We start from the raw sequence: 144,179 nt of genomic DNA, 5'->3' as shown, positions 1-144,179 counted from the left end.
GAAAGAAAGAAAGAAAGAAAAGAAAGAAAGAAAGAAAGAAAGAAAGAAAGAAAGAAAGAAGAGTGAGAGGAAGACAGAGAGGAAGAATGAGAGGAAGAGAGAGACAGTGAGAGAGGAAGAGAGAAAGAAAGAGTGTGAGAGAGAGAAAGGAAGAGATAGAGAGTGAGAGAGAGAGAAAGAGTGTGAGTGACAGAAAGGAAGAGATGGAGAGGGAGAGTGAGTGTTGACACTGTGGAGAAAATCCTCACTGCTCACCTTTCTGCCACCGGTGTGTCTCCAACCACGTGCCGGGATATAGGGCAGCTCTCAAGCTTAGTCATCTGAAACATAGTATGGGATCAGTAATGGCAAAGTACATACAACTGCACATGCCTAAATCGCTGTTCCACCTTTGTGTATCCAGGCTACTGTACCCCATCCATTTCCACTGCCCAGAGGTGTCTGCCCGCCGCTGCGCATCCAGGTTGCTGCACCCCATCCACTCCCACTGCCCAGAGGTGTCTGACAGCCACTGCACACCCAGGCTGCCGCACCCCATGCACTCCCACTGCCCGGAGGTGACTGCCCGTTGCTGCGCACCCAGGCTGCCGCACCCCATCCACTCCCACTGCCAGGTGGTGACTGCCAGCCGCTACGCAAACAAGCCTCCCTGCCCAACTTCCACCACCGGTGTGTTTCGAAGAGGGTCCACCACGTGCTTAAGCATCCTCCTCACCCATTTTGTACATGTGGTGAAGCGGAGCTCACAATTCAGGGTGAGTGTTGATTGCAGGATGGCCACGGCTCATCGCAGGCCTGCTAGAAAAAAAGCAAGATAAGATTGTGCATAATGCGTCCATCAAAGGAGAGAGAATGAGAGAAAGAGTGACAAAAGAGGAAGAGAGAGAAAGAAAGAAAGAAAGAAAGAAAGAGTGAGAGGAAGACCGAGAGAAAGAGTGAGAGAGAGAGGGAGAGAGAGACAAACAGTGAGAGAGAGGACGAGAGAGAGAAACAGTGTGAGAAAGAAGAAGAGTGAATGAGAGAGAAAGAGATAGAGAAAGAGTGAGAGAGGAAGAGAGAGAAAGAGAGAAACAGTGTGAGAGAGAGGAAGAGAGAGAGAAAGAGTGTGAGGGAGAGAAAGGAAGATGTGTAGAGGGACAGTGAGTGCCCACACAGTGGACAAAACCCTCACAACTCACCTTTCCGCCACCGGTGTGTCTCCAACCACGTGCCGGGACATAGTGGAGTCCTCAAGCTTACTCATCTGAAACATAGTATGGAATCAGTAATGGCAGAGTACATACAACTGGTCATGCCTAAATCGCTGTCCCGCTATTGCACCCCATCCACTTCCATTGCCCCGTGGTGTCTGCCCGCTGCTGCGCACCCAGGCGGCTGCACCCCATCCACTCCCACTGCCAGGAGGTGACTGCCCGCCACTGCGCACCCAGACTGCTGCACCCCATGCACCACCACTACCAGGAGGTGAATGCCTGCCACTTCCTAAACAAGCCTCTCTGCTCAACTTTCGCAACCTGCGTCGTAGCAAAGAGGGCCTACTACGTGCTGCTGCAAGCCCCAAACCCAGGGCCCGCAGACAGGGCACCCTCCATATTATACAGCCACGCTCTGTAGGCCACCAGGTCTCACATTTGGTGCTGAGTCTTGATTTTGCCATGGCAGAACACATACCAGTGCACTTGTTTTTTCATCGCAGGTTGTACACCCGCTCAGCCCATGTGGTGCCACTAACTCAGTGACCAGCAAGACGACACCACGCGACGGTAACCCTGTGCTGTGTGATGGCTCAGGACTACACTGCAGTCCAGCAGGTCACACAAAACTTGAGCTGTCCAGACCGATGGGACAGGCCATCCCCGCAGGCTGCACACCCACTCAGTAATTTTGGTACCCGTACCTCATTGGACCGAAAGTCACAGTTCCGTGCCGGTGTGCCTGTGCCGGCCGCAATGTATCCGGTGCAAGCAACTCTAAAACGGCGTAGAGCACGTGTGTCCCGTCTTTTTTATTGGCAGGGTCACGTGTCCTGTGACGTCTGTGCTAGATGGGTTGGTGTGGGTGTATACCAGCTGTGAGGGAGTGTCTATGGCATACTGACAACTAGGCCTGTGACCAGTAGATCACTGCAATTAAAAGCTGGGCCATGTAGTGTTGTTGTCCTTCCCTGTAAGCGTAAGCAGAGTGGGCTAGCCTAGCGTATGCTAGTCCTGCTTGAGGCTGTGAAGAATGATTCCGGAGGTATGGGCGTGGCTCTGTTGTGAACTGTATGAGGAAACAGCTGATGCAGGTGTCCGTGTTGTAGTGCTGCCGTCACCCGGGTTGCAAGCGCCAATGTGTCACTCTGTGAGCCAAGTCCCACAACATGGCCAACATGGAAGGTACGGGGAATCACTGACCCTACATTCATCCATAGTTCCACACATGAAAGATGGTGACCATGAGACATCTGTGTGGATATGAATGTTTATTGCACATTCAGTGGAGTGTTTCAGCTGTAGCAATACAGGGCCATGTAAAATACAAGTTTCAGTTTTTGGCACATGTAGGGCAGCCAATTCGAGCGAAGCGCGTGTTCGTGGTTAGGCTGCGCCAACATATATAGTTATACAATCACTCCGCCAATCCCCAAGCACTTATAAATTCACTATACACTCTCCTTGCAGTACTCTAATGATCCAGTCTCTATGTACTTCCCCGTACAATGACCGAGACAAAGTTACATAACCAAAATTTTCCCCCACTGCCAGAGGTATCATGGTTGCATACGCTGTCCACAGCACAATGTAATGTGGTAGGGCCCAGGGACAGCATCTTGCTTACATAATGAACACACAGACACAGATAGATAGTGGAACTGGGTACGGGCACGTGCTCTCGACTCCTTTTAATTACCAGGGTCACATGTCCAGAGACATCTGTGCTGGATGCTTGTAGGATGAGTGTAAGCCAGCCCTCCGAGAATGGTTGGTGCTGGTAACAAGTACAACAGTAATCATCGAGTCACACATAGAGATTCAATCATAAAGGGTCCATGACTTGTACTGCACTAAGTTAGTGGCAGCAGATGTGAAATAATACACAAAAGATTCTATAATACAGGGTTGAGGACTTGTGGTACACTGAGGTAGGAGCAGCAGATCTGAAATCATACACAAAAGATTCTATAATAAAGGGTCCAATTGTTGTGGTGCACTGAGGTAGGGGCATCAAAAGCATTCCACGTGTGCACAGCTAGCAATAATGCGTGGTCCAGGAGGGCAGCACTGGTAGCAATGTCTGTTGCCTACTGGGCTGCGTCATCTACTATCACAACTCGATCTGAATTGTGAGCCCTGCAGTCCGCAATGTAGATGGAAGGCAGTAGTCAGCACAGACATCGAGGAATGCTTTTTGTCTCCTCCTCCTGACACAATCCGAGGAGATAGAGTACAATTCTGTCTGCAATTAATAAATCATGTCTCAATGTAAATTGTGAGCTCTGCTGACCACAGTGTAGGTAAGAAAAGATTAAATATGTATGGAATACATCGTCGAAATGTGTAGGTTTTGGGGTCGTTATAGTTAGTTGCCTACTGGACTCTGAAATTCATTAATCAAGACTGAATTTGAATTGTGAGCCCTGCTGACCACAGTGTAGGCCAGAGGCAGTGGTCAGCAAAGGCCCACAGCCACGTGGCGTCGAATTTAGCTGCACAGATTGGAAGCATTTGGTTTTCTTAACTGATTATAGCCTCTTACACAAATTTGCATTGGTACTAATCTTGAATTGTGAGCCCTGCTGACCGCAGTGTAGACTGAAGGCAGAGGTCAGGAAGTGTCCACTGCCATGTGGCATTGGCTTGAGCTGTATAGAGTTAGTGGTAGCTTTGGCGCTCAGTGTGTGCGCAGCCAGCAATGATGCGTGGTGTGGGCGGGCCACACTGGAAGCAATGTTTCTTGCCTACTGGACTGCGTCATCTGCAATTACGACTCCATCTGAATTGTGAGCCCTGCTGTCCACAGTGTAGATCGAAGACAGAAGTCAGCACAGACATCGAGGAATGCTTTTTGTGACTTCCTCTTGAGAAAATTTAATGACATAGAGTACAGTTCACTCTGCAATAAATAAATCAAAACTGAATTCGAACTGTGAGCTCTGCTGTCCGCAGTGTAGACTGACATTCAGTGTTCCTTTGGACTTGCAAGATGAATTTGGTCATTGTACTAAATCTATAATTGATATCAAAAAGTTCTTGAAGCAAGGATACTAAAAGGATATTATTTAGGTTTCGAAGACGTTGTAGTTGGTTGCCTACTGGACTCTGTAATTAATAAATCAAGACTCAATTTTAATTGTGAACCCTGCTGCCCGCAGTGTAGACCGGACGCAGCGGTCAGCAAGGGCCCACAGCCACGTGGCGTTGAGTTGAGCTGCACACTTAATGGTACCTGAAGCAACCAGCATGTGCGGAGCCTGCGATGATGCTTGGTCCGGGCGGGCTGCACTGGTAGCAATGTCTTTTGTCTAATGAATTCTGCCTTAATAAGGCTACGTGGCGATGACTTGTGGTGCAGTGAGTTAGTTGCATCTGAAGCAATCATTGTGTGTGCACCCGGCGATGATGCATGGTCCGGGCGGGCCATACTGGTAGCACTGTCTTTTGTCTAATGAATTCTGCCTCAATAAGGCTACAGGGCGATGACTTGTGCTGCAGTAAGTTAGTGGCACCTGAAGCACTCAGCGTGTGCGCACCCTGCGATGATACGTGGTCCAGGTGGGCCGCATTGGTAGCAATGTCTTTTGTCTAATGAATTCTGCCTTAATAAGGCCATGTGGCATTGACTTGTGGTGCACTGAGTTAGTGGTACCTCTGGCGCTCAGCGTGTACGCAGTCTGCGATGATGCGTGGTCCAGGCGGGCCGCACTGGGAGCAATATGTCTTGCCTACTGGACTGCGTCATCTGCAATCGCCACTCCATCTGAATTGTGAGCCCTGCTGTCCACAGTGTAGTTCGAAGGCAGTAGTCTGTACAGATATAAGTCTGCGGTGCTGTGCCGCTGTGTTCGCAGGGGGTCTGTGTCAAGGAGGCCGGCGGACATGGTGGCATCCACGTGGCAGGGTGAGGGCCTCTGCTCTGGTAGATGCGTTGGCCTTCACACAAGTGCACCACACCCAGTGCCCCGCCTATTTATTCACACTTCTACGACCGTGATCTTACCCACTGCCTGAGGTAACATGGTTGCGTCCACTGTCCAGTGTCCACAACACTACAAGCACCAGCACACATTGAGAGGTTTGTGCTCTGCATAGTGAGGTCTGTCCAGCACATCACAGCTACACTTGGTATTGTGTGCATAATTATTGGTGGGTGACTTGCGTCCTTTACACGTTTGGTTGCTTCATCTCCCAACATTCAGCTATTGTGTAGCTGAGGGGTGATGCCATTTTTGGAATGTCCGCTATCCTGTTGTGTGCTGCCTTGTTGATAGTGGGGGGGTGGTCCGGGGGGAGGTCCTGAGGGTGGTGGCAGTGGGTTTTGTTGCCTTCTTGGGGGTCGGAGGTGCATGATCAGTAGCTCTATGACATGTGTTGGTCTTCAGATGGGATTCTGGGCTGGGCTCCCTTTCACACTGTAGGTAGTCGTCCTACTTTACACCAGTAAAAGGCAGATGTTACATTTCTACTGCTAACACAGCTTATCGCCTGTCTTTGGACCGCACCTCAGATTTGGCTGCTCATTCAAAATATCAGGAAGTGGTGTTTTCGAGTCATTTTTGCACAGGAATGGCTACTCTGCATATTAGTAGCGTTAGTTGTTGCTCTCATTGGTGGCGATTTTTTTTTGAGGAAGCTATTGCTAGAAAACTGACGATATCGGCTGTTTTCATCAGGTTGAGAATGGAATAATAATTTAAAATCACCGAAAAAACTATAGGTTTAATGAACATTATAATTAGAAATTAGCATTTAAAAAACCTTAGAAATTCACTGAAAAACCATAGGTTTCAGGGACGTTATAGTTAGTTGGACATTTCACTCGTACAAAACCAGAGAAATTCAAACGTTATAGTTAGTAAAGTTAACTATAACTCGCGCCCCAGCACTGCACTGCTGATGTCGTAACATATTACATCACTCATGACATGGTCAGTGACATCACTGATGACATTACTGATGACATCTCAAATGACATCACTGATGACATCACTGATGACATCATCCACGTGATAATCTGATGCAGCTCCTCACACCCTAATTTAACCTTTGATACACCCACTCTAAAATACAGACTGCCATTTTCGAAACCATAGACAAATCAATAGCAGTTACTATATACGCACAGACTAATTCCTAGCTAAACACACACATTTATTCATTCACCCATACAGTTACTCATACATGCAGTCACTCATCAATACAGTACTAATATATTTACTCATACACCAATACAAACACTCATACACTGTCACTCATCCATAGAGTTATTGACACACCTAGCTAGACATGTAAAGAATCAATAACACTACCATTTACTCACCTATACAGTTATACATTTACTATCTAACCTATTCATACAGATACTAACATATACTTACTCTCTTATACAATCACTGACACAAGCACACACTCATTTATACTGCCACTCTCACAATTACTCACTCTCACATATAGTCATTTATATACTCCGACACTCACTTATTCTGCCTTTCACATATGTAGTTACTCACACATATACCAGTGAGACATACATTCACTCACTAACACACTGATACACACACTCACTCACCTATACAGCTATTTCCACATGCACTAGTGAACCCATACACTCAGAAAATTATCTACTCACACATGTAGGCAGAAAGTCACTCACTGCCCACCCACCCACACACACACACAAACACTGAGGCACCCATACAGATACTCATGCAACCAATACATAACCCATATAGACAGTCATGTACCTAATTATCAACCCATGCAGCAGCTTACCCAACATTTGGGAGACTAATACAGTAATTCACACAGTTTAGTCACTAACCCATGCATCCAGTAAGACGTATTTAATCACTTACTTATACAGTCAGTCACACACCTATTAAAAATCCTCCCCCCCCATTCTACACAACTCATTCTTCAATACACCTTGGCATTAACCTATATAAAATATATTTTAACTTTACAGAAACCCATATTCACTGGATGATGTCATCAGTGATGTCATCAGTGATGTCATTGGAGATGTCATGAGTGATGTCATCAGTGATGTCACTGAACAAGTCATGAGTGATATAATATGTGGCATCATCAGCAGTGCATTGCGGGGGCGCGAGTTATAGTTAGCACTACTAACTATAACGTTCAAATTTCTCTGGTTTTATAAGAGTGAAATGTCCACATAACTATAATCTGTAGGTAGTTCTAGGTAAAACCTAGTTTCCATAGGAAAAATATTTTTTGATTTGCTAATAACTTTGTGAAATTCTCCCAAATCAAAGTCTATCCAGGTCAGCTCCTATTTTGAAAGTTTGGGGGTGATTCATCAAGCGGGGGCTGAGAAAAAAGGGGGTCCCAAAACGCATTTTCCCCAATGTTAATTTCCATAGGAAATTTTGTGACGAGCTAAAGCCCGAACTGCTGAACAGAATTACCCCAAATTTGGCAGAAAGGTAGAGCTTGGTTCAGAAAGCGACCTTTTTTTTTAAAAGGGTGTAAATCCGTTCAGTAGTTTTTGAGAAATTCAAAAAATAAGAGTGAAAAAATCAATTTCCCATAGGAAAATTTGTGCAAGGCTACAGCTGAAACTACTGAACGCAATTACCCCAAATTTGGCAAAAAGGTAGTGCTTGGTTCAGAAAGAAACCTTTTTTTTAAATGGTGTAAATCCGTTCCGTAGTTGCTGAGAAATTAGAAAAATAAAAGTTTTGATATCTGGGTGGAGCCTAAGTCCTGTGCACGAGCTTCACTGTGATTGGCTGCCAACACTCCAAACCAGGAAGTGTTGGCAGCCATTTTGAGGCTCGGTAGAAGTGAGTCGCTAGAAAACATAGAAACAAAGGTAGAAAAAAAGAGAAGGGGGCAGAGTAGAAACACCCTGACCCCCTAGGCCTGGTCAGGGGGTCCCAGAAGGACCCTCAGGGCCCTCAATTATTTTTTTTTTAAATTGGTGTAATTCGTGCTGGGGTCACGGGTTTCCGTGTTTTATTTTAATGAGACCCCGGGGTGGGCTAGGTCCCGGGGGCATTTCTTAAAAAATAATAGCAGGGGCTCGCTGGGGCTGCGGGTGCCCGCTGGGGTCTCCGTAGTCTCGGGGCTTCACTCATGTTGGGAGGGGGGTTGCACAGCCCCCCTCCTGGAGCTCACCATCTGCTTATAACTTTGGCGTCATTTGACGATTCTTTACGAAATTTTCTGAAAAAATTCTCTTTTTTGATCAGCTCCTATCTTGAAAGTTTAGGGGTGATTGGTGAAGGGGGGGCTGAGGGAAAATGGGGTGTGAAAACATGTTTTCTCAATGGATTTCCCATAGGAAACTTTAGACAAGGCTACAGGTCAAGCTGCTTAACTGAATTACGCCAAATTTGGCAGGGAGAAAGGTCTTGGTCCAGACAGCGGGTTTTGTTGAAATGGTGTAAATCCATTCAGTAGTTTTTGAGGTATTAAAGGGAAAAATTATATATATATATATCTGGCCGGTGCCTTACTCTTGAGCATGAGCTTGCCTCTGATTGGCTGCTAACACTTGAAACCAGGAAATGTTAGCAGCCATCTTGTGCCTTGCATCGAGTGAAAATATAAAATAAAGGTTCCGGGGGCAATTTAATATAGTGGAGCTCTGTGTAATAATGATTTGGACGCAGTGAAGGTTTAAGATTTATTAACAATAAAGGAGAAACAGGTGAGTGCCAGGCAGCACAATTTCCACTCCAGAACACTAGTAGGAAGATAAGCTTTCCACACTCCCTGTGCCCAACATCACCACTTCAGAGGTATGCCTTTAGAAGCCAGTCCATCGGATTGCAGATGTCTACCTTTGCGAGCTAGTTCGCTGCTGGGCCTGTGCCTCTGCGAGCTACTACGCTGCTGTTCCTTTGGGAGTGGATGGCTCATAGTTCTGCCTCTGTGAATTGAGCGGACGGGCCACAGTTGTCCCTCTGCGAACCTGGGTACGAACTGTTCATGAGTCTTACTATATGGGCCTTGAAAAGCCATTTTGTGATTCAGTCCTTCAGCTGGCATCTGTCTGAGGCAGTTCTGAAAACATACCGGAGCTCTGTTTGTGAGAGATACCCCTTTCACGCTGCCTCTCCCCACATCAGCAGGTAACGCACCCTCTTCCCACATAACTAGCATACTGTCAACAACCTTCTTGGACCCGCAAGTCTCCGTCTGCGAACCACTGGTGGGCTCGCAGCTCTTCCGGTGCAACTTCTCGGGCCCGCACTTTTACGAGCCAGGCCGCTGATTTACAGGTCTCTGAGAAGAGATGCAATGGAGGCAACAATGATGCAGGTCAGACACCCAACAGTACTCCAACATTCCCCAGCAGCGGCTGCTTGTCCGCCATCCCTGCTCACCCCCCACAAACAAATGTGACAGGAACGTTTTTAAATGTGGAGCCTTAGAAATTGGCTGGTGTTGCAGTTTTAATAAAAAAGATGCTTGTGAGGTTGGACAAATAAGAATCTTAGTCATGTATGGATTTACATATAAAGCATTTTATTAAAACAAAACAACAAATAAAACTATGCGTGTAAAATATTTTATTAAAAGAAAACAACAACAAATAAAACTATGTACAGCCATGGCGTGTCATCCATCAACAATTTGTGAATCACAGCCTGCAAGACAAAAAGAAAAATAAGATGGTGCGTTATGCGTCCAGCAAAGGAGAGAGAAAGAGAGGGAGATTGAGATACAAGGAAGATAGAAAGAGAGAAACAGTGTGAGCGAGAGGAAGCGAGAGAAAGAGTGAGAGAGGAAGGAAGAGAGAGAGAGAGCAAAAGAGAAAGACAGAGGAAGACAGAAAGAAAGAGGAAGATAGAGAGGAAGACAGAGAAAGAGAGAAAGAGTGAGAGAGAGAAAGAGAGAGATACAAGGAACAAAGAAACTATGTGTGTGAGAGAGAGAGAGAGAGAGAGAGAAAGAGAGAGAGAGAGAGAAGAAGACAGATAAAGGGCGAGAAAGAGCGAGAGAGAGGAAGAGAGAGAGAGTGAAACAGTGTGAGAGAGAGGAAGAGAGAGAGAGGAAAAGAGGGAGAAAGAGTGAGAGAGAAGAAATAAGAAATATTAAAAAAGAAAGAGTGAGATACAAGGAAGAGAGAAAGAAACAGTGTGAGAGAGAGGAAAAGAAACAAACAGTGTGAGAGAGAGGAAGAGAGAGATAGAGGAAGTGAGAGAAAGAAAGAATGAGAGAGAGAGGAAGAGACAGAGAAAGAGAGAAAGTTTGAGAGAGAGAAAGGAAGAGATGGAGAGGGAGTGTTAACACTAGAGAAAATCTTTGCAGCTCACCTTTGTGTCACTGGTGTGTCTCCAACCATACTGCACCCTCAAGTTTAGTTATCTGAAAGATAGTATAGAATAGTAGTTGCAGACTATATACAAGTGCACACGCGTAATTCTCTGTTTTGGCTCTGCGCACCCAGGCTACTGCATCCCATCCACTTCCACTGCCCAGAGGTGTCTAACAGCCACTGCACACCCAGGGCCATATTATCAAAAATAGCTATAACATTTTCACCGGTTTAGCGGCAGTAAACTGCCGCAAAAGCGCCGATAAGGAGCTTGATATTATGCCCTTGTGAATGCCCATAGAAGCCTAGGTTTGATCTAGTTCACACCAGAACCTGGGCTTTTATGGGAATTCTCAAGGGCATAATATCAAGGCACTTATCACCGCTTTAGCGGCCGTTTCCTGCCGCTAAAGCGGTGATAATTTTATCGACGTTCTTGATATTATGGTCCCCAGTCTGCTGTAGCCCATACACTTGCACTGCCCAGAGGTGTATAACAGTCGCTGTGCACCGAGGCTGCTGCACCCCATGCACTCCCACTATCCAGAGCTGCCGCTGCGCATCCAGGCTGCTGCACCCCATCTACTCCCACTGGCCGGAGGTGAGTGCCCGCTGCTGCACAAACAAGCCTCTCTGGTCACCTTCTGCCACCGGCGTGTGTCGAAGAGAGTCGACCATGTGCTAAAGGAACCTCCTCAGCCTCAGTACACGTGGTCAACTGAGCTCATAATTCAGAATGGGTGTTGATTGCCAGGATGGCCACGCATCATTGCAGGTTCTACCTGTGTTCCGCTCTGGTGGTGTTGAGGGGGATGTCAATTTGTGAATTAGTCTGTTAGATAAAAAGCAAGATAAGATTGTGCATCATGCGTCCATCAAAGGAGAGAGGAAGAGAGAGAGAGAGAGAGAGAAAGAGTGAGCGAGTGAGGCTGGAGAAAATCTTCGCAGCTCACCTTTCTGTCACCAGTGTGTCTCCAACCATGTGCCGGGACATAGTGCACCCTCAAGCTCCCACATCTGAAGGATAGTACAGAATTAGTAATTGTAGGAAAGACCAGTATGCAGGAATGAAAATACAGAGACGGTAATTCTCTTGATGTGGTTTAATCCTCAGAACATGTTTTGTAAGCAGCAAGTATAAAGCAAGAATGACAGAACTCCCGTTAACTTCTACCTCCCAACCTTCTCACATTCAGAACATAACATTCCCAAAGTGACGCGAGGCAGCCACGAGCTGTGACAGGAATGCCACACTCGTGTCTGCATGCTTCGATGCTCCCAACACACCTTACCTCTTTAACAAAAAAAAGAGAAAGGCAAGTTCGTAAAAATTTGATGGTAAATTTAAGGGTACAAAATATGAAAAAAGAAATACTCAACTACTTTGTTACAGATGTGGGAGCGACGGACATTTGGCCGACTGTAAAAACTGTCCTGCTATTGGAAAACTTGTTCAAAATGCAATAAGAAAGGGTAATGGAGGGGTATATACGACTGCGTACGCCTACATCGCTGTGCAGCCTTTCTGCATCCAGGCTGCTGCACCACATGCACTCCTGCCGCCCAGAGGTATCTGCCCGCCGCTGTGCACCCAGGCCTTACTGCTCACCTTTTTACGGTCACGGCACCCTCCACATGATGCAGCTCCGTTCTGGAAGGTAAAAGGTCTCACATTGGGTACTGAGTCTTGATATGGCCATGGCAGAGGACATACTAGTGCACCTATAATCATCGCAGGTCGTACACTCGCTCAGTGGTTGCGGTGCTACTAACTCAGTGAGAAGAGGGGCCATGTATTCTAAACTGTAAAATGCGTAGTGCACGTGCGCCCGGTCCTTTATATTAGCAGGGTCATGTGTCCTGTGATGCCTGTGCTGAATGGGTGTGGTGTGGGTGTATACCAGCCTTGAGGGAGTGGCTGTGGCAATGCGGGTGTCCGTGTTGGAGTGCTATCGTCAGCTGGGTTGTAAAAGACAAAGTGTCACTCTGTGAGCCAAGTCTAACAATATGGCCAAAATGGAAGGTACCGGGAATTACTGACCCTATATTCATCCATAGTTCCACACAAGAAAGATGGTGGACATGAGACATCTGTGTGGATATGAATGCACATTCAGTGGAGCGTTGCAGCTGTAGCAATACAGGGCCATGGAAAGTTGAAGTTTCAGTTTTTGGCACATGGAGGGCAGCCAATTAGAGACAAGCTCGGTTGTCGGAGTTAGGCTGCGCCAACATATGAACTTATACAATCACTGCGATGATCCTCACGCACTTATAAATTCACTATACACTCTGCTTGCAGTATTGTAATGATGCAGTCTCTACGTACGTACTTGTACAATGACCGAGACAAAGTTACATAACTAAAGTTTTCCCCCACTGTCAAAGGTAAGATGGTTGCATATGCTGTTCAGAGCACTATGCAATGCGGTAGGGCCTAGGGGCAGCATGTTGCATACATAATGAACACACGGACACAGATGGATAGTGGAACTTGGTATGGGCGCGTGCGCTCGACTCATATTTATTACCAGGGCCACATGTCCAGTGATGTCTGTGGTGGATGCGTGTAGGGTGATTGTAAGCCAACCCTCCGGGAATGGTTGGTGCTGGCAACAAGTACAACAGTAATCATTGGAACAGACACAGAGATTGAATCATAAAGGGTCAATGATTTGTGCTGCAGTAAGGGAAGGGTACCAGATATGAAATCATACAGAAAAGATTCTATCGTAAAGGGTTCATGACTTGTGATACACTGAGGTAGGACAGCAGATTTGAAATTATCCACAAAATAATGTATCAGAAAGGGTGCATGAGTTGTACTGCACTGAGGTAGGGGCATCAGAGTGTGGGCAGCCAGCGATGATGCTTGGTGCGGGCTGGCCGCATTGGGAGCAATGTCTCTTGCCTACTGGACTGCGTCATCTGCAATCGCGACTTGATCTGAATTGTGAGCCCTGCTGTCCGAAGTGTAGATCGAAGGTAGTAGTCAGCTCAGACATCAAGAAATGCTTTTTGTCACTTCCTCCTGATAAAATTGGAGGACATAGAGTACAGTTCACTCTGCAATTAATAAATCAAAACTGAATTTGAAATATGAGCTCTGCTGTCCGCAGTGTAGACTGCCATTTAGTGTTCATTTAGACTTGCAAGATGAATTTGGTCATTGTAGTAAAGCTATAACTGATATAAAAGAGGTTCTTGAAGCAAGGATACTAAAAGGATATTGTGTAGGTTTCAGGGGCGCAGTAGTTAGTTGCCTACTGGACTCTTGCGATGATGCGTGGTCCGGGCGGGCCACACTGGTAGCAATGTCTTTTGTCTAATAAATTCTGCTTTAGTAAGGCCACGTTGTGTTGATTTGTGGTGCACTGAGTTAGTGGTGCTTCTGGCGCTCAGCTTGTACGCAGCCTGCGATGATGCGTGGTCCGAGCGGGCTGCACTGGGAGCAATGTGTCTTACCTACTGGATGTGTCTTTTGCAATCACCACTCCATCTGAATTGTGATCCCTGCTGTCCGCAGTGTAGATCTAAGGCAGTAGTCTATACAGACATAAGTCTGCGGTGCTGTGCCGCTGTGTTCACAGGGGGCCTGTGTCGAGGAGGCCCGCGGTTAAGGCAGCAGCCTCGTGGCAGGGTGATGCCCACCACTCTGGCACACCCGTTGGTCTTCCCAGTGCACATGTGAACCATGCCCAGAGCCCCGGCATATTTAGTCATACTCCTACGCTGGAGTGGCGTACGTTGGACCAGCCCACTGCGCTTCCGCTTACAGGGGACGACGACAAAGGTACATGACCGAGATCTTCCCCACTGTCTGAGATAATATGGTTGCGTCCACTGTCCACACTACAAGCACCAGCAGTATATATACTGATGGAGAGGTTTATGGTCTGTATAGTGAGGTCTGTCCAGCACATCACTACTACACTTGGTATTGTGTGCATTATTATTATTGATGTATGAGTTGCATCCTTCACACATATTTGCTTGCCATATCTGCCAACATTGAAGTATTGTGTGGCTGAGGAACCATGCCGTTTTTGGAAGGTCCGCTGTCCTGTTCTGCGCTGCCTCTGTGGTAGTAGGGAGGGGGGTGGTCCGGAGGAACGTCCTGAGGCTGGTGGCAGTGAGTGTTGTGGCCTGCATGGGTGTTTGAGCTGCATGATCAATAACTCTATGACATATTTTGCGCCTCAGATGTGATTCTGAGCTGCGATCCTTTTCACATTGAAGGTAGTTGTCCCGGTTTACACCAGTAAAATGCAGATGTTAGATACCTACTGCAAACTTGGCTTATTCCCTGTTTTTGGATCGCACCCCAGATTTGGTTGCTCGTTAAAAATATCAGGAGGTGCTTTTGTGTTAATTTTTGCACTGGGACGTCTAATCTCTATATTATTACGGTTAGTTGTTGTTCTCATTTGTGACAATTTTTTTTGTGGAAGTAATTGCTGGAAAACTGGGGATATTGGCTGTTTTCACTAGCTTGACAATGAAGTGATAATTTAAAATCACTGAAAAAATGTATAGGTTTAAAGAAGAAAATTATTGCAAATTAGCATTTAAAAAACCTTTGAAATTCACTGAAAAAACCATAGGTTTCAGGGACGTTATAGTTACAAATTAGCATTTAAAAAACCTTTGAAATTCACTGAAAAAAACATGGTTTTCAGGGACGTTCTATTTAGTTGGACATTTCACTCATACAAAACCATAGAAAATCTGACATTATAATTAGTTGAGCTAACTATAACTCGCACCCCCGCAATGCACTGCTGATGACGTCACATATTACATCATTCATGACATGGTCAGTGACATCACTGATGACATCACTGATGACATTTCAAATGACATCACTGATGACATCACTGATGACATCACTGATGACATCATCCACGTGACAATCTGATGCACCTCCTCACACTCTAACAGAACCTTTGATAAACCCCCTGTAAAATACAGACGACCATTTCCAAAACCATCTACACACCAATACCAGTTACTACAAACGCACTCACTGATTACGAGGTCCACACACACAGCCACTCATTCACCCATACACCCTTTCATACATATAGTCACTGATCAATACAACACTATCATATGCACTCATACACCTAAACAGACACTCACACACCACCACTCATCCTAGTCAGTCATGCACTCATCCTAGTGAGTCATGCAAAGAATCAATCACAGTTCCATTTACTCACCTACAGTTATATACACACCACCTCATTTATTCATACAGACACTAACACATACTTACTCTCTTATATAATCACTAATACAAGTATACACTCATCCATACAGCCACTCTCACAATCACTGACTCTCATATATAGACATTTATATATTCCAGCTCTCACATACATGGCCTTTTACTTTTGTACTTACTTGGACATCTACCACCGAGACATCCAGTCACTCACCAACACATCCATCCATACACTCACTCATCCATACAACTGTTTCCACATGCACTCTTAAAGTCATGAACCCAGTCAATTAACCACTCACACATCTATGGACAGAGTCACGCACCTCCATGCAACAACACACACTCAGTCTCTCATACAATTACTCAGGCAACTAATTAATAACCCATATAGACACCCGTAGAGCTACAGACCAACTAATGCAGCAGGTTATACAACAACAGACAGACTGATACAGACATTCACACAGTTTAGTCACTAACCCATGTATTCAGTAAGACACATTTAATCACTCACTTAACCAGTAAGTCACACACCTACTAAATCCTCCATCCAAACACTTATACATCTACTCATTCTTCAATACAGCTTGGTATATATGTAATACATATTTAAATTTTAAAGAAAAACACATTCACAGGATGATGTCATCAGTGATGTCATCAGTGAAATAATTTGAGATGTCATCAGTGATATCATCAGTGATGTCACTGACCATGTCATGAATGATGTAATATGTGATGTCATCAACAGTGCATTATATATATATTATGTACACCAAAGTTTCTGTTGTCAACAGGAATGACTCGGACACATTCACGTGCTGCAAAAATTCCGTATTTTAATGGCAAGCTTGAAACTACGCGTTTCGGCTTTACGCCTTGATCACGCTTAGAGAAGGTCATTATCACCATGATTATATTCACTGTTTTCAAACTAAAGAAAGGACTACTTACAAAACCCGTATATGTACACTACTGCCAACTGTGGCGGCCATTTTGTGATATGTAAGGCTGAGTTCATTTCTATGTGTAGCAAAACTGATGTAATACAGATATGTACACAAAAGTTTATACATCAAGTTCATCAACATTAATATAACTAAAAGCCGCAATCTACATATTGTTTAGCGGCAATTATAAACATTTTTGGTATCACATGTGCGCAACAATCGGGCACCATCCCAGATATCAAAAGCTCCACAAATAAATACAAAACAGATCAAGACCATTGAAGACGCGGTACGTAGGTACGGAGAGCTTGTGAGCGAGGATGCGACTGCCGGGAGAGAGGTGTACATGGGGGTGACGCCCGTGTTGTGCCCTCGTATCTGTGCTGGATGTGGGGAACTCGTATGCTCAATATGCCTCGAGAAACACAACGCGCAAGACCAGGTGCTGGGAGCAGGGTGTTGTAAGGGATAATTAAATCTCTGCACCGGCATTTATGTGTGGCAAAACATTTGATTATACATCATGGCAAGTGCTTTGGAAGCACGACGGAAGCAGACTGCTGCTAAGTTATTTTTTGCACAGAGTGGAACCAGCAATAGTGTCCTTACTCCTTCATCGAACATCTCAGAAGAGATTAAAATACAAACCTTGTACAGTACCCTGGAGAAATTGCATAAAAAGGAGCTTTCCAAATGGTGGGAGTCGGAATCTTTACAACGCTATATAGAAGTAAAGCGAGTACCACGAGGTCTCCGCATTTTTACCATCCCCACCTATGAAGATCCAGATCATGACATACTAGAAGAATGGTTAGATAATTCTACGGCATGTTCATTAACCATGATGCGGATCTTAGTTAAGTATGCACTCAAAGATAGATCTAAACTGCTTCTGGAAATTGAGAAAGTTTTAATGGAAATCAGCTAACTAGTTTCCAAAGAATCATTGGAGGAATATATGAAGCACTTAATGATTCAGATGGATTACCTTGAAGCTGAGATAACCGCCAAAAAACAAAGAAAATTTGTACGTGAGTTTAAAGATTATCAGTCAGGACGGACAATAACATTCCAGAAGAAATATGACCATCTGTTTGAAGGCAGTAAGGTACCAATTACAGCCCCACCAATTACATCAGTGGTGAAAACAGAAATCAGCGAGAGTGACGTGTCGGATGGCAGTCTATCAGATGCATCATCAACAGCTGTGAATCATGAGCTGATATAAGATCCACAAAGGAAGACAAGCAATTTTTTATTGCAATTTCAAATGATGAATCAAACCAGGACAGAGTCAAAGCAAGATCTAGGAGTACAGAGGGGGAGAGGACGGGGAGGCAGAGGAAGAATAAGAGGAATAGGAAAGCAAAAGAGAGGAGGAAGAGGCGAAGACAAAGCTCCGGTGGGAATGGAGACAAGGGGCAGGAAACAGAGAATATGACTGTGGTAAATCTCTCTGAACGAGTCTTGTCCAATGAAGAAATTGAGACCCTCTCTTTGGGACTATCTTTCTGCCCATCCTTGAATATGAACTATGCCCAGACAAGGATTGATTTGTTTTTCTTTTCAAGAAAGCTTAAATTAAAGAAATGGTTTAACAATCGACCACAGAGACTGACGACAGACATCACGTCAGATGAAGTGAGTAATCTTAATATTGCAGACATTGAGATGTTACATGTACTGAATACTTTAAGAGACAGTAAGTCATTGGAAGAGAGCACATTATTAAATGTGGAATCATGGGGGAGGAGTTAGACATTAATCCTGGAAGTTGTTTCAAATCAAAATCTGTATTCCTTCCTAATGTGCAATGTGAAGCCATAGATGTGTTTGAAAAAGGAGTTTTGTCCGACCTGAACAAAATAATATACAAAAAAAACCCTTGTAACAGAAAAAACTTGACTATGGAACAGATTACGACTATGGAAAATCTGAAAGCGGATAGCAGTATTGTAATCCGCCAATCGAACAAAGGGGGAAACGTAGTGGTTCAGGACAAACACAAATATTTGGCGGAAGGGATCAGACAATTGATTGATGGTGATTGCTATTGTAAATCCAGCATGGCAGATATATTAAAATCAAATACGACTTACAGAGAATTATTGCTAGAGTGGAGGGAAAAGGGACTATTGGAGTGGGAGGAATATAATTATTTGCATTGTGCCCACCCAAGAATTCCCATCCTCTATTTACTTCCAAAACTCCATAAAAACTTGCATGACCCCCCAGGGAGACCAATAGTCTCTTCAATTGGCTGTTTATTAGAAAATACTTAGGTTTATCGATCATTACCTCAGACCTTATGTGGTAGCCCTACCTTCTTATCTTAGAGATACTACACACTTTCTCACAATAATTGATGGGATCCATTGGGAAGAAAACGTCACTTTAGTAACTCTGGATATGATTAACCTCTATACGTGTGTCCAGCATGAGTTGGGACTACAAGCTATTCAATACTTCCTTAAGACACGATCTGTCTCATTGCTGTACCACTCACGGATGATTGTTGACATGATTCAATTTTGTTTAGTCAACAATTTTTTTATCTTCAATGATACCATCTACAGGCAGTCACAGGGTACTGCGAAGGGCACCTGCTTCGCCCCCAGTTATGCGAATGTATTCATGGGCTGGTGGGAGGAGCACGTTGTCTCACATATGACTGAATTTGAGAGCAATGTGACCCTGTGGCTGCGTTACATTGACGATATATTTTTTTCATTTGGAGTGGTGATGAGAGTTCAGCAAAAGGCTTTATTGACAAACTATATGTGAACGAGCACAACTTAACCTTTATAGAACATATCAGTAAAAGTACCATGGAATTTCTAGATGTATTTTTAGAAGTTAAAGGAAATATATTGGAAACCAGATTGTTTCGAAAGGAAACTGCTGGCAATAGTATGCTTAGTGCCAGCAGTGCACATCCACAGAATCTTGTATATAGTATCCCTTATGGAGAACTATTGCGTGCGAAAAGAAATTGTAGCACAGTTAGTGCCTACAAAAGTGAGGAGGCGAATATGTGTAAATGATTCAAGGAACGTGGACATAGCGATAAAACTATTGTAGAGGCTAAATATAGAGTTGAAAAAGTAAATAGGAATGAACTGCTACATCCCAGAAGAAAAGAAGAGGGCAGTGATGTTATAAGATTCATCACCACATTTTCAGGACAGGCTAACGAAGTTCGTAGAATTTTTAACAAACACTGGCATATGTTGCTAACAGATGAACATCTAAAGAAAAATCTTGGCAGCAACCCACAGATAACATATAGGAAAAGTCGCTCACTTAGAGATGAGCTAAGCCACAATCATGTGACAGATGGGGAGAAAGCAAGTCCTAAGGGCAAACCTGGCTTCAAATGCTGCAGGAATTGAAAGGCCTGTAAAGGAAGTTTTGATTGTGACAAACTGGTACTACCGAATTCAAAAAGAGAATTTCAAATTAGAAACATCTTGACATGCAATACGACATACTGTATCTATGTATTGCTTTGTCCCTGTAACAAATGGTATGTTCCAAACACCAGGCCAAGACGAGAGTTTTGGAGCATATCCGGGCTATAAGAAATAACAATAAACAATACCCGGTATCCCGTCATTTTTATGCCAAACACTTTCAGGACGAGACTTTAGTTTGTATGGTTATTATTGATTCGATAAATTTGGGAGTGAGAGGGGGCAATAGAGAATTGTCTCTTAGAAAACTAGAGTCAAGATATATTATAGATATATTATAGATTTGGAGAGTCTAGTACCAAATGGCCTCAACTCAAGTGAAGAGCTGCCAATCCATCTACATGACAAATAATGTTGTATTGATTGAGACAGAGCAGCAGACGCTTTCAGTAATTTTCAGTAATTTTAACCTTTTATATTTCAGGTTGTGGCACTTCATCTATCTACTATTTGAAAACTCTGTGTGGCCATATGTAAATTCGATTAATAACTTTGAAAGACTGAGACGATTGGATTTAAGAACTGATGTACACCTTAAAACGCACTTGGGTTAAGAAGTTGGTAGCAATGGCTGATATATTCATTTGCATTTAACTCTGTAGCCCACTGGGGCTCGACTTGATATGTTTTGTATTTGTTTGTGGAGCTTTTGATATCCGGGATGGTGCCCAATTGTTGCGCACATGTGATACCAAAAATGTTTATAATTGCCGCTAAACAATATGTAGATTGCGGCTTTTAGTTACATTAATGTTGATGAACTTGATGTATAAACGTTTGTGTACATATCTGTGTTATATCAGTTTTGCTACACATAGATATGAACTCAGCCTTACATATTACAAAATGGCCACCACAGTTGGCAGTAGTGTACATACACAGGTTTTGTATGTAGTCCTTTCTTTATTTTGAAAACAATGACTATAATCATGGTTATAATGATCAAGGCGTAAAGCCGAAACACGTAGTTTCAAACTTGCCATTAAAATACGGAATTGTTGCAGCACGTGAATGTGTCTGAGTGGTTCCTGTTGACAACAGAAACTTTGTTGTACATAATACAAGGGACTTCTGGCGTCTCTACTCGGAATGCCCGCGACAGCCTGGATTTGTTTTGACCGGAATTAGTGTATCGATATATATATATATATATATATATATATATATATATATATATTCACTTAAAAAACCACAGGTTTCACACATGTTATAGTTAGGTGGATATTTCACTCGTAAAAAACCAATGAAATTCCCCCGTTATAGTTAGTTCAGATAACTATAACTCGCGCGCCCGCAATCCACTGCTCATGACGTCACATATTACATAACTCATGACATGGTCAGTGGCATCACTCATGACATAACTGATGACATCATCCTTGTGACAGAGAAGCGGTTGCGTGAGTTATAGTTATCTGAACTAACTATAACGGGGGAATTTCATTGGTTTTTTACGAGTGAAATATCCACCTAACTATAACATGTGTGAACACTATGGTTTTTTAAGTGAATTTGCAAGGTTTTTCAAATGCTAATTCCTAACTATAACGTGTGTGAAACCTATGGTTTTTTCAGTGAATTTGTACGGTTTTTTAAATGCTAATTTATTTATGTATTATTATTTTTTATATATATTTATTTTACAATAAACTACGTATTTTTGGTTTTTCACCATGCGCGCCAGCTGCGCGCACCCCCGCGATTAAAAAAAAAATATATATATTTTTATTTTTTTGCCTTCGGGGTCCTTCAGGGACCCCCTGACAAAGGCAAGGGGGTCAGGAACTCTCTACCCTGCCCCCTTTTCACGTTCGCCACCTTCCTTTTTCACTCTCGCACTGAAAACAAACAAAATGGCGGCCGACACTTCCTGATTTCGACCGATTCGAACGTTGACTAACATGTAACCACCAATCAGAATTACGCTCGCGCACGTTAGGGTGCTCGCACGGTGCGCGCACGGTGCACGCACGGTGCGAGCTTATAGATATTTACATGCTTTTAAATGCTATTTTCTCAGGAACTACTGAACAGATTGACCCCAGACCTGCAAAAGGCACTTCCCTGACCTGAGGACTACCTCTCTGCCAAATTTCAAGTAATTCTGTTTAGCCGTTCGGGCTGTACCTTCGACTAAAGGTCCTATGGAAAAATGCATGGGGAAAACGCGTTTTGGGACCCTCCTTTTTTCTCAGCCCCCGCTTGACGAATCTCCCCGAGACTTTCAGGGTAGGAGCTGAACGGAGAGTCCCATTAGTTTTGAAAATTTCGCGAGCATTCGTCAACCGGCGCCACAGTTATTCAAAATAGAATTTTCAGATTTCCTATGGAAACTCGGTCCTAACTATAACTATCTACTGGCGACCGCCAGTAGATAATATATATATTTTTACATATATATATATATATAAGAATCCAAACAGCTATCTCCCACCTCCAGCCGGCGAGGAAGAAGCACACGGACACCAAATCGTGCTTCAAAGGTATTTAATGTTGTTCAGCACCCACACAGCACGCCATTACGCGTTTCGGCCACCAGATTGCCTTGATCACATGTATATATTCACTCCACACAACCTCCTATATTATTAAGAAGTACTCGGACTCCCAAGTCGAATGCAAAGATTTATTCCAAGTGCTGAACGAAGCGTTTCGCCATTACGGCTTGCTCACGCTCGAGCGAGCGTGAGTGAGCGTGAGCAAGCCGTAATGGCGAAACGCGTTCGACTTTGGAGTCCGAGTACTTCTTAATAATATAGGAGGTTGTGTGGAGTGAATAATCTCGGAATTCCGGTTTCCGAACTCGGACCGCCGCTGACAGACCGCAACTTGTTGACCGGTACTGGTGGATTTATATATATATATATATATATATATATATATATATATATATATATATATATATATATATATATATTGCTCCTCCACGCTCGAGTAACTGCCGCCGCTTCTCCAAATCAGAGGGTGCGTCGTCGGCCGCGGACTACCCTAGCAAAGTCCGCGTAATAACACGCAATCCCTTGAAAAGATTCCAAGGATGACGACGCCTTGTCCTGGCTCAAACTTCTTTATTTGTCAGTCAGCCGGTTGAACGCTTGTTCACCAACAATTATTACAAACTCGAACCCACCATTTTACATATTTTTTGTGCTCGTGACATGTCACGTGATGTGACTAATTCCAAAGGTTTTGTAAGTAGTAGTTGCATTTGCAGAGAGGTGTAAATTTTGGTCCTAACTATAACTACCTACTGGCGACTGCCATTTATATATATATATATATATATATATATATATATATATATATATATATATATATATATATATATATATATATATATATATATATATATATATATATATATATGTGTGTGTGTGTATATATATATATATATATCACGCAATCCCTTGAAAAGATCCCAAGGATGACAACGCCTTGTCCTGGCTCAAACTTATTTAATTGTCAGTCAGCCGGTTGAACGCGTTTCGCCTGTCCTGCAGGCTTGTTCACCAACAATCATTACAAACTCGAACCCACCATTTTACATATTTTTTGTGCTCGTGACATGTCACGTGATGTGACTACAACCTTAGTGTGTTGGAAAACAGACTAGTAGTTTCAGAAAGAGACATTGCCGTTGCACTAGTGGCTTTTCATCACAGAGACAAGTGTTAGTGATTACCCCTGCTCAATAATGTGCAATGCATTACCAGGCACGTAGATTGTCGTGCCTGACAGTCATGACAAACCACAATTTCATACGAGTGGATAAGCTTGAACGTGCAATTCATTCAACGTTCCTACGTCTGCTAATAGAAAAATGTAATATAGACCCCTGTGGGTATCATGAAGCAGTCGGAATAAAGATTATCTGCAACAAGCTTACTACAATACAAGTGCCTAACCATTGAGCCCAAGTGGGCAATACTGCATCTCTTATTGAACAACTCCCCTATTACCAACACCATGTAAAAAATGTGTACAGTGCACTAAATAATAAATACAAATCATAATTAAAAACAAAGCGATGGGATTGCTGCTGTAGTGCTACACTATACACTATACAAGTCTTTAAAGATGTGTGATTAAATCTTCTTCCATATTAAGACCTGCTAATAGAAAAATGTAATATAGACCCCTGTGGGTATAATGAAGCAGTCGGAATAAAGATTATCTGCAACAAGCTTACTACAATACAAGTGCTTAACCATTTTTTTTATTATTTGGAAAGGGCCGGAACTGACAGCTCAAAATTTCATTGATAAATTGCAAATCAATGACTTAAATTTGAAATTTACCAGCACATTCAGCAAAACTACAGTGAATTTCTTAGACTTAACGATTTACATCAAAGAGTCGAAAGTCCATGCGAAGCTATATAGGAAACCTACTTCTAGCAACACATTGCTACATGCAACGAGTTTCCATCCCTATAGTCTTATCAGAAGTATCCCGTATGGTGAGAGTCTAAGAACAATACGCAATTGTAGTGAAGAGGCAGTGATCGAACAAGAACTTACCTGCATGCATAATCGCTTTAAAGCAAGAGGGTATGCAGACGAGGTCATCGAGAATGCCATAACAAGAGCCAAAAAAAGAACTAGAGAGGATATTCTCTTTAAGGATAGTCGCAGTAAAATCAATCGACAACAATACAAAAATAATCAAATAAGAATGATTACTTCCTTTAACAAAAGCCATGGGCAAGTAAGGAGTATTCTCTCTAAACATTGGCACTTAATTCGCAATGATCCCCTTCTGGGTAAACTTGTCCAGAAAAAACCAGCGATGACATTCAGGAAAGCTTGATCCTTCAAACAGATGCTAGTCACCAACATGATAACTAAAAAGAGACAGGGTACAACAGGGAGCACCTGGTTAAAGAGAAGAGAAAGTTTTATGAAATGTACCAAATGTAAGGCCTGCAGCTATGGTATGAACACCGCTTCCTATACACTAGGCCTTTCGAAAAGAATAAAGAAAATTAAAGGTTGCTATTCTTGTAAAACAGACTATGCTGTCTACGTCCTGCAATGCCTGTGTGGCATGAGGTACGTGGGCAGCACGATTCATCCGGTCCATAAGAGGGTCCTGCAACACCTTAGGGCAATCAGAAATGGGGACAAGTCATACCCTGTGGCACGACATTTTGAATCTCACCATGAGAAAAATGAGAAAGGTTTAATCAAGAGAAAAAACTGAGGAAACTTGAATCATGTTACATTCTTGCACTCAATACGCGTACCCCCATAGGTCTTAATATGGAAGAAGATTTAATCACACATCTTTAAAGACTTGTATAGTGTATAGTGTAGCACTACAGCAGCAATCCCCTCGCTTTGTTTTTAATTATGATTTGTATTGATTATTTAGTGCACTGTACACATTTTTTACATGGTGTTGGTAATAGGGGAGTTGTTCAATAAGAGATGCAGTATTGCCCACTTGGGCTCAATGGTTAAGCACTTGTATTGTAGTAAGCTTGTTGCAGATAATCTTTATTCCGACTGCTTCATGATACCCACAGGAGTCTATATTACATTTTTCTATTAGCAGACGTAGGAACGTTGAATGAATTGCGCGTTCAAGCTTATCCACTCGTATGAAATTGTGGTTTGTCATGACTGTCAGGCACGACAATCTACGTGCCTGGTAATGCATTGCACATTATTGAGCAGGGGTAATCACTAACACTTGTCTCTGTGATGAAAAGCCACTAGTGCAACGGCAATGTCTCTTTCTGAAACTACTAGTCTGTTTTCCAACACACTAAGGTTGTAGTCACATCACGTGACATGTCACGAGCACAAAAAATATGTAAAATGGTGGGTTCGAGTTTGTAATGATTGTTGGTGAACAAGCCTGCAGGACAGGCGAAACGCGTTCAACCGGCTGACTGACAATTAAATAAGTTTGAGCCAGGACAAGGCGTTGTCATCCTTATATATATATAAATGGCAGTCGCCAGTAGGTAGTTATAGTTAGGACCAAAATTTACACCTCTCTGCAAATGCAACTACTACTTACAAAACCTTTGGAATTCAATGATGAATCAAATGTTACAGTTAGAAAGTAGTAGTTAAGAAACCTTCAAAATTCACTGCAAAAACAAAGGTTATAGGGACATTATAGTTAGGAATTGGAATTTTAAAAAACATAAAAATTCTGGTGATATCATCCACAGAATCTCTGATGCACACACTCACGCCTCATATAACCGTTCATACACCCTCTCCAACTTCCACACCACCATTCTCAAACCCATTCATGCACCTACACCAGTACTTACTCAGCCACTTACTGATTCATAGATCAACCCATGCATCCACTGATTTACCCATACAGCTACTCATATACCCACAAACTAACACAACCACTGACATATCTACTCATACACCCATACAGCCATTCACATACTGAGTCAGTCACCCGTAGAGGCACTCACACACCCACTCACTCAGCCATACAGTCAATCACACAGCCATGTACTCACCCATAGAGTTACACACCCAATCATTCACTTACTCATACAGGTACTAACACTTACTCCCTCACCTATACAGTCACTTACACAAGTAAACACCCACCCATACAGCCACTCTCACATTCACTCACTCACCCATACAGTCACTCAAATACCCCATCATTCACCTATGCTGCCTTTCATATACCCAGTTACTCAACCATAAATGAATGACACATGCACTCACTCACTGACACAGCCACACACACACACACACACATACATACACACTTGCTCACCCACACAGTCCCTCACACATGGACTCACTAACACATACAACCACTGCCTCACCCACTCACTCTTTCATACACACACCCTCACTCTCACCCTCACACAGATACTCAGACATCCATAGAGGTACTCAGACAACAAATCACTCACCCATTCAGAAATTCACGTACACACTGACACACTCCTACAGCTACTTAAACACCAACTGACAGACTGATGCTCACATTCACACAATCAGTTACTCACCCATACATTCACTGAGACACCTAATCACTTACTTATACAGTTAGTCATGCACCCACTAAATCATCCAAACAGACACTCATACACCCACAGATTTACCAACACACCTTGATATATATATTTTACAATCATAATTTTTTTTAAAAAACACTCTCAGTCACTGGATGATGTCATCAGTGATGTCATTTGATATGTCATCAGTGATGTCACTGACCATGTCACGAGTGATGTAATATGTGAGGTGATAAGCAGCACATTGTGAGGGCACGAGTTATAGTTAGCTCACTAACTAAAATGGCTGTTTTTCACTGGTTTTGTACGAGTGAAACCTGAGCCTAACTCTAACGTCAGGCTCAGGTGAAAATAATAACTATATATATATATCGAAACAGGTCCCAACAGATTAACGCAGGAGACGGCACTCCATTGAGACAAAATGGATATAAATAACACAAAGCAAAGGCAGACAACGTCTACGTGTTTCAGCTTTAAAGCCTTGTTCACGACGCTGCTTTGTTCCCAAAGTAAATGATAAATACATTTTCATACATCATGGTCATCAAAAGAGGCATACAATATGCTATAAGCTTTGCAGCAAACATTCAGCCATTTTGGAACATGTTATCAATCCATGACTATAGACAGAAATCTGAAAATAGGTGCAATTACAGTTGTTATGTACTGAAAGTCTTATTAAATACAAACGTAATAACAAAATACTACTTAATTAGTGTGCCACAAAATAATATGCACACGAGACACCTCTTGATTCAGCCCAAGTGGGCAAAGATCATAAAAGCAAATAACAAGAACATCTTGTCCTGAATGATTGTTAGTCAAAAGAGAGGGAGGAAGGACTAAACGAATTTCTAACCAAATTACAAACACAGAGATTGGGTTCAGCCCCAGTGGGCAAGGTCTTAAATCCATGTACAGAGGAACTCAACCAGATGATATACACACTAGACACCGCTTAATTTTTCCCAAGTGGGCAAAAATCATAAATGCATAGGTCAAGGACATCTTGTCCTAAATAGTTGCTTGTCTAGAAAAAAGAATAATCACAAAATTGTTACCAAAATTATGAACACATAATAGAAGTCAGCGCAGTGGGCAGAGTCTTCAATACATGTACAAAAATTATATAATTCTAAAATGTCCTCACAACTGTTTACAGTAATAGAAAAATTCCGACCATTGTTGTTGAATAATTCATACTGGGTGACACGTCCACAGAAGTGTCACGTATTTATCAAAGAATTATTGCCAGCAAAAAATGATAATAATAGAAAAAAATGAAAAAATAAAACAATAGATAAAAGTAAAAATAAAAATAAAGAATTAAATATCTTAGCTCTTTCGCTGTCATCTCTCGGTAATCCATCTGGATAACCTACAATAGAGATAGAAAACATACACTGTTTCGAACATATACTATGGTGACAAGCAAATTAATAATTAAACAATTAAAAGCCTCTAGAAGGCATATTACTACAGTGCACACGCCATCTAATTACAGAGTCCAGAAAGAAAATACAGAGAAATAAATATATATCTATATAACCTACTGGCGGTTGCCAGTAGGAAGGACCTTGTTTCAATTCAAAAAGCATTTTATCTTTTGTAAATATCTTTGGCACTGTTTGACGAATCTTTGTGAAATTTTCAAAACAATGAGGCTCTCAGATCAGCTCCAGTTCTGAAAGATTTGGGGTGATTCGTCAAGCGGGGGCTGAGAAAATAGGGACGTTCCAAAATGCGTTTTCCCCATGTTAATTTCCAAAGGAAACTGTTGATGCAGCTACAGCCCAAACTGATGAACGGAATTACACCACATTTGGCAGAGAGGTACCTCTTGGTACAGAGTGCACTCTTTCTGTTAAATGGTGTAAAGATGTTCAGTAATTTTTGTGTAAATTAAATATTTATATATGGACGCAGAGGATCCTCAAACCTTTCTGATCTCACACCTTGCAATGTGATTGGCTGACAAAACTTCAAACCAGGAAGTGTTGGCAGCCATCTTGTGACGCGGTTCAACCGAGTCACAAGAAATAAGGTGAACAAAAATAGAAAAGGGTGCACGGTGGAAACACCCTGACCACCTAGGCCTGCTCTGGGGGTTCCACAAGGATTTCAAGGACAAAAAAAAGCTTTAAAAATATATTGGCCGGAGTCGCATAGGGTCAGCGAATCCCGTCAATAATACAAAAAAAATGAAGCGCAGTCCCCCGCGCTTCGTTATCTTTAAGCCTCCTGGTGGGCAAGGTCCCGGGGGCAATGGTTAATTATGATGTATGGATCCTCGTTGCCCCCTGAAGCCCCGGGGACCGCAACTTCACCAGGGCTTTTTAAAAAAAGTGTGGGTGGGCTCTTGCCCCCCAAGCTGCCCCAGGGACTGCCACCTTCCCAGGGCTTGGATAATTAATGGTTGGGGGGCCTCATGGTCCCCCAAACCCTAGAGACCGCCACCTCCCCAGGCTTTAAAAAATAAAATAGTGTGGGGGCTCCTGCCCCCCCCCCATGCTGCCTCAGGGACCACTGCCTCCCCAGGGTTTATTTATTAATAGGTGGGGGGCTGCACAGGCCCCCCCCAAGCCCCAGGGACCATCACCTCCCCAGGGTTTATTTTAAAAATTATGACTATTAGAAAATAGCGAGGGGGCACCTGCCTCCCACACTGCCCCAGAGACCAGCACCTCCCCAGCTTTGAACCAGATGGTGAGGGGGCAGCGCAACTTCCCTCCAGGAACCCTCCTTGGCCCTGGGGACCGCAAACCCCCTGGAACTTTAAATTTGTTGGGGTTGGCCAAGCGGCCCTGCTAGTGGAGCCCTCCTAGGGCCCTGGGGACCACCACCCCCCAGGGCTGACTACAGCAATGTGCTGGAGTGCCCAGCCCCCGGGACATTGCAGTTTGCTATGGCATGGCGGGAGCAGTGCTCCTGCATGTCATAGCAAACTCTGTTTTGATTCATGAAATTGAGAGCAGGAAAACTGCTCTCGCTTCCATGAGGCAAAGCAGAATTGCTTTTGGGCAAAGGGAGCTACATGTCAACAGTGACATGGGAAAGACACAGACATACGCAGAAATGTGGTTAGACTTATAACAGTGACATGGGAAGGATTGTTCATTTGAATTTAGTAGGTCTAACATTGTGAGCAGCCAGTGAAAAATTAAGCTGCATCAGAAAACTGAGGTTTAGGACGTGTTGGCAGAGGGATTAGTGATTAGGGTACTTTGTATGAGTCTCTGGAAAGTTACCCTTGAAGTATGCCATAGAGATTTTGGTTTCTGCTTGAAATGGAACAACCAGTCTGTCAAGTCTTCAGGTCTGTGTGGGCTTGGGACGAAGGTATGTCTCTACTTGTACATGTATTCTCACATGTGTTAGGCATCGGAAGAAGCTAGACATCTGAAAAATAGGTCTAAAGCATTTCAATGGTTTTTTTGTATGATGCAACTAACAAAAGGCACAGACACATGCATGCATGCTTTCAGGAATATGGTGAGACTTACAACAGTAACATGGCAAGAATTGCTGTTTTACATTTTGTTAGGCCTAACATTCTCAGGACTCGGTGAAAACTGAATGTACAAAAGAAAAGTTTTAAGACAAGTTAGTAGAGGGATTAGTGATTACGGTGCTTTGTATAAGTCTCTGCAAAGGTACACTTGAAGTACACCATATATATTTAGGTGTCTGCTTGAAATGGGAAGTGTACTCTATGAAGTTTTAAGGTCTGCATGGTCTTGTGAGTGAGGTATGCCTCTACTTGTACATGTATTCTCACATGTGTTATGCATCTGAAGATGCTAGACGTCTGAAACACAGGTATACAACGATTTGTATGGTTCTTTTATGTATGATGGCACTAGCAAAAGGCACAGACACATGCATGCATGCTTTCAGGAACATGGTGAGACTTACAACAGTAACATTTCAAGGATTGCTGTTTTAAATTTAGTAGGTTGAATATTCTGAGCAGTGGGTGAAAAATGAAGGTTCAGTAGAAAAGTGAGGTTTAAGACATGTTGACAGAGGGATTAGTGATTAGGATACTTTGTATAGTCTCTTGAAAGGTACACTTGAAGTATGCCGTATACATTTTGGTGTCTGCTTCAAATGGGAAAAGCAGTCTGTCAAGTTTAAAGGTCTAGATGGTCTTGTGACTGAGGTATGTCTCTTCTTGTACATGTATTCTCACACATGTTATGCATCTAAAGTTGCTAGATGTGTGAAAGACAGGTATACATCTATTTGGATGGTTCTTTTATGTATGACGCCACTGGCAAAAGTCAGAGAAACATGCATGCGTGTTTTCAGTAATTTGGTGAGACTTCCAACAGTAACATGGGAAGGATTGCTATTTTAAATTTGGTTGTTCTAACATTTTTAGCAGTTTGTGAAAATGAAAGTGCTGCAGAAAAGTAAGGTTTAAGACATGTTGGAAGAGAGATTAATGATTAGGGTACTTTGTATGAGTCTCTTGATAGGTACACTTGAAGTGTGCCATATAAATTTAGGTGTCTTCCTAAAATGGGAATTGCTGTGTGTCAAGTTTAAAGGTCTGCATGGTCTTGTGAGTCAGGTATGTCTCTACTTGCACATGTATTCTCACACGTTTTATGCATCTGAAGATGCTGGACATGTGAAACGGTATAGAGCTATTTGTATGTTTCTTTTATGTATGATGCTACTAGCAAAAGGCACAGACACATGCATGCATGTTTTCAGGAACATGGTGAGACTTACAACAGAAACATTGGAAGCATTGCTGTTTTAAATTTGGTAGATCTAACATTCTGAGCAGACGGTGAAAAGTGAAATGCAGCAGAAAAGTGAGGTTTCAGACATGTTGGCAGACGGTTTAGTGACTAGGGTACTTTGTACGAATCTCTGGAAAAGTACACTTGAAGTAGGCCATATAAATTTAGGTGTCTGTTTGAAATGGGAAGTGTAGTCTTCCAAGTTTAAAGGTATGTGTGGTCTTGTGACTGAGGTCTGTGTCTACTTGTAGTTGTATTCTCACACATGTTATGCATCTAAAGAAGTAGAAGTCTGAAACACAGGTATACAACTATTTGTATGATTCTTTTATGTTTGATGCCACTAAAGGCACAGACATCTGCATGCATGCTTTTAGGAATATGGTGAGACTTACAATAGAAGGATTGGTGCTTTATATTTCTAGAGTTCTCTTGGTTCTTTCTGTACTTGTCTTGCCACTTTCTGCACCTCCGTTGCTTTTTTGTGCAGTTCTGTTGGCTCTTTCTGCTTTTCTGTTGCTTCTTTCTGCACTCCTCCAGCCTCTTTCTACACTGATCTTTCCTCTTTCTCCTCCTCTGTTGCCTGTTTGTGCACCTCTCCTGCTTCTTTCTGTACCCCTCCAGTCTATTTGTGCACCTCTCTTGTCTCTTTCTGCATCCTCCCTTACCTCTTTTGGCACCTCTCTTGCCAATTTCTACACCTCTCTTGCTTTTTTATGCATGTCTCTTGTTCCTTTCTGCACCTCTCTTACTTGTTTCTGTATTTCTTTGCCTCTACCTGCACCTCTCTTGCCTTTTTCTGCACCTGTCCTGCTTCTTTTTGCATTTCTCTTGCCTCTTTCAACACCCTTCTTCCCTCTTTCTGCACCTCTGTTGCCTGTTTGTGCGCTCTCTTTGTTCTTTCTGCAACTCATTTTGTAGTTTCTGCTGTTCACTTGTTTCATTCTGTAGTTCTCTTGCTTCTTTGTACACGTCTTTTGACTCTTTCTGTACCTCACTTACCTCTTTATGTACCTCTCTTGCCAATTTCTGTATGTCTCTTGCTTCTTTCTGCACGTCTTTTGTCAGATTTTACACTTCTCTCGCATTTTCTGCATCTCTGTTGCGTCTTTATACACTCTTTTGCCTCTTTCTGCATCCCAATCACCTCTTTCTGCACCTCTCTTTTTTTTTTTTTCCATTTTTTTAAATTATAAACATACATTTGTTACTTGAGGATCAAATTATCAATCAGAATATAATACAAATTCATAAAGTCCAATACAATTTAAGAATCAGTAGAGCACCAATTCATCCTTGTGAATAAGAATCAAAAATCTTTTTTAAATAATACGCGTCAATAATAACTAAGTTAAATCAAAACCTGTTGTCATTCACAGCCTCCTTCCATCTGTAACTAGGTTCCCAGATATGTCTGCCAAGTTTTTTCCCTCTCTTGCCCTTTCTCTCATAGATCCCTTTCTCCAAATTATATATAGCTAGCCATTTAGCAAGCCATTGCTGAAAAGTTGGGAATGATTGATCCAACCAAGCAGAGGCGATGATAATACGTAAAGCAGCCATAGCAAGAAACAGAAAATAATAAAATGAGTTTTGCGTTCCCTTAATTTGGATCCCAAAAAGCATTAGAGCAGGATCTAATGATGTTTATATATTCAGTGTTTGATCCAGAAATTTTTCAATCGCTCTAATTAAATTTGTCAACCGGGAGCAGGTCGAAAACATGTGGATTAGGTCAGCATCAGAGCCATCACATCGAGGGCATCTGATTCCTTCCTGTCCCCCCCCCACTGCACTATCCTTGCTGGTGTATGACACAAAGAAAAAAATGTTTTAAAATGTTGAGCCTGTAACCCCCTGAACGAAAAATAGTCTGACTAAGCTCTAACGAGTCAAAAAAACTATCCTGATCTATGCCAAACTTAACAGCCCAATTTTCCCATATTTGTCCAAGTCATCCGGTTTAAGTAATTGCAATTCAGTATCTATTCTCTTAATAGTGCAATTCTCTCCCGCTCTTATAGCATATATGAATACGACTTTCTGGAAGCCCCCTTTTCCCTTTAAAAAAAACTCTCTAACTAGGTATTTAAAAAAAAAAATCTTGTATTAACACCATAATCATGTTGGATATCACTAACCGGCCGAATCTCATCAGGGCCTATTAGATCCCCTAACACCGGGAGCCCCCTCCCCTCCCAATCCATCATTGTTGCATTGGAAAAAATTTCAGGGAGCGTTGGATTTCTATATAGCTGTGTATAAATATTGAATCTGCAAGGGCCAAGTTTCCTTTAAAGTGCAGCCCAGATCCTATATGCGGCCATCAAAGTCTTAAATCTCGTTTTTTTAAATAGCTTGGTTTGCTAAATTTCATAAAGCAATTAATCGCCCCTCTCCTAATAGTATTTCATATACATCAGGAGGCCCTATGTTATTCCAAGAGACGCCAGCAGCCCTACCAAATAAACCAGACGTATATTGTAAGGCCGAGGCCCAATAATACATCTTAAAATCTTGGACAGGCCATCCCCCTCTCTCCCTAGGCAATGACATATATCTTATAGCCCACGTAGTTTTTCCATGAGCCCATATAAACCTGTTCACAATATGCTCAAGCATCACAAACCATTGGCTCTCAAACTCTAAAGGTATGGCCCTAAAGAGATAAAGTACATTAGGGAGGAAGGCCATCTTTACCACATTGATGCGGCCAACCACTGATGTATGAAGATTATGCATTCTATCAAAGTCTTTTTTAGCTTTCCCTATAATTGGTTCAATATTTCTTTCTACTAACTTCCCCAGATCTGGAGTTATATCAATACCCAGATAGACAGCTGAGTCCACCACTCGTGAGTCTTCCAGGTTGGTCCACTTATTTTTAACTATCAACGTCTTCTGGCTATTTAATGCATACCCAGAAACCAATCCCAAGGCTTGAGCATCTCCCTCTATTGCAACCATTGTATCTTGGGGATTAGGACTAACCACAGCAACATCATCCGCATAAGCCAGTATTTTTGTCTCCAGCCCGTGGTAACACATAGGTCTGATGCTGATGTTGGTCAGATACTGATGTTGGTTTCTAATTTCCTAATCAGGGGATCAATATATAAAGCAAAAACGAGAGGCGAGCAAGGGCACCCCTGCCTTGTACCTCGCTTAATAATCTCTGGTTCCCTATATCCCCCATTCAGTCTAAGCCAAGCCTTTGGTACCTAATATAAAGCCTGGATTGCCTGAATATAGTTACCCCGATACCGAACCACTTCATAACATCCCAAAGATAGTCCCAGGAGACCCTATCAAATGCCTTTTCAGCGTCCATGAGTATTAAAGCCAAAGGGTCTCCTGAGACCCTATCAAATGCTTTTTCAGCGTCCATGAGTATTAAAGCCATAGGGTCTTCTGAGACTCTCGCTGCATCAAATAGGGTTATAACTCTTCGGATATGTTCTGTACTACCCCGCCCGGGGATAAAACCGTGCTGGCTGGGGTGAACTATTTTCCCGATTATTTGATTTAGGCGTGTTGCCAGGGCTTTTGAGTAGATTTTAGCATCGCTATTCATAAGCGTTATTGGCCTATATGAGTCTGGTTCCCGTGATGGCTTACCCTTCTTTAAAAACACAACCATATCCGCCCCAGCTCATGACTCGGGGATTAAACACCCTTGCTTTGCTTGACCGATTATGGCCGCCAGATCTGGTCCTATAACCTCAAGGAATGTTTTATAAAACTCTCAAATTCAAATTCAAATAGACTTTATTCGGATTTCACAACCATCCATAAAAGCACATAAACAAACATTTAAAAATATACACATCAAAAACTACAATTTTGGGCCGTCAGACATTACATATAAGAATATAATTTATAAAAAGACAGCAATGAAAACACAAAACCAACTAACTGGGCTGTGCAAAATAAGCCATCGTACAGCAATAAATGGGGTTATACTTAAGAAATTGGCTCATAAATTTGTAATAATAAGACTGAAAAATGTATTAAAATCCGGCAAGACATGTTTTAAAGTGCAAAGTGAATATTTAAACAGAACTAATCAATCTTCAACGACCTGCGTGAGCATACAATGGCTTTAAGAAAGCTACTAACTCTAAAAATTAATTCATCAGATCCTAGCATTAAAAAGTGTCTATATGCAAGGTTGTGGCTGAGCAAATCATATTTCTTGCAGTATGGTATTAGATAATGTCTTGTGAATTTCATATAAAATCCACAGCCGAAGATAAAATGGGGCATACTCTGGGTTCCACCGCGGTCACAAGGACAATGTAGTTTTTCCAAATTTTTATTATAACCCAGTGGAAAGCAGATGAGATTTATAATGCTCCTGTCCCTGAATCTAAATAATAAACATCTGGTCCATCTACCCAGTTTTTTACATAAATAAGGCTGGGGGGACATCGGGGATTCAGTATGAGATTCCTGGATTGATAAATAGTCGACTGTGGATTGTTTCACAAAAACTGCTCTTTCCCTTTCATTCTGGAAATGCTGATAGAGTGCTCTTCTCACCAAATTTTTATGAGAGGCGTCAATCCTATCCGGATATGTGAACAGGTAACCGTAATTGACGCTCTTAAGGCTGCTCTCTACCGCATTAATCCATGGGATTAGGGCTACATTATCACTTTTCAGACAGTCTAAAATAATCTCACGAGTCAATGAGGCTGCCGAGTTTTGCCATATCCTTAACCAAAATAATGCGGGTCTCGCTCTAATAAAATCCTCAACATATTTTAATTTTAATTCATTGTGACATACAAAGGTCGGTGCACTAATAACTCCCCCCAGGATTTTTCGACAGAATCTGTTCTCTTCGCTCTGTATTGGTTTACAATTTGAAAACCCCCAAACTTCTGCACCATATGTGCCAGTTGGGAGACATTGGGTGCGATAAATTTGTAATAGGCTAAGAACCACATCAGCCTGGCGCGGTTGGCGTAGGGAGGTGATAGAATTAATCGATTTTGAAAGTTTATTTCTCCCCATCGCCACGTGTGGTTGCCACGAACCACTATTAGAGAATAAGAGACCCAGATAGGGGAAAGTGCATGTGCTTTTTAAAATGTTTGGACCTATCACAATCTTCGGGATTTTATAATTTTTAGGTCCGCAAGTCATGATAAACGATTTGTTAAAATTAGTGCACAGCCCAAGATCGGACATATAATTAACGAATCCCGTTATTAAAATACGCAGAGCATTCGGGGTGCGGCCCATAAGGACCGCGTCATCAGCGTAGAGTAACGCCGGGATAGGTTTCTTATTAATAATTGGAACGTCCTTTGTCGAATTGCACAGGGAGTGAGTTAATTCATTGATGTATAAGATAAAAAGCAAGGGGGCCAAGACACAGCCCTGTCTTACCCCCTTGCCAATTAAAATCTCATTTGAAACCTCACCATCATTATTTAAACGAACTCGGGCTTTCAAGTTACGATGAAGATTGGCCAAAAAGTGAACTAGGGGTTCGTCTAAACCATAATTTAAAAGAATGGACCACAAGCGAGAGCGATTAACGAAATCAAACGCTGAACTTAGGTCCATAAAGCCAAAATACAGAGGAGATCGTTTAGCTCTCGTATATTTGGCCATTATGAGGTTAAGGTTTAGACATTGTTCCACCGTCCCAAGCTTGCTCCGAAAGCCAAGCTGGCAATGGTGGATGATGGAGTTTTCGTCTGCCCAAGTGCTTATTTTGTCAAACAAGACCCTACCAAGGACCTTCAGGGTGTTGTCGATCAAAGATATTGGACGATAACACCCCGGGTCCATCCTATTTCCCTTTTTAAAAATAGGCACAATGGTACTACAAGACCATGTGGGAGGGATAGTTTCCTTACCTAAATTATTAAAAAGATTACAAAGTAGGGGGGCCCAAAACCATGTATTTGATTTTATCTGGTCGATGGACAAACCATCCGGGCCGGGGGCCTTGTTACCAGCACTATTTGCGATGGCTTCCTCCACCTCCTCTAGTGTAATGACTACGGTATCATCTGGGAAAGTGTCCTCAGAAGAATTCCCAGCTGTAGCATAGAGCTTAGAAAAATGGCTGACCCATGAATCACCTGTGATATTACAATTTATCGGGGTGATGTTACTACCCAGGGCTCTCAAACTTTTTACTTCTTTCCAGAAGCCGGTAGTGTCTTTTAGGGCAGTTGTTTTAGTGAGATTATCCCAATGGCTTATTAGGAGCTCTTCAGTTCTGGTTTTTAAAACCTGTTTATATTTAAAACGTAATGAACTGACAAGGGAAATATCTCGGGGTTTAGCTTCAAGAGCTTTCCTAAGTTCTCTATTAGCCCTGGAACAATTGGTATCAAACCATCTTTGAGTGTTTATATTATGTTCTATTACCGGTCTAGAAATAGCCCTTTTTATTGCTGCACATAGATCACAAAAGGATCTAGTAATATCAGGGCCACCAAATGTTAGGCAGTTGGAAATCAAAAGGGGATTGTTCTTAATTACATTGGTTAAGATCGCTCGGTTATTAATCCCTCTCCAGATGATTCTTAGTCTATCAGTGGATACATTAATATTTTGGACTCCGACCTCACATCGACCTACAGGCTTTTTAATAGATTTAAGATGAATTACTAGTGGTAGATGGTCACTGTATGGGCTACTAACAACCTTAGATTTAATTAACACTTCACTAAGGGGGGAAGAGGTAAACATATAATCAATCGTGGTTGAAGAACCACGACCAATATACGTGGGGGCCGGTGCCTTTCCCTCATTAATTCCAGAATGGCCCATGACATCATCTAGATCCCTACTTTGTAAAAGATCCAACAATTCCGAGCCTCGTCTACAAGGCGGAGATGTAGTATAAATATGAGCATTAAAGTCTCCGCCAACACAAATACCATCGAATAAACCATATTTTTCACCATCCACAACATCATCGATAAACTTAAACAATTCTAGAAAGGTGGGGTTAGGATGGTTGACAAAATCATTATTATAAAAATTTATAAAACAAATCTTTAACCTTGCAACATATTTAACGGCTACCAGATTTTTACTAACTACATTTAGAGGTTCAATTTTCGTATCCTTAGAAATTTTTGCCCAGATAGATAGGCCGCCACTTGGCCGTCCCGAAGCAGGGGTTGGTACAATAAAATTGTGGCAAAAGAAACCCTCCAACAATTGGGTAGATGTACACCATGTTTCCTGTAACATTACCACATCAAAGTTACTTATCCAGGTAACCCATTCTTTGATTTTCATCTTACCTGGGAGCCCTGCAATATTCCAACTAATGACGCTTAAAGTGTCAGTTGATGGACTAATGGTAGAGGAAGTAGGAATAATGGGACAGTCTGAGCAAGCTACATGTGGTAGGACTAATCTATCTGGACAAGGTTTATTGGTGCGTGTAGAGTTAACCGTATCCATAGGCACTGTGCTAACAACCTTATCCACTGTAGTGGGAGGTGTTAATGGTTGTCAGTCTAAACTTTCTAAGTCCGATAAGGCAGAGAATCTATTAGCTATAGGGATGGTATAAGAGGCTGTCTGGATTGGTCTGTGGGGGGGCCTATAAAAATAGCCCAAAGGGTGAAGGCTTATTGTAGTGGATATACTGGCATAGATGTTACGTGTGTCCATAAAATATTTCACAAAGTTCGGATGTCTAAAGTTAATCACTATACAATCCCCGCTAATATTTTTCTGTTGTGGCCCCACCCAACTTACCCTACGAGTTAGTATGATTTCATTTGATATGTTCCATCTTGCCCCTTTATGTTTTGTCAGCCAATTAATGCATTTATTATGTAGTTGTACCCATGACTCACTTTGGCCTTCTTTTAGAGCAGGTACACCAGCTAACACTAAAACATATGGGCAAGATTCTGGGGGTAAGTTGAGGAACTGCCCTAGATTATTAGCAGATCTGTTACTTACTGATGGGCCTCCGCCAGTACTTATGTCTTCCAAAGTAATACCTATCCTATCTGTTCGGGAGGCTAGCGGGGTCTTGGCATCCGGGATAGAGGTACCAGTTACTATTCCTTCTGGACCAGGGGGGTCATGATCAGGGCCCATGGACAATGTAGGTAAAATGTTAGCAGAAGTACTGTTAGGTGACACAATTTTATCAACAGTAAGACCTTGCATATTTACACGGCTGGAATCAATGGCAACATTCTGATTCCCCTCCCTCAGATCCTTACATAAAGTTTCTATTTTACTCATAATTTTGTCACCACGAACAACGTCTAAGCTAATAGATCCTTTCCTTTTTATTTCCTCTTTTTTAACAAGGTTTTCGATTTTGTCCAGTCTCTTAAAAACAGTATTAAATTGTTTGACTATTTGAATTTCGACTTGTTTAAAAATAGTATCAACAATTGTTTCTATCAGGTTGCCATTGAATTTGGGTAAAGAGTTTTGATCAGTGGCCTCAGTCTGGGTACTGACTGTATTAGCGCTACTCTCCTTGGATAACATAGAGACTCTACAAATACTTTTGTCCGCAGTTGGAGGCTCTAATCTTCGTGTGAGAGTAGTAAGTCTCTCAGATCCTTCGTCCAATGGAGATGAGGAGAGTAGTGAATCCTCAATGGCACTTGATGTTACTATTTCACAATCTTTGGCTTTATCTTTATTCCACAAACTCTGTGGCGTTGGTTGATTTCTACATCGACCTAGTTGTTTTCTTTTATTTACTATACATTTCACTGGGCCTCTCTTACGTTTCTCTCTTGCGATTTTGTTGGAGCGTGGCGTTTTGTCTAGTACTGGCTCCACTTGGCAATCTGTTACAACGATAGTCCGCGAACTTGATTTTCCAGTGGTCATACTTAGAGTGTCCACGTTACTATTTGTTTTAACAACTGTTACTATGGGGGAGAGGGGGAGGTCCGGGTTGGATAAAGCCTTAGGTGATTGTGAACATGGCACAGTAGTAATAGTAGTGGTGGGGAATCCAAAAGACATTCTACGTTCAGTGTCAGCGATCTCATTTGTAACCATAGTGAGAGCATTAGCCAACAGTGCATCTATTGATGTGGACGAATCAACAGGGGCGGCAGTAACATTGCATGTAGTTTTGGTAGTACGTTTGCCCATGGTTAGAGTAGTTACCTGTTTCGTACGTGGACTCAAGGGGGATGGCCCTGCCCGGCCTCTTCCGTCCACTGAGGGCCACAGAGGGCCCGCCCTTTGCCCGGGCTTAGCCCGGCGCCGACCCGCGCGCGATCCCGCGTCGCGGGGGCTCTCGCTGTCTTTATGCGCCTTCAGCGCGCTCAATTTCCGTGGGCGGGTTCCACCCGCAAAGGTTGCTGGGAGCGGTAGTCTCCCTGCACACAGCGGCCGTGTTGATGGGAGCTACGGCGGCGGCAGGGAGACGCTGGTGTGGGCGACCTCACAAGGAGCAGGTAAGCAGTGTGGCGAGTGACAGCAGGCTGAAACGAAGACCCCCGCTCTGCCGGGGCTCTCGCTGTCTTTATGCGCCTTCAGCGCGCTCAATTTCCGTGGGCGGGTTCCACCCGCAAAGGTTGCTGGGAGCGGTAGTCTCCCTGCACACAGCGGCCGTGTTGATGGGAGCTACGGCGGCGGCAGGGAGACGCTGGTGTGGGCGACCTCACAAGGAGCAGGTAAGCAGTGTGGCGAGTGACAGCAGGCTGAAACGAAGACCCCCGCTCTGCCGGGGCTCTCGCTGTCTTTATGCGCCTTCAGCGCGCTCAATTTCCGTGGGCGGGTTCCACCCGCAAAGGTTGCTGGGAGCGGTAGTCTCCCTGCACACAGCGGCCGTGTTGATGGGAGCTACGGCGGCGGCAGGGAGACGCTGGTGTGGGCGACCTCACAAGGAGCAGGTAAGCAGTGTGGCGAGTGACAGCAGGCTGAAACGAAGACCCCCGCTCTGCCGGGGCTCTCGCTGTCTTTATGCGCCTTCAGCGCGCTCAATTTCCGTGGGCGGGTTCCACCCGCAAAGGTTGCTGGGAGCGGTAGTCTCCCTGCACACAGCGGCCGTGTTGATGGGAGCTACGGCGGCGGCAGGGAGACGCTGGTGTGGGCGACCTCACAAGGAGCAGGTAAGCAGTGTGGCGAGTGACAGCAGGCTGAAACGAAGACCCCCGCTCTGCCGGGGCTCTCGCTGTCTTTATGCGCCTTCAGCGCGCTCAATTTCCGTGGGCGGGTTCCACCCGCAAAGGTTGCTGGGAGCGGTAGTCTCCCTGCACACAGCGGCCGTGTTGATGGGAGCTACGGCGGCGGCAGGGAGACGCTGGTGTGGGCGACCTCACAAGGAGCAGGTAAGCAGTGTGGCGAGTGACAGCAGGCTGAAACGAAGACCCCCGCTCTGCCGGGGCTCTCGCTGTCTTTATGCGCCTTCAGCGCGCTCAATTTCCGTGGGCGGGTTCCACCCGCAAAGGTTGCTGGGAGCGGTAGTCTCCCTGCACACAGCGGCCGTGTTGATGGGAGCTACGGCGGCGGCAGGGAGACGCTGGTGTGGGCGACCTCACAAGGAGCAGGTAAGCAGTGTGGCGAGTGACAGCAGGCTGAAACGAAGACCCCCCTAATGCGCCATATATCTCATCCTGGGTCAAAGCTATGTCAAGTGCCTCCCTGTCTTTGGGATCAATACTTTGCATCGTGATTCCCCGTAGATATTCGTGATTTAATCTCTGCTCTTCTAGTTGTTCATCCCTATAAAGATCTTCAGAAAATTGGCGGAAGACTTCCCGAATCCCTAGTGACCACTCTATTAAATTTCCACTTCTGTCTATGATATCCCGGATATATTTTTTTGTCTTAGCCGTACTGCCAGGGTATGCCCCACTCGTTCACTGAACTCATAACAGTGTTCCCTTCTAGCCCCAAAAAATTCTGCGGCCTTTCTCAAAATAATATCCCCTACTTCAGCCTTTGCTAAAGCCAGCTTAAGCAATATATCCTCCACTGGTTTGCTCATCTGAATTGAGCTCTTCCACTGCATCCGCCAGTGCCTTACATAATATATTCACCCGTTGACCCTCCTTCTTCTGCTGACCCAAACTATAGCTCAATGTCTCTCCTCTAACCCCGGCTTTAAACGTATCCCAGACCATCCCTGGACTGGCACTCTCTCTATTAATCTCCCAGAACCCCTTGATCCATTCATTCATATGAGTCAAATATTCTGGATCCTTTAGGAGCCCTCTCTCAAAAGTCCAGACCTTCTCTCATCTTTCCCCCCTCCAAAGGTAATTGTTAAAACTAGGGGGTTATGATCTGAGATTATCCAAGGATCTTTCTCTATCCTGAATTTTGAATTTAGTGAATTAGACACAAAAAAATAATTGAGTCTAGTAACAATTTTATGGGGTGCAGAAAAAAATTTATTACCAGGATCAGTTGGATTTACCTGAAACCACATATCTATAAGTGCGTTATTCTGAACCAAGTTAGTTAGTGCTCCATAGACTCTTCTCTTTCTACCCATGTATCTACATCCCGCTCCCCCCAGAGGCCTCCCAAACCATTAATATTAAAATCCCCGCACATTATAACCGGGGAGGGCCAGGAGGCTAATTCAACATCTAGGAATTCTAGAACTTCGGGGTTGTCTCCGGTATAGCCATAGACATAACATAGTGTGAATGTTTCCTCGTACAGGATACATTCTACCAACACCCAACGGCCCCATTTATCAGCTGTTTTCCTCTGAAAGATAACATCACTTCGCTGAGAAAGAATGGCAACCCCTCTTGTCCTAGTACCCTGTTTAGTATTAGTATTAGTGTTCCATAAGATTTCCCCTACTACCTTCTATGTGGGTCTCCTGGACACACAAGATATCTATGCGCATTGTTTTCAAAATTACTGCGGCCCTTTGTCTTTTAGCCACATCATTAAGGCCGCATATATTACTTGAAGCGATACGCAGACTCATCGCTTAATAATAACCACCTTACCCTTCGCGACACCTAAGTTATTCATTCTTTGCTCTACTGGTTCAGCTCTTTGATCCTCCATTTTCAGACTTATTCTATATTGACTCATTGTATTCAATCTATTCATCCTCAAGTACTGTGCTGTGCTGTGCTGCACCGTGACCTCCCTCCCATATTGCCCTTCCCACCCCCTCCCCCATCCCCACCCCCCCAAAACCCTCAGAGGCAAATAGGTCTACCATGACCTATGTGTGGCCACTGTATCTCACAACTCAAGTCACTGCCGTCCCCCCAAGCTATCGAACCCCAGATACGCCTCACTCGTGCCAAATAATCCTAACAAAAAAAAAGAGGAATAAGGAAGAGTAAGGAAAAAAGAAAACTCAACTGCAGGTAAAAAGTAAGAAGAAAGATACATAAGTATGTCCTATGGGGAAGATTATTACCTTTACGGCGATAGCACTAAATCACATCATAGCACAATAATCAATACCTTAAAGTATTCTTTAAATCTTCCTAGATGCAATTAAACCCCCCCACTTCCACCTTTGTCCCCTTCAGCTCAGACAGATATTCCTGTGCTTTTACCTCCAAAAAAAACATACCTACCCACCCCTTTGAAATAACCTGAGCAGGGAATAACAGATAAGCTTCACACCCTATCCCCTGGAAGGGGGTTATCAGCTGTCGGAGTCTCCATCTCCTTTTGACCATCACGTTACGAAAATCAGGGCACGCAAAAACCTCTCTTGCCAATTTCTGCACCTCTCTTGCTTCTTTTTTCATGTGTCTTTTCTTTTTCTGAGCCTCTCTTGCCTTTTTCTGCAGCTCTTTTCCTCTTTCTGCACCTCTTTTTCCTTTTTCTGCACCTCTTTTGTTTCTTTCTGCACTCCTCTTTCCTCAGTCTGCACTCTTCCTGCCTGTTTCTGTTCCTCTGTTGAATGTGCACCTCTCTTGCCTCTTTTTGCCCCCCTCTTGCCTCTTTCTACACCTCTCTTGCCACTTTCTATACTTGTCTTGCTTGTTTCTGTACCTCTCTTGCCTCTTTCTCTACCTGTTAGTTGTTTTTGCACATCTGTTTCTTCTTTCTGTAGCTAACTTGTCTCTTTCTGCATTCATTTGCTTCTTTCTGCACTTGTTGTCGTTCTTTGTGTACCCCTCTTGCCTCTTTCTGCATCCCTCTTCCTTGTTTCTCTATCTCTCTTGCCCCTGTCTGCTGTTGTCTTGCCTCTTTCTAAACCTCTCTTGGCTCTTTTTGCACTCTTTTTGCCACTTTCTGCACTTCTGTTTTCTTTTTCTGTACTTTTCCTGCTTCTTTCTGTACTTCTCTTGCTTCTTTCTCTACCTCTTTTGACTTTTTCTGCACTTCTTTTAGTTTTTTTTTCACCTCGGTTGCTTGTTTCTGGAGCTCATTTACTTCTTGCTCCATTTCTCTTGCTTCTTTCTACACCTCCAGTGCCTCTTTCTGTACCTCTCTTGCCCTTTTCTGTACCTCTCCTGCTTCTTTCTGTATGTCTCTTGTCCCTTCCTTTCACATCTCTTGCCTTTTTTGCACCTCTGTTTCATCTTTGTGCACTCCTCTGTGCCTCTTTTTGTAACCTTCTTCCCTGTTTCTGTATCTCTGTTGCCTGTTTCTACACCTCTCTTGCCTCTTTCTGCACCCCTCTTTCTGCACCTCCCTCACCTGTTTCTGCACCTCTCTCACAAATTTCTGCACATCACCTGTTTCTTTTGGCACACCTCTTGTCCCTTTATGAACCTCTCTTGCCTTTTTCTGTACCTCTTTCCCTCTTTACGCACCTCTCTTGCCTTTTTGTGCACTTTAGTTGCTTTTTCTGCACTCTTCTTGCCTCTTCCTTCTCCCTTCTTCCCTCTTTTTGTACTTCTGTTGTCTCTTTCTGTACTTCTCTTGCCTCTTTCTGTATATTTCTTCCTCTGTCTACAGTTGTCTTGCCACTTTCTGTACTTATAGTGCTTGTTTTTGCACGTCATCATTTAAGTATGTTAGCAGTACATAACTCTGAAATAAGGAAGTTAGTAAAAAGACTCTACAATGTAAAAACTCCGGCATTATGTTTAAGTGAAATCAATGCAGCTTTTTTGCACGGTTCAGTATCATCATGTACAAAAAGTTGTTGATGATATACAGTTTAATTTTTGGGGGTTTAGAAGAGGAGTGTAGAGAAAGTGAGAGTTTGATAAGTGTAGGTGTTGAAGAAAATGAGAAACAGATTAGTATTGATGAGTTTTCAGAAGAGATGACAAAGTTTAAGACAGTTTCTGCTGAAAAAAACAAACTAGGTTTGTATTTGTTGTTGACCTACTCAATAAAGAGGTCAAGCTAGGAATGTTGATTTATACTTAAAAAGTGAAAAGGAAAAGAATGATAAGTAGCAGCAATTTGGTGCTTATTTGTGAGTAGAAGGTCAGTTTGAGTTGGCTACTGATCATGGTATTTGTAAATACTGTTACAACAATTAGAAGAGAACAAAATGCCAGCTGGAGTAGTACATAACAACTTACAGTAGGTACCTATTCTTCAGGAACTGGCAGATTTGAATGCATATGAGTCTATTCTTATTCAATCTGTACACCCATTTCAGGCCATAGTTCATATGGAGCCAACAACAGGTAAGCTGCCACCAATAGATGTACAAAGAGGTCTGAAAGGAAGAGTTGGGTACTGACCTTTAGAATTTTTTTTAAAACATTGAAAGAGTTGGTGTAGACAGGGAGGAAAATGATAGTTATTTCAGTAAATGGTGTACCAACAAAGAGTCGAAAAATCTGGAATGAGTTTCAAGATGTTAATAAACTTCAAAAAGCTACATTATATCTGGTACAGAATAAAATTTATTATAAGAATGTAAATGTTGATCAACAGGTAATATGCTTAGGAAATGAAATGGAAATTTCAAGTGGTCAAATAGAAAAAGTGAACAAGTCCAGGAGTGAAGAGATTTATGAACATTATACTATACATCCTCTACATTTTTCCACAGCTATTCCCCACTGGAGAAGGGTGAAGATTTGATGAGTGAGTTGTACAGATTCCAGCTTCAGAATATAGATCAACAAGAATATTTTGTGAAGATACAAGATTTCGGAAGTGCATTCCATATATCTTTCACCCTCTGTTTGAAACTTACTTGTCTGCACTTTCATATACAGTGAACCACATATTCAAAACAGGAATTTATCTTCAACATATTTCAACATGTTTCTGCCGAAAGAATTCATGGACAAAATTCAGCAAAGAGATGAAAATTTATAATCTCAGTTAATTGATTTGATGGCATGTCAACGTGGTACCATTGAATATTGGTTTTGTCGTCATGGTAAACTTAAATGTATGTTAAGAAATGTAGGTACAACTGCATGGTTTGTAACACTTAGCTGTGCTGAGAATGCGCCTGAAGATTTACTGAATTTCTACGAGAAGCAAATTCAAGTGTTAAAAACATTGAATTGAAGACTCATGGAGAACTCTTTTCCTTGGATCCTGTAAATGTCTACAGGTATTTTAATTATAGGTTTCAAAGTGTGATGTCACTTTTCTACAATAAAAATATTTCTCCTCCTGAAGAGGTTACTGATTTCTTTTGGCAAAAAGAGTACCAAGCCAGAGGTGCTTCTCATATATGCATGCTATTATGGATAAGGAACTGTTTTTTCTTTAACCGAACAGTATGTTACATGTGCCATTCCAAGAGATGCAGGAGAAAAGAGCTTGAGACAACAAGTTATATGGTTTCAAATTCATCGATGTGGGAAATGCTGTTGAGGAAAATACAAGTTTAACGGAAAACTTTATACAAAAAGTTGTTTTGGATTGCCACATCCTATAACTTCTAAAGGAAGAGTAAATAGTTTTTAATCAGCAGTAAGGCATACAAATCTCCGAAGAATACATAGAAAATTAAAAAGAACAGAAACTTCAAAGTACATTAATGACTACAATCAAGTTATTTTGAAAATGTGGAATGCAAATATGGATATTCAGTATGTTGCAGATAAGTCAATTGCTGTTGCTCGCTATGTTACATCATATATGACCAAATTTGAAAAGACAGAGATGAAAGAAATGTGGGAAGAAATTTCAACAGAGAAGAGTCCTAGCAAGAAATTGTATAGCTTTTGCTTGAAAATGCCTTCCCATCGAGAGATTGGATCCTATGAATGTTTGGATCGCTTGAGCTCTCCCAGTTTATATTCACAGACAAGAGGAATCATTTGGGTATGTCGAGGTCTTGCCTCCACACAAAATAGACTGTTGATATCTTTACAAGAAATTGAATACTTAGCAGAGAATGAACCATAAAGTACAGATATTGTTAAAACTAATATGTTGGATACATACTATCCCAAAAGGAGTCCACATCTCGAAAACGTATTTCTATATGAAATACTTGGACATTACAGCTTTAAAAGAAAAGTTACAGAAAATATAAAATAAGAGAAATATGCAGTAAATGGATGTGATGGATGTTTAGTAACACATGCCACAGGAAATATTATTAACCACAGAAAACTCAGTTGCGAAAGTCCAGATAAAAGACAATGTATCTGTTTAGCACTTCTGCAACTGTTTAAGCCTTGGCGTAGTGAAACGGAATTACTTGGAGACTTGGACTGCTATGAAGATTCTTTTAATGCAACTAAAATAGCATTTAGTGCACACTTCTCCCAATGTATCTACCAATGCTAAATAATGAGGTTGAACATGAAAGTACTATTGCAGCTGAATTAGCTGGAGAAAGTTCACAAGGCAGTCAAAGTTCTGGTCCACTTAGTCAAGATCCACTAGGACAACCAATTATCGAAAATGAAGCAGCAATAGCCATGAATGAGATAGAAACTGCAATGCAACAAGCACAATAGGATATATTTCCATTGGAAAAGTTAGAAGAACAACTAAATATTGAACAAAAAGAAATACATCTACAATTGAAACAACAGATACAACATGGTTTGCAGCACACAAAAAAAGAATGCCAATGTGTATCATTTAAACCTATTGTATGTTACATCAGTGGTCAAACTCGAACATGAAAACATTTCCTGATTAAAGTTTTGACCAGCTATCTACACAAAACTACAGAATCTCATTTATCTTGTGTTGTAACACCTCCAACTGGATTAGCAGCACACAAAATTAAAGGGATTGCTTCATATCGATTACTTATGCTACCTGTTAAACATGGTCTCAAACCTAATGGTTGCCTTTGCACATTTAAGAATGCAACATATTTTAAAAACAGTTGAAGATTTTCTGTTTGGAGGTAAACAATTAATTGTATTCGGAGACCTACTAAAACTTACTCCTGTAAAAGGACATCCTGTTTTTAAAACACTTGTCCATGAAGACACAACTAAATCTTTAGGAGGTATTATAAATTTGAATATTTAGTTAAATTTTGAATATAAAGAATTTGTTAAGAATATGCAACAAGCAAGTGATGAAGATTATGAAAATATTCTTCAAAACAGAAGAATTGGTGTCTTGAAGGAACATGGTAAACAAACTTTAGAAAGTCGGCTACTAAGAAACTTGTTTAGAACTGGAGACACAGCAGCTGAGATAATGTATAATATGCTTGGAGAAAACAAGTCTATAGTTAGCCTTATGCCTACACTGCAATGGTGTTCTACATTTAATCAGCAACTTCTGAAACTGGAAAAACAATAAATTGTGGAAATTGAAGCTATTGATAAAATCGAACACCAAGGAGTGACAATTCTTCTTACAGAGAAACAACAGGCTAAATTGCATTCTTTAGAAAAGTCTGTATCTAAAACAGCAGGCTTAGAAAAGAATGTACATGTATGTATAAACTGTCGGGTAATTGTGTGGCATAATTTGAATGTAGAAGAATATTCAGTAAATGGAGCAATGGGAAATGTTGTTGATTTTGTAAATTTTCAGAATAGAGATGGAATTGAATTGTTGATGTAAAATTTGTTCAGATTAATGAGGTAAGACAGATTGGGCATTGTGTTGTACATTTTTTGCTTGAGAAAGATTTGTATTTTTGCACACAACGGTTTCCTCTGTCTTTAACATATGCAGTACTATTCATAAATCTGAAGGCTTAAGTATAGATAGAGCTTTTGTGAAAATTGGAAGTACGGTGTTCAAAGAGGGAATGGCATATGTTGCATTGTCTCAAGTAAAAACATTGTCTGGTTTGTATTTGATAGATGCTGATATGAAAAAGGTTAGTGCTGATGCAAATTGCATAAGAGAGTACAATTGTTTAAGAATACTTTATGCATCTGATTTAGGTGAATATCTTATATATGAGAAACGTATAGTGTGTCCAAAACAGAAATATGTCAAAGATGCAAGCGACATTCTAAAAAGGTAAGCAACTAAAGAAAAGGTTGACAGTATAAAGAAAAAAAAAGAAAGTGTTGAAGATATTGTGTGATACCAGTTAGAAAACAGTTCAGGTATCAAATGTTATGCACACTGTACTGGTTCATTGACATTTACTCTAACATACAACAAGATGCACAAGAATCTCTAATATTTATGCTTGGAGTATTAGAACATAAAGAAATACACATTGAAATATTTTTGGGACTAAGTTACAAGTGGAACCATAAGTGTGAAGAGTGTTCTTTTACTTCTACCACTAAAATAGAAACAGAACGATTCCTATACTTGATAATACCAGACTGTGAATCAGTACCTTTTAACACATTGATAAACACAGCAAATCAGGACATGAAATGTTCACATTGTAGATCAGAGATGTTGCCTACATTACATATAGAAAGGTTTGGAAAATATCTAATTTTGCTATTATTTTTCATGAAGGACTTACTGCAGCATCTAGACACTATACTGTTTATTTAAAGTGAAACAAAGGATGGATGCTTTGCAATAATGTCCACTTGGAATTCAAACCTAGATTGCCTTATGAATTACCAAATTCATGTTTGCAATTTCTGCAGCCAAAGGTTTGAGTACATCATTCGGTGTATTGGGAAGATTTAAACAGAAAGTAGACAGCACTGCAAATTATCAGTTTTTATAATTAGTGTTTGGATTGTTATTTGCGCTAATTGATATTACATTTAGACAATTGCATTTAAAAGCAAATAGTTTCTACATTTGTTCTCTATATTGTACCAGATGTTAATGAAAGTCTACATTTTGGCAAATGTATTTGAGATAAATAATAGAGTTAATGTAGATGAAGAAAGTGATTAACAAAGAGTAGATAGGAAAATGCATAATTACACATATTGATAATGAAGCTCTATGCTGATTTCTTTTTCTACAATCAATTAGATTGTTTTATTCCCTGCTGTTCAGTAAAGACCCTACATTGAAATCACTGTGTATGGTGAAGTTAAGTGGAATCTGAGAACAGCAAAAAAACGAATGTAATTCTAAATTTATGTTTTGTTCTTAAAAATATGATATCATAATTTCTGTTATATATCATCATTAAATACGAGTTTTTCTTTTTCTCCTTAGTAGTAGCTACTGTTAAAGTTTGAAAACAGTTTTAATGCTATTTAGGATAATACTTCACTAAAATAGTTCTACTGAGTATTGTATCTAAATTACAGGCACTGTCCATGCAAATCAAATCAAATCTAATCAAATTTATAAAGCGCATGGCTGCACTAGCTAGTGCGTCCCTGCACTGCAACAAGAGCCCGATCCAGGCAGAGGATAAAGCAGAGAGTTGTCAAACAATGGAGTTACCAGATGGGAAAAGCCTCATGCAGCCATGCAATCTTTGAGGCAGTACCCATGCATTCATCCAATCACACAGACACTACCAATACAGTCACCCAAATGAGGCAGGCACTACCCTTCCACTTATCCATTCACCAGGGCACCACCCAGGCACTCATCAAATAGGTCAAGCACTACCTATGCACTCATTGAATCACTGAGACACTATCCTTCATCTCAACCATTCATTTACGCAGTACCCATGCAGTCATGTATTCATTCAGACAGTACTCATGCACTCATCCAATCACCTCGGCACTACCCATGCACTCATCCAATCACCTGGGTATTATCCAAACTCTCATTAATTCATCCAGGTACTATACATGCACTCATGGAATCACCCAGGCATTGCTCTTGCACTCATGCAATCTCCCAAGCAGTATGCATGCACTCATCTATTTACTGAGTCACTACCCATGCACTCAAGCATTTACTCAGACAGTACACATGCACTTATCCAATCACCCAGGCAGTACCTATGCACTCATCCAATCACCCAGACTCTACCAATACACTCACCCAATGAGCCAGGCAATACTCTTCCACTTGTCCAGTCACTCAGGCACTACCCATGAACTCATCCAATCACTCGGGCATTACCCATGCACTAATTGAATCACTGAGACACTATCTTTCAACTCAACCATTCACTTATGCACTACCCATGCACTCATGCATTCACTCAGACAGTACTAATGAACTCATCCAATCACCCTGGCATTATCCAAACACTCATCCAATCACCCAGGTGCTACCCATACTCTCATTCATTAACCCAGATACTAGCTGTTCATTCATCCAATCACCCAGGCAGTATCATTATACTCATTCATTCATCCAAGCACAATCAATGCACTTACGCAATCACCCAGGCCATACTCCTGTACTCAACTAATCACTCAGGCAGTATCCTTATAGTTATGCCTTCGCTGATGTACTACCTATGAACTAATTCAATCATCCAGGCATTATTATTACATTCATCACATAAACATTAAGGCTAGCAATCAGTTTCACAACATACAATTTGTCTATTTTTAACCAGTATAGGTGGTTCCGTGAGAAACTTTTTTTGTAAAACTATTTTGAGGTTTCTTTTGTACTTTCAAACAATGTTTTATTTTTTGGGGGTATTTTTGACTTTTTAAAACAGAAAAAAATGAAAGAAGTCCAACAATAGTGTTTAAAAAAAACAAAGAAACACAAGGTTAAAAAAGAAAACAAAATGAACACATATGTTTTTAACAGATTAATGATGGCATCAATGGAAAGTTCACTGACGCAAAGAGTTGTCAAACACTTCCCGCAGTGTATTCCTGTGTCAGCGAGTTTGGGGAAGATGAGGGGTTGAGGAGATGTAAGAACAGCTTGAGCTGATGTCGAAGTATAGCTTGCTCCCTCTTCTCCCGAGTCATCACTTCACGCGCGAGAGGAGTTGGATGTATTGACTCCAGATGTTTCCGCATTGATGATATGCCACAAAATACTTCCTTTCAGAACCTCGGGAGAGGACTTTGTGACTGATGGTGCAAGTGACTTTTCTAGCATTCACCTTTTTTTCCCCTTCAGGCACTGTGAAAAAGGCTCACACAATACTCTCCTTCCTTTTCTTCACCGGCTCTACAATCTCTTCAATCTCTTCAATCTCCTCCTGCTGGTCCTCTCCAGGATGTGATGCTGCCATTTTAGTTTTTAAGTAGTCAAAACGCCCCAAACAATAATTTGGTAGAGCCTACAAAAAAGCAGTCTAGATGCAGACACACCCAAGTATAAATTGCAATTTGAAAGTGCGTTTGAAACTATTTTAGTGGAAAGTCTTTAAGCAAAACAGATATTTAAACTTGCACCATTGATGTTTCATACTTTTTTAAATTACGTCGCAACCCCAACGTGATCCTGAAAATATGTCCCGCAGGGTTTGTGTCTCCTATGCGAGCGGTGCGCAATGGTGCTGCGCACATAAAAATGTGTTTAAAATATGTTAAAAATATTTTACTACTACACTAATGCACATTTTTGGGATTCAATAATAAACCTCTTTGTTTAAAAAATATATTATTTCACTGAAAGTACGTAGTTTAGACTTACATTTGTATAACACATTTGCGCACCATTTGCGTTTATCTGCAATTGGTGCGCGATACAGTTGCGTCTTTAAAAATCAGTTCTAAACATTTCAAAACAAATTTATAACTTCTATGATACTACTTTTTGCACACACTGATGAATCTTAGTGAAAAAAATATATTAATATGTTGTAAATATGTATTTTAGACTGACATTCGTATAACGGATTCGCGCACCCACTGCATAGGTTTACAAACTAAAAAAAAAGATATAAAGAAGATATTTATCAGAATGAGACAACAAAACATCTTTTTATATGTATATATGTATTCACTCACAAACAGAATTCAGGTACATTACAGTTAGTAATTAGTATTTAAAAAACCTTAGGAATTCACTGAAAAAAACTGCGGTTTCCGGGACGTTATAGTTAGTAATTAGTATTTAAAAAAACGTAGAAATTCACTGAGAAAAACACAATAATGTCCCTGTAACCTTTAGTTTTTTCAGTGAATTTCAAAGGTTTCTCAAATTAAATTCTATTTGCCAAATATTATGTCCCTCTAATGTTTAGTTTTTTAATTTATTTTTTCTGGATTTTTTAATACTAAGGTGCCGATTACGATCCTGTAAAAACTGGGTACGAACCGTCGGACGGAGCATATTCTCCGTCCGACGCGTACCCGGTCGGAACAATATACAAACATGGAAGTACGATTCGCACGGAAATACTATTTCCGTACGATTCGTACAAAACACCGACCGACGAAAATATACATACAAATGTGATCCGGGAAAGCGCCGACGTGACGTCGGGACGCACGCAGCCTGCCTTTCACGAACCAGGAAGTACGATTCACACCGACGTCATCCCGCACGGAGAATATTTTCCGGCCGGGAAATCAGGACGACGCGAACAAGGAGTACATGCACGCGATGGACAAACATGGACCCGAACCCACGTGTCATCCCGGCCCTCATAGCAGTCGACCTCCTCTACAGGTTCTGATGCAGACGCCGCAGAAGGTCAGAACAACAAAGGGAGGGGGAAAGGGGGGGGCAGGAGCAGGGGCAGGCCACAAAACCCCCACCCAAGTCACACAGCACACATGCCCTGGACATACCTGACCCCCAGGCCCTGGTCACTACGAGGGGGTGGGGGCGTGTCCAGCAAAGCCAGCGTCCGCCACAACGGAAGTGGTTGACGACGCAAACTGGTAACACAACAATACAGGTACGTCCTGTACCCACGCCTTAAGAGCGTGGGTACGAGTCGTACCACGCCCACACCTACGTCACCCCAACAATGGCGGGACGGCTCGTACCCACGTGGCAAAGGCCTGGGTACGGCCCGCACAAGCATTCCACAGCGTGGGTACGGATATGTACGGACCGTACCCCCACCCGTGTATGCATGGAGCGTACCCCTCATCCCAACAGTGTACGTACGGACCGTACCCCCATGCCCGTATGCATGGAGCGTACCCCCTTCCCAACAGTGTATGTACGGACCGTACCCCCACCCCCGTATGCATGGAGCGTACCCCCACCACAACAGTGTACGTACGGACCGTAACACCACCCCCGTATGCATGGAGCGTATCCCCACCACAACAGTGTACGTACGGACCGTAACACCACCCCCGTATGCATGGAGCGTACCCCCCACCCCAACAGTGTACGTACGGACCGTAACACCACCCCCGTATGTATGAAGCGTACCCCCCACCCCAACAGTGTACGTACGGACCGTAACACCACCCCCGTATGTATGGAGCATACCCCCCACCCCATCAGTGTACGTACGGACCGTAACACCACCCCCATATGTATGGAGCGTACCCCCACCACAACAGTATACATACGGACCGTAACACCACCCCCGTATGCATGGAGCGTACCCCCCACCCCAACAGTGTACGTACGGACCGTAACACCACCCCCGTATGCATGGAGCGTACCCCCCACCCCAACAGTGTACGTACGGACCGTACCACCCCCGTATGTATGGAGCGTACCCCCCACCCCAACAGTGTACGTACGGACCGTACCCCCACCCGCGTATGCATGGAGCGTACCCCCACCACAACAGTGTACGTACGGACCGTAACACCCCCCGTATGTATGGAGCGTACCCAACCCCCAACAGTGTATGTACGGACCGTACCTCCGACCACGTATGCATGGAGCGAACCCACACCCGTGTATGTTCTAAGCGTACATATCCTGATATAGGAGGGTTGGGTGCAGAGTCCTCCCAGCAGTGCCCGGACATAAGAGGGGTGTGTGCAGAGTCCTCCCAGCAGTGCCCGGACATAAGAGGGGTGTGTGCAGAGTCCTCCCAGCAGTGCCCAGACACAGGAGGGGTGGGTGCCTAACACTCACAGCAGTGCCCAGACACAGGAGGGGTGGGTGCCTAACACTCACAGCAGTGCCCAGACATAAGAGGGGTGTGTGCAGAGTCCTCCCAGCAGTGCCCAGACACAGGAGGGGTGGGTGCCTAACACTCACAGCAGTGCCCAGACACAGGAGGGGTGGGTGCCTAACACTCACAGCAGTGCCCAGACACAGGAGGGGTGGGTGCCTAACACTCACAGCAGTGCCCAGACATAAGAGGGGTGTGTGCAGAGTCCTCCCAGCAGTGCCCAGACACAGGAGGGGTGGGTGCCTAACACTCACAGCAGTGCCCAGACACAGGAGGGGTGGGTGCCTAACACTCACAGCAGTGCCCAGACATAAGAGGGGTGTGTGCAGAGTCCTCCCAGCAGTGCCCAGACACAGGAGGGGTGGGTGCCTAACACTCACAGCAGTGCCCAGACACAGGAGGGGTGGGTGCCTAACACTCCCAGCAGTGCCCAGACATAAGAGGGGTGTGTGCAGAGTCCTCCCAGCAGTGCCCAGACACAGGAGGGGTGGGTGCCTAACACTCCCAGCAGTGCCCAGACATAAGAGGGGTGTGTGCAGAGTCCTCCCAGCAGTGCCCAGACACAGGAGGAGTGGGTGCCTAACACTCACAGCAGTGCCCAGACAAAGGAGGGGTGGGTGCCTAACACTCACAGCAGTGCCCAGACATAAGAGGGGTGTGTGCAGAGTCCTCCCAGCAGTGCCCAGACACAGGAGGATGGGTGCCAAACACTCACAGCAGTGCCCAGACACAGGAGGGTGGGTGCCTAACACTCACAGCAGTGCCCAGACACTTTATTCAGCATCCAAAAATCTGTTTCTCCCTTGAAAGTTCAAAATGTACAATGCCCATAGGGCAATCCAAAGTTCAAATCCAGGTGGGGGACACAGTGGGACACGTGTCCCCTAGCTTGCCTGCACAGTCAGACTCCTTTGTCTTCCAGAGGGGGGGGCATCATGTGGGGGGGAAGGACCAGGCACCGCAGGGACATGAGGGCGAAGGGTAGGCGTCGTGGGTGCAGGGACGGAGGACTCCACCACAGGGGGTGGGGCAGCGCCAAAGGCGGAGGTCAGGATGGCGCTGCACACCTTAGCAAGGTCCTCCAGCGACTCCCCTGCACCCGAAGGAACCACAGGCCCCAAGGAGGGGGGGGGTCGGAGGGATGGGTCGCAGCGCCACTGGGGGAGGGTGTGGACAGGGGGGGGACTCAACTCCCCTGCCGGTGTCCTGCCTCCACCGCTTGCGGGGTGGTGCCACACTGGGGCTGATGGACAGACTGGGCAGAACTGACCCTGTAGCAGACTTTTGGCCAGGAGAGCTGAGGGGAGGGGATTTGGAGGTAGTGGATTTTGTGGAATGCGGACTCCCACTCTGGCTGCATCTCTTACGTTTGCCCACCGACCCAGTGGGTGTGCCTACTTCACCCTGTGTGTGCGTGCCAGGAGGTGTGCGTTTGACTTCCCTGCTGGTGTGGTGCCTGTGTCTGTTGTGGTGGGTGCATGCTGACGTCTGGGTGTACGTGGGACAGGCATGGGGGTGGGAAGTGTGGATGGGTCAGGGGTAGGGGGTTGGACGAAGCGCTGCAGGAGACCCACTGCTGCAGTCAGTGTCGAGTCAATGGACCTCAGCAAGTTGCGTTGGTCAGCCTGCGATGAGAAAATGCCCTCCAAGTATGCCTCCATGTTGTTCAGCACTTGGCTGTGGCCATGGAGGACATTAAGCATCGCAGCCTGACCAACCTGCAACTACCGCTGGATGTCCACAGACTCGGCATTGGCGGCAGCAGTGGAGACAGGGGCAGGGGGTGCGGTCCCTGGCAGGAAGGAGACATGTGGTGACCGGGCACGCTGGGAAGGGACACGAGCAAGTGGGAGGCGGCTGATGGCAATGGAGGGGGTGGGGAGAGATGTTGTGCCGCTGTCAGCTGGTGGTGCACCCTCCGCCCACTCGGAGAGCTCAGCCTCGGACCCGTCAGCTTCATATTCTGTGGTGGCAGTGAACAGGTCCTCCGCCTCACTCCCCTCCGCCTCAGTTCCACTCGATGTGCCAGCCAAGCTGTCACTGCTGGCACTGGTGCTCGGTCCCTCCGCTCGGCGTGTGCTGATGTCTCCATCCGTGTCCCCCGACGATGCTGTGGGCAAGGTGAAGAGACAGGAATTAATCATACACCTGTATACATATGTCACATGAGTCCAATCTACATAGGTTACAGTGCATAGCCTGAAAAGAAAGATGAGTAATATCTACAATACAAGGTACATATGTAGGCCCTGCAACACACAGTTGGTTGATCCACCATGCCACTGAAAAACTATGGAGAGCATGACACAATAGCAAATGACATGAAATGGATTTTGACAGAGGAGCCAGGCTCTGGGGACAATCCAGCACTGCATCTGCACCACACAGCGTTGCCGAAAATAGGGATGAGCAGGGACCATATCCATGAACTTGAGGCACATGCTGCATAGGTAATACTGAAAACATGCCCACCATGACTGGATCACTGCACCTTGAGTGTATGTCCAGACAAACATCACACACTGGCCAGCCCTAGCAAGGAGATTTCAGGTTTTGACATGTAGGCTTTGCCCGCACCAACCACCCCCTACATGAGACAATTTGTTGAGACACAGGAAGCACTTACATCTCTTAGTCTGGGTGAAATACACATGGGCTGGAAAAATGCAAGATTGGACACAAAATACCCAAGGTGCGCCTGTCCAAATAATCATGTACAAATGGGCATCATCAGATGATTGTAACTAGACACACAGGCACTGGCCACCGTGAGTATGAACAAGGAAAATCAGGTCAGGCTGTACAGTGGACACTTGTACTACATTTTACGTCAATATACATGGCGACAGAGGACAATGGCACAGAGCACAACCTATGCTGTAGACACTGAGAGTGTCCACATTTTGTGATGACACCTAGGAAAATATGCCCCAGGGGACAGTAGTGGCCACACAACTCCATGGTCCTGAATGGGGATGACTGCAACACACGCCACCATCCCTGCACTATGCGTATCGCACACTCATGCACATCATGTAACAGGCCACAACATAGGACATGCGTGCTGTAAGGCATGACACTTGAGAGACTAACTCCCATGTCTGGACTCAGCATCAGTGCCAACTGACATGGAACCCACAAGTACTGAACTGGACAGGGCACAGGCAAGGTCCAAAAAACCTGTTACACACCACCCCCACACATGATGCTACAGGCATTGTTCACGTGGATAAACTGCCAGCCTAGATAACCTTGTGAAGGAGTGACTACACACAGACCAGGGAACACATTGCAAGGAGGGGAAGGGAGGCAGGAGAGCACCGCTATACTGTGGGTAACAGGATCTGCACAGCACCTTTAAACCCTGGCAGTGTATCCATGCAACTGCGCACTTACAAATGCTGGTGACACACAACAAACACACATGTACCTACCCCCTTCCTGCTGCTGCTTCTCCTGTAAGCGCCTGTCCAAGTCTGGAAAGACCACCGCCAGCACACGCTTGTGGATGTGGGTCAGTCGGCGGCGCCCACGGTTCTTATGGGTCTCAGGTGAGTCCCCCAGCAGGACCCGTGCGATCCTCCGCGTCCAGCACCGGATATCCTGCCAGCGTTTTCTCGCCTGGGCCAGGCGCCGCTTGCGACCCTCCGTCCTCCTCACGGCACTGACGGCATTCATCCAGATCTGCTTCTTGGCAGAGGCGCCTACCTGTGAGGATGAACAAGTGACACTACATCAAAACACCTGGCACATGTCACAGAGACACATATTAGAACAAATTTGCTGGTTACAACAAGGCATAGTATGTAGCCAACGCATTGCACCTTTGTCATAGGGACATTATCCTCTGGGGAAGGGCAAAAGCAGTACGTGCCATTGAAAGTACACAGGTGGAATGAGGGCAACGACACAATCAATGATCCAGGCTCACACTGTGCATCACAAGCTACACCAGGATTATGTGCAGCACCTCAAAGCAGTCACATGCCACAGGCCACTGACGCTACCTCAGCAGAGTACACAGACACACACAGGCACAGGACATTCACCTGCCATTGCCAAATGCAGCTACAAACCTCACTCTGCACATGTGCCACTAGACGGGAGGGGCTCACAGGTGTGGGGCTGTCTCTGCACGTCAGACACACAGCACTGCTCCCTGCTCACATCAGATGGGCAGGGTATATCCATCCCTCATGCAGCTTGGGTGCTACACTCCACATATGCACTCACCCACATGACAGGGGACTTACACACAGACCGATGTCCAGGGTACGAACACATCATGTGGACACTCTCAGCACAGGTACACAGAACTAACACACATCTGTGGGTACAGTCACCTGTCACACTGGGCTGACCACATAATCACATGAGGACTGTAGAGGCAACATTCCCAGGAGGATAAGACAGGCAGAATGTGGCATGCACCATGCAGTGATTGTCACAGTAAACACAATGCAAGTGAGGACGGCAGACATGCTCCACAGCATGCTCTGGCTGGGAGACATCAGGCATTCCCCCCCTGGGACCCCCCCTACAGTACATTGCATGTGTGTCACACCTGGACACAATGCCAGAAGTCACAGTCACAAAAAAGAGACACAGTCTGTGCTAGTGGACTCTGCACTCACCTGAAACCCTGGTCGCCCATACAGCAGGGGGTACTGTGGGAGGATCACATCCAGCAATTCCAGGTCCTCCTCCAGGGTGAAAGGCTGGGCCCTCTCCACAGACCTTGACATGGTTCCATGGAATCACGAGCAGCAGCTGGGTCGTAGAATCCAAAGATGTGCAGGCAAGTGCTCTCTCATGGGACCTGGCTGCCTTATATCTGCCTTGCTGGCCTGTTTCATGCACAGGAGTACAGAGTGATTGGTCACTCACATTTGCATCCTATGTTTCCTCCAATCCCTTTAAACCTAGCACAGTCAGTGGGTTTTTATTGTTTTTTTTCTTGAGCATGATGTCAAGTCCACAACCACTTTGCAACAAAGTAGATTCATTCAAACCGACTTTTGCTGTGCACCTGCAGAAAAAAATTCATACTTTAAACTTGGTCTCCATGACAACCAGCATGCATGTAGGCCTTTATACTTGTCCCTCATGTGTCCCCTATGTAATTTGGAGATTCACACACAGGTACGGTGCGTTCCGGGGCCCTAGGGCACCCCAAATGCATAGCAACGGCCCGTACAGGCATGTGTACGGTCCGTATCACTATGGGTACGCATACGCGAGCACACCCATAGTGATAGTGAGCGTACTCGCGTGTGTACGGTCCGTATCACTATGGGTGTGCTCGCGTATGCGTACCCATAGTGATACGGACCGTACACACGTGCGTACGCTCACTATCACTATGGGTGTGCTCGCGTATGTGTACCCATAGGGATACGGACCGTACACACGCGCGTACGCTCACTATCACTATGGGTGTGCTCGCGTATGCGTACCCATAGTGATACAGACCGTACACACGTGCGTACGCTCACTATCACTATGGGTGTGCTCGCGTATGCGTACCCATAGTGATACGGACCGTACACACGCGCGTACGCTCATATCACTATGGGTGTGCTCGCGTATGCGTACCCATAGTGATACGGACCGTACACACGCGCGTACGATCACTATCACTATGGGTGTGCTCGCGTATGCGTACCCATAGTGATACGGACTGTACACACGCACGTACGCTCACTATCACTATGGGTGTGCTCGCGTATGCGTACCCATTGTGATACGGACCGTACACACACCTGTACGCTCACTATCACTATGGGTAGGCCTACGGCAGCACTCCCATAGTGATAGGGAACGTACACAGGCCCTCAGAGCGAATGTACGGTGCCTTTCACACATCACAGTGGTGACAGGCAGAACACAGGACGGAATAGAGCTGACATACTTGTCAATGGATGGACATCAAGGCATTGTCTGGGCAGTACTACATGTGTGGGGCACAGGTGTGAAAGGCTGTGATGTGGCACATTACTCCTGAGTTGTGAAGGCAATAGATGTATGATGAAATGTGTACAGATGTTATGTGTGACGGTGCAATATGTGCCAGACATGCCCTTAACTCCTTTGACATGTGTGCATGTCGTACTGCAACCTTGGGATGAGCGTCACTGGCATGGCACAGTCAACAACACACGCAAGTGTCCCCTGATGCCCGCTACAGGGGTTACCACACCAGACATGTGACTACCCACGGTGCACGATGTGTCTATGTCATGTATGTGTGGTGTGTTCACATTAGCTTGATGTTGGTGTTCCCTCAAAAGCATCTGCTGTTGCAGCAACCAACATGTGTCTGTGTGTAGATGGCCATGGCACACTGTTACGCACACCAGGCCACATGTGGTATCGGATGTAAGGTGTGTATGTATGCATGGGACACAGAGTAGCGTAACAAGGACCTGTCTGCATCCTCTCAATGTATGTGTGGTGAGTCATGACATGTACACCTTAATGGCAAGGTGTGTGGGCTGTCCTAGTGTAATGTCATGTGACCTGTGGCTCTAGTGTTCCACTACCTGTCTCTGCAATCGTCATCCTACTTCTGCTGATGTGTTGATGTATGTCACTCCTGTGTTGTGTCTGGCTGTTCACTTACACAGGGACACAGCTAGTCCCATGCCATGGGATGTGGAGGTTCACAATCTCCGTGTGTAGCTGGGTCTTGGTAGGAGTGTCACCTGGCAGCCATACGTGTCCAGGGCATGTAGCACATACCTGACTCCCTATGTAGCATATGTGTATTGACAGATTAACATGTGCTCAGTACATATAAATTGTTGTTGTAGTGCACTCACTCTTCCTTGTCACTTCCAAATTACTGCAGAGCGCCGCCTCTTCCCCGACCAATTCCGGACTTGGCTGACATGTGGGAGAATGACTGTATACGCTGCTACCGCTTCCCCCAACCGTTGATTGAGGAGTTGACGGCAAGGCTGGCACCACACCTGCAACCGCTGCACAGGTATCCTACGGCACTGACACCCAAGCTGAAGGTAATGGCAGCCCTACATTTTCTTGCCACGGGTACCTTTCAATATACCATAGCTCATGTTGGTGGCATGTGCCAGAGCATGTTCAGCCGTGTGCTGCATGATTTTTTAGAGGCCATGTTGCTTCACCTGGATGAGTTCATTCATTTCCCAACTCCTGACCAGTTGACAGGTGTCAAGCGTGGATTCTATGCCCTGGGAGGGATGCCCCATGTCATTGGGTCCATAGATGGGACACATGTGGCTTTGGTACCACCACAGGCACAGGAGGTAGCGTACAGGAATCACAAACACTACCACTCCATCAATGCCCTTGTGGTGTGTCTGTCCAACATGGTGATTTCACATGTCTGTGCTCGTTTTCCAGGATCAGCACACGATGCCGACATCATGAGGCGTAGCAGGGTGCCTGAAATGATGACGCAGCTGCTCAACGAACGAGCATGTGTTGTTGGTGGGTACACTCTGTCTGTCCTGTATTTTGCGTAGACTTCCAGCACGACCGCTTCTCCTGTCCTACTGATGTCCATGTGGTTTCCATGTAGGGGACGCTGGCTATCCCAACATGCCATGGCTTATCACACCTCTCCGCAACCCCAGCACGCCAGCCCAGCTCCGCTACAACACCGCCCATGGCCGGACAAGGCGAGCGATAGAGAGGACATTTGGCCTCCTGAAGAGCCGATTCAGGTGCCTACACAAGACCGGCGGAGCCCTCCCATATGCCCCGGCGAAGGTCTGAAAAATCTTCATGGTCTGCTGCATGCTGCACAACATGGCAGTTGAGAAAGCTGTGCCACTCATCCTGGATCAAGATGATCAGGACCATCCACCCGTGGAGGACGAAGGGCTTGGCAATGGGGCTAGTGATGTGGAGGATGTGGTTCCGCAAGAGGACATCCGGAGTCAGCTCATACGTGACTTCTTTGCTTAGTGGTGAGTACCAGTGTCTGAGTGTGCACGCATTGGTCCCCGTGTGGCATGTGTTGCGATGTGTGTGTCCATCTGCATGTATGCCATGTGAGTCAGAGGTGTGTGTGGATGTGTCACTCGAGTGATGGTGCCAGTGATGAGTGTATTTCCACAGTCATAATTGTGACCTAGCATGTTGTCATCCTTACATGTGTCGAGTACATGCACATGCAAGTGGCTGTGCTTTTTGAGGCTGACTTCTTGTGTGTCTCTCATCCCCAGGTACTTGCGCATGCCGTCTGCTGGTTGCATTGTTGTGGCACTGCTATTCCTCATGGACACGTCATCGTGTGCTGACTCAGCGTTACACGCACGGACAAGTTTGGAAGTCTCCTTAGGGTAAGGGATGCATCAGGGGTGTATTGGGTGTGGCAGTTGTTTACGATGTGTGCACACTGCCCCTGTCGATGTTTGGTTCCTCTGCAGACATGTCGCATCACCATGGGACACATTACATGTAGCTGGATACACCTGAATAGATGGTCAGACTTGTTGACAGTCATCTGTGATGGGATAGTGGATTGTGATGATGGCATCAATGTGTGTAACACTGCCCTCGGACACATACAGTTTGCATTGGCTTGACATGGTGTGGGACTTCCACGTCAGAGGATCAATGGTGTATGGCAGCCTCTCCGTGAGCAGCAGGGGGTGTTTAGCTGTTACCCAACACTTGTGTGCCAGTTCCATGGCTCTCACGCATTTGTGCTGCAGAAGGGGGGTTCCAGTGTTGGACCCACATGTTACTCCACATGACCTGTGTATGTGTACTCCGAGTTGCCTCTGCATTCCGGAATACATGACTAATAAAGGTGTCCCTATGCCTCCAAGGTGCCTCTTCTCAGTCAATGCTGGTGTGTTGCCACGGTGCATACGGCATGTCTGGCATGGTTTTCCGTGATAGTGGCTATGTGTCTATGTGTAGAGTAGCAAGATGCAAGCTGTTTGTGTGGGATTAGACTCTGTATTGTGCATGATGTTCATGAATGTGTGGGTATTGTGACATGTGCCATCCCCATGCATCCAACGTTGGCCAGGCCACCATTCTCTGCATCCACCTGACTCAAGCTTGCAGGACATGGTTCTGCCACCTGTCTACACATACCTGGGTGCCCCCCAGGACACTCCACATGATCCCTGACCTCTGCGCATGACTGTTGCTGTACTCAATATGTCTGTCGGCACGGTTGTGCGGCCACCCCCTCAGCTGGTTGGGCCCATCACGGGTGTGTATGGTGCTCCATGTCTGTCTTGCCTAATACATTGTGACCCATGTGTGTCCTGTGCCAGACTCAGGCCCCAGGGTATGGATGTTGAAGTCATATGAGAACTCAGGCATGGTTAGTAAGGGTGGGCGTAGTTCGCGAAGTAGCACTTCGCGAAGCTACGCAAAGTGAAGTTCGCACTACGCGAGCTACGCGTAGCACTTCGCGAACTGCGAAGTAACATGTTCGCACTGTGCAAGATGTTGTTTTCAATGATTGCACAGTGCGGACAAGCAACCGGCACTGTGCAATCATTGGAAATGGCATCTTGCACAGTGCGAGCTGTAGTTTTCTGCTGCTCGAGTAGATTTTTACTCGAGCTGCAGCTTTCTCAACGCGAACTGGTAGTTTCTCATCGCGAGCGGTCGCGAGCATACGCGACCCCTCGCAATGAGAAACCTGACCTTCTCGCGTTGGGAATCTCGCCGGGAGGTTTATTTTCCATGCTCGCGATCGCGAACAAGGAAAAAGTCTCGCCAGGATGTCATTTTGCTTGCTCGCGGTCGCCAACTTGACGTTGAGGACCGCGAGCAAGCAAAAAATGACCGCAGCACTACGCAACACTACGCTACGCGTGTTCGCACTGTGCTACGTGCAGTTCGCGTAGCGCGAAGTAGCGCGAACTTCGCAAACTACGCGAGCGTAGCGTAGTGCTTCGCCCAGGCCTAATGGTTAGACTTTACAAGACACATGTACGGTAATAATGCAAAATGTAGGCATCATCTCTTTATCGTGTAACTTTTTATTTGTGTTGGGGTACGTGTTGGGGGGGTATGACAAGAGGGGCTTTCCGGGTGTGTGGAATCCAAAGTTCACTGGGGGAGTTGGTGTCCTTGCCATTGGAAATCATCAGAGTCCATGCCACAGTCTTTGTCAACATTGGTCAGACAGTGACCAGCAAGTCCATGTGGCAGAGAATGTCTTTTGCTGATGTGCTGCTGTTGGTCCAGTGGGCCAGGTGCCAGGCCAAGTGTCCTGGGAGATGGTGCTGTTGTGCCGACCCTCACAGTCTTTTCCGTGGACGACCCGCCCTCCTGCGGGAACCCTCAGAAGCAGGCCGTGACGAGGTTTGGGATGCTCCGTCGGATGTCTCCTCCTCCTCCTGATCCCTCCCTGTGGGTGGTGATGTTCTTGGCCTGGTGGCACAGGGAGGGTTGCCCATGTTGTCGGCTATCCGACGGAGTGTACTGTGAATTCCCGTGAACACCGTCACGAGCTCAGCCTGTCTGTCCTCCATCCGCCCTTGGTGTCGCAGTTGACAGGCATGTTGCTCCGCATGTTGCTGGGCCTGCTGGGTCTTGATCTCCTCGAGGGTCCCCTTCATCTCGTTGAGGGTGGACACAACCTGGCTCATGCCGGTGGTGTCCTGCCGGTATGTGTCCAGGATGTTTCTCACATGGGAATATACCGGTTCCGTAGGCCAACTGGTCAGGCTCGCACCTCCGCCGTCCTCCACTCCCACCACCCCTGCCCACTTGCACCTGGCCTGCCCTTGTGGGCACATCGGGTCTCCAGGACACCTGAGGGGTGGCATTAGCGTTGTCGCCTGCCTCCTCCTGGGTGCCCGGTACACCGTGTCCCTCCTGGTCAGCCTGGCTGCGTTGTGGTGGTGGGGCAGGGATCCTGGGTGTCTCCTGGGATGTGGCAGGAGTGGGGGTGGTGGTTGGCCCAGTTGTACCTGACGCAGGTGCTGTAGGTGGTTGGACACCAGAGGGGCCAGGTTGGTCGGGGTCGTCCACAGAGTGGTGAGAGTCGTCGCTGCCGGTGGGATCGTCATCCCGCAGAGCCGGGTCCTGTGAGTCTTCCCCCCCAGTGTTGGGGGGTGATCCACGACGTTGACCTGTGTGTGAGAGACAATGTTATTTTTGTACCTTGCAACATCCATGTTTCATTCGTTTCAAAGTTGGCACATTTCCTCTGGGTATTTGGATATGTCTTGCATTCCACTCACAGTGCACTTGTGCATGGGTATGTCCCTTGGCCACAGCTTTTGAGACTTTACCTATGTGTGACACAGTCTTACTTGCTGCGTCAATTGTGACTGCAGTCAGCAGTGGAGTGAGCAGGTGTGGCGAGCCATGCATTGGCGCCTTCCGTGTTGCACTGTACGTGGGCACATGGAGTTGTTCCACACACTTATATAATGCAGGTAGCTGGCGTGGTGCTTGTGCACAGGTTGAGACATGGCCCAGTGTTTTGCCATGGAGAAGAGAGGGGGATTCAGGCACTGGCCACCCTTGTCTATATGCACGCAGTCCACCTGCTGATGAGCAGACATTCCCACACCACCCAAGGCTAAATTGGTCTCCATGTGTCTCCCTTTCTCACTCCCTCTCTGTCCCCCTCTCTCTCCCTCCCTGTGTCAGCCTCCTCCCTCTGTCCGTCTCCCTGTGTCTCGCTCCCTCTCTCTCCCCCTCTCCCTCCCTCTGTGTGTCACCCTCTGTCACCTCAGCCCAGCTTCCTAGGCACACACTTTTTGCAGATCTTTGAATGGCCCTTGGCTTGTTCATGTGAGTTTGTTTCTGATCTCCAGGCACCCATTGGGTGTAGTGTCTGTGTCTGCGCTGCTGCTGTGGTGGTGTGTGCTGCCACTCTTTCACAGTGTTGGCTGTTCATTAGCTGCTGTCATGTGCAAAAAGTGCCTTCACCCCCATGTCTTAATGCAAGGCGTCCGCCATTTGCTGGCAAGTCTTTCCTGTTTGTCTGGCTGTGACCTAGGCCATATGGGCAGAGGGCATTGTTGTCTGCTTCTGAGTTGCACTATGTGATTTTTTAGGCCCACACTCCTACCATCCGGGTTACCGTGTCTTGTGTTGGTGTTTTCTGTGGCCTGTGACTTGGGATTGTCCAGCTGGGTGCATGGGGCATGGTGGCGCTAGTGGCATGTGCGTGTTTATGGAGTGTGGTTGAGTCATGCGATACCTTGGGGTGGTTGCGTGCATGATTGTGAGTTTGGTTGTGGATGACGTTCCCCCCATGTGAGGTGAGTTGTTTGTGTACTCACCAGGCTCTCGGAGTCCTTTTACTCCGTCCACTGCCACGACCGGCAGTATGGCCATCACCCTCTCCTCCCAGGGATGGTATTGTACGCGTCTGCGGGGCGGCCCTCCTCCAGTGATGTTGGCCTGGTTGTGGTCGTCGGTTATTTTGGCTCGGACCCTCCTCCGCAGATCGTACCACCTGGCTTGGCATTCATGCCTGGTCCTTCTGGTGGACGCAACAGCATTCACAGCATCGACAATCGTATGCCACATGGCTGTTTTTTCGGAAATGCTGGTCTGTCTGACCAATGTTCCAAAGAGGTGTGGCTCGACTCTGAGGATTTCGTCGACAAGGACCTCCAACTCTTGGCTAGTGAACTTTGGATTCTTGTTAGTGGGCATGGTGAGGGGTATGGGTGTGGATGGTTGTGGGGGGTGTGGGTGTGGATGGTTGTGGGTGTGTGGGTGTGGTTGTGCAGGTGTGTGTGTGAATGTGATGAGGGGGTGTTTGTGAAGGTGGTTGTGTGAAGGTGTGCAAGTGTAAGGTGTAGTAAAGGTTCAAGTATGGTGCTGTGGGTTGTCTGTGGGGTCTGGCAGCAGTGAGTCTGTTGCAAAGGCTCATGGTTTTTGTCTGTGGGCCCTTTTTATTGGTCCATTGGTGGGTGTGGCTGTGTTTGAACTTTGGGTGGGTGTGTTATAAGGAGTGGTTATGTTTTGGGCCTCTGTTTGGGAGTTTGGCAGTTGCAGGTCAGTGAATGTGTTGTATTTGTGCTTGTTGGACATGTTTTGTGGCTTTGTGCGATTCGAATAGAGTCTTCTTGTGTTGTTTTGCTTTGTCCTGGTTGTGTACGTGTGTTTTTAGCGTGTGTACGGTGTGGACATCAGCCATTTTGTTGTACAGTGCTGTCCTTGTCTCTGGCTTGGTACGACTCGTACATGCGCGATGTTGGGTGAAGGTGCTGGTGTTGGGGCCTGGGGTGCGCTCCGTACTTAGACTGTTGGGGTCGGGGTACGCTCAATACATACGCGGGTGGGGGTACGGGCCGTACATACACGGTTGGGGTCGGGGTCCGCTCAATACATATGCGGGTGGGGGTACGGGCCGTACATAAACGGTTGGGGTGGGGGTACGCTCCATACATACGCGGGTGAGGGTACGGGCCGTACATACACAGTTGGGGTGGGGGTACGCTCCATACATACGCGGGTGAGGGTACGGGCCGTACATGCATGGTTGGGGTGGGGGTACGCTCCATACATACACGGGTGAGGGTACGGGCCGTACATACACGGTTGGGGTAGGGGTACGCTCCATACATACGCGGGTTAGGGTACGAGCCGTACATGCACGGTTGGGGTGGGGGTACGCTCCATACATACGCGGGTGAGGGTACGGGGCGTACATACACGGTTGGGGTGGGGGTACGCTCCATACATACGCGGGTGAGGGTACGGGCCGTACATACACAGTTGGGGTGGGGGTACACTCCATACATACGTGGGTGAGGGTACGAGCTGTACATGCACGGTTGGGATGGGGGTACGCTCCATACATACGCGGGTGAGGGTACGGGCCGTACATACACGGTTGGGGTGGGGGTACGCTCCATACATATGCGGGTGAGGGTACGGGCCGTACATACACGGTTGGGGTGGGGGTATGCTCCATACATACGCGGGTGAGGGTACGGGCCGTACATACACGGTTGGGGTGGGGGTACGCTCCATACATACGCGGGTGAGGGTACGAGCCGTACATGCACGGTTGGGGTGGGGGTACGCTCCATACATACGCGGGTGAGGGTACGGGCCGTACATACAAGGTTGGGGTGGGGGTACGCTCCATACATAAGCGGGTGAGGGTACAGGCCGTACATACACGGTTGGGGTGGGGGTACGCTCCATACATACGCGGGTGAGGGTACGAGCCGTACATGCACGGTTGGGGTGGGGGTACTCTCCATACATACGCGGGTGATGGACGGGCCGTACATACACGGTTGGGGTGGGGGTACGCTCCATACATACGCGGGTGAGGGTACGAGCTGTACATGCACGGTTGGGGTGGGGGTACGCTCCATACATACGCGGGTGAGGGTACGGGCCGTACATACACGGTTGGGGTGGGGGTACGCTCCATACATACGCGGGTGAGGGTACGGGCCGTACATACACGGTTGGGGTGGGGGTACGCTCCATACATACGCGGGTGGGGGTACGGGCCGTACGTACGGGGATGTACATACACGGGTGGGGGTTCGACTCGTACGTACACGGGTGTTCATACACGGGTGGGGGTTCGACTCGTACGTACACGGGTGTACATACACGGGTGGGGGTTTGACTCGTACATACACGGGTGTACATACACGGGTGGGGGTTCGACTCGTATGTACACGGGTGCACATACACGGGTGGGGGTTCGACTCGTATGTACACAGGTGTACATACACGGGTGGGGGTTCGACTCATACATAGGAGGGCTGGGGGGTGGTTGGGCGCGTACATACGGGGGCTGGGGGGGTGATTGGGCGCGTACATACGGGGGCTGGGGGGGTGTTGGGCGCGTATGCGGGCACATGTCTCCATGGTTGCTATGGGAGTTCGGTGCGGACGGTGCTTTTTCCATCCGGTTGTAACATCGGACGCACAGGATGGATCGTACTTCCGCGGTCGGACTTCACTTTTCACATTTGTACGGTAATTCGTCCGGGGACGTGTCGGGCACATTTTCCGACCCGAGGACGTGTGGGGAATTATTCCCAATGCGATTTGTATGGACTTTTTCCCATGCGAATCGTAGTTGGCAGTTTGTACGGCACTTGTACAATTCGTACGGTAAAAAGACCGGATACGAGTCGTACGGGGAAATTTTTTACAGGATCGTAATCGGCACTTTTGTGTATTACAATTTATTTTGATTTTTGTTGTTGTTTTTTTCCTGCTGTAGACATTCTTTTTTTGAAAACATAACAATCATAAACTTTGGTAATGAAAAGTAAGTGTAGTTTTATTAATGTAATTAATCAATTATAGAATTTTGGGGTACCGTGCTACCTTTGCGGGTCTGCAAACATAGACGGACAACTACTCTCAGGTTTTTACTCCCCATCACATGATTGGAGCGTGGCAAAAACTTTATCAATCACTGCACACATGTACATCATTCCATTGTTATTAATGACATCACTTTGAACATATTCAAGTGTATTTAAACCACTGTATATCTGTTTTGCAAAAATGCTACCAATTTTACAAGTTTTGTGAATTCAGGAATTTACGGACCAAATTCACAAATTCACTCACAAACACACCCAGAAGCAGTTACTTCTGCAGGGAAGTCTCTAGAAGGAGGATTAAGAACCAGTTTTACTCTGCTTTTACACAATGGCTGAAGCTAAATATTCTGTCCAAAATGAACACCCATAGCCTGTTGAGGATGAGGAGGAAAATACACCTCCTCACAAGAAAGAAAGTGATGTGTGGAAGCACTTTACTATACCTTCTGGAGAAAAGAAGGTAATAGCAAAATATTTGCAGTGCAATAGTTGTGACAAGCAGTTATCCAGAGGCCCTCCAAAGAAGTTAAGTTCCATGTGGAAGAACCTTAAGAAAAACATGAATGGGTCTACAACTGATGAGAGAAACTAGGTGCAGCATGACAGTCAAACCTCTACAGCAGCCTTAGGAGAACCCTCATCATCTGCAATCATTACAATACCAACTACCTGTGAAGAACTGAGGGGCCCATTATGATGACGGTGGGACTGCCACTGACAGCCCATGGGTGGCGGTCTCACCGCCATCGGGACCATGTTATCTTCCCGCCATGTTATCATGGCGGGCGGATAGTTGGTGGTCGGAAAGACAGACCGTCATTCATCGGATGAGCTCCATGAGCCCGCCAGTGCATCAGAGAGGAATCTTATCCATACAACAGTGGCGGTGCCTACCAAGGCACTGCGGTAGGGATAATGATGTCCCTTTACAGCTGCCTTTTCATGGTGAGTAACCCACCATGAAAAGGCAGGCAGAAAGGGACTTTGGGGGCCCAAGTGTGCCCTCCTCCCCCGGCCCTAAGCTGTGGGTGTTGGAGGCCTCTATGGTGCCCTCTACATTTCTTTGCACCATGCAGTACAGGGATATGTCAGGTGTCCCCTTTTTGCATTGCTTCATGTGCTGCAGCCAGCAGCACCCACTGCAATGCAAAGGATAGGCATTGCGACTGCAGTGGTGGTGGTCACATTGTAATGCCTCTGTCGGGACCACCGACAGCCCATCAGGTAGTCTAATTTCTAGTAGGGTGGCAGGCAGATGTAAGTCTGCCAGCCATCCAAATCAGCCCCTGAGTGGCAGGTTTATTCAATGAGCTAAATGCCACGTGCCTGTCACTGTAAAAATGCCTTCTGCTGGTGCATTCTTGAATACAGTGAAGAAGCATCGCTATTAGTTTTTTATTGTTTGTTTCCAGTGACCAAATTTTTTTTAAAGACTGATGCCAGTTACTTCTTTGCATGTCCACATCCTTACCATTTTTACTACTTTGATCACTTTGTATTAAAAAGAAAAACATTTAAAAAACCCTTCTAGAAAACAAAAACGTTTTTTGTTAGAACTCTACTCAAACAAAGAGCTAACTCTGTGTTTTTAATGTGTCAGTGAGTGTATTGATGTGAGATTGTGTTTCAGTGTGTGCATGAGTGTATGCCTGGGTGTATTAGTGGATGCATTAGTGTTTGGCTGGGTGTGTCAGTGCCTGCTTTGGTGTATGCATATCTGTAACGGTGTTTGCATTAATGTATGCCCAGGTGTGTCAGTGCATGCATTGGTATCGCCCTTGGTGTGTCACTGTATGAGTCAGTTTGTGTATGGGTGTGTTATTAGATGCATTAGAGTTAGGTTAGGTGTGCCAGTGTCTGTACTGGTGTATGCCTGGGTATAACAAAGTCTGCTTTGGTGTATGCCTGGGTGTGTCGGTGCATGCTTTACTATATGTTGGGGTGTCTTATTAGATGCTTTAGTTTTTGAATTGGTGTATCGGTGGCTGCATTGCTGTATGCCTAGATGTGTCAGTGACTATATTGGTAAGTTCCTGGGCGTGTCAGTGTATGCATCAGTGTGTGCCTGAGTGTGTTATTGGATGCATTAGTGTTTGGCTGGTTGTGTCAGTGTCTGAATTACTGTATGCCTAGGGATGTTAGTGAATGTATTGGTATGTCCATGGGTGTGTCTCTGTATGCATCAATGTGTACCTGGGTGTGTTGTTGAATATATTAGTGTTTGGCTGGGGTGTCAGTGTCTACATTGTTCCATGCCTGGGTCTGCCAGTGTCTGTATTGGTATGTCCCTGGATTTGTCCATATGTTCATCATTGCATGTCTGGGTGTCTTATGGGATGTATTAGTATTTGACTGGCTGTGTTGGTGTCTACATTGTTGTATGCTTGGGTGTGTCAGTGTCTGCATTGGTAAGTCTCTGGCTATCTCAGTGTGTGTATCTGTGTGTGCCAGGCTGTGTTATTTGATGCATTAGTGTTTGAATGGGTGTGTTAGTGCCTGCATTTCTGTATGACTGGCTTTGTCAGTGTCTGCTTTGGTAAGTGCCTGGGTACCTCAGTGTGTGTATCAGTGTGTGCCTGGGTGTGTTATTGGTTACATGAGTGTTTGGCTGGTTGTTTCAGTGTCTGCAATTGCTGTATGCCTGTGTGCATCAGTGTCTGCCTTGGTAAGTCCCTATGTGTGTCAGTGTGTGCATTAGTATGTGCCTGGGTGTGTTATTTCATGAATTAGGGTTTCTCTGGCTGTGTCAGGATCTGCATTGGTGTATTCCTGGATGTGTTAGTGTCTGCAATGTCTGTGTGTTCTAGTTTCTGCATTTGGTAAGTCTATGGGTGTCTCAGTGTGTGTCTGGATGTGTCCCTGGGTGTTTTATTGAATGCATTAGTGTTTGGCTGGCTGTGTCAGTGTCTGCATTGCTGTATGCCTGGGTGTGTGAGTGTCTGCATTGGTATATGCCTGGGTTTGTCACTGTGTGACTGGGTGTGGTATTGGATGCATTAATGTCAATCAGGATGTGTCAATGGCTGTATTGTGTGTAGATTGGTGTGTCAGCGACTATATTGATGTGTGTCTAGGTGTGTCATTGGCTGTATCAGTGTGTGGTAAATATTTTAATTACCTGTACTATTTTTTATGCGGTAAAGTCTAGTAAGAATAACTCAGTAAAAATAAGAGGCAGAATCCGTGGTATTAGAGGTTCTGAAAAGGGCTTTATTCCTTACAAAGGAATCATAGTTCGAACTAGGCAATCTTATTCCATCACCACGAAGGTTCAGGAAGGGATAGGCAATACATTATTGACAAGTAATACTATATATATGAAAAGCATTGCATTAAGACAGATGCAGGAGCTGTAACAGCTGATAATTCAGATAAGAATACACATACGTAATGAAAAGTAGGCGTAAATACAGGCGTATACTAGAAACGTCATTTAAAATGATGTCACAAGTGGGTGGATCCATAAGAGAATCCTGCAGTGTCAGCAGAAATATTTGGCAGAGATGCGCGAGCAGCCGCATGACGTGTGATTGACGTGCAACTAGAGGGTGAAGGGGAATTGACATTTAGCTCTACATGTGGAGACAAATGTCTGGGGGGTCAGGTCAACCTAATCCCAAATCGTATCTAATATCTTTGTTTAAGGAACTGTGTTATCCAAAAGGAAAGGTTTCTCGGACGGAATCTATTCTATACTGACTGTTAGTGCATGTACAAGCCTCTATGTGTCTACATGAGATGCGAGGGGGCAGGAATCTTCCATGGTAACAGGGGCTATGAGTTACTTGCAAAAAGACAGCGAGGCCAAGCTCTTTGCTCGGTAGCTGGAAGGATGTTTACCTAAACTACTAGACAGGAATGCATTGGATGAGGAGCGGAGCAGATAACTTGAAGGCTGAATACAGTTTTTGGCAGGCAACAGGCCGCGTCAGGCACCGTTAGCCGCGCAGGGAGTAGGACAAAGTTCATGGATACGGATGCAGGTCCAGGCTGGAGCATTTCAGAGGCAGAAGCATGAAATGGCTTGATGACTGAATTCAGGGCCTACTCGCCTGAACTGGAAAACTAGAGAAGTGAACCATATAAAGTCGGTGGCCAATCATACTTAGGAATGAAATATTTGACCCATTCATGGCGGATCTGAAAGAGGACATGTTGACGTTGGACGCACATGTATTTGCGTCTTCATAGCTGGAACTGGAGGGAACATACATGTACTTGTAGCATGTACATGGAGCCGTTGGGGTCTAAGATAGGGGACACAATTGACCATAAAAATTCATATTTCCTCAAGTGCACGCCTCTGTGTGTGAGTAACTCTATCTGTGTGTCGCTGGGAGTGTAAAAAGCTGGACTGAGGTGTGTTAATGTGTGTTAGTAACTGTAGCATTCTGTTGCTGCATGCTCAAAATCTAAAGTTGTGGAACTGTACTGCAAGAACTAATTTACCCAATAAATGGTGCCATTGACCTGCATAAAAAGAGAAAACTGAAATACTTATTAGTTTTACAAGTGATAGAATTATAAAAGTAAATCACAATTTCAACAATCCATAAAGACATAATTCTAAGATATAATAAGAGATTTCTCATACTGTAAAGGTATTTATTAATATAAATAAGCATTTCATTTTCTATTTTTTATTGTTCTCAGCTTCTCCATGTGTATATAAGTAGATGTTTGTGTGTGTAAATAATGTCTGTTAGTGACTTTATGGGTTTTGAGTGGGTGTGTGAGTGTGTGTGTGTGTGTGTGTGTGTGTGTGTGTGTGTGTGAATGACTGTATAGGTGGGTGAGTACATATATGATTTCCTGCATGGGTGTGTTGGTGTTTTTTAACTTTTATTAAAAATGAATATATTCATAAGTTTACAAGTACATGTTCTTAACATATCAGAATTTAATTTAAACCAAACAAGTCACAAACAAACATAGCATTGCATAACCTATTTAACTATATACAAATAAAAGAAATGAACTGAGACTTGAACATTTGATTAACTACTGTAGGAATTCACCTCTATACTTACACTGCTGCTTTCTATTTACTTTACCTCTCCAAATTTGTAACGGAGCAGGAGTGTCTATATGGGTTGATGATTGGTTGCCTGAATACCTGTATGGGTGCCTGAGTGACTGTGCGGGTGTGTGGGGTGGGTTTGTGACTCCCTGCATAGATGTGTGAGTGGGTGATTCACTGGGTGTATGGGTTCATGAGTGCGTGTGCGAAGAGCTGTATGGGTGAGTGTGCATCTGGCTGTGTTCGTGAGGAACCCGGGCGGAGACCTTTGCTCCATCCGCAGAGTGGGTGGAGATTTGCCTACTCCACGTTCCACGGAAAACGCGGAGAAGGGAAATCTCTGCACACTTCATAGCGGAGTGAAGTTGACCAGACTCTGCCTCCACCCTACTATTAGCAAGTAATTCAACATTAATTAAAAATAAATTCAAAACCACTTACCTCTGTACTGCGGCATGCCTGGGCTGCCCTCCTCCTCTTCCTCACTGGCTCAGTAATCCTGAGAACAGTGCGCATGCACACGCACCTGTTTACTTGTTAATATGGAGGGCGGAGATGGGTGGCGTAGTGGAACGGAGTTTGTTCGCTACTCTGTGGACCTCCACGTATCCCCGCTATGCCCACTACACCCAGGGTTATTTGTGAGTGAGTGGATATCGGAGTGGTATATATGTGAGTAACTACATATGTGTAAGGCAGTATATGTAAGTGTTAGAGTATATAAGTGACAATATGTGAGAGTGAGGATTGTGAGAGTGACTGTATGGATGAGTGTGTACTTGTGTCAGTGATTCTACAAGAGAGTAAGTATGTGTTAGTATCTGTATGAATAAGTGAAATGGTATGTGTTGTCGTGAGGATTCTGCTCATGCACAGAACTATGCACAGGAAATCAGGACCTCAGTGAATTGTGGTGTACCAAAAAACTCACCTCACTACCTAGAACTCCTATCCGGCTAGCATCAGTGTCTCATTCGTTCTCCGTATCATCTCGAAGCTACCAATGATTAGACAACCCAGAAAACAAGCGACTTAGAGTACTCTCAGGAATGGTGGGAATCAGAAACACCTTTTCATTATTATTCGTTCTCCGTATCATCTCGAAGCTACCAATGATTAGACAACCCAGAACAAGCGACTTAGAGTACTCTCAGGAATGGTGGGAATCAGAAACACCTTTTCAATATTATTCTCTTATCAGTCCACAACAAGAGTAATCGGAGACACAGAAAAGTTTAAAATGTTTATTTTTAACTATGTGCTCTAAGGGGCAGTACTTTTCCTAACATAAGCAGACAAATGATTAGGAATAAAACCATCAGCATTGTTACAATTCCATAGAAAATGAAGGGAGAAATCATATTAAAAATGATAGTGGAAAACAGGTCCTATAATACCTTGTGAACCACCCTCTCTTCGCTAGTAAACTAGTTTTATAAACTAATAGAAGGTCTCTAGGTTTGAATGGGGAACCCCATACCTCAAAGATCAGCTTAGGTGAACCACATCACAGGATCAGCTCTGCTCTCTGTGTCTGGAAAGGTTTTCTCCAAATGCCTGATTCATGCATGCAAATGCAATACTAAAGGCACTGGAGTTTCAAATAATTGTAGCTGTGTGCTTGTTGTGTCTAGAGCGTGGGCAGATCAGCCTGCATTCAACAACATACATTTGACCTTGACGGCGTCTGCACACAGTGTTCAGACTAAGGTCACGGTGCACATCTAGGGATGTGAGAACAACAGACCGTTCTCATGTGAAGAAAAAGCAAGCAAGCAGTTTTACTTGTAATAACAGCTACTTGTAGTGTTGTGTGCAAAAAGCTGCAAAGTGGCAAGATGGCGTTTAACTTCTAAAGCACTTATGCTAACATAGCAATGTGTGCACATAAAACCCTGTCTCCACTACAGTGTATAACTGTATAGGTGAGTCATTGGCATTATGATTGATTCTATGAGTGACTGACTAGGTGTATGAGTAACTCTATGGGTGAGTGTCAGTTTGTGAGTGTCTACATGGGTATATGATTGCATATATCAGTCGCTGTATAAATGAGTGACTCCATGAATGAGTGACTGTATGGCTGAGTGAGTGGACACCTATGAATCAGTGAGTGGCTATGTACTAACTGGTTTTGGTGTGTCTATGGTTTTGAGAAGGGTAGGTTGTATTTTAGAGTGGGTGTATCAAAGGTTATATTAGGGTGTGAGGAGGTGCATCAATTATTAAGTGGATGATGTCATCAGTGATGTCACTGACCATGTCATGAGTTATGTTATATATGATGTCATTAGCAGTGCATTGTGGGGGCGTGAGTTATAGTTAGCTCAAATGACTATAACGGACTAATTTCTCTGGTTTTGTATGAGTGAAATGGCCAACTAACTATAACATCCCAGAAACCAGTGTTTTTTTCAGTGAATTTTAAAGGTTTTTTAAATGCTAATTTCTACTACAATGTCCCTGAAGCCTGTGGTGTTTTCAGTGAATTTCAAGGATTTTTTAAATGCTAATTACTAACTATAATGTCCCTGAAACCTGAGGATTTTTTCAGTGAATTTCTAAGGTTTTCTAAATGCTAATTTGTACCTATACCATCCCTGAAACCTTTGTTTGTTTTTTTCAGTGAATTTCAAAGATTTTTTAAATTCTATGTGCTAGCTATAATGTCCCTGAAATCTGTGTTTTTTTCAGTAAATTTCTAAGGTTTTTTAAATGCTAATTTCTAAGTATATGGTCCCTGAAACCTCTGGTCTTTTCAGTGAATTTCAAAGGTGTTTAAAATGCTAATTACTAACTATAACATCCCTGAAAACTATGTTTTTTTAGTGAATTTCTAAGGTTTTTAAATGCTAATTTCTAACTCTAACATAGATTTGCAAAGTGGTGAAGAAAGGGGGCTGGGCCTCCAACCAGAGCTCAGGAATTCAGGTGCGTAGGACTTACAGCAGGTACCAGGAGGGATTCTTGGCCTCAAGAGTCCCACAGGAGTAAAGTGGACTTCATCCCCCAACCTGTAGTGTACTACGAGGTGCGTTTGCATAATGGTGAAGAACGAGGGGGCATGGCCTCCAAAGACCTCTTAGCAATACCACTATGTGGGACTTCCTGGAGATAACAGGGGGGTAGTTGGCCCCCAAAGACAACCTTGGGGGCCAACTACCCCTCCTATTACCTCTAGTAAGTCCCACACAGCAGCATTGGGAAGTTCTCAAAGCAGGCCACACCCCTTTGCCCATCAATACAACAAAGACCTGGCTAACAAGAGTTTTTCAAATAACACTTCTAGACACAGCTTTCAATATGGGGTTCTCCTTTCGCACCCAATTTTTATGCACTTTAAGCAGTCCCGATACTCTCAATTTTAATATTTAATTAAAAAGGAGAGAGACAAAGAAAAGAGAGAAAAATCACTGTGACTCAAGTCGCCTCACCACATCATTTTCGTCCTCACAACATGTGAGTGAAAAAACTTACTTAAAAATAAGTGAAAGAGTGAGAGGGCACCTCACATACGCAACACCAGGGAGGCTTCCAGCAGGTCCTCGCCAGTATGCCCACGTCTATCATCATTGGTTGCCCACTCACTGAAACAAAAGAAATAGTGTCCAAGAGAAAGACAAGAAAGACAAAAGGAAAGAAATCAACTCGTCCCCAAATATAGAACCTGTGATGTGCAGAGAACAGAGTGTTCAATGCAACTTAAAATCGAGTTAAGACTCACTATTGCATTGCCCTCTTTGTTTGAAAAACGTGAGCTTACTCAAATTAAAAGCACTTCATGTTGCTAACCTTTTCCAAGAAGGCCAACATGTTTCATTGCCAATTCACAAACGTTGTGGCAAATTCATCAGGGCTAAGGGTTCAATCGCTTGCCTCTCTGGACAGAACTTTGTATATTGCGGGTTGGCTGATAAGACAAAAGTCACAATGAAAATCTTTCAATACAAGTCTCTCAATAAAAACTGGATAACCAGATACAGTCACACTACAACGTAATATGTGGGCATAACTTCATGAGTCCCAATTGTGTATAGTTACCCGGTGTCGGCAGGGGGCTCTCATACCAGCCTGCACCAGACCAAAAAAGGGGGGTGAATTTGCTCCACTATTACCCCTTATTTTGAAGCACTACCGCTGCTTATCAGTTGCACCTGTAGAAACAATAATAATAAACCTTACATCAACACTGCAATTTTAATAGCAGTTCCTATGTCCCTTTTCTATTCATCAGGTAAACGCTATCCTGTCTTGATCGTAAAGCATTACAGCAATGCTGTAGTTGTTATATCTCATCTCTCCCCATTAGGTGAAAACTGACCCTGTCTCAAGTGGCGTTTACAGGCTCCGTAACGATCAAAGAATCATATGCCTGGTTAAAATAAATGTAATTTTCCCCATAATATGCACATCAAAGGAATATCCGTTTTTTGTGTGGCCGTGTCCTTAACACATCAAGTTTCTTCACACTGATATTATACATTCCTCGCGTTCTTATATTCGACCATGCTCTTGGGCCATAATACTAACACTTCAAAATCACCAAGATAACAGCCCCGATAAGTGTCCTTACCGCACCCACAAATGGATAACACCGCGTATTGTCCCAGCATCAACACAACCGGTGAGTTTCCGGGCATTATCTACTCATCGCTGGGTTGCACGTTGGTCACGCTCCGATCATGTGACCGCGTGCTGTGTTGAAAGTCAGCTGACTTTAGCCCTTACTCCAGCAGCCATATTGGAATGGTACAATGTTGGTATAGTTCTCGTGTGTGTTACACTGCGAGTTCTTCTTCACTCCACATCCAATGCCACAACATTATATTTTCTTTTACATAAGTTTAATAAGCCTGCAAATTTAGGAGGAATGGTATAATATATAACATCCCTATATTCAGTGTCTTAAGTTCTTAACACATCAGAATCCTTAATTGAAATTCATGGTCCACCTATGATTATAATTCACTAAGTTTAGTGTTAATTCTCTATAGCAATATATTTATGAAGGTCATGCTCACATTGTACACTAGCATCTCCAAAAAGGTATTTTTAAAAAAAAGGGTTTATACTCCAAATTCCTATGTTGTCCTTCCCATTACTATATTGGCCAGGAAAATACAAGGCTACCAATGGTTTAATATGCCTTAATTAGTATTATACACACATCTTTATCCTGGCTAAATGGATAAGTCAGTCATAGAGCCCTACTTATCTACTGACTTTACTCCATTCAATATGGTCGTTCAGACCTGTCTGATCTACTCTCTCAGAAAAAATCCCCTTTGCCCACCAGTCTGCAAACGTACTCCCTGGCGTGCTCTTGGATGGGGATTAAAGTCCCCTTCACTTCTGGGGGTCCTTAGGGGCCAACTAGCCTACCTCTTACTTCTAGTAAGCCCCACAGAGTGGGATTGCTGAGAGGTTGACACAGGCCACACCCCTTTTCTACATCACTCTGCAAACACACCTTCCAGCAGGCTCTTGGTTGGGGGATGAAGTCCCCTTTCCTTATGAGGGTCCCGGGGGCCAACTAGCTCACCAGGTACCTCCAGTATGCCCCACACATCTGGATTGCTGAGAGTGGTCCAAGGCAACACCCCCTTTTTACATCACTCTGAAAACGTGGTTCCTGGCGCACTGCTGCTCGGGGATTATGGTCACTTGTGTCCTGAGGTCCTGAGGAGACAAGAGGACCTCATCGCCCCACCATCATAGTGCCAAGAGGTGCATTTGCAGAGTGATGTAAAAAGGGGCATGGCCTCGGACCACCTCTCTGCAATCCAGCTGTGTGTGCTTACTGGAGGTACCTGGTGGGCTAGTTGGCCTCCAGGGACCCTCAGTATTCAAGGGGACTTAATTCCCCAACTTAGAACGCGCAGAGTCCTGCAGGGAGGGGGCTGGAACTCTGGCGAGATGCCGGCTTTTTTTATATATATATATTTTTGGAAGGGGGGCTGCGTGCACCCCTTCTTTTAGTAATTTTGGGCACCTGGGGACCCCATCCCCCAGGGCCCGACCCTTTTTTATCAGAAAACATTTTTTAAATGGGAAGGGGGCTGCACGCCCCCCTCCTGAGGCAAATTTTGGCCACGGGGACCCCATCCCTGGGGCATGGCCTCATTTTTTTAACATATTAATAGGGAAGGGAGGCCGAGTGGCCCCCCTTCCCTGGCCACTATTGGCCCTGAGGACCCCATCCCCCGGGGCATGGCCTCTTTTTAAAAAAAATAAATTAAATGGGAGGGGGGCCGAGTGGCCCCCATCCCAGGCCACTTCTGGCCTGGGGACCCCATCACCCGTGGCCAGCCCTCAGCATTAGGGACCGTGGGGGGAGCCCCAATGCCCCTACAGTCCCAGCAAACTCCCTGTCTCCTGCGGGAGCTGGCATTGCTTTTGGACAAGGGGAGTTGGTGACATGCAGCTTCCCTTGTCCAAAAGCTATCTGCTTTGCTTCATTGAAGCTAGAGCAGGTTTCTGCTCTCGCTTCAGCAAAGCAGAGTTTGCTATGACAGGGCAGGTGCTCCCACAATGCCATAGCAAACAGAAATGACCCGGAGGTGGGCCCCCTGGGACATTGCAGGAGCCGGCCCTAGGGAGTGGCGGTCCCCAGGGCCATCAAGGGTTCCAGGAGGGGGGCAGCGCAGCCCCCCTTCAACATGTATATAGCCTGGGGGGGGTGGAGGTCCCCGGGGCTGCGGGGGGCCACGTACCCCTGTGTATATATTATAAAGCCCTGGGGAGGTAGTGGTCACCGGGGCTGTGGGGGCCCCATGGGCCCCACTCCATAATTTAGAATTGCCCCAAGGCCCTGGCCCACCAGGGGGCTTTTTAACAAACGAAGCGGGGGAGACCGCACTTTGCTTTTTTTCATAGTCAGAGTGAAACCTGTGTCCAGGAGGGTTCACAATCCCTCCTCGGTGCTCAGATATCGATATTTTTATTTTTTTATTTCCTCAGGCACTGCTGAACGGATTTGCACCATTTTTTGAAAATCGCCCCCAAACTTTCAAGACAGGAGCTGACCAGAGTTAACCATTAGTTTTGCAAATTTCATGAAGATTCGTCAAACGGCGCCAAAGAGATTGGCAAATCAAAAAAACTATTTTCCTATGGATAATAGGTCCTAACTATAACTTCCTACTGGTGACCTCCAGTAGGTAATATATATATATAGGAAGTCATAGTTAAAACTTGGTTTTCTTCGGAAAAGCGTTTTTTCTTTTGCCAATAACTTTGGTGCCATTTGACAAATCTTCGCAAAATTTTTGAAAAAGATGGCCCACTCCGGTCAGCCCTTTTCTTGAAAGTTTTGGGGTGATTCATCAAGCGGGGTCCGGTAATGAAGGGGGATCCCAAAACGCCTTTTCCCCATGTTCATTTCCATAGGAACTATAGACAAAGCTACAGCCGAAACTGCTGAACGGAATTACACCCAAGTTGGCAAAAAGGTAGGTCTTGGTTCAGAAAGAGCCCTTTTTTTTAATGGTGTAAATCCATTCAGTAGTTGCTGAGCAATTAAAAAAATTAAAATATCGATATCTGAGCACTGAGGAGGAGTGGCGACTTCTTCTGGGCATGAGCTTCACTCTGATTGGCTGCCAACACTCCAAACCTGGAAGTGTTGGCAGCCATCTTGTGACAAGAGTAAAGTAAAGGTGAAAAACAAGAAAAGGGGGCAGGGTACAAACACCCTGACCCCCTAGGCCTGCTCAGGGGGTTCCACAAAAAGATTTTTTTCATATAATTTCAGCTAAATTTGCACTGGGTGTTCGAATCCGGACTAAATTATTTTTTAAAAAACAAAGCCTTCTCTATCTGCGTCTCCAACTCTCTCGCTACCTCACTTACTGGGACTGTTCTGTGTTTAGATACATCTGTTTGTTTATATTTTTAATAACCACATACTCTTGTGATGAACGAGCAACTTATAAACCTCATTGTTTTCCTAAACAGTGGAGCATCAGGCAGGTGGTTTGCTGAGGAACGGGTCTCCAAGGGGAGAAATCAGCCATCCATGAAATACTAGCAGGCTGCACTCTTCACTTCCTTGTGCATTTATTTCCTCGGCTCATAGGAAAGCTGGAATTAAAATATCAAATACTCGTTCGAAATAGCACTTCCTAGGACAAACAGGTGGAAATTGCTGTTTTCTCGCCCCTTGGATTTTCTTGGAAATGGAGACGTTTGACTGCATCTGGACATATTTGCTGTAAAGTACGAACGATGTGTTCCCTATGGTGACTGCCTGCACACCGCAGAGCTTTCTACAGACGTTTACTCCGTGATTTCTGCCTGATTCCAGGCAGAGACAGACCGCACAGTGTATGTGAGCGGATATTTGTCTCAGATGGACGCACACTTGTAAGCCCTGGTGAGTCCAAGTAAACTATCAGGCTAAAATCATAATGTACAGGCAGTGTCATTTAGAACGCCAAGAACAGGAGGAAATGGCAGATTTCACCGGGAGAAACAGTTTGTACGACAGGGAACAGGTTTCACAACCACCCTTAGAGTTTCACTCGTGTGCAATGTTCAAAAACGTACATAGGTGAAACCACTAGGTTCTGTGTTCCCGGCGCACACTGCAGCACGATTGACCGGGGTTCATTTGCAAAAAAAAAGTCTTCTCTTCCACGTACCACCCTAGACATAACAATAAAAACAAGCGGGAGTCGGAGTTTACTGGGAGGAGTTATTGTTGGAGAGCTCGCGATGGGCATGTGCGCGCGTGGCGGGAGGGGGAGAGCGACTCCGGAGTGGACGCAGACCCTAGAGGAGGCAGTGAGTAAAAACAAATGACAGAGATTTCCGAGGCTGCTGCCAGCACCCTGTGTGAATGTAAAGCCTCTGGTGGGAGTCATACGAGCAGGAAGTGGGATAAGGGAGGGGGTAGCAAATGGTGATCACTTTTGCGGCCGCTTTGATGTTCTCAGTGGCCGCGCGGCTCACTGAGAACATCAAAGCAGCCGCGATAGTGATCACGCAGGCTGACAAATGGTGCGTACGCCTGGCGCACATGCACTGTAGTTGGAGGCCTGAAAAGCCACTAGTCTGCACTTCCAAATCCCGCTTACTAAAACTCTCGCCAGAGCAGCGCTAAAGCGCTGGCTCAGGCGAGACCTAAAAACTGGCCAGACGGAAACCATGCCCTGTGTGAAAGGAGCTGCTGATTACGTTGTTTACTGTGCAACATGGAAACCAAAGTTAAATCCCGGCTTCCTACTCAAACACATTGAGTGAGTCTGGGCAATTACCTTTATCCGCTTTTGCTCCCCAGCCTTCTCCTCAGCTCCAGTTCTTTGTTATACCTAAATAATTAGGATTAACTTACAAGCATGCTATAAAGTGGGGGCCACTCGGCCCCCACGCCCACATGGCGGTGCGGCGCCCCCCCCCCTCCCCCGGCCTTTCGGTGTTGGGGGTGTGTCGCGGGGCGATGTCGCGCGCGGCGCGCCCCCAACACCGATTGGTTGATGACTTCCCAGTGACTGACCCGGAAGCAGACATTCGGCTTCCGGGGCAGGGGGGCGGGACGATCGGGGTGCGGGCCCCCAGTGCAACGGCAGCCTCCTTTATAAGGCGCGGGGAGCCTAAATAATTAGGATTAACTTACAACGATGCTGAGTTACAATAGTATGCTAATGCAATTTCATCATCGCTTCGTAGTGTCGCGATATCTCACGTGGCATAAGAAAATTAATTCAGGCAGGATAATGACAATTTCAAAGCTTAGGTACATTAGAGGGCAATGAGGTGCAATAGCTGAGAGTCACATGACAGACCAAAGGGACAATTGGACGTGTGTCTGTGGGGAGAGTGTGGTGTTAAAAAGCTTTCTATTGCTCAGGGTGCAAATGGCATCGACCTCTCATTATTATCGACTCATGGCTTGTGCATCTACACCATTTTAGATGTGTTTGGGGCCCTGTGTGTTGTAGAGGGCGTTTTCGATTGCTCCAGGAACATAAGCTGTACATTTTTACAAGAAAGATGATTCAGAGATTCACTAGTAAGCGTGATATGATTTCAAGAATCCAAAAACGCTGTATGTGCTGTAAGAACATGCTTCCCCGCCACGATTTCAGCCTGATATGTTGGTTTTTATCCTAGTTCACATGGAATGACAGCCATCTTTGTTCTCCTGCCATGCCTTTTGGGTGGTGTTTTTCAGTCAGGCCTGTCATGCTTGTCTTCTCTTTTTTTTCTGGTTGGTCAGTTTCTGAGATACCGCAGAAACTGTTCCTCTACATCTGATTATTTACATCAATCAGAGGTGTTGAGCATGAAATTGGAACAACGTGCGTACCCTAAGAAAATCATCACCAGAGCCCGCAAAAGGGCGCACAATACACCTAGGGAGGCATTGCTGGAGAGGAACAAGAAGGAAGCTAAGGAGAGTTTGCCAGTGGTTCTTACATTTGACCCGTTGTCCAATAAGATCAGACAAATAATCAAGCGACACTGGTCATTGTTATCCACCAGTGACTTTCAGATGCCCCAGCCCAGATTCGCATTTAAAAGGACTCAAAACCTTAAGGATAGACTGGTGCATACAAGACCTGCCCATGTTCAGAAGAACGTAAGTCTACCTCCAGGACACCATCCCTGTGGGAGCTGTTCAGTATGCGAACTGACGGAGAAAACAACTGAGATCACACTAGGTAGTGGTAGGACCTGGTCTCTCCGTCAGTTTACCAATTGTAATACATGCCATGTAATTTACAGACTGACATGTCCATGTGGACTACATTACATTGGTCTTACATCTAGAAAGGTCAAGGTACGCATACAGGAACATCTGAGCACGATTAGGGCTGGCAAGCTCACTACACGACTGGTTCAACACTATAAAGACCAGCAACATCAATTTAGATCTTTAAAGTGGGTTGTTCTGGAGAAAGTTTGGGGCGACATGGGCCATATTGACAAGAGACTGGCCGTGAAGGAGGCCCGCTGGATCTTTACTGAGAAGGGGGACACCATTGGTCTTAATGACCAAATTGAGTGGAACAAAGTAAGTAGGTAGGTGGTTATTAACAAGTTGAGTACTACATTATGTAATTATGAACATACTACCTCCACTCACCCGTGATGCACCATTTTTAATGTAGTATAGCCCTTGTAAAGTGAAGTCGCATGTTCCCTAATGATCTGGTTGAGATTCACCTGCTCCCCGATGTGCCCACCGGGTGACACACGGGCTATGGGTTTAGTTTCTCCCTGGCGTTATTGATGGGGGCGCTGTATGTAAAATGTTCATGGTGCACATATGCGCTCCACTATGCATTCTGGAAGCTTCCTAATTTTTCCCTGATTCGTCCCAAATGTTATCAATCGCGGACTGACTTCCTTTTATTACACACTATATCTATCTCGGGCAAGATGGCTGCCATGTTGGTCCTTTTTCAGCAGAGATCGGCTTGTAGACTGGTTTGGATTAGGATCACGTCCTCCACATATGTGATGCTACCCTGATGGATTCGGGCTCATGATCTAAACAAGATGGCATAATCACCTACTACTCTGTAGCTAGAGTAGTTTGTTCCATTTGATTTCGAACTGACTCTAAATCGGGATCCTGGACCACGTCAAGATGGCCGCGGCATTCCCCAGTGTAGATCGATACAACCTGGGGACTCGCGTAGTCTCGCGAGATGGCGCCAGAGCCACACTTTGAAAATAGACACAGTCGCGCGTTTAGTTGCTCCAGTGTTGAGGTACCGCCTGGTTGTACAAGGGACAGGGTAAGCCGGGGGTGGATGAGCTACTGAAAAAACGCTGTTTGCACTTTCGATTGTTGCGTGGCTGTTGCGGTACGTAAAGACCATGGTTTTACACATTTTTAAAGCATGGTATGAATAAGACGGTTGTGATCTTTGAAGTCAGTCGAGCTGTGAAAACGGTATTGGTAACGAGTTGTGCTGATGTGATACATCAGATTTTAATGGGTTAGTTGTTGTAAGGACAAATGATGGAGTAGAACTACCAAACAGCGAGGTGAATGATCTTTTAGAGATCGAGGAAGAGTAAACACACAGAGAGTTTGCGGGATTAAATCAGGTATAGATGGTCTATACATTTTTCCACAGGTGCAGGCACCAACGACGGTCGTGCTTTGCCGAGCAGGAAGGCGATAGTAAAAAGTTTAGAACGCCCCTGCGACTGGTTGGTGGCTGGTATGTGGGCCCATAGCCCCAACTAGGTAATGAATTAAAGCTTGTTACCATAACCATCTTCAGGATGGTCAGTGAACTCATCCCTCTCCGTACTGATTATGCTGTATGTTTGTCTGTTTGTGTTTGTCAGTCCTTTTAAAGGTGTGTGTCCAGAGAAGGTGATCCTTGACCCCTTCTTGCCCTGATGAATTTGCCACAAATTTTATTGGCAATGAAACATGTTGGCCGTCATTATTAAGGTATGCACCATGCTGTGTTTTTAAACAGGGTGATAGACTCCTAACCAGAATAAAACAACCATTTGAGAGTCTATTTACCCTCACCATTTTTTACTGTCGTTGTCTGCACAATTTATGTGTTTCTTTGTTTTTCACACTACACTGTTTTGTGTTATGTGTTTTTCCACTGGACACTGCACACTTTTTTCTTGAGAGAGAGTGACCGATGATGAAATAAACGTGGGCAAGCTGGTGACAACCAACCAGTAGCTCCTCTGGTGGTGCGCACGTGAGGTACTCTCTCTCTCTCTACACATTTTTTCACCTCGTTACTATTGAGGGTTTCTGTAGAGTGTATCTTTTTGTGGACTGACTGCACATTCTCCTTTCCTCTGACTTTTCTTATCTACGTAACTTTTTAAATTTGTAGCATTCTGGATGGGCTGTCTCCATACAATATAAATGAGTGTTGGAGGTTTGTGATAAAGCACACTTCCTCCTACCTAGTCCAGAATAACAAGGAAGTTTTGCTACAGTGTGCCAGTACTTTTTTGTTGAAACTAAATGCTTGTCTTCTCCTCAGCAGATCTCCCCGCAGACATGTCTAGCACGTTGCTTGATTGCGGAAGGGGTCCTTGCAGACTGCACTCTGCACTTACAAATCCAGACGTGCACACACATAGCAGGTTTTTTTATTCTGGGACGTCTATTGTGGACACATGCAGAGTGATTCACTCTCTTCCAGCTTTGGCAGCCATCATTGCTGGTCCACCACTGTCAGCTTTAAAATATTTTATCCCAGTGCAATGAAATGTAATGTTTCTTTTTAACTTAACAGTATTCACTGTTCAATGAAAGTGCCACGTGCTACTGAGAAATGTAAGCAATAACATGCCGCTGGGAGCATTTTATGTGGGCAGCAAACTAGGCACACATTGGAAAACTTAATTCAGGCGTTTGTGTGGAGGGATTTTCAGAAAGTATACACTGAATGTGTTTTTTTCAGGCTCAACAGAGTCCACTGTTATAAATATTTTTTTTAACTGTTCAGTGCTTTTTATTATATTACAGATGTTCACGTTCTGAGACCATGGGGGACAATATCAGCCCAGTCTGTGACATTGTATGTCAGATGACACTGGAAAATGTTGATGTGTGTTTTTATCATTGTCTTAAATATATAGATGTATGTTAATTCGTTGTGTGTATCTTCAGAGAGTTTCTACGTGTTTTAACATTGATGATTGACGGGAGGTAAACTGTTTAACTGTGCTCTTATGCTATGTTGGATCAGTAGCAGTGCATTGTAACGCAAAAGCACATTCAGGGCGTGGTGGAGTCAAGGGGGGGCCTGATGACTGTTGCAGTTTGGCAATGGCAGATTGAATGCAATATATTTGTTGTATATGGAGAGAAAAACTATCAGTGTTATGTTATAGGTTCCTCGTATAGAGGAACGCATGCAAGGAGGCGGCCTGGTGCTACATAGCAGACAATGGTTCATCAAATATTAATCATAATTCATTACTATTTACAAAGTAATATTTTCAGAAACTTCCCCAAAGATGATCCCATGTATCTCGATGCCTCTGATGGAAATGCCTGGGCTTTTTTACTTGTTTTATTTTTTTATTTTTTGTAATGTGTATTGAAGGAGGTAAGGGGTTATATCACTGAGCTGTAAACTATAGAAGGGCGTAAGTGCAAAGAGCAAGAGAGCATGCTCTGTGTAAAGTCTGGCCTTTGAGTTGAGCTATCTGTAGATGCACGGGCCTCACAGCAGAACTAATGTATGCTGAGGTATTGGGGGTGTTCGAGGATGAAGTCTGCTGCGGTACAAAGGCATCCTACAGTTGGCCCATGAGTCCGCAACACCTCATACTTCCATGTCCGACTGGAGTTTAGTGGTAAGTTGCTGCTCTACAGCTGATGTTGGTTGACGTTTATTTAGGGATTAGATAACTTTGAACCCAGTGCTGTCCTGAAGCAGAACCCTTTGCCAACCAACCCTCTCCCTCATTCTGTTTATACTGCTATCCTGCTTAACTGCAAGAGGAGACCCTTGTAAATCCCGCTTTCACAGACTACACACCTCCTCTTTACTGATCTGGTTACATTTCACACTTCTCCCACAGTGCTGTATTACTTTTCCTAGGTGACCATGTTCCATTCCAAATGTCAGGTTTACATTTTTGGAAAGTTGGACACACTTCGAGGCAATCTATCAATACTGGTGCCTTTCACCCAACACCTGACATATCTCTGTGACTAGAGATTGCTCTGCTTGTTAAAAGGTCACTAGTTTGAGACTTTGCAAGAAGAGAGAAGTGGGCACCAACCACATCTCCTCACTGTAATACCTTGTCCTGAAGTTCGCAATCGATTTAGACAGAGGTGACTCTTCTCGACCCCTTAGAGTAATGGGATTAAACTGGATCACATTGATCATTTTTTGTTAACCATGATGTAGAGCATCTTTCAGCTCTGTTATTTTCCGTAAACCACTGGAAGTTGATTGGCCATTTCTAAGGATGAATGTTTCTAGGTGTTTTCATATGCTCACACCTACATACACACTGCTTTGGTTTGCCATGAAGGGAAAACTAACAATTGGCATGTGATGGAAGCAGTAGTTCAACACGTGACGGACTGTGTGTTTAAAGAGCTGCAAGGGGCTGTCCAGAAGAAGCCCATAGGCTTTATTTTTGGCAATGGACTATCTTACAGACTGTGTCTACTGCAGCATCAGCAGCATGAAGCTTCTTACAGATGATCTGTATGTATTCCAAGTTTCTGCATGACCATGAAAACCGTTACTCCTGGAGTATGACCTTGAAAGGAGTTGAGTGACCAAAGCGGGCGACCTGTGGGAAAAACATATATATTGCCTCCATAGGTACCCATTGAGAAGGGAATTCCCACTCTATGGAACAGGAGGAAAGAAGTCAAGCCCTGCCCATTGTTTGATGGCAAGTTCTGGCACTTGTTCCTCTTGATCTGTGATTATCAGGGCCTGAATGGGAACCAAAAAAAACCCTGGAAAAATAAAAAAAAACAGCCCCACTTCTCTCTCTTCCTCTTTTGTTCTTTTGTTCTCACTCTCTATATGTCCACTTCTACTTTGCCTCCTGCCATAAACCCTGTAGACATGGAAAGCGTGACAGAAGGAGCCATGGGCTTTCAAAAAATAGCCTCCAATAGCTTCGGCCCCCCTGCAAAAATGCCCAATAACCTAAATGGTCAGTTCCGTCCTGGTGAGTTGGTGGGTGTTCCTAACTGAACAGGGAATTAGTTGGCAAGGTATGGGGCAAACACTCACTGATAGCATTTCCACCAGATGGTCAAAGCAATGATGATGAAATATCTTTGTCTTTTATGTTAATACCAATAGACTGTGCATCCTATTAACGAAGGGGCAAGCACCTTGACAGTCCTGGTGCACAGGTTTATTTAACACAGTGTGTCTTATCTGGAACAAGGAAAATCAAATCTCCACAAGTAACTGTTAATAGAAACATCTATCAATTGTAACAGCAATGCATCACCCACCCCGCATCTATCAGGTGTAACAGCAATGCATCACCCCGTCCCACATCTATCAGTTGTAACAGCAACACATTACCCCACCCCGCATTTATTAGTTGTAACAGCAATGCATCACCCACCCCCCACATCTATCAGTTGTAACAGCAACGAATCATCCCACCCCCGCATCTATCAGTTGTAACAGCAACTCATCACCCCACCCCAGCATTTATCAGTTGTAACAGCAATGCATCACCCACCCGCATCTATCAGTTGTAACAGCAATGCATCACCCCGCCCCACATCTATCACTTGTAACAGCAACACATCACCTCACCCATATCTATCAGTTGTAACAGCAATGCATCACACCGCCCCCCACATCAATCAGTTGTAACAGCAACAAATTGAGCTCTTTCTGCACCCTTCATGCCTCTTTCAGCACCTCTGTTGCTACTTTCTGTACTTCTTTCTTCTTTCTGCACCCCTCGTGCCTCCTTCTGCACATCTGTTGGTTCGTTCTGCACTGCTCTTGCTTCTTTCTGCACCCCTTTTGCATGTTTCTGCAACTCTCTTGCCTCTTTCTGCAGTTCTCTTGCCTCCTTCTGCGCCTCTTTATGAGCTTATATTGCCTCTTTCTGCACCTCTCTTGCTTCTTTCTGCATCCCTGTTGTCTCTTTCTGTACCCCTGTTGTCTCTTTCTGCACTCCTCTTCCCTCTTTCTACATCTCTCTTGCTTCTTTCTGCTGTTCTCTTGCCATTTTCTGTACCTCTCTTGCCTCTTTGTGCACCTCTCCTACCTCTTTTTGCACCCCTCTTGCCTCTTTTTGCACCTCTGTTGCCTCTTTCTGCAGTTCACTTGCTTCTTTCTCCACCTCTCTTGCCTCTTTTGGCACCTCTGGTAATTCTTTCTGTACCCCTCCTGCCTCTTTCTGAACCCCTCTTCCCTATATTTGCAACTCTCTTGCCTCTTTTACACCTCTTTTCCCTCTTTCTGCTCTACTCTTGCCTCTTTCTGCACCCCCGTTCCCTGTTTCTGCACCTTTCCTGCCTGTTTCTGCACCCCTCCTGCTTTTTTTTGTACCTCCCTTGCCTCTTTGTGTACCCCTCCTACCTTTTTGTGCACTCTTATTGCCTCTGTTTGCACCTCTGTTGGTTCATTTTGCACTGCTCTTGCTTCTTTCTGCACCTTACTTACCTCTTTCTGTACTTCTCTTGCTTCATTCTACACCTCTATTGCTTCTTTCAGCAATTCTCTTGCCTTTCTGCACTTCTCTTCCTTCTTTCCTCTCCCGCCTCTTTGTGCACCTCTCCTACCTCTTTCTGCACCCCTCTATCCTCTTTTTTGCACCTCCATTGGTTCGTTCTGCACTGCTTTTGCTTTTTCTGCACCTAACTTGCCTCTTTCTGTACTTCTCTTGCTTCATTCTACACCTCTGTTGCTTCTTTCAGCAATTCTCTTGCCTTTCTGCACTTCTCTTCCTTCTTTCTGCACCCCTCCTGCTTCTTTCTGTACCTCTTCCGCCTCTTTGTGCACCTCTCCTACCTCTTTCTGCACCCCTCTTTCCTCTTTATGCACCTCCATTGGTTCTTTCTGCACTGCTCTTGCTTTTTTCTGAACCTCACTTGCCTCTTTCTGCACTTCTCTTGCATCTTTCTAAACCTCTGTTGCTTCTTTCAGCAATTCTCTTGCCTCTTTCTGCACTTCTCTTGCTTGTTTCTGCACCTCTCTTGCGTCTTTCAGCACCTCTGTTGCTTCTTTCTGTACTCCTCTTCCTTCTTTCTGCACCCCTTGTGCCTCCTTTTGCACCTCTGTTGTGGCTTCCTGCACTTCTCTTGCCTCTTTAAGAACTTCTCTTCCTTCTTTCTGCACGCCTCTTTCCTCTTTTTTCACCTCCATTGGTTCTTTCTGCACTGCTCTTGCTTTTTCTGCACCTCACTTGCCTCTTTCTGCACTTATCTTGCTTCTTTCTAAACCTCTGTTGCTTATTTCAGCAATTCTCTTGCCTCTTTCTGCACTTCTCTGGCTTGTTTCTACACTTATCTTGCTTCTTTCAGCACCTCTGTTGCTTCTTTCTATACTCATCTTCCTTCCTTCTGTACCCCTTGTGCCTCCTTCTGCACCTCTTTTGCTTCTTCCTGCACTGCTCTTGCCTCTTTAAGAACTTTTCTGCACCCCTCCCACCTCTTTCTGTATCTCTCTTGCCTCTTTGTGCACCCCTCCTACCTTTTTCTGTACCTCTCTTGCCTTTTTTTGCACCTCTGTTTGTTCTTTCTGCACTGCTCTTGGTTCTTTCTGCACCTCTTTCTGCACCCCTGTTTCCTGTTTCTACACCTTTCCTGCCTGTTTATGTACATTTCTTGCCTCTTTCTGCACCTCTAGAGGTAGTTTTAATTCCCCTGTCCTATTATGTACTAGGGCCTTACTGGGGAGGTCATGCCAATCACAGCGGTACCCCAACCCATAGTGTACCCTAGTGTGTATGGGTGTTTTCACTGTATCCTAAGTGTCTTTCAGCATAGCACTGGCTCCGGGCCTGGTTAGTCAGAGTCAGTTACCACCAGTACCAGCCAGAAAAAAGTTGGGGGCACAGGATGACTTTGCAAAAGGCCTCTTTCTGCACCTCTGTTTGTTTTTTCTGCATTTCTCTTGCTTCTTTCTGCACTTTTCTTCGTCTTTCTGGACTTCTGTTGCCTATTTCTGCATTTCTCTTGCTTCTTTCAGCGCCTTTCTTCCTCTTTCTTCACATGTCCTACCTCTGTAGGCATAGTTAGAAATTAGCATTTTAAAAACCTTTGAAATTCACTGAGAAAACCATAGGTTTCGGGGACGTTATAGTTAGAAATTAGCATTTAAAAAACCTTTGAAATTCACTGAAAAAAAACATAGGTTTCAGGGACGTTATAGTTAGAAATTTGCATTTAAAAAACCATAGAAATTCACAGAAAAAACCAAAGGTTTCAGAGATGTTATAGTTAGTTAGACATTTCACTCATATAAAACTAGAGAAATGTGGCCATTATAGTTGAGCTAACTATAACTTGCGCCCCCTCAATGCTCTGTTGATGACGTCACATATCACATCATTCATGACATGGTCAGTGACATCACTGACGACATCTCAAATGCATCTGAGAAATCGAGTACTCGAGTACATGGAGAGTGATGTTTGGGATGAAACTGTCAGACTCATGAGCCCAAGATTTGGGGACAAAATAAGATCCCACAGATGCATGGACAGCCTTATTGACGTCACGCAAGATACTGAATCCCTTTGTGGGTTGGAAATATCAGCACAAAAGAAAGATCTTTATCAAAAAGGACATAACCTTGTGAAACGATTTCCCTTTGTAAGCGACACAACACATGTTGGCTGTCTGAAGCAAGATCAAAAGAATAAAGAAAGAAAATAAGAATTTAAATTCCTTGTGTATAATTTGTGCATACATCGTGCACTTAACGAATTGTTGATACACCTATGACATGTGCTGAGGATTTCTTTGTATACCTCTCAGCAAACACACTAACAGGAGTGATAGTTGGTCCCCAAGGATCATCTAGACCCAATGGGACTTCAGCCCCCTGCACAGTGGTGAAAAAGGAGGGTGTGACCTCCAACAACCTCTCAGCAATCCTGCTCTGTGGGACTGACCTGGAGGTAATAGGAAGGGTAGTTTGATTTGATTTGGTTTGATTTATAAAGTGCCCGAATCACCCAAACTGGGGTATCTCCGCGCTAAGACTGCTGTAGCCAATCAGAGAGTGATAATGCAGAACAGAACGGTTTTCAGAAATTTTCTAAATACAAGGAAATTAGTGCATTGGCGTAGTGGGATAGGGAGTTGGATCCAGTATAGGGGGCTAGATGGGAAAAGGCTTTGCCTCCCGTGCAAGCTTTTTTGAAGCAAAGGATGTGCAGCAATGCTTTGGACCCTGACGGAGTGACGTGGATGGTAGGTATCTGACACAGTTGTCAGCTAGATTACTGGGACCTAGGTCATGTAAAGATTTATAGGTCATGCAGCAGATCTTGAATGTTATCCTTTTTCGAATTGGGGAGCCAGTGAAGCTTTGAAGTAAAGGAAGGGAAGCTGTTCTGGGTGGGTCATTGGCAACCAGGCGGGCTGCAGTATTCTGGAGCACCTGTAATTTGTTCACGGAGCTCTCCTTAGCTGAAATAAGCAAAGCGTTGCAATAATCCAGGCGGCTAAGCACCAATGCCTGGATTAGAGTCTTCCGCGTGTGAGATGGCAGAAAGGGAAACATTCTTCGTAGGAGGGTCAGTGTGGGAAAGCAAGCCCTGGCCGTAGAAATGGTCTGCTCCTCCAGGGTACGTTTTTGATCTATCCAAATTCCCAGATTTGTTACCACTAGTTTAGGGGTTGGGGCAGAACCAAAATCCTTGGGCCACTATTCAGGGGATCATCTTGTTAACACATCTCCAAACAGCGTTATTTCTGATTTTCAGCATTAAGCTTCAGATAGCTGTCTCTCATCCAGTCAGCGTTGACCTTCATACCTTCCATAAAGGTGGTCTGAGTGTTAGGGTTGGTTTTGTCAAAGGAGAGTAGAAGCTGGGTGTCATCGGCATAGGAGATAGGACAGAATACTAATTTCCTTAGTAAGCTTGCCAAGGGAGCCACATATATGTTGAATAAAGTGGGGATAAGGCAAGAGCCCTGTGGTACTCCCTTGGTCACTTTGGTGGTCTGAGAGCGAAAAGGGCCCAAATTGATGGTCTGGGTTCTATCTGTTAGGAAATTGGACAGCCATTTTAGAGCTTTGCCTTGGATACCACTGTCCCTCAATCTCTTGAGAAGGATATGGTAGGAGATGGTATCGATGGCAGCGGATAGGTCAAGCAGTACCAGAAACACTGCTTGACCATTATCCAGGGACATTCTAATGTTGTCGGTGACTGCAAGAAGTGCAGACTCTGTACTATGGCTAGGCTGGAACCCTGACTGAGAGGGATCAAGGCAGTTAGAAGATTCTACAAATTTCGATAGGTGCTTATTAATATGTTTTACTAGAAGTTTGCTCTGCAAGGAGAGGAGAGAGATGGGACGATAGTTGGTTGCATCATCCAAAGGGGCTTTAGGATTTTTTCTGATGGGGATAATCAGTGCCACTTTCCACCCCAAGGGGAGACTGCCATCTTTCATGGCACTGTTCTGAATAGAGCAGATAGGGGCCTATAGCTGTTTAGATAGCAGAGAGGTGATTTTGACCAGGATGAGGTCCAAAGGGGACCCGACTTAACTATTTTTAAGAGATTCCACCTTTCCCGGTCGGAGTATCGGGAAATTCTCCAGTGTAACAGATTTTGGAATAGACTGAGGGTAATCTATTTTAGTACTTTCCAGAGAATTCCTGGCTGGGGTAATTTTGCTGTATATTATTTCTATTTTTTGTGTGAGGTGGGTAGCTATATTATCGCACAGGGCTTGGGTTGGGGCTTCTTCGGTATCGCAGGCCTTTGGGTTGGTAAAGGTTTTTAAAATCCGAAAAAGTGTTCTAGGGGTGTTTCCTGCCTGTTCGAGTTGTGAGGCAATGAATATGTTACGGGCATATTTCAGATTTTTATGATATTGGGTCTGTGCTAGTTTGAATCTGTCTTTATCTTGAAGGTCATGAGAAGAGCGCCAGAGGCGTTCTAGTTTTTTGCAATGGCTTTTTTGAGACCGGAGTTTGGCAGAATACCACATTGTCTGGTGCCGCTTGGCTGTAATTGATCACTGTTTTAAGGGGGCTAGACAGTTAATGGTAGTTTCCATACTGGCGTTAAAGGCTATTAAGCACTCTTCCACGCTATCAGAATCGACATTCTGAGGTGGAGTAAACTTATCCTGAAACTGGTTAGGAGTAAGTTTGTGCCACTGTCTGTACCACCCTTTAGGCTGTGGTTTGGGAATCATGGGTTCCTTGGTGCCCCTGATTTGAAATTCGATCAATGAGTGATCTGACCAAGTTAAGGGGCAAATTGCTCCACACAAGATGTTGGAAGAGTTTGTTAAAATTAGATCAAGCGTGTGCCCTGCCGAGTTAGTGGGTTCATTGTTAATCTTGACTAGATCCAGTATTGACAGATCTGACAGTAGTGAGGATGTTTCTAAGTTGTCAGAGTTTTCGCTATGTATGCTGAAATCCCCTAAGAGAAGGACGTTTCTAGTTGTAATGGCATGTAGGGAAATCAGTTCCATCGGTTGTGGGGCAAAGTTAGAAAGAGGACCCAGGGGTCTATACACCAAAGCTCAATTCCAACTGAGCTGAGGGTGGAGATCAATTCTAAAAACTAAGGTTTCCATTATGTCATTACTTAATTGGTCTAGGAGGGAGACTCTGATGGGGTCTTTGTAAATATTGGCTATTCCCCCCATCCAGGGGGGTCTATCTAATTTAGGAATGTGATATCCATCCGGGAGAGCCACTGCAATCACAGGGTTAGAGCAGGGTTTAGTCCAGGTCTCTGTCATGAAACCTATATGAGGGAGGTTCCCAGGTATTCACTGCATGGTTGGGGAGTGATCTCACGTTCACCAAAAAACAATTCCAGCCTCCTTTATTTTCTGTGGTCAGGGTAGAGTCTACTTCTTTGTTAGTGTGGAGGGGGTTGCTATATTCCTGGTTAGGTGGGGTATTATTCTCCTGAGTTGGTTCTGAACCCAAACACTGAAATCTATAGGAACCTACATGCGAAAGGTCCTTCCATCCTTGTCAGTGGGGGGCAAGTATTGATGTAGTGTTTGGGGAAGCAGTAGTGATTAATCTTTAATAACTCATGGATAGTATAGGAGAAACACTCACTGGTGCTTTTAATTGTGACCGGGGAGGAGCCGGTAGAGGTTCCTGTTCCTGGTGACGTCGAGGCGCGGACGGGGGCAGACAGGTTTGCCTTAGGTGTGTCTTCGGCGCGTCAGCGGCGCGCCCACTGAGCGCCCACTGCGCATCTGGGCAGGCATCAGTTTTTATGGTGCTGGTTGGGCAGCTAGACTGCTAACCGCTGCTGCGCTTCCTGCCTGGAGTGGGACACTTCCGGTCTGCGTCAGATTCCCTCAACGCAAACGGAACAATCCGTGGTGGACCAGGGAAGTACACAGTGAGGGCCCAGCGCAACGTGCTAATATGCGTTTGTTTCTACAAGTAGATCAAGTAAGTCAATGTTAAAACATTTAAAATGTTTTTAAAAGCAGAAGTGCTTAAAAGCATTCCAAATCACAAGCAGCCCTTTACCAGGCGCTCTGCTCGCTGTGGTAGAGCCAACCGTTCTGATACCAACTCCGAATTGCCTCTCGAGCGTCTGCTGCGCGTCGAGGCAGGCATCTGTTTTAATGGTGCCGGTTGGGCAGCTAGACTGCTAACCGCCGCTGAGCTTCCTGCCGGCAGTGGGACACTTCCGGTCTGCGTCAGATTCCCTCCACCCAAACGGAACAATCCGTGGTGGGCCAGGGAAGTACGCAGTGAGGGCCGAGCGCAATGTGCAAATATGCGTTTGTTTCTTCAAGTAGATCAAGTAAGTCAATGTTAAAATGATCAAAATGTTTTTAAAAGCAGACGTGCTTAAAAGCATTCCAAATCACAAGGAGCCCTTTACCAGGTGCTCCGCATGCTGTGGTAGAACAAACCGTTCTGATACCAACTCCTAATTGTGTCTAGCCCGTTAGCGCGATGTCCCTGAAGGCCAACTACCCCTTCTGTTACCTTCAGTAAATCCCACACAGCGGGATTGCTAAGAGGTCTTTAGAGACCACGGCCCCTTTCTCCACAACTTTGTAAATGCAGCTTGGCTTGTGGTGCAGTACTAGTTGGGGGAAGAAGTCCACTTTACTCCTGAGGGACCTTGGGGGCCAAGAAGCCCACCTGGTACCTCTTGTAAGTCCTACACAGCGGGATTCCTGAGAGCTGGTCAGAGGCCCAGACCCCTTTCTCCACCACTCTGCTAACATGATTACTAGTTAACAAACAAGCCACGTAATCACACACTTACCCATACAGCTACTTGCACATCCACTTATTAACCTACAAAATCACACACACCCACTCACTCACCCAATGATCCTCTCAATACAGCTGCTCACTCACCCATAGAAGCCCTCATGCACTCACTCACACAACCACTTAGATACCCATTCACACAGTCACTCACTTGCTCATGCAGCCACTTACACACTTAATCACTTACTCATACATCCATTCAGACACCCACTCACCCTCCCATAAAGTCACTACACACCCACTTACCCAGGCACCCACAATTGAGGCTGGGCCTCAGGGGATTGGGTCTATGGGGCCAAAATCGGGCCCGGGATTGGGGCCATTTCCTCCCTTATAGTTTAAAAATGGTCATACCCCAGTGGATGGGGTTCCCAGGGCTGATTTGGGGCCGCCCCTTCAAAATAGACCTGGCCCCAGGGGATCGGGTCCCTGGAGCCGAAATTGACCCAGGGAAAATGGGCCATGAATGAAAAAAGGCCAGAAAGTTGCCAGAGGCCCTGCCCCCTTTTATCACCTCTCTGTAAACGTGCCTCCTGGGGCACAACTGGTTGGGGGATGAAGTTCCCTTGGTGCAGAGGGTCCTTGGGGGCTAACATGCTCTCCTGTTACCTCCAGTAAGTCCCAAACAACATGATTGCTAAGAGGACTTTGGAGGCAATGCCCCACTGTGCAAACTCGCCTCCTGGTGCATAACTGGTTCGGGAATGAAGTCTCCTTGGCTCTAGAGTGTCCTTTGTTAACAAAAGCCCTCCTGTTACCTAAAGTAATTACAAACAGTGTGATTACTGAGAGGACTTTGGAGGTCTCGCCCCCTTTATCCACCCCTCTGCCAATGCACCTCGTGGTATACTTCAGGTTAGGGGTAAAGTCCTCTTGGCTACAGAGGGTCCTTGGGGCCAGCAAGCCCTCCTGTTACCTCCAGTAAGTCCCACACAATAGGGTTGCTGAGAGGTCTTTGGAGGCCGCACCCTCTTTTTCCACCACTCTTCAGTCACACCTCCTGGTGCACTGCTTTTTGTGGGATGAATTCCCTTTGGCTCCAAAAGGTCCATGAGGGTCAACAAGCCCTCTTGTTGCCTCCAGCAAGTCTCACACAGTAGAATTGCTGAGAGGTATTTTTAGGTCATGCCCCCTTTCTTCATCACTCTGCACACACACACCTCCTGGCACACGGCTGATTGTGGGATTATGTTGTCTTGGATGCTGAGGGTTGTTGGGGCCCAGAAGCCCTCCTGTTACCCCCAGTAGGTCCAATACAGGTTCATTTAGGAAAGATAATTCGAAAAATCTCAGAAATTCACTAAAAAAAACAAAGGTTACAGGGTCATTATAGTTAGGAAATAGAATTAAAAAAACTTAAGAAATTCACAGAAAAAAACAAAAAGTACAGGTAGGTTATAGTCAGCCTCATATTTCACTTGAACAAAATCAGAGAAATTCAGCAGTTATAGTTATCTGAGCTAACTATAACTTACGCTCCCTCAATGCACTGCTTATGACCTCACATATTTCATCACTCAGGACATGGTCAGTGACATCACTGATGCCATCTCAAATGACATCTCTGATAACACCATCCACAGAATCATTCACACAACAAATCACACCCCACACAATCTCTCATAAGAACACTCACAAACCCACATAATCGCTCATATACCCATTCATAGACCCATACCAGTACTCACATAACCAAACATTCCTCCTTAGAGCCGCTCATATACCCACTCACTTGTACAGCCACTAACACAACCATTCACTCACCTATACAGCTACACATAGAGCCAGTCACTCCCCCAGCTATACAGCTACTCACACACCCACTTATTCACCTACACAGTCATTCACACACCTGCTCACTCACCCATGCAGCCTCTCAAGACAGCCACACATTCACACAAGCGCTCACACACTCATTTAAACACAATAATTTGCATACCCATTCACACATCCAAACTAGCACTCACTCACCCAAACAGCTATGCACACAGACACTCACTCTCCAATGCAGCCACTCACTGACTTACATAGCCAAACACCTACTGAAAAGCAACTCACTCACCCATACAGCAACTTACACACTCAGTCACTCACTCATACAGCCATACAGACACCCACTCACTCACCCATACAACCATTGACACACCCACTCACTCACCAATACAGCCACTCACATACCATCTCACTCACCCACACATTACTCACACATCCACTTATACACGCATACAGCAACTCACACACCCATAAACACAAGAATATGTAATTACTATATGACAGTATTCCATAGAATGTTTTACTAATAGAGATATATATATCTATATATATCTATATATTACCTACTGGCGGTCGCCAGTAGGTAGTTATAGTTAGGACCTATTTTCCATAGGAAATCCGCAACATTCTATTCCCAATAACTTTGGCGCCGATTGACGAATCTTCGTGAATTTTTCAAAACTTTTGGCCAGCTCCGGTCTGCTCCTACACAGAAAGTCTCGGGACGATTCGTGTAGCGGGGTCGAGAAAAAAAGGGGGGTCCCAAAACGTGTTTCCCCATGCAATTTCCCATAGGACCTTTAGCCGCAGCTACAGCCTGAACTGCTGAACGGAATTACACCAAATTTGGCAAAGAGGTAGTCCTCAGTTCAGACTTGTGCCCTTTGCTTAAATGGTGTCAATCTGTTCAGTAGTTCCTGAAAAAATTAAAATCAAAATCACATATATATCTGGGCAGAGCCTAATCACACATCTCATCGTGAGATCTTATTGGCTGTCAACACTTCATCCAAGAAGTGTTGGCAGCCATATTGGGACCAATATACATGATAGCACCTCATTAAAAAGCATTGCAGTTAATAGAAGGTTTTAAGACTATAGTTACATTATAAATCATTTGTTGATGGTATCATACTCATTTTAGGAATTCTGGTGTGTTCTAAGGTGATTTTACTATGTGAAAAAGCCTTCTGCTGGGATATCATCAATCATGTTTGAGAGAAAAATATTTTCTCATGCTTTTCCCACAGAGGTTTGGAAGGTGATCTATAAGCTAAACTGAGAGCATATTTTCTGTAAATTCACATTATCTTCAGTCATGTGAGAATGAAGTCTGACATTCTTAGTAAAACATGTACATCCAACAAGGGCAGAGACTGTCAGTTGATTCTTTTGTGTTCTACTGCAGCTTCCCAGAGTGTTCTAAAGAACAACAAGAGCGCTAACAGTCCTACTTATGACAAACGAATGGCACACCTGAAGCCATCTTGATTGGAATAAAGTGGTAACTCTTAAAACATTTAATTTAAAAAGGAACAAAATGAGGGGGTTCATTTTGCCATAGAAAATATGATTAGTGCTGCAGAAAGAAAAATTAGGGCACATTTTGAGTGACTTCTCAAATCCTCTTCTATTTCATTAAAAAATTCTGACAGGCCGACTGAAACACGCACTTTGAATACCAGCAGCAGACTTCCCTGGTGAGCACTAGCTTTACTACAGTGATCTAATGAGCAACTAGAGTGCTAACATTCTGAATTTATGGCAAATGTGTGACACATCTGAATGCCTTCTTGATGGAACCAAAGTAAAAAACTGAAAGTATTTCCTACTGAGGAGACTGCAGTAAATGAGGAAATTAGGAAACTTCATAACAAATAAATCTCCCAAGATGGCCACCAGAGACAAAAGAGCCCAAATGTAGCCCAAATATTACCCAGATGTAGCCCAAGTATAGCCCAATGACAGAATGTCCCAGAGTGTTCTTAAGAACAACTAGAGCGCTAACAGTCTTACTTATGACAAATGTATGGCACACCTGAAGTCATCTTGATTAGAATAAACTGGTAACACTTAAAACATTTAATTTAAAAAGGAACTCAATGAGGGGGTTCATTTTGCCATAGAAATTGTGATTAGTGCTGAAGAAAGAAAAAATTAGGGCACATTTTGAGTGACTTCTCAAATCCTCTTCTATTTCATTAAAAAATTCTGATATGCAGACTGAAACATGCACTTTTAATACCAGCAGCAGACTTCCGTGGTGAGCAGTAGCTTTACTACAGTGATCTAATTAGCAGCTAGAGTGCTAACATTCTGAATTTATGGCAAATGTGTGACACATCTGAATGCCTTCTAGATGGAACCAAAGTAAAAAACTGAAAGTATTTCCTACTGAGGAGACTGCAGTAAATGAGGAAATTAGGAAACTTCATAACAAATAAATCTCCCAAGATGACCACCAGAGACAAAAGAGCCCAAATGTAGCCCAAATATTACCCAGATGTAGCCCAAGTATAGCCCAATGACAGAATGTCCCAGAGTGTTCTTAAGAACAACTAGAGCGCTAACAGTCTTACTTATGACAAAAGTATGGCACACCTGAAGTCATCTGGATTAGAATAAACTGGTAACACTTAAAACATTTAATTTATAAAGGAACACAATGAGGGGGTTCATTTTGCCATAGAAATTATGATTAGTGCTGAAGAAAGAAAAATTAGGGCACATTTTGAGTGACTTCTCAAATCCTCTTCTATTTCATTAAAAAATTCTGGTATGCATTCTGAAACATGCACTTTTAATACCAGCAGCAGACTTCCGTGGTGAGCAGTAGCTTTACTACAGTGATCTAATGAGCAACTAGAGTGCTAACATTCAGAATTGATGGCAAATGTGTGACATATCTGAATACCTTCTTGATGGAATCAAAGTAAAAAACTGAAAGCATTTCCTCCTGAGTAGACTGCAGTAAATGAGGAAATTAGGAAACTTCATAACAAATAAATCTCCCAAGATGGCCACCAGGGACAAAAGAGCCCAAATGCAGCACAAATATCACCCAGATGTAGCCCACATGTAGCGCAATGACAGAAGTGTGCAAAACACTTATTTTTTGTGTATTTGCAGTTTTATATAGTGCATACTTGTCAGGTATTGGAGTGCTTTACATTAGCATTGGTTACATCACACAAGATCAAATTCATTTTGGTTGTAGACATGGGGAGATTAAGTGATTTGACCAGAATCACAGAATGTTGAGCTGAAGCAGAAACTCCAACCTGGTTCCCCAGTTGCAAAGTCTGCAGCTCTGGAAGTAACACCACATCCTCTCCCCTAGGTGCAACATGTAATCAAGTGGTCAACTGGATAAAAAAAAACATGAAGATTACAAATAATTTAAACGTTCTTTGTAGCTATTTGAAAACTCAGAAAATATGTCCTCATTTTAGTTTTTTAGAGCACTAACTATAATTTTGATGCAAATAAGACCCTCTCATATATGTAATTTCTAAAGGAAATGCTCTAGGTATTACAGTTTTGATGACATCAAGATGACGTCAGGTGTTCCACACTTTTGTATTAAATATAGAATGTTAGCAATCTAGTTGTTCATTGGAATACTGTTGAGAGGCAGAGGCCAGGGGCATGGACTCTGAAAATTGAAGGCAGGTAGGAGAGTGCAGAGGCAGCAATTTGACCACACTGGGCAGGCAGGAAGGGCAGTGGCAGCACAACAGACTATGGAGGGCAGTGAAAAGGGGGGCAGGGGCAACAAACCAACAATACAGGACTGGCAAGAGAGGCTGTGGCAATATAATAGACCATTGTAGGCAGAAGGAAGAGGCAGTGGTAGTACAACCATACATGCCAACAGACCCGTTTCAGCCAGGAAACGTCCAATGTTTTTAAGCTCAAATGGGCTTTATTTGATCTGTCTCCTGTCTACAATCTCCTCTTTTTCAATGTAACTCAAAGGGGAAAATCAATACCCCAGTTTTTTTCCAAAATCTCCCTCCTCCCAAGTTCAAAATGTTCGCAAGTATGGTCCATTGGATCATGGTAGGCAGGAGGAATTGGGGAAGGGACATGGACTCGGATAACAGAGAACAGGAGGGACATGGAGAGGTGCACCAAACTGTCCCTACAGGGCAGGCATCAGGGTTTGCAGCAGCACAATACACCACACAGGGCATGCGGGACGGGAGTGCAGCACAACAATCGATAGAAAGCAATAGGGAGGGGACAGGACCATGCACATGGACAACAGAGAACAGAGGGGAAAGAGGCAATGGTAGCTAGCTGACCATAATGGCCAGACAGGAGAGAAAGCTGCAGCATAACAGACCATAAAGGGCAGGAGGGACGGATCAGGGGCATTACAATGGAACAGACAAGCCAGGAGGGAGGGAATAGGGGTCTGCACATGGAAACAGAGGGCTGGATGCAAGGGGGCAGGGCAGGAGTAGCAAGATGACCATGGAGGTCAGGCAGGATGGGCACTAGAAACAAAACACACCATGGGGAGCAACAGTGAGACTATGATGGCATACACACAGACCATGGAGGGAAGGTGGGAGGGGGTCAGGGGCAGCTAGCTGACCACACAGGGAAGGTGGGAGGGGCCATGGCAGGACAGAAGACCATAAATGGCAAGCAGGAGGGTTAGTGGCAGCACAATGGCTATGATGGGCAAGAAGAAGGGTGCAGGGGCATGCACAAAGGACCATGGAGGATAGAAGGGAGGGTCAGGATCTGGGCACAGACAAGAGAGTTCAGGGAAAGGGGCCTCACAACAGACCGCATGGGGCAGGCAGGAGGAGAAGTTGCAGCACAACAGACCAGGGAGGGCAGAAGGGTGTGGCAGTAAAATGGACCATGGAGGACAGGAGAAAGGGGATAGGGGCATGGCATGTGGACAGGCAGGGTGGAGGTGGCAGGGTCAGGTTACAGTCATCTGACAATGCTAGGCAGGTGGGAGGGGAGTGGCAGCTCAACAGAACACTCAGAGTAGATAGGAGTGGCAGGTCCATGGAACATGGTGGGCAAAAAGGATGGAGCATGGGCATGCACAAAGACATCGGAGGGCAGGGAGAAGGAGAATAGGGGCAGCAAGCTAAGCACAGAGGCTAAGCAGGAGGTCAATGATGGGCCATATAATTGGGCAATGGAGGGCAGGAGGAGTGGACTGGTACATCATGCTAAATGGAGGGCAGTGGCAGCACATCAGACCATGCATGGCAGGAGGGAGGAGGCTAGTCCATGGATTCAGACAACAGAGGATAGGGAGGAAGTGGATGGGGCAGCAAGCTAACTGTTCAGAGAAGGTGGGTATTAGGAACTTTATTATTTTTAAAACGTGTGTCTGTGCGAACTACTTAAAATATGAACAAGTATGCAGCATAATCTCACTTTTATTCAGGAAGAAGAGGACGTTTGTGACTGTGACTCCGGGCTCACTTGGCAGAAACACCCTCTGACCCTCCACCCCCTATCGCAAAATGTAATGCCCGTGAAAAGGGTATGTGAACACAGTGTTATATAGAACATAGTCCTGAGAGCACGATTGAAAATGAAAACTAGATATAGTGTATGGTATAAACTATGCACCAAAAAGTGTGATATAAGATGAACCGGGCGTGAAATATAATATGCAATACATTGTGCGCAATGACAGATTCATTGGAGAGCGCGAGATAGCACAGGCACTAGCGCGTGCTATGCGATATGCGCCTTGGAGTGTAATATGCACAGGGCAGTGTTGTGTAACCTAACTAGTCTCTAAAGTTGTAATATAAAATATGTTCTGGGGAGTGTAACGTTGCATATGCACTGTGACAAAGATATGGATCCCAGATTGTAATATGTATGGCATAGCACTGTGCGTTATAACATAGGCATCGAGGAAGGTACGTTAGATGGGGCAATATAACCCATGCGAAGACAAGTGTGGCATGACATATTCACGGGGTGGTGTTACAGTGCACATGGGCTAGAGAGTGTCATAGCATATGCACTAGCTAGTGGAATACAACACAGAGGTGTGTGGCACTCAGCAGGCAATGGTGGGTGTAACACAGCATTGGGCTCTGCCAGGAGCGTGCTGTGACTCTCAAGTGATGTTCGTCCCCTTTCCAGAGAGTAAAATAAAAAGTATTACACATCCGGCAGTGGATGTGTGTTTTATTAACCGTGAGGGGGGTTTCTTGCATAGTTTTGGTCGAATTTTTGTCGAATCCCCTTTGAATGGCTTGGTGTGCATGTGTATTAAACGTGCCCATCAATAGCTACCCATGTTTGTATAAATAAACGACAAGGGTGTCTACCGGGATAAGGCACGGTAGGGCATCAGACATGTCAGAGCTTCACTAGTGGTGTAAATACATTCCACGTGGATTCATTGTATGCATAGTCGCCTTTTAATGAATATCACGCAAATCGTCATGGTGATAGGTACGTACGGTTTGTCCAGCATGTCCTAGGTGTGTCTATAAATATATATTTTTTTAAAATAATAAAAAACAGTGGCCGGCCCTGGGGATTGGGGTCAAAAAAATATAATTAGGAGACAGGCCCTGGGGGATGGGGTCATCAGGGCCAATAAATTAGAATAAGAAGGGGAACCACACAGCCCCCCTTCTTAAAAAATTAAAATAAATAAAAGACTGGCATCGTGCCGGAGGCCACGCCCCCTCCTTGCAGCACTCTGCAAACGCGCCCCCTGGCGAGTTGTAAGTTGGGGAATTAATTCCTCTTCAATACTGAGGGTCCCTGAGGGCCAACTAGCCCAACAGGCAGCTCCAGTATGCGCCAGGGAGCTGCGCTGCAGACGGGTGTTCTGAGGCCAAGCCCCTTTTTACTAGGCCTGGGCGGTAAATTCCGTTCCGTTCGCGGAATTTGCGAAATTTAGGTAATTTCGCGTTCCGCGGAGAACGCGGAATTGCCAAAAATTCTGCTTTCCGTGGTTTCGCGGAATTTTTTGCTTGTTCGCGATCTCAAAATGCGTGTTCGCGAGATATTTCTCCCCGAGCACGCAAACAGCGGACGCGAACAGGAAAAAAGCATCGCGAACAAGCAATTCCGCGTGTTCGCGGAATTTCTGCGTGTTCGCAGAGATTTTTAACCATTTCGCGGAGATTTGCGTAACGCGACTACGCAAATTCCGATCACCACTACTTTTTACACCTCTCTGCAACGCAGCTCTGTGGCGCTTACTAGAGGTACCTAGTGGTCTAGTTTGACCCTAGGGACCCTTAGGATTCAAGGGGACTTAATCTCTCAACTTAGAACAGCCACAGGGCGCGTTTACACAGTGGTGAAGGGAGGGGACGGGGCCTGAGGTGACGTGTGCAAACACGCACAATGGCACGTTTTAAATTAGGGATATAATTTCCCTTCAATACTGAGGGCCCCTGGGGGCTAACTAGCCCACCAAGTGCTTCCAGTAAGCGCCACTGAGCTGCATTGCAGAGAGGTGGTCCAGGCCGTGCCACTTTTTACACCTCTCTGCAACGCAGCTCTGTGGCACTTACTGGAGGTACCTAGTGGGCTAGTTGGACCCTAGGGACCCTCAGGATTCAAATGAACTTAATCTCCCAACTAAAAACGGACACAGGGCGTGTTTACACAGTGGTGAAGGGAGGGGACGGGGCCTGAGTTAACGTGTGCAAAAACGCCCTGTGGCCTGTTTTAAGAGGTAGTTTTAATCCCCCTGCCCTATTATACACTAGGGGCTTACAGAGGAGGTCATGCTAATCACAGGGGGACCCCAACGCATAATGTTCCCTAGTGTATGTAGGTGTTTTCACTGTATTCTAAGTGTCTTTTAACATAGCACTGGCTCTAGGACTGGTTAGTCAGACTCAGGTACCACCAGTATCCGTCTGAAAAAGTTAAGGGTACAGGATGATTTTGCAACAAGGCTTCTTTCTGTTCTTCTTTTTGTTCTTTCTGCACGTTATCCTTCTTCCTGCACTTTTCTTCGTCTTTGAGGACTTCTGTTGCTTCTTTCTGCACTTCTTTTTTTTCTTTCTGTGCATTTTTTCTTCTTTCTTCACATGTCCTATCTCTGTAGGCATAGTTAGAAATTAGCATTTAAAAAACCTTTGAAATTCACAGAAAAAACCATAGGTTTCAGGCACGTTATAGTTAGGAATTAGCATTTAAAAAACCTCAGAAATTCACTGAAAAAACCATAGGTTTCAGGGGTGTTATAGTTAGCTGGACTTTTCACTTGTACAAAACCATTGAAATTCCCCCGTTATAGTTAGTTCAGCTAACTATAACTTGCGCGCCCACAATGCACTGCTGATGACGTCACATATTACATCACTCATGACATGGTCAGTGACATCACTCATGACATCACTGATGACATCTCAAATGACATCACTGAGGACATCACTGATGACATCATCCTTGTGATAGAGTGACAGACCTCCTCTCACCCTAACATAACCTTTGATACACACGTTCAAAAATAGAGACTAAAATTTTCAAAACAATGGACATACCAATACCAGTTACAACAACCTCGTCGGTAATTCTAATATCCACATACACATCCACTCATTCACCAACAGTCCTATACAGTCACTCATACATGTACTCACTCATCATATGTACTCATACACCTATACATCCTGTTACACAATGCCACTCATCCATAGAGTTACTCACACACATAGTCACTCATGCTAATAAAGAATCAAACATACATTTACTTGCATATACAGTTATACACACACACCACCACACTTACTTCTACGGAAACTTACACATACTTAGTCTTTTAAACAATCACTTATAGAAACACATACTTATTCATACACGAACTCTTTCAATCTCTCACTCTCACATACACTCCCTTATATACACCAATAGTCACATATACTAGTTTAAAACATATGTAGTTACTCATAAAGACACTATTGAGACAGTCATTTACTCAGTAACACACCCATACACACACTCATCCACTCATACAGTCCTGCACACGAGCTGTCTTCAACACATACAAACAGTGAGTCACTCATTCATGCACCTATGCACTACGTAATACCCCCCACCGAACCATGCAGACACTCAGACTGATACTCAAAAAACCAACTAATAACCTATATAGACACCCATGTAGCTACTCACCAACCCATGCAGCCACTTATACACAAAGTGAGAGACTGATACAGATATTTACATATTTAAACATTACTCACTAAGCCATGTATTCACTACGATACACTTAATCAGTCAGTTACACAATCAATTTTTCAAAAACAAATCATCCATTTAGACACTTATATACCCATTTATTCTTCCATCGACCTTGAGATATACATATATAAGACATATTTAATTTTCAGAAAAATACACATTCACTGGATGATGTCATCAGTGATGTCATCAGTGATGTCATTTGAGATGTCATCAGTGATGTCATGAGTGATGTCACTGACCATGTCATGAGTGATGTAATATGTGACGTCATCAGCAGTGCATTGCGGGCGCGCGAGTTATAGTTAGCTGAACTAACTATAACGGGGGAATTTCAATGGTTTTGTACAAGTGAAAAGTCCAGCTAACTATAACACCCCTGAAACCTATGGTTTTTTCAGTGAATTTCTGAGGTTTTTTAAATGCTAATTCCTAACTATAACGTGCCTGAAACCTATGGTTTTTTCTGTGAATATATATATATATACATATATATATATATATATATATATTACCTACTGGCGGTCGCCAGTAGGTAGTTATAGTTAGGACCCCTTTTCCATAGGAAATCCGCAACATTCTATTTTGAATAACTTTGGCGCCGGTCGACGAATCCTCGTGAATTTCTCAAAATAGGTGGGGCGCTACGCTCCGCTCCTACCCTGAAAGTCTCGTGGGGATTCGTCAAGCGGGGGCTGAGATAAAAGGGGGGTCCCAAAACGCGTTTTTCCCATGCATTTTTCCATAGGACCATTAGACAGGGCTACAGCCCGAACGGCTGAACAGAATTACTAGAAGTTTGGCAGAGAGGTAGTCCTCAGGTCAAGGAAGTGCCTTTTGTAGGTTTGGTGTAAATCTGTTCAGTAGATTCTGAGAAAATAGCCTTTAAATCAATATATATATCTGAGCCAGCTTACGGTACGCTTACCGTAAGCTTACCGTACGCGTACGGTGGCGTGCGCGAGCGCGATTCTGATTGGCTGTTACATCTAAGTAAACATTCGAATCGGTCGAAACCAGGAAGCGGCGGCCGCCATTTTCTCTCTCGCACTCTGAGGGGGGGGCTGTAAACGAAGGCAAAAAACATATAAAGGGGCTGTTTAGACAGCGCCCATGCACATAGCCATGTTAGTTGAGTCCTCAAAGATCCCCCAAGGCCAAAAACGGTAAATTTTTATTTTTTGAAAATTTCGCCGATTACGCTTACCGTACGCGTACGGTGCGCTTACGCTAAAAATTTTAATTAAAAAAAAAAAAAACACTCTCTGTGCATGGCATATTATTGTCATCACTTACAAATTAAATTTAACAGATTACCTATCACAAGGAAGCGCATAATATGTTCTCCATGTGCGCACGGTGCGTAACGTGGGCACGCGGTGCGCGTAGCGCACTGCGTGCCCACCTTGCGTGTACGGCACTAACTGCGTAAAGTGGGCGCGCGGTGCGCGAAGCGCACCGCGTGCTCACTGTGCGAGCACGGTGTGCGAAGCGCACCGTGCGCGCACGGAACGAACTGCGTTAAGTGGGCGTGCACGCCACGAATGGCGTAAAGTAACTTAGCATTTAAAAAACCGTACAAATTCACTGAAAAAACCATAGGTTTCACACACGTTATAGTTAGGAATTAGCATTTAAAAAACCTTGCTAATTCACTGAAAAAACCATAGGTTTCAGACATGTTATAGTTAGCGGAAATTTTACTGATAAAAAACCAATGAAATTCCCCCGTTATAGTTAGTGCAGGCAACTATAACTCACGCGACCGCAATCTTCTGCTGATGACATATGTGTCTTTATGAAAAAAAAATATTTGTAATATATGTATAGCTAAAAATTTATGGAAGAAGACATGGGCAAATAAGTGTCTAAATACAGTATTAGCATCAGCAGAGGATTGCGGTCGCGTGAGTTATAGTTGCCTGCACTAACTATAACGGGGGAATTTCATTTGTAATATATGTATAGCTAAAAATTTATGGAAGAAGACATGGGCAAATAAGTGTCTAAATACAGTATTAGCATCAGCAGAGGATTGCGGTCGCGTGAGTTATAGTTGCCTGCACTAACTATAACGGGGGAATTTCATTGGTTTTTTATCAGTAAAATTTCCGCTAACTATAACATGTCTGAAACCTATGGTTTTTTCAGTGAATATATATATATATATATATATATATATATATATATATATATATATATATATATATATATATATATATATATATATATATATATATTTGTAATTCCCTAAACTTTACAACAGGGAGACTTTGCATTCGGCAAAATTTTGAGTTAGATACATGCGTGTGGTGTGGGTGAATGTGCTCCTTTAAGTGGAGTCATAACAGGTGCCTTACTGTAAATGTAGCACCACTAACAGGCCTTGGTTGTCATTGCAGTTGCTAGAGAAGCAAAAATAACACATCTTTCTGCCTAGCATGTTGCAAATCAGCACGAAGTAATGCATGCTATTTCCTATCCAACGTAAAATGAGACATCTGAGAAGAGTTATCATCCATAAAGAAAACACACTGATGAATTTACTGTGCCTAAGTCATGTTGTGCCCATATCAGAACCAAAGGGTTTGTTATCAGCATAACCACAGGGATTGTTTACTTATTATAAATGCAGCATATGCCAACTTGGGAGAAACAAAACTAAAATCTTAATACAGGAACATGGCAAAGCTGTGAGGAGTAGGGACACCAAATACCCCAACTGACATCATTCTCTGCAGAAACATAAAGATGGTTCTAATGTTTGGTTCCATGGAATTGACTGTATGCCAATCAACAGTAGGGGAAGAAATAAGAAGTTATCATTAGAGAAAACCAAATGTAAATGTATTTGCTGACTGAGATCGATTGCCAAGGTCCATAGTATAAATACTGATTTTTTTCACTTTGTTTGAGGTGAGGATTTGGCCTTGACCTGGAGACAACACCTTTGATGAATGGTTAAATGTTTTCTTCTTTTTCATCATTACCAGTGTCAGTTTTTTTCCCTGCTGTGCTGTCTCTATGGTACCAGGGTAGAATTTCCAGGACACTGCTTTTAAACTTTGCTCAGCTAATAAATGACCTTGTGTTTCCTTTTCTTCTCTGTCATTCCCACAGTGGGGTTGATGTAGTCAGTCTAGTATAATTTCTGAGTATCTTCTTTTTTATTATTGGATTACTGATTGAGGACATCACGTCACAGTCTTGGGAAACAACAAGTACAATGAAAAGAGAGAAAAAACTAAGTATGTTTGTCCCTGGGAGGCACTCCCTGCATTACTATAAAAACCCGCCTCCTTTTCTTTATTTTCTAATTATTTTTCCTGTGACTCGGTTCAACCGAGTCGCAAGATTGCTGCAAATACTTGCTGGTTTGAAGAGTTGGCAGCCAATCAGATCTCAGCATGAGATCTCGGAAGGGGTCGCAGATTCTCCATGTCCCTAGTTGTATATCTGAAAGACCTTTAAATAACTCCACAGATTTACACCAAATCACAAAAAGGCCTGACCCACTAGGCCTAGCCCAAAAAGCTTTTTTTTCACAATAACAGCTGGTGTTGCACTTGATATGCGAATCCCACCGAAATATTTTTAAAAAACGAAGCGCAGGCTACCACGCTTCGCTAAATATTGGCCTGAATTGAGCCAGGTCACAGGCACAGTCTTGAATGCTAGGAACAGGTACGGAGTACCGGGGGGGGGGGTGCCATGAACAGGGATAAGGAGGGTGTGAACTCGCTATGGGAAGTCCAAGGAAGCGAGCAAATCCTAAACTAAGGTACAGTGCACTTACCTGGAAGGGTGGGTAAAATACCAACAAGGACAGCGTTACACTACCTTGTGTCTAGTAGAGGGTCGCAAAGGTCCATGCAGCAGGGAAAAACAAGTTCCTTTGGACAGCCAGGAAGAAGGACGCAATATAGAAGGCAGGAACCCAGGAAAAGGAGCAATCATCAAGATTCCTTCAATAATGCAGGAAAGAGAAAATAAAGCCAAGCGTTTGATGAACAGGGGATGGTATATATAGGACATGCCTCCCTCAACTGAACGGCGTGCCTCCAATCAAGTGATGGACGCACCATCAATCAGAGCACTGCCGTGCCTCTAACAACTGATGACATACCCCCTGTCATGTGATGGCTGCACCGCCAATAACCCCAGGGCCGCTCTAGCAGCAATCGCAATTAGTGAGTCCTCCCTGAGCGGCCGTACAGCAAAACAAGAAGGCCACAACACCATCCAAGGCCCAATCAGACCACAAAACCCAAGGTGAGCCCTGCATGAACCAGAGGGAGCACCTCCAAACCCTCGCCCACATCAAACCAGGATAAAAACTCAGCACCAGAGTTGTGAGGACGGAGGGGAGCAAACCAGTTGGTTAAGGCGCCACAAATGGGGACCCTAGGGAGGGGCACACCATGCAATTGGTGTGAGGCATAACCTATTGAAAGTTTGAAGTGACTAGATAAGATAGATGAGACAGAAAGACATGCTGACAGGAAAAAAACAAGTAGATGAAACAGGTAGAGACGGATATTTAGAAAGGTATGCAGACAAGTGAGACAGAAACTAGGTGAGACAGACAAATCATATCAAGACCTATCACCTGAGATAAAACAGACAGAGACAAGGAACGATAGAAACAGCTACATAGACACAGAAAGAGTACAATAGAAAGAGATAGCTGAATATAGGTAGGTACTGATCGTAATAGATAAAAAGAGACAAAAATTGAAAGAGAGAAAGAAAGACATTTGGATAGGATAGATACAGATAGTGTGAGACAGATGGACAAAGCTAGAGATAGATGAAAACATATAGATACAGATAAAGACAAGAAGGTAGAGAAGGAGAGAGAGTGATAAATAGAGACGCAGGTATCTGCACGGTAGGGGCATTCAATGGGTGTTGCTGGAGGCATTCCACCGCAACACCCATTGCTTTTTGACGCTGCTCCAGATATAAGATGATCTATAAACTTAATAGCAGGTGTTAGATTGGCACAATGAGAAGAAATGCTTTTATTTCTCATCGATTTTGCTCTTTCTAGCTGTGCTGCTTTCGCAGCACCCTTAGAGAGAGCAAATCACCTGTAAAGATTGTTCATGTGCAGGAAGGTTTCTCTTCCTGCACATAAACAATCATTCCTGCAACACAGACATCTTTGCACCATGGTGCAAGGGTGCCTTCATTTCAGGATATCATCTCTGCAATGCAGGCAACCTTTCACTATGGCGCAAGGGTGTCTGTGTTGGTGTTCGGAAGATTTTTTTTTAGAGCCAGCGGAAGGTAAAACATAGGGGTTCACCGTATTCTTGTAAATGCGGTGCATCCCTGCATTCTACAATGGCCGCATTACCACACAGTGCCATTTCCTAGTAAATATACACCTTAGTGTATATCTTGAACAAATGAAATACCTTGTTCTAATTTGTGGATTCTTACTCTCTGCACTAGTGATTCCATGTATTGGGCAATAGAAGTGGGGTTTGCTTAAAAGTGCAAACTGCTTGCGTTTCTGTCTAAACAGAACGTACTTTGTTCTGCCATGATCGAGCAGGTACAGATGGGCTGTGGCTGCTGTTAGTGATCACCAAATTCTGAGGGCATCTGTTCATTTGTTCACCTGTTCTAGGGCATTCAAGCTCTCTCTTTTTTCTGTTGGTATCTTATTCTAGGTAGTGGCTATGGCTATAAGGTGATCACTTACAGAACCTTCCAGTGCATCACAGAGGGTGCCACGTCTACCTCTCTCGGCCAATCTCAAGCAGAAATTATTTATTTAACTTGTTCACTGTTGTTTTGTGGGATGTGGCTTCAATTGTGTAGTCTCGCAATCTCCAAAGCCAGATTTTTTGGTCTGCCAGGAAGAGCGGATGCACAGAATTGGGTGAATGGTCTGACAGTGCTATATTGTGTATTTTGGCCCTTGTCCTTCCCACCAATAATGCTTGGGATCTCTGAATATGATTGAGACATATGTATGTTTTGTGAAAGCCTGAGTAATAGGTGTAGTTTATGTGTGTTGGGACGGGTACTCCATATATCTTTCATACCAACCACCTCTAGCCTTTATAGCCCTTCCTTAGAAAGCTCCTCAGATTGTCCAGATCTTTGCCCTTGTAACATTGACAATATCTAGGTTTAAGTCACCTACAAACAGTACCCTGCTGTCTGGTGTTTGAATGGCGTACAAAATGTCTTGTTTCAAAAAGGTTTTCTGTCTAGTGTTTGGGGTACTTCTACTTCCTACTGTTAAACCCACCCCTTCTATTTTAGAAGAAAGTGCTGGGAGTCACATTTTCAACTTAGTCAGCTTAGCATATACAACCCCGGTGAATTTATATGCAAAGAATATTCCTACTCTATCCTTTTTGACTGGTTCTGATGAAAAGTACTCCTGTGGAAACCATTTCAAGCTAAGCCTGTGCCATTGCCTGGATAGAAGAGGCGGAACGTACACACTTCCACCGACAGCATTCATACACAAATGCAAGAGACGTGATATTGAAAGACGGGTGATTTCCCTATGAATAAGGGGATACTGTGACTCACAAGTGGATACTTTTTGTGCCCTAATTCTAGGATCTCCATTTGAGGGACTTAGGGGGACACTTAACACCAGCGATGCAACGGTATAGAAAGTCTGATAGCCAGCAAGTGTGAATCATCACCATGAGCTAAGTACAACATACCATTTTTGAGCCCTGAAGAAGTTGGGGGACATGATACCCGCTTAGCAACAAAACACGCCTTGGCTGAGATTGGTGGAAGAATAAAGAAATTGACATTTCTGTCTACACTGACCAATTATTTAATTTGCTAAATATTTAAGTGTGTGCTGGGGAATTGGGTGTTTCAACTGGGTAGTCCAGGCCACATTACATTTAAAGGATGGTTCTCTCTACCTTATGAGCACCGCGTCACAGATGTGGGTATACCCAATTCCTATTTCTGTGATATCCCCTTTCACCACTTTCAGTTCTTTAGTGAGGTCTTATTTCACTGCTTGGATGTCTTCTCGGTCTATGCTGAACAGTGATTCCATAAAGACCTTCTCCGCCGATACCTGACAGGGCTGTATTACATTGGCGGCATTTAAAAAAAAATATCTTTTTCATTTTGGTTTCTTGCAGCAAAAACATAGTACATCAGAAACTACCATAGTAATTGGAGAGTCAAAGGACTTATTCCAACATTCAATCCATTAAAGTATCATCTAAAGTGCTATCACTGTAGTTCAGAATTACAAAGTATTATATATTATTAACAAAACAAAACTGCATCAATCTCTTGCCAATATAAAAATTGATGAGCATTTTTAACATGCAATGATGCTCTTAATACTTTTCACATTTATTTCAGAATACATTACATAACTGTTGGAAAGTGGATTATTTGTAGTGGTAAATATGCAACTACCACTGCAAACAAGGCGACTAACACAGTCTAGGGCTCAGAATAGGTCTCAGACAATTATTCCCATGCTCAACCCTTGGTAGCTTGGCTGCGAGCAGGCAGGCTTTAATATCAGAGACAGGTATGTTAAGCATTTAAAAACACCAATTCAGTATATAAAATAACACACAACTCAAAATAAAAATCCAATGGCAATTTATAAAAATAGGAAATGGTTCCGCTATGTGGAACTCCACGAAGTGCAAATAAACGTCGCCTCATACGCGAAGATCCGCAAGTTGTGGAATGAGTTAGAAAAAATAATGTTGGCTGTAATTTTCAGCACTGGGTGAAAATTGCTATGAAATTATTGCGAATGGCACCATGCACAGCACAAGCAGGCGTAAGCAGACGCTGCTTCCTTCTACTCAACTGGCAACTTTCTCAACATGAACGGATGGTTGTGAACACAGCCAATCGCATTGAGAAATCGCATTGAGAAATCGACCACCCACGTTGAGAAACCGGGAGGATGATTTCCGTTGCTCACAATCACCACTTGACGTTGACGAGCGTGAATGAGAAAATATCTCACCGGAAGGTGGATTTTCCACGCTCACGCTCGTCAACTTGATGTTGATGAGCGCGAGCAAGGAAAAAAACATGGAGAGGAGTTTTTTGGAACTCTACGAGCTCCATGTAACGCAGAGAGCGGAAGTTCACCGCCTAGACTTAAAAATGACACAAAAATGAACATGATCCAATGTAGGTAACCGGAGATAGACATTTTAAAACATTTAGCACTATATAGCAAAGAGAAACCTACAGCGCCTCTTGGGACATCTGGTCACGCTAGAATGGGACAAAGTCAAAGTTTTAGGTTTGAATGCAATGGAGCCCTGTGCGGCTACGCATCACGGTAGGCCACAGTCAAAGTTTCACCTTCAGACTTAGAAACCTTTCTGCAGTTTTTTCTGCCTGGGTCCATCGATGCTCTTCAACAGTCTGGGTTCAGTGAGGGTTCACCGGCCTGCTTTCCAGGGAGCTCCGGGTAAAACTCTGGAAGTAGGGCCTCAGGAGCTTTTCAGCGGGACGAACCTGCAGGGCCGGCCAGCTCACGGTTGGCGGTCACTGGCTCTCTGCAACTTTTTCCAAAGGTGCTCCAAAGTTCTGAGGGTCCCAAGGTGTCCAAAGAACAATCCAAGGGTCTGGAATTTCCAAGATGGTACTTGGAAGTTTGGGACTTCTGTTCTCACAAACCACTTGGACAAAAACCTTACAAATTCACTGGACGCACTCCAGGCTGAGGATTCTTGCTGGTGATAGTCCAGGTGAGCTCAGTTAACCTGTAGCTTGCAGGTGGTCCACTTTTTATTCCTATTGAAGCCAGTTAGGTCCACAGGGCTGTAGTTCCAGATTGTGCAGCAGGCGCAGTCACTCAGAGTGCAGGGACTGGTTGGTGCAAATCAAACTTCCAGCAAGGACAGTTCTTTTTCTCTTAGTTTCAAGAAGCAGATCTGAGAGGTTTTGCTCCTCTCAGATACATATTCAGTGTTCTCTGGGGTCAAGCAGGAGGGCACTCGTGTTCAATGGGGTGCACGGCAACACCTCAGAGCATGACTACATCCTGCAAAGTGTGGCATACTGGTCTCACAGAAAGTACTATTCCTCCATAATTCCAATATGTCTGAAATTTCAGCAGAGGAGCAAGAACTAGTTAAACCTACCTCTAGTATGGGTCAGTTCCATAGCTCTCCTTCCCCTGACACCTACACATTTCTTTCTTATGCCTGCCATCTGGCTGGGTTCAGAAGGTATGGGGTAGATGGACCTGGACCTTTCTGCCTATCTCCTTCTTCCTTTGAAGTTTATGGTTTGCGACCCCTCCTCTCTGCTCTGGCATTCATGGGTAGCAGAGCCCTTTCCTACCAGTTAGCCTATGTCCCTGGGTGCCACTTATCACGTGATCAAAGCAGCCTGGCTAATCCCGATAACTTTGACCAATTAGAGAAAGGGCAGGAATGCTTACAAACAAGCAAGTCTTATAACTTCTTTTCGGTTTATTTTAGCATAAATTTAACAATAGCATATTGCTGGATTTATCAATACCATTCTTCTAAGTCGTTTAATTATATTTTGGTAATCCTTATCAATAGTTATGAGCTCATAAACTATCGCAATGTTAACCTATGTGGCTGGGATCTACAATGGGGAAAATGAAATATCCAATTTCTCTGACACCATAGCTTATAACACATATTTTATAAGGTATCTGCTTATAGCTACATGACGTAATGCACAATGTAAGTAGGAAGAACTTCCAGGCTTATGGGGGGGCGAGAGGGACTAAAGAGGGGAGTGCAGCCTCCCGTGTTTTAACACTGCTTTACCAAAAGAGTACTCCCCAATAACCGAATCACTAATAAGTGGTTGGATCTATTTGAACAATCCCTAAACTCTGATTGCGTGGAGATCCCTACGGGAAGCCGCTACAGGAACACCACTACTGAGTGGGAAAGGAGGCAAATCCTTTTGTTTTATATTCCCTCACACACCCTAGTGTTATCCTGCTTCATTAAAGGGATACCCTGACGCCTAGAAGTCAGGGTGGGCTCAACTATCTTTCAAGGAGCTCTTAGGAAGATGTTTTTGGCCAGGGGGATAAAGATTAAAAGCCCACCAACAGGTCCCAGTTTCCCTTTATTCTTGGATCTGCCGGGGGTAATAAGGGTCAGGGTCAATAGGGATAGTATGGTCCTAAGACCCTATAGCTAACATGTTTCAAACTCCGTACTCGTTCGTGTGTATTCATATCTCTCTCTCTCTCCCTTACCCCATTTTGGGAGAGGTTTCAACTCCTAGTGGAACCTCACCACTCTGTGGGGTAGGCCTGTAGTCAAACTCTGTTCGTTCAAAATCATCAGGTTTTAGAAATTGGTGAATTTTCGAGCCACCCGGACAATCGGCCAACAGTTGACACCGTGGAACCAGCTTAATAGGAATAAGTAATTGTCTGTATATCTACATCCCAGGATAGAGAGTTGATGCCAAGAAGTCCTTTTTTTAACATAATCTGGCCATCCCTACCCCTATAGGTATCCCTCTACAAACGACACACGTATCTATGACAATGAATACCATAATGACTCCAAACCACATGAACAGAGTAATTTTTATCTTTGTAATTTTTCGGTTTCGGAAATCACAAATGTGAAGCACAACGCACTTCATTATAACCCCACCCACAATTAACACCTCTTCGACCTCATCCCTGACATCCAAGTACATCACGGGTACGATCAAATTTATGTGATACAGAGTCCGGGATTCAATGAAAATGAGTTAAATCCTTAGACTGTTAATACTGAGGTGAGCTCCGGGACATACACACAAAAAATGTTCATATGGGCGAAAGTATCGTCACAAGCCTTTTGGTAATATAAATATATATTAGAATAACCTTTTAAACATGATTGCGTGTCCCAAGCCCTACAATCTCAATAATTAGAATTGTCATTTGAGGAGTCACTTAGTCAATAGAACGGTAATACGAGCCTACAACTACATTACCCATAATACCTATCCGAGTCGCTTAAACTCAAACTACGCAATGTAGACACAACAATCCGAATTACCCCTGCTAACCCATATTGGAAACGGAGCGTTTTCAGTTTAGAACTATAATACCCATAATTCCTACTCGAGTCACTCTGATGCGCATCATGCGACCCGGAAGTGGGTAGGGCACTTATCACTATTCAACAGACAGTAGTATACTTATAGTGAGAGATCGAGGGAAGCTCTGAACCACAAGCAGCGAAACCACCTCCAAGTAGGACGGAACGAGGGGCAGGACCCTTGATGGCGTGAGTAGACTTGAAGCGGAGTCACAAATACAAGGTGTGAGAGAGAGTGAGCTCCCTCGGAGGCCAACCTCCAGCACTGTTCTCATGATTGTTGTTGGTTTTGTTTTTTTGGTTTTTTTCCCATTACAACTGTTGGCTGACTGTCCGGGTGGCTCGAAAATTCACCAATTTCTAAAACCTGATCATTTTGAACGAACAGAGTTTGACTACAGGGCTACCCCACAGAGTGGTGAGGTTCCACTAGGAGTTGAAACCTCTTCCAAAACGTGGTAAGGGAGAGAGATATATATACACACGAACGAGTACAGAGTGAGAGTCTGTTAAACAGTTTTTAATATTTCCGAGAGACACGGCGATTTATAAAGTTACGAGTTTGAGCGGGAGTGAATGACACGGATGTTGTATCAATACCAACAACACACTAGAGAGTGGAAGTTGATAGGATGTGGCGCAGTGCCGCCACTTCAATGGGCATTATGAAAACACGAGCGTGTGATAGATAAAGTATGATTTCACTGGCAACCTCTGCGTTTTCAGTGGGAAACCTTTCACCACAGGTTAATGTACATAAACGCATGAAGGTATGAACAATCTAAAACTCTATATACAACGATGTGTCGTATCTTTTCTTTTCTTTTTCTCTTCCCAGATGGAGTGAATACATGAGACAAATTTGTCCTAAGAAATTAAGGAGCAGCTATCTGCCCTTATAAAAAGTAAAATAGGGAAATTCTCTTTACTACTCATACCAGGGGGCACACAGTCTCGCCCTGAAGAAAGTCCAGCACCCTTTATGGGGCTTACACGGACTGAAACATGTTGGCTATAGGGTCTTAGGACCATAATATCCCTATTGACCCTATCCTTATATTTTATTATTACCCCCGGCAGATCAAAGAATAAAGGGAAACTGGGACCTGTTGGTGGCCTTTTGATCTTTATCCCCCTGGCCAAAAACATCTTCCTAAGAGCTCCCTGAAAGATGGTTGAGCCTACCCTGACTTCTAGGCGTCAGGGTGTCCCGATGATGAAGCATGACACCACTAGGGTGTGTGAGGGAATATAAAACAAAAGGATTTGCCTCCTTTCCCACTCAGTAGTGGTGTTCCTGTAGCGGCTTCCCGTAGGGATCTCCACGCAATCAGAGCTTAGGGATTGTTCAAATAGATCCAACCACTTATTTGTGATTCGGTTTTTGGGGAGTACTCTTTTGGTAAAGCAGTATAGCACATGTCTCCACACCCCTGGGAAACCTAGGGGAGACATTAGGGGTCCTGAATATGCAAACATAATGAAGATCCTGACTCCACAGCGCTCCTAGCACAAATGTCGATTTTGGGATTACTTTACTACAACAAGGGAAGTAAAATGTGCATTTCTCCATCCCCAGGACATATAAAACATATTTTATATTTTATAATGACCCTCTATATAAGTACCTGACCCCCACCCCTGGGAAACCCATGGGAGACCCTGGGGGTACCTCATATCTCCAAAATATTGTAGTTTATCAATTGTTAGGTGTCCCTACCACCAAAGTCGAGTTTGGGCACCATTTACATTTAAAAGCAGTCCTGAAACATTTTAAATGGCCTCTGGCTCTAAGCGATGCACTCATGCAGGTGCAGAAAGGGTTTCTGGCCTCTAAACTGCTGTGCCCTATTATATACTAGGGACTTAAATGTAGTTTTATTCTACCTGCCCAATTAAGGACTAGGGACCTATAGGGTAGGTCATGCCATCATAGGGGTACCCGAAAACACAGTGTATCCTAATGTGTGTGTATCTTTTCACTGATTTCAACATAGCACTGGCCATGGGCCTGGTTAAACAGAGCCCAGGGACAGTCAGAGTCAGTTACCACCAGTCCCCTTCAGCAGGAAATGGGGTGCCCACAGCACAGGAGGATCCTTATAAAATTATATGTATATGCCCTGGGCTTTGTAAAATGGCACATCTCACTCCCTTTATTGTAGTAAAGTGCTTCAACTTTTGTGCTAGGAGCACTGTGGATTGAGGATCTGCAATATTTTGACATATCCAGAACCTCAAAAGTCTTCTCTAGGAGTTCCAGGGATATGGGTTCCTGTAGATATGGACAGGGTCATTATAAACCGTGTTTTATAAGCCCTGGTGTTGGAAAAATTGCCCAGTTCCTTTTTTTTCCATTGCAGATCACTAGCCCTGTAGGTTATCATGGCAAGAGATTATTAAGTAATAACAGAAGAAAGGGAAGCCATAAAAAGGAAATATAGTTTAAGGACTCAGTTCAATGGTAGTTATAAATCCAATCATATGCTATGGTTAGATTTATCCTAAAATGTACAGACAAGAAGTTATAAGACTTTCTTATCTGTAAGCCAAAATTTAGCCCTCTAGTGCTCTGAACTGATCGGCCAGAGTTAGGTGGATTAGCCAGGCTGCTTTGATAAGGTGATAAGTAGCCCAGGGGTAAGAGAGCTATACTGGGAGCAGAAGGGTTCTGCTACATGGGAATGCTATGGCAGGAGGATGGGTCATAAAACATCCTCTTCAACGAGAGGAGGGGACAGACAGAGTAGGTCATGTCCAGTTACCGGCCTAATCTTTGAACCCAGCCAGATTGCAGGCTTAAGGTAGGAATTTCCAGATGGAAAGGGGAAGGGGCCTATACAAATGAGTCGTCCTGCATGCTGGTTTAACTAGCTCTTGCTCCGACAAATAGAATATTGGAGAAATGGTGCTTCCTGGGAGACCATTGTGCTACACTTTGGAGGAAGTGGTCATGCTCTAGGACATTGTCCTGCACCTCATTGGGAAGTATTGCCCTCCTGCTTGACCCCAGAGAACACTGACTACGTATCCGAGTGGTGCAGTGCCTCTCAGCTCTGCTGCTTGAAACTCAGAAAAGGAGAAGGATTGCCAAGTTAGAAATTTGATTTGTACCATCAAGCCCTGCACTCTAAAAAGACTGCGCCTTCTGCATTATCTGGAACTACAGCACTCTGAATGTACCTTGCTTTAAGAGGAATAAACAGACCCTGCATTCGGACAGAGTGCACCTGCTTCATTATCTGGAACTGAAGCCCTTTGGATGTACCTTGTTTCAAGAGGAATAAAGAGTGGGCTTCCTGCAAGCTACAGGTTAGAACAGCTTGCCTTCATCAACTCCGCTAACTGTTCCGTGCATCGAGTGTATCCAGTGGACTTTTAAGGGTGTTGCCCAGGTGCATTGTGGTAATTGTGGTCCCAACCTTTCAAGGCCCATCTTGGTGATTCTAGACACTTGGATTGTGTTTTTAACACTGTGGAGCTGCAAGTCTCACAGAATCTCGCTGCACGATGTCTGGCTAGAAATCCGCTAGAAATGTTTTTAAGTGTGAAGGTAAAATCTTGACCTGGGCCTCCCGCTTAGTGTATCCAACCAGGGCTCCATCACAGTCGGCCTCAAACATCGACTTTATCCTTGTGAGAGGTGTCCAAATGTCCAGAAGTGGCACTATTGATTTCTAAGCACTAGAATTCACATCTCTAGTTGCCTACAGTGGATTTTATTGTGTTTTGGAGTCGTTTTAAAGATACAAATATTTCCTGCTTTTATAAATTGGTGTTGGATTTTTATGGTGTGTTGTGTCTTAATTATTTACTGAAGTATTTTTTAAAGTGCTTTACATACCTGTCTCTGTAGTTAAGCCTGCCTACTCACAGCCAAGCTACCAAGGGTTGAGCATTGGTATACTTTTCTGAGACCTATTCTGAGCCCTAGATTGGGTTAGTGGCCTTATTGCCAGTATCAGATGCATATTTGCCACTACTTACCATCTACTTTCCAGCAATATAAGTGGGTACTGTAAACAGTGTTTACTCTATAAAGGGAGTTTACTCTGTGCCACACTTTTTACAGACAGTGAAACTCTAATGAGAAATACACTGTATAGCATTGAAATGTGTCTACTAAGAACAGTGCACACTCTTTGAAACACTTGTCAAAAAATACACTATTTCCCTAAACTAACCATGGTTTAAAGGTGCTAAAGATTATACTACCTGCAGTCTTTATTCTTTGGGGAAAACTTTACAAATGCCCATCTTCTGAAGCAGAAGAAGCACATGTACATACAAAGTACCTGGTGCACACAGTCTTATATCTTATGTAGTAATTTTCATGCTGAAACAATTCTGTCTGATAACTCAAGGCCGCTTACAATACTTAGGGCCTTATTACAATCATTTCTATGTTGGAACCGACTGACCATAGATCGACGGTTCTAACCACCAAATTACACTGTGACAGTACATGGGGCGGTCACAAACTCCCATTTCTCTATGGGAGTTTGTGCTGTGGGTGGTTTCTGCCCACAGCACAAGCTCCCTTCGAAAAATGGGAGTTTTTGTAAATTCCAGACACCTCATGTTGCCTGCCACACAGTGCAGGCACCTTAGCCCCCAACCGGAGGCTGCAAGGAAAAAGGGGCCCTAAAAGTCACTTTCCGATAGGTTTTTCATGTCGGAAAGCCTAATATGAAAAGCCTGTGGGAAACCTACATCATAATCACGACTGCAGAAACACCATACTTAAGGGATTATGTGACGGTTCCGACTAGCCGATGAGATCCTTGAGTCCGTCCAAAGACAGCCGGAATGACCGTCCGGTTTCACTTCCAACCGCCATCATCGTAATACAGCGGTCGAAAGTGCTTTCCGACCGACATCATAATGTGGCCCTTAGTATCAACTACATAGAATCTTTGCACATTTAGAAACGTTTTCTGCAGAACCAAAAACCTTGCGCAGATCATACTGGTCATAAATCATTAACTATCATCTGCACACAGAGTTTCTCTTTAATACATAGATTTTTAATGTGTTCAATACCTCTCCACACCTATGATACATTAGTAGCACATGAGGAAGAAAAGTGACATGATAGTTACCCACCACCATGTACACTATAAAATAAATTAGCACACTCATTGGATGATGTCATCAGTGATGTAATCAATGATGTCATTTGAGATGTCATCAGTGATTTCATGAATGATATCATAGAACATGGCATGAGCAATGTAGCATGTGAGGTTATAAGCAGTGCATGGCAGGGGCGCAATGTTAATGTTGTCATTGACATATTCACCTAACTATAACGTCAAGTTAACCTTTTTTTCCCAGTGAATATATACTAACGTAGTCTGAAAAAGAATGATATATTGCTCACTCAGCTTACCAGGGTAAACATATTTTTTTGCATCAATGCACAAGACGAGTTTCAGCCTCAGGGAAAGAGATTTGAGATCATGAGTTTTAAACAACGTTGATACTGGGAATGGGTTCTAAACAAAGCCATTGAAAGGGTTAAAATCATCAACAGAAATCAGACTCGGTTGAACATATGACAATGACGAACCAACTCGGATGATCACTACTTATAACACAAAATCTAGCGAAGTAAGGGGTCTACTACAACCCAACTGGAACATACTAAAATTCGATCTTACCTTAGAAAATATTCTAGATGACAAGCCAAACATTACATATGGAAGGGATCATTCACTTAGAAATCGGCTAGTTCATAATGAAATAATTGCAAAGAGGTGTTGGCTAAACTCAAAAACTGAAAGGATTTTTTTCTGTGCGGTAAATGTAAAGCTTGCTCCTATTGTAAAGGCATGAAGGAGCACACGGTACCCTATGGCAAGGATACCAAATACAATATCTGACATGTAGTACACAATTTGTGGTGTACATTCTTACCTGTCCCTATATTAAATCATATGTTTTTGGGCTCTATCCATAGTGTAACAAAAAAGAATATTAGAACACAGGCAGGCCTTTCAAAACAATGATCCTTATAAACCCATGGCCAGAAACTTAAAATATTCACACTTCGGTGATAGAACATGTACCACGCAATATCAGAGGTGGTGATAGAACAACCATTCTCAGATGAAAATATTCTAGATATATTATCGATTTGGAAACCAAATATCCTGGCGGTTGGAACACTGAAGAGGAACATATTGGAGAGAACTGATGTTGTTGTAGTGAACTGTTATTGTTATGTTCCATGTGATGTTTCATAAATCCTTGCAGTATGGTTATGCTCTGGCTAGGTTTTCTTGATTTGATATTTTAGCCACTCTTAATTATCCCTTTTCCCATCAGTTTTCTACCCCTTCCCCTTTCTACCCCCAACCCTCCACAATATATCAGTATTTAGTCTATATTGATCATTTGGGTTTTACTTTCAATGGACACAATGTCCATGTGTCTATAACTATCTCTACCACGATTTTAACCCCTATTGTGTCCACGTGATTTCGTATCTCCAGCACTGGACACTTTCTCAGCTAAGATGCTTCCACTTTTTTCCATTGCGTTTAATATAATCTATATGCTATTCTGCATGCTGTGCCTGTATGCATAAATGTTATTACGATTGCACCATCTGTGTATTTTATTTATGCTATGTGCTGTATTTGAGTACCAAACTGTCATTTATATCATTGAGTGTATGGTTGTTACTGAGCATTATTGCAAAATTAAGGTCTGCTCTTGTGATTTGTAAACATTGATTATTGATTTTTCCTGCTATTGATCTATTAAGTATGTAGTGCCGATAAGACGCAACATTATCAGTTTTACCATGTGTCTTGGTTATTTAGCTATGGAGGTATATTCAGCTTGACTAAGGTACATTTTTGAGCTCAGACACAGTCTTTGATTATTATTATTATGCATTTCACCAACATACACCATAATTTCACATATGGAGACATAATTTTCTTTTTATTTAATGCACTGTGTTATTATGCTTGTTTTATACCACATATGTTTGGGTATTACAGTGTTGATTCTCCACTATGGAAATATATATTGGTTAGGGAAAACTGTAACTAACTAACAGGAATTATATGCTATTGTTTTGCCTTATAAGTATATCATAACAGTATCCCCTTTCTTATTATACAGATTTCCTTGTTTAGGAATAATTGGCATTGCTTCATAGCACAGTATGTTGCTTTTCCTCCACTTAAGAATACATTATAAAATGGTGCAGCGATTGGAGGATATTTTCACAGTCTTCCTTTATTACTATTTTGTTAAAAAACAAAGCTTCCACAGCGGTGATCATGTGATCAAGGCCATCTGAGGACAATATGCATCTTGTGTTTTGGTGCAATAAACTACATTTACCCTGATAAGCTGAGTGAGCGGTATATTTATTTTTTTGACTCATAATTGCTTTCGACCTGCTCTGTCGGATAACCTCTTCACAACTGTTAGGCCACGACTGAGAGAGAGAGAGGACTGATACATTTCAAATTAGTGTCAGTGTTTTAATATCACAAGGGCATTACATTCACCCAGGTGTGGTAGAAATTTATATCAGTATGGAATACCTGTGTGGGTCATAGAGATGATGTAGACATGTAGCCTTCTTGTCCTACAGCCACAGTAGAGGTAATACCTGATCCAGATGTTGCTACAAATGCACTTGATATTGGTACTGCAAAAAAGGAAGATCAAAAGCAATAAAACATACATAATAAATGTACACTATAAAGTGCATAGGTTAAAGAGGATTATGAGTGAGTTATGTGCTGTGTGAGACAGTCTTTGGCGGAGGAGCCGAATGTGGCATGTGTGGGCAATTATAATGATATGGATAGGTAGGGAGGTATAGTTTTTACCTGGCCTGATTGTCAAGAGGATATATTGGTCAAGATGAGTGAAACAGAGACAGGATCCAGTCCACCTCCAGGATAAGCCTTTGGCATGTGAATCCTGTAAAACATCTCATTCACCTGTCCTGCCACTTTTTTTTAGGTTCCACATGTTGCCTTTTTTACTCCACTGAGGGTATTATATCAGGTACCGTGATATCCAGCGACAAAAGGATGTCAATGGGGCCAAAATTCCCTACTCCCTTTTTCTTCCAATATCTGTCCAGAGAATATAATATGAGGAGGATCTGGTGGAACCTAGGAGAAAGAAGAATGGAAAGAGAAGTGACTGATCAAGTCATTTGTCCTCTTCTGTTTGGTAATCTTCTGCTATCGCAGGCTTCTAGCGATAAAAAATGAACATAAATAAATGAATCTCTGATATTTAGCCTGTATCGTTATTGTAGCCTGAATCTGCCACCCTACAGCAGTACTTTGGCTGATGAGCGAATAGATGTTTTCTCTTGGTGACATTTCTTAATTAAACGCTTCTGACATAGCTGCTGAATTTTAATGCAATTCTACAGCCTTTACTCTCAGTTCTTCAGATGCTGATAGCACACCTTTTCCTTGTATTTTCTATAAAGACCTATAATTCATAATAATGCCATTTTTCTCTGATATTGTCTTTTCTTCTCTGAGGACTAGACTCAGTATTCAATATGTCCTTCTGTAAAGTTCACTTCTTGGTTCATCTTTTCTTCTTTTGAGTTTCTCTGTATCTCTATTATACTAATAGTAACTTGCACACTCTTTTAATAAGTTCTTGAATGTGTCAATTTTTTTTGTATCCTATTCTTATTCTCACAAAATTGCTTTATTAAAATGTCTCTTTTAGATCATAGTTCAACTAAGCACTGTACCTTTTTACATGTTAAAACATAGTGGTCCCGATTCACAAAGGTAAACTTACACTTTTGTGTACGTTTACTACTTTTCAATATTCACAAAGGTAGACTTAAACTAAAAGTCTAACTTAATTGGTACCATGTTGGATGGAGCGCTGAAACTTTTCAGACACTCACCCCCAGTCACTATTAGATCTGGGTTGAATCCATCATCGTTCTTTTGCTCACTTCCCCACCCCAGTTCAGACCCAGCCATATGCAAATTAGTCGTGACTCTGTTCCACAGGGTGAGAATTTTAGCTTACTTGACATTGGATTTGAGAGTTTGGCTTTATTTCCTGAGACCGTAAGGGACTCAAGACCTGGTTATTTCCTAAAGCTTAATCTAGGCATGTTTATTCGGTCCTCCTCTATCATCTCTGATGCTCTCCTCTCAGTCTAAAGCGCCAAGATGCCCGTAGGGCGATAGCTGCGCTATACAAGTTTCACAATCAATCAATCAATCAATTTCAGTGATGTGATGATGTTCTTTTGATAATGAGATGTTTTGGCATGTCTTCGGCTAGTTTGTTAATGATCAAAAGGGGAAGCCTCTGAGGTTTTTAAAGTTATTGTAGTGTTTTATGCTTGGCTGTGTGCATTATTTTATTGTGTTTTGGAGCCAGACATGTACCTGGTGTGGACATCTACATTGCAGATGCTCTGTCTCATACACTGTGGAAAACATTCTGTGGGCTGGCACTGGGAGCAGATGCGGATAAGTCTGAGGTTCTACAGGATGCGTGGTCAGTAGGAGATTACAGTTCTGGAGTTAGTTGAGAAATCTCTGGCTATGTATTCAAGAACAGCGTAGCCTTGCAAGTGTTTCTGACCAGTGCTTGGGTAAGGCATAGGTATGTGGGCCGAGTTGATAAGAAGGTGTGGTTCCATTCGTTATGGGTCTCATGAAGATGAACATGCCTCTGTTTGCCATAGCAAGCAAGTTGGTAAGAGAGCAATTCTACGGAAAGTATTTCTGGGGTCATAATCTTTCAGAATGAGAGCAGGGTAGAAGGATATTGGGCAAGGGAAAATAGATAGATTAATAGCATAAGAAGACCTATAACAGTAGAGTTGTATAGAATGCTAGATAATTCGACAAGATGTTGTGAAGCGGGCCATTAAATGCCTTTTCCATGACTTGGATGTTTTTGGGGCTCTGGAATTCTTGGGTGCGAAGAGTGGGATTTTATATAAAGAAGTTGTGCTGTGAGGTGGAGTTCGGTGCCTTTATCAGAGCTAGCACAAAATGGACCAGAAAGGAAAACATAGTTTGCAACTAGTGCACTAATTGGACGCATAGAGGCAATTCATTTTGCTGAGAGGTATTTTCAGGGTTAGGTCTTTTCCTGTAGGGGAAGGACTGGGCTTATGGCCTCCCAGTTGCTAGCAATGAATAAAAGAGTATTGAGTTATGTGGCCAGGGAAGCCTAAGCCAAATAATTTGGCATTCATTCTTTTCGAATTGGGATAGCTACTAAAGCAGATAGGCTAGGTATTTCTAGGGTGAATATGAAAGGATTTGGTAGTGGTGCCTACGACTGTTGTGGAAGATACATTAGGCCAAAGAAAACAGTGTTTCAACATGGTGGAGTGAAGTGTTTTCTGTTTGGTTATTAGCATGTTTTGTTACCAGGCCCTTATCAGCGATTATGACAATTTGGATCACCAGCCAGTCACTAATGAAATTAGTAGCCAAGCAGAGACCAATTTATTTGGAAGGTTCTTGGGAGTAGCAGTAGAGTTTTTGCTGTGCAGTGGGGGTGAAGCGACAGAATGAGCTGAGGTTAGTAACTACTTGGCAAGTTGGGATGGTGTTGGGTAGTGACTGTCTCAATGTTTTTTAAAGTGATAAAGGCTACTTCAGGGAGCATACAAGGCCTCTAGTAAGGGACATTTCTGGAATGGTCTGAAATGGTGCTGAACCACATTTGGAGAGTCGCCTTAAAACATGACACAAATGAGAAAGTGAGAAAGGACGCTAATTGAAAAATTATTATTTTTTAGATATTACAGGGCACAGGCATCATGTAGCACAGGAGCAATGTTCAAGAAGATTTTTGCATATTTAGGCTGATGGGGCTCACTTATTTGTTTTGGATAATGAGTGCTACCTTTAAAATGTTTGAGAGTTTTTGGAAAAGATTTTCAAGGTCAACCTATGGTGTTGAAAAGAACAGCTGACAGGCAATTGGTAGATTCTGCTGAAAGAAGGTCGGGAGACAGGAGTACCCCTAGGTAGTGTTTTGCTGGTTGGCACCAAAAGGAGTTTTACTGGGAGCATGGCCTGGAGGTCCAACACAGTGGATGCGCATTAGGCAAGCTCCTGTACCCATGCATTAATCTGACTTTAATCCTGCGGCATCGGCACATATTTATATCCTCACGACTCCATGGATATATGCTCAGGGCTGCTCACTGTTGATAGCGGCACCAAGAACCCACTGGTTATGGTCTGGGTGTCCGCTTGCTGTTGCTGAGACATGGTGGTCTGGAGGCCCCTAGCAGTCCTGGACCGGACGAGTTGCTGCAGTGTCAGGGGAGACCTCCCTTCTACGGTAGGATGATCAGGGAGCAATTTACTACCAACGCGGCGCCTAAGACACTGGGACAGGCTCTGGTGTGTGATGATTGACCTCAGCCCCACACTCTGGGACAACTGTGTGGGAGTGGACTGTTGCTCTTTTGTGGTGTGCCCCCTAGAGACAGTAACGGTGGTGGAGGAGCCACGACTGAATACTCGAGGCATCGATCTCGGCGGCTGTGCTGGGCCGCAGCGACATTCCAGCGATCCTGCAATTCCGGACTGGCAGAGCTTCGATTTGGGTCTCACCAGATAAGTGCAGCCTGCCTGGCTTGGACATGGTCTAGGGGGCAGCTGGGTCCTCGACACTCATGGACATCCAAAGCACAGAGATTGAGATGGCACCTGGTGAGCTCCCCCTTTTGCTCAGTGGTCTGGCTGGGGAGCCGGGCCTCCGAGGACACCCCAAGGTAATCTAGCTGGGGTCAGGGATGGCTTGTTGGCCCGGGCTGTAGGTCTGTGCTGTGGAGAAGGCGCTGTGTGGGCCGGTGGACAGTGCCCTTGGCCTGAAGCAGCATTGCATTAGGGCAATGAGCGAGTAATCGCTAAATGCATTGACCCTGCATTTAATGGCAGGGACGGGCCACCGTGACACGTTCGTCTGGCTGTCCTGATGTGGTGGTGTGGCTGCAGGCTCTGGGCCCCAGACTTGAGGCCCACCTGGGCTGGTGTTGCCCTGGGATTATACCACAACCAGAGCGGGCTCGGGGCAGTGGCTGGGGATGCTGGTTCCCTCTCCTGTGCTGATAACGAAATTATAACAGACCCACAGTGATGCGATTGTACGGGGTGGGTCAGGTGAAGATCTCTCAACCGCCAGGCATAAGGTGAGGAATCTGGGACCATAGGACTAACTGGACCAATTTTGCATGATTGGAGGGGGCATCCCAGCGGTCACTGCCACTTTCCTCTGAGGAGCCTTGTCCGGCTGTGCATGGACAGTGGCAACAGATAGAGGGAGTAGGTGGCACCTACCTACGGAGGTGGCTGGGCCAGGTCGCATTCCAGCTTGCGGGTTGGAGGGTCACCTGCCTCACGAGAAGGCTCATCCACCATCTCTGGTGGGGGGTGTTATAAGGAGGGCCCCCTTCATGGTCATATGATGACGAAGGACAAACTACCCAGTACTGGAGCCAAACAGAACACAATGGACAGATATACAGTGGCAGGGGCCCAGGCGACAGTCCCAGGAGATCAGGTGAATGCCATGCGAGATAACGCAGCATTAATGACAGCCATTACACAATCCAGGGATATGCTCAATGCGTAAATTGGAGCTGTGGGCGCCGACATTATGCTCATTTGCCAGGACTTCCACAACGCAGTTGAAAGAATCATGGTAGTGGAAACACGGATCTCAACAGTAGAAAACACAGTAGCCCTAGAATCTGTCACAAAAGGCCTGGCAACACGAGGGTTCACTGATAGAATATCAATGTCACTAACATCGATGTTCTAAATATCGAGTTGAAAATATCGACTACAAAAATATCGACTCCCATACCTTAACAGGTAAGTACAAAAATATTGACTCAAAAATATCGAGGTAAATAAAAGTAAAAAATATTGATTTAAAAATATATATAAAATAAAATATAATATAGTAAATATATTAAATAATAATATTATTTGTAACACAATTAATTTCATCGAATATCCATGTTAACAGACTATAACTAATAAACTTAAAAAATAGAAACTCACACATCATTCATACATATACATTTATTTACTTAAAAGTAATTTATTAACTATTACATTTATTACATTTTTAAGCTTGGAAATTATATGAAAAAAAATAAAATAAAATATATATATATATATATATATATATATATATATATATATATATATATATCCAATAGAGATGCACTCCTGTCGGAAAGCGTAGCCCTCCGAGGGGTGGCACAGCGCCGGTGGAGTAACCCGGTAATTTTATCCTTGTGAAACGGAGTTCCAACTGTGCTCTCAGGTCAAGGAAAAAGACACCACACCGTCCAAGTTGCTTCAAGGGGGTTTATTGCTTCATAAACCCAACGTGACGCGTTTCACCCTCAACGGGCTTGCTCACACACCGTTATGCTGCCGGACCATCGTATACATACATTATTCGTACAACCATGGACATGAAAAGAGGACTATTGCAAAGGTTTAAACAGCGCCATGTTGGAAAGGTAAAATCTTCTCAGATAGCAGTACTTAATGGGCGCCATTACAAAACGGTAAAAACAAAACGTGTAAAGTGGCAAAGCATACTTCACAATTCACTTATTTTTGAATGAAACATCGGTAACCCGCTCCTAGTGAGCTTGGTACTGGGACATGGCTGTCCGGCTCTTGCAAACATGTTTGATAAACATTAGATAAACAATAGAAGCACCCCTGGGACTAACTGTGTGCCGTGTGGTTAATTCTCCACAGTTGCTCTCTATGCTTTAGTAGCGTTCCGCATTCTGATGTCTTAATTAATATTAGGAGCGCGTCTGTGTACGATCTGTATGACTCCTTAATGGTAACACGTATTTCCATAGTGGATACCGTCCGTGTTAGTGATATATGTGTGGCAATTGCCGGAGCATTTGGCTACAATGTACTTCCACCCACATGTAAGTTAAAATTTTATGTTGCTGGGTGTCCTTGTGTATTAATAATTGGTTGCGCAATCTCTTACGTCATAGATCTTTACTGAGTGTCCTTGTGTATTCATGATTGGTTGCGCAATCTCTTGTGTCATGGATCTTACTGATATAAAACTGGAAGCAGGAAAATAGACTGCCTGTCACACTTGCCCTGTCCAGCTGTACCGAGTACCTTGCATTGGTCTCTATTAAGTCCAGATGTAAAAATTACATTGAGTTGTATTGCAACATATTGGTCCACTGGTGCACCCTTAACCAAAATCAAAACAAATTCAATTATAAAGTTAAAATAGAATTGATCTTATCTGTCCACTGGAGAGCAGCATGGGAAGAAAAGGGTAGGGATCCTGTGTCGCGGGCACGAGACATAGTCCCTTCCTTTCTTCCTGTAAAAGAGAAACACAGGGTCAGTTGACTCAAACTACAATAGACATTCAACAGACAATCAGAATACAAATCATTCGTTATATAAACAGTTCATCGTTGTCCTTGCTGGGCCTCAATACAACCTCCCTCATAGACCACCCTCCTTGGGGTGTCCATACTGTTCTCAAATGTGATCGTATTGACGTCCTATTTGTGGATGGAAATTGGCTGTCCCTTTAGTCCCCATGTAGGTGTATGGCCATCTCCTCATCCATGTTATGGCCGTTCGGATACCTAGTCCCCATCCCAATTATGTGACGTGATTCACGTTGTCTCAGTTTGAGAGTACTATCACCTCCTCTCTTATTGGGTAAGATTCGTTCAATTACATAATAGGACAGTTTGGTATAGTCCGAAAAGTGTTTTACTTCAAAGTGTCGAGCAATGGGGTACTGTTGGTCCTTATTCGTAGTTGCCCTCATATGCTCGAGGACCCGTTTCTTGGCCATGTGTGTGGTGCTTCCTACGTAGCTCAGTTGGCAAGGGCATTCAAGCACATAGACTACGTTGGTGCTACTACAAGTGAGGAACTGTTTAATGGGAATCATGCTGTTTGTACTGCTGTTCCAAAATTCCTTACGTAAGCGGCTGTTGCCGCATGCCTTGCAGTGTCCACAGGGGTAGAAGCCTTGTAAATCAATGATATTGCTTCTTTCCATGCTGGGTAAATCACTGTGTACAAGCATGTCTTTTAAGCTACGTCCTTTCCTGTAATTTATTGAGGGATGTGTAGGTATCATCTTGCCTATAACAGGATCTCCTTTGAGGAGATTCCAGTTCCGGGAGATCATTTTCTTGATTTTATCTGAGTGTCCGTTATAAGTAAGAATCAGCCTAGTTTCTACGTTCTCATCATTTGTTAGTGAATTGGAATCAGGGGAGGGTTCTAGGATTGCATCTCTGTCAATCGTTTTAACCCTATCCATGGCCTTTTTGAGTACCCACATGGGATATCCTCTTTCTTTAAATCTTTGTGTCATGGTTAATTGTTCCTTTAGAAAACCTTCCTCTGTGCTACAGTTTCTCTTTGCTCGGAGCAATTCCCCATAGGGGATGCTCCATTTGAGTGTGTTAGGGTGACTGCTAAGGGCATGTAATAACGTATTACCTGCTGTAGGTTTGCGAAACAAAATGGTTGTTAATTTGTTATTCGCAATTTCTACACACGTGTCAAGGTACTCAACCCTCACATTACTTGTAGTATGTGTGAGTGTTAGATTGTTATTGTTCTGGTTCAGTCTGGTGATAAAGTTATTGGCTTCTTGTTTGCTGCCTTTCCAGACTACAAACAAGTCGTCAATATAACGTAACCAGAGTTTGACTTTAGTGAAATCATGTTGTAGGCTGGATTCCTTCCTGATGTCCTCCTCCCATGCTCCCATAAAGAGATTGGCAAAGCTCGGCGCGAAGCTGGTCCCCATCGCCGTACCGAGGGATTGTTTGTAAATCACATTGTCAAACATAAAGAAGTTGTTTTTCAGACAAAATTTGATAATTTCAAGTATCATCAGAGTGTGCTCTTTGAATCTGATGTGTCTGCATTTGAGGAATCTTTCGCATGCTTCTATTCCTTGTTCATGATTGATGACAGTGTAGAGGGAATTGACATCCATGGTTACCAGTAAGAAATCATCTTCCCATTTTACATCATGTATTTTAGCCAAGAAGTCTTTTGTGTCCTTGACATAAGACGGGAGAGTAATTACAAACTCCCTGAGGAAATGATCCGCATAACGCGATAGATTTTCCAAGACACATCCTCTGGAAGAGATAATGGGTCTACCTGGGGGATTGACCTTATTTTTATGTATTTTGGGAAGTAGGTACATCACAGGGAGGATAGGGTGATCTTTCTTCAGGTAACAAAATTCTTCCCATTCAATCAATCCCTTGTCCTTCCATTCACCCAGTTTTTCCCAAATCTGTACAATGCTATTGTTATAATCTGCACGGTTAGATCTGGAGTAAGTGCTAGTGTCGCTCAGTTGTCGCGTAGCTTCTGCTACGTACATTTCCCTAGACAGGATGACAATGTTGCCCCCCTTATCGGCGGGCCGGATTACAATACTGTCATCTTCGGCTAGCTCTTGTATCGCCCTCCTTTGTGTAAGGGTGAGATTGTGTTTGAAAGTTTGCATTTTCTTTGCCCAGTTCTGTTGCCTAAATTCCAGAAGGTTCTGGCTCACCTGCTCCTGGAAAGTGTCAATATTGTCGTGGCTCATAGTCGGTAAAAAAGTGGATTTTGGTTTGAAACCAGAAATGGTAGATGCGTCGCACCTTATCTCCATCTCATTCAAAATTAGTTGAGCCTCAATATTGGCATCTCCGTCACTGCTATCGTTTTGTAATTCATGCAATGCAACCAACAGATCAATATCCCCTATAGTCAATTCCTCATCTATTACAGGGCTCTCTTTATGGGGCCTAGTTCTATTTCTTGTTGGTTTCAAAGTGTGCCATTTTTTAAGTTTTAGTTTTCTGCAGAATTTAAAAATATCAATTCTGTCATTTACATAATTCATGGGGATTGATGGACAGAAAGAGAGGCCAAGGCATAGGATTCTTTTGTCTTTGAGACTAATGTTTCTATTGGAAAGGTTCACAATAGTTAAATTTACCATGTTGTCATCCATTATGCGTTGGTCTTGGAGCGTGTCTGTTGTCTTCCCACTGGCTCCGAATCGTAGTCTTTTCTGTCTCCTCTGTAGGATCCTCTTCCTCCTCTTCCTCTTGGTCCTCTTGTTCTTCCTCTGCCCCTTCCTCTTCTCGTTGGTGTTGCTTCTCTCTGATTCTCCTGATTCGTTTTCAAAGTTTGGCGGCTCCGTCTCATGAGCCGATATTCGTCTAAAAAAGACGTTGGACGTGAGGTGGCTTCCCCTTCCGACGTTGTTCCTTCGGATGTAGGTGTCATATCTGAGCCTTCAGTGTTCGTATCACTTGAATAGATGGTCTCGTCTTCATTGTTATTAGCTGGTATTGAGGTTGTCGGTATGTTCTTTTTTGCGTCCTTCTCATAAAGATGGTCGTATTTTCTACTGTGTGTAAGGATTCTTCCTGACTCATAATCGCCACAGTCTCTGTGGAGTTTCCTTTGTTTTCTAGCCTTTATATCCTCTTCCACCAGTTTTAATCTCTTTTTCATTTCTTCCAGAAATTTACAGATTAATTCTTGTTCTGGGTTAGACTCTAATTCCTCTTTGATGCGTCTAATCTCTATTTTGATATTGTCTCTATCTGCCCAGGCGTATTTCACCAAAATCTTTAACATATTAGTCGAGCTGTTTGCAGAGTTCGCCGACCATTCCTCCAACATTTAGGGATTTAGTGAATCATAAGAGGGAGTGATGTAAATCCTTAATCCGCGTGGGACCATGCCCTTGTCTATGTAGTCCTGTAATGATGTCGCTTCCCACCACTTTGAGATTTCTTGTTTATGAAGTTTTTCATATTTCCTTAATGTCTCCATAATGGTTGGTTCATTCCTCGTGGTGGTGAGAGCAGGGTTATGACCTTTCCCAGGTGCTCTCGCAAACAGCGTTTGTGCTGCTGCTCTGCGTTCATCATCCTCTTCCATTGCAAAAGAACTGATGCTCTCCAGTGGACCAGCTCCTGGATTTGGTGCGTGTCGATCCGAAACCCCCCTGTAACAATACAGGGTTCCCCTTGCCACAATCTAATCTGTGCAGGTGTCTTACAAGGAAATCCTTGTTCGCGAAGCACAGAAATAAGCGTGAGTCCTCCGTATTGTAGACCTCTCCTTGTCAGATGATATTAATTTGTATTATATATATATATATATATGATTAAACAAATGCCCTGGAGCTTAGGAGTGCACTCGGGAGGAAGCCTGCCTTCCGGCTATTTTCTTTCCGCTATTTTCAGTCGTGCCAACAAACAATCTTCTGCGCCTTACGCGTTTCGATGTCACACATCACACATCTTAATCATAGGCTTGTGAGTGAAGGGTTGCAGGAAGTGCTCTTTTTTATTTAGTTCGTTTTCATCATTAAAATACACGCCCACAGTGGGCTTGACAAGGTGCATTTCTCCCAATGTATTATGGGATATATAGTTCTTCACGAGCATAAGTTATTTCCTTGGTAGGCTCCTGACATACAATTGAATACCTTTAGTAGGCTTGACACAGCGTGAAAAAGTCTATTTCTTTCGGCTTCCAGCGCTGTCCGGTAGAGAATGGTTTCTCGCCACAGCCCCTCAAGTGACGAGGTGGTGCTACTCCTCTACGACGAGGGCCGCCACGAGAAATTTGATTAAACAAATGCCCTGGAGCTTAGGAGTGCACTCGGGAGGAAGCCTGCCTTCCGGCTATTTTCTTTCCGCTTGTTTCAGTCATGCCAACAAACAATCTTCTGCGCCTTACGCGTTTCGATGTCACACATCTTAATCATAGGCTTGTGAGTGAAGGGTTGCAGGAAGTGCTCTTTTTTATTTAGTTCATTTTCATCATTAAAATACACGCCCACAGTGGGCTTGACAAGGTGCATTTCTCCCAATGTATTATGAGATATATAGTTCTTCACGAGCATAAGTTATTTCCACTCTATATGCTAATTAAGCCTGCCTGCCTGTGACACAACCTACTATAGGTAAAAACGAAGGTAATAATGAATGGAATATTACGAACTGTGCATTTAAACTCGTCAAAGGAACACTGTGTCCCAGCATGCATCTTAATAATCATTGCTTTATGCACACGCCCACTGTGGATAAACATGCAAATGAATAAAAACCGGAAATGCAGGCATGTGAGTTTTAAATGCTGTTGTTTGTTCAGCCCATGAGGAAGAGGTTGTGGAACCTTGAAACGCATTGGGCATCTTAATTGAAAAGTGGAACATTAAGGGAGGCTGCATTTCTGAAAGCCGGATGGCAGAGTGACTTCGAGTGCGCTCCCAAAGCTACAGGGCATTTTGTTTGACATACTTTTCACACGGCGGTCCGGTCGTGGGGAGCTGCACCATCACCAACTGGGAGAGAATCTGAAACCAGCTGGGGAGGCTGCCGTTCTGAACTGCTCAAAAACGGATCAGCATTTCACTCTATATGCTAATTAAGCCTGCCTGCCTGTGACACAACCTACTATAGGTGAAAACGAAGGTAATAATGAATGGAATATTACGAACTGTGCATTTAAACTCGTCAAAGGAACACTGTGTCCCAGCATGCATCTTAATAATCATTGCTTTATGCACACGCCCACTGTGGATAAACATGCAAATGAATAAAAACCGGAAATGCAGGCATGTGAGTTTTAAATGCTGTTGTTTGTTCAGCCCATGAGGAAGAGGTCGTGGAACCTTGAAACGCGTTGGGCATCTTGATTGAAAAGTGGAACATTAAGGCAGGCTGCATTTCTGAAAGCCGGATGGCAGAGTGACTTCGAGTGCGCTCCCAAAGCTACAGGGCATTTTGATTGACATATATACATATATATATATATATATATATATATATATATATATATATATATATATATATATATATATATATATATATATCTTACCTACTGGCAGTCGCCAGTGGGTAGTTTATGGTTAGGACCTTGTTTCTATTCAAAAAGCATTTTTTGTTTTTGCAATAACTTTGGCACCGGTTTGATGAATCTTTGCGAAATTTTGAAAACTTATGGCCCATTAAGGTCAGCTCCTTCCTTGAAAGTTTCGGGCTGTTTTGTCAAGCGGGGGCCGAGAAAAAAGGGGGGTCCCAAATCGCATTTTCTCCATGTTATTTCCGTTAGGAAACTTTAGACATGCCTACAGCCCGAACTGCTGAACGGAATTACGCCAAATTTTGCAAAAAGGTAGTCCTTGGTTCAGAAAGAGACCTTTTTTTAAATGGTGCAAATCTGTTCAGTAGTTCCTGAGAAATTAAAAAAATAGAGGTAAAAAAATTCAATTTCCCATACGAAACTTGAGACACGGTTATAGCCAAAACTGCTGAACGGAATTACACCAAATTTGGCAAAAAGGTAGCCCTTGGTTAAGAAAGAGACCTTTTTTTAAATGGTGTATATCTGTTCAATAGTTGCTGAGAAAATAAACAAATAAAAGTTTCAATATCTATGGCCGCGGTGGATCCGCGCACCCTGCCGATCACGAGCTGCGTTCTAATTGTCTGTCAACACTTCAAACCAGGAAGTGTTGGCAGCCATCTTGTGCCTCTGTAGACCTGAGGTACAAGAAAACAGAAAAACAAAGATGCCAAACAAGAAAAGGGGGCAGGGTAGAAACACCCTGACCACCTAGGCCTGCCCAGGGGGTCCCACAAGGACCCCCAGGGCCAAACAAAGCATAATTTTTTTTAAATCGGCCAAATTTGCGCTGGGTGCGCGAATCCGGCGGCGAAAATAAAAAAAATGAAGGGCAGACTCCCGCGCTTCGTTATTATTTAGCCCCCGGGTGGGCCAAGTCCCGGGAGCAATGTTTATATTACAATGGGGGACATATATATGCGGCGGGGCACATGGTTTCTTCAGGGAATATATATATAGATATATGCATATATAGATATATATCTATATCACTGAAAAAAAACATAGGTTTCAGGGACATTATAGTTAAGAATTAGCAATTAAAAAAACCTTAGAAATTCACTGAAAAAACCATAGGTTTCAGGGACATTATAGTTAGGAATTACCATTTTAAAAAAACCTTAGAAATTCACTGAAAAAACCATAGGTTTCAAGGACGTTATAGTTAGTTGGAAATTTGACTTATATAAAACCAGAGAAATTCGCCTGTTATAGTTAGTTAAGCTAACTATATCTCGCGCTCTCGAAATGCACTGCTGATGACGTCACATATTACATCACTCATGACATGATCAGTGACATCACTGATGACATCTCAAATGACATCACTGATGACATCATCCAGTGAATGTGTTTCTGTAAAGTTTAAATATGTTTTATATAGGCCTGGGCCAAAATTCTGCTTCGTTCGTGGAAATTGCGATAATTTGGCATTTTCGCGTTCCACGGAAAGCGCGAAAATGTCAAAATTTCTGCATTCCGCAGCTTAGCGATAATTTGTTTCTTGCTCGTGCTGTAAAATAATACATTCTCGCGTGCGTGCGATCGCCTTACCTGAATCCCCGCGTTCGCCGACAAGTTTTCCCGATCCGGTCGCGTTCTCCACGAGATGTTGGATTGTTGGTAGCCATTTGCGCTGTCTCGCGACAGTTCGCGCCCGCAGTAACGTCATGCGTCGCGCAATCAGGTCTTTCTTCTCGCGATCATGCACCGTGAGACAAGTGAAAACAAGATGGCCGCGCCCACGAGCAACCGCATGGGTAAGTTGGCGAGCCGCGACCACGCAGAAAATACCGCGAACGGGGGGGGAAAAAAACTTC

The sequence above is a fragment of the Triturus cristatus genome, chromosome 5_1 (genome assembly GCF_964204655.1).
Source record: "Triturus cristatus chromosome 5_1, aTriCri1.1, whole genome shotgun sequence".
NCBI classification, from domain to species: domain Eukaryota; kingdom Metazoa; phylum Chordata; class Amphibia; order Caudata; family Salamandridae; genus Triturus; species Triturus cristatus.
The sequence above is the reverse complement of the archived record's forward strand: the minus strand, read 5'-3'. Positions refer to the sequence as shown.